This window comes from Salmo trutta, chromosome 23 (genome assembly GCF_901001165.1).
Source record: "Salmo trutta chromosome 23, fSalTru1.1, whole genome shotgun sequence".
Classification (NCBI taxonomy): Eukaryota; Metazoa; Chordata; class Actinopteri; order Salmoniformes; family Salmonidae; genus Salmo; species Salmo trutta.
The window spans coordinates 41964853-42109031 of record NC_042979.1 but is presented as its reverse complement, the minus strand read 5'-3'; the positions used below and the strand labels follow the sequence as shown (position 1 = coordinate 42109031).

General features: G+C 42.7%; 6 protein-coding genes across 7 annotated transcripts; 3 read left to right on the top strand and 3 right to left on the bottom strand.

Moving 5' to 3' along the window:
- Positions 1-4875: 4875 nt before the first annotated feature.
- On the top strand, positions 4876-23405 carry ankrd55 (ankyrin repeat domain 55). Its single transcript, XM_029710379.1, has 11 exons — positions 4876-5572; positions 10914-11033; positions 11996-12126; positions 12951-13060; positions 15140-15200; positions 15865-15993; positions 18741-18925; positions 19269-19436; positions 19744-20810; positions 21382-21483; positions 21964-23405. The coding sequence occupies exons 1-11, from the start codon at positions 5533-5535 to the stop codon at positions 22248-22250; spliced, it is 2400 nt and encodes a 799-aa protein (XP_029566239.1). The 5' UTR covers positions 4876-5532; the 3' UTR covers positions 22251-23405.
- Positions 23406-25605: 2200 nt separating this feature from the next.
- On the top strand, positions 25606-48318 carry LOC115160086 (interleukin-6 receptor subunit beta). Its single transcript, XM_029710378.1, has 16 exons — positions 25606-25936; positions 27028-27102; positions 27329-27628; positions 28045-28186; positions 30481-30644; positions 30744-30898; positions 33804-33963; positions 34190-34272; positions 34582-34819; positions 35062-35244; positions 35985-36086; positions 36418-36561; positions 39756-39896; positions 40390-40486; positions 41548-41626; positions 45724-48318. The coding sequence occupies exons 2-16, from the start codon at positions 27033-27035 to the stop codon at positions 46405-46407; spliced, it is 2742 nt and encodes a 913-aa protein (XP_029566238.1). The 5' UTR covers positions 25606-25936; positions 27028-27032; the 3' UTR covers positions 46408-48318.
- Positions 48319-50537: 2219 nt separating this feature from the next.
- LOC115160084 (interleukin-31 receptor subunit alpha) lies at positions 50538-63490 on the bottom strand. Its single transcript, XM_029710375.1, has 16 exons — positions 63371-63490; positions 62946-63012; positions 61676-61960; positions 61441-61555; positions 60989-61161; positions 58263-58390; positions 57956-58118; positions 57028-57110; positions 55116-55323; positions 54544-54711; positions 53842-53940; positions 53549-53692; positions 53317-53457; positions 52843-52927; positions 52568-52649; positions 50538-52096 (listed from the first exon to the last, which is right to left on the bottom strand). The coding sequence occupies exons 1-16, from the start codon at positions 63374-63376 to the stop codon at positions 51551-51553; spliced, it is 2493 nt and encodes an 830-aa protein (XP_029566235.1). The 5' UTR covers positions 63377-63490; the 3' UTR covers positions 50538-51550.
- Positions 63491-63603: 113 nt separating this feature from the next.
- On the bottom strand, positions 63604-74697 carry ddx4 (DEAD (Asp-Glu-Ala-Asp) box polypeptide 4). The gene is made up of 24 exons (XM_029710376.1): positions 74565-74697; positions 73119-73153; positions 72943-72958; positions 72684-72743; positions 72549-72605; positions 72395-72442; positions 72217-72240; positions 71851-71907; positions 71689-71727; positions 71485-71505; positions 70981-71031; positions 70255-70287; positions 68840-68875; positions 68697-68741; positions 68149-68294; positions 67706-67858; positions 66422-66576; positions 66076-66205; positions 65786-65952; positions 65449-65594; positions 65236-65335; positions 64841-65111; positions 64424-64531; positions 63604-64315 (listed from the first exon to the last, which is right to left on the bottom strand). The coding sequence occupies exons 2-24, from the start codon at positions 73134-73136 to the stop codon at positions 64235-64237; spliced, it is 1962 nt and encodes a 653-aa protein (XP_029566236.1). The 5' UTR covers positions 73137-73153; positions 74565-74697; the 3' UTR covers positions 63604-64234.
- An 8955-nt stretch (positions 74698-83652) lies between these two features.
- Positions 83653-114147, top strand: slc38a9 (solute carrier family 38 member 9). Of its 2 annotated transcripts, XM_029710373.1 has the most exons (15): positions 83653-83765; positions 92078-92211; positions 95485-95614; positions 97176-97294; positions 97609-97672; positions 98511-98604; positions 101743-101913; positions 102179-102238; positions 103056-103292; positions 103963-104070; positions 104524-104630; positions 107733-107846; positions 109196-109344; positions 111638-111727; positions 112028-114147. In XM_029710373.1, the coding sequence occupies exons 2-15, from the start codon at positions 92117-92119 to the stop codon at positions 112191-112193; spliced, it is 1704 nt and encodes a 567-aa protein (XP_029566233.1). In that variant the 5' UTR covers positions 83653-83765; positions 92078-92116; the 3' UTR covers positions 112194-114147. The 2 variants fall into 2 exon arrangements, with proteins under 2 accessions (XP_029566233.1, XP_029566234.1); XM_029710374.1 differs by lacking the exon at positions 103056-103292.
- An 11116-nt stretch (positions 114148-125263) lies between these two features.
- sh2d4a (SH2 domain containing 4A) lies at positions 125264-140800 on the bottom strand. The gene is made up of 9 exons (XM_029710372.1): positions 140410-140800; positions 139224-139555; positions 138087-138246; positions 134784-134934; positions 133048-133180; positions 128502-128700; positions 127624-127754; positions 126446-126663; positions 125264-126098 (listed from the first exon to the last, which is right to left on the bottom strand). The coding sequence occupies exons 2-9, from the start codon at positions 139396-139398 to the stop codon at positions 126006-126008; spliced, it is 1260 nt and encodes a 419-aa protein (XP_029566232.1). The 5' UTR covers positions 139399-139555; positions 140410-140800; the 3' UTR covers positions 125264-126005.
- Positions 140801-144179: the final 3379 nt, after the last annotated feature.

Sequence of the window (144179 nt, the reverse complement as noted above, 5' to 3'; positions counted from 1 at the left end):
AAAACAATAACACATAATGATTAAAAGACAAGACAAAATTACAAACAAGCATCAATACATTCATTTATATTGACATTCTAAAAAGTCCCACTAGTCACTGCACTTCTCCCTAACCTTAAAAATCAACCATATTCATTTCACATTAAATACACCTGACCAGCAGTATGGGCCACAAGGGGCAGTGGAGTGGTTTCTCTTACTTAGACAACCTTGTCCAAATGAAAAACTTTGCCTGCTTTTTAAAGCAATTTGTAACTTTTTATTTGCTTGATCTCCAAGGGAAGGCTATTCCATAGACAAATGCCTGTATGGAAAAACGTGCTCCTTGTAGTACTGTTTACTCTTGGGATTTTACAAGACGTAACACTCGCTCTGGTATTGTAACTGTGTTGGTTATAGACCCTATCAATGTGTTTTTTCATGTAACCTGGGGCACGATCATTTAACATGTCAAACATATGATTAAGTTTAAGTTGGTCCACTCTGGCAACAAGCAGGCAACAAGCCCACCTCCCGGAACTCCTGTACCCCTATGTGGGTCCTAGGGGAGACATTCAGCATATACCAGATAACATTATGTGGGTCCTAGGGGAGACATTCAGCATATACCTGATAACATTATGTGGGTCCTAGGGGAGACATTCAGCATATACCTGATAACATTATTTTGCATTCTCTTTTTCAGCTTTTTTGACAGCCCACTATACCAAGCAGAGCAGGCATAATCAAAATGACACTGAATCAAGTTTGAGACAAGCATTTTCTTAACTTTAATGTTAAAATATCTAGAGTTACGATATAAAAATGTCAAATTGTTTGCCATTTTAGAAAGAATTTTAGCAGCAATCAGGTCTCCAGAAAGGGATTGATCTAGGGACACACCAAGATAAGATACACTTGTTTTAGATGCAATCTCCTTGCCTGCATAGTCCAAATAACTGATTATAGTTATCTTGTCAGCCCAAAACTGACATCAGTTTTTCCCAAATGTAGTGACAATTTGTTGCTAGACAACCGATCTCGAACAAAATGCCATTCCTTAGTCAGGGTCTCCTCTGTGTAAACTGTATTCTTCCCTGATACCAGTACGGCTGAATCATCAGCATAAATCAGGAGTTTACACTTTACTGTATCTGGCATATCATTAACGTACATAAGAAATAAGAGAGGCCCTAAAATGGATCCCTGCGGTACTCCACAGGATATTTCTTTAATCTCTGACAGAACATCACCAACATTACATACTTGTGTTCTGTTGGTCAGATAAGACCTAAACCAATTCACTGCTACATAATTTAGACCCATGCATTTCAGTTTCCTCAGGAGTATATCATGGTCTGCGGTGTCAAAAGCTTTCTGCAAGTCTAACATGACCATACCTGTATAGTTCCCCTTCAGACTTTCCTGCTTAATGTGGTCAAAAAGGTAGATAAGGCAAGTAATCAGTTGAATGAGCTGTTCTAAAGCCAGATTGGAGTTCATAAAGAAGTCTGTGCTCAAGAAGGTATCCCTCAAATTGATTAAAAACGAATCTCTCAACAACTTTGGATAAGGTGCTGAATATCAACACAGGCCTGTAGTTTCCTACACTTGTTTTACTGCTCTTCTTGTGGAGTGGAACCACCCGGGCTGTTTTGAGATCATTGGGAAATGTACCTGTAACGATCATCTGAAAGAGGGGACCAAGATGCAGCGTGGTGAGTGTTCATATTGAAGTTTTAATAATACAAAACACTTGAACATAAGAAACAAACGAACGCCAACAGTTCTGTCAGGTGCAAACCACACAACAGAAACAACCACCCACAAAACCCCAAGGGAAAACAGGCTGCCTAAGTATCGCTCCCAATCAGCGACAACAGCTGTTCCTGATTGAGAGCCATACCAAATCAAATCAAATCACATTTATTTATATAGCCCTTCGTATATCAGCTGAAATCTCAAAGTGCTGTACAGAAACACAGCCTAAAACCCCAAACAGCAAGCAATGCATGTGAAAGAAGCACGGTGGCTAGGAAAAACTCCCTAGGAAAAACTCCCTAGAAAGGCCAAAAACCTAGGAAGAAACCTAGAGAGGAACCAGGCTATGAGGGGTGGCCAGTCCTCTTCTGGCTGTGCCGGGTGGATATTATAACAGAACATGGTCAAGATGTTAAAATGTTCATAAATGACCAGCATGGTCAAATAATAATAATCATTGTCGTTGTCGAGGGTGCAACAAGCACGTCCGGTGAACAGGTCAGGGTTCCGTAGCCGCAAGGCAGTACCAGGCCAAAACAAAGAAATACAAAACCGTACCAGGCCAAAACAAAGAAATACAAAGCATAGAAAAAAGAACATAGAATGCCCACCCAAATCACACCCTGACCAAACCTAAATAGAGACTTAAAAAGGCTCTCTCAGGTCAGGGCGTGACAGTACCACTATTAATAGAAAGGTTTACAATATGCGTTATCATTTTAGCGGTGACACAAGGCAATATCCTTTATGAATCTTGCAGGAAGGTTATCCAGTCCAGTTGCTTTGTTTGTGCTCATTAAGCATAGTAGATTAACTTTCTCCTCTGTTACTATGCACAGCTCAAACAAATCATTTGTGATACCTTTACTATGGTAAAAGTTGTTCATGAAAGACTGGCCATAGTGTCCAGAGCAGGTGGGTAACTTCTTAACCAGAGATGAGGCTATAGTGGTAAAAAATGTGTTAAGATAATTAGCAACCTTTGCCTGGTCAAAACATAAAACATCATTAATATCCAGGCCAATGCTACAGGACTTTATCTTATGGGGAGTTTTTGAGCCAATGTCCTTTAACATTGTCCACAGTTTACGAGGCTGATGGTAAATTGTCATTAATAGCATCTATATAATGTTGGGATTTGGCCTTATCCATTTTGTATCTTGCCTGGTTTCCACAGTTAATATAACCGTCATAATCTTGCAGTAGATTTGTCCTTCTGAATCTGGCCAGGTAGCGATCCCTTTTCCTTATGAGGTCTAAGATCTCGGAAATGATCCATTTCTCCCTGAACGCTGTTTGATTCGAATTTGTTTCATCGGAGCCAGAGAGTCGAGTGCAGACAGATACAGATATTTAAAAAGATATACAGCTTGATCAAAATCATTACAGTTTAGTACATGAGACTAATCCAAACTTCCAAGGACCTCTACAAAACGTTATTTTAAGTATTGTTTCATAGACTGTACTGTCATGTATTTATTACCTGTCTCTAGTAGCATTATGGATGTCTTACGGGTACAGTAGGTTACCATATGATCACTAAAACCAATATTTAAGACTCCTGACTGACAGACGTTCTCTTGATCTGATACAATAATCAAATCCAAAGTTGATTTACTGTCAATACACACCCGGGTTGGCTCAACAATCAGTTGATCTAGTCCAAATAACTGATTATACTTATACAGGGCATTTACTAGTGTACTTTTCTTGGGTGATAACTGCACATTTGCCAAGCAGAATACATTCTCTACCAGCAAATACATTGTGATCACAGCAATTCCATTCAAGTATATCATAGAGATGATTCTGCTTAGGAGGCCAACAAGTACAGGACGACATTTAGGAAGAAGTATATCTACCCATGCAACCTCAAGACCATCCATTCTTAGATCTGGATGAGGGTTAAAATACACATAATTCCTAGTGAAAACACACACGCCGCCGCCGTTTCGGTTGCGGTCAATTCTATGAACGCTATAACCCGGTAGCTCACCCTCCTCCTCCTCAACTGACCCATCGAGCCATGTCTCAGTCACAGCAACTACTGCAGTTACTATTCACTTAGGGCCTATATTTAAAGAGATTGAATGTAGGTCATCTATTTCACAAGGTGAAAATGTAGGATTGTCCAACATTTCAATTAGACATTAAGAAAATACAAATGAATTCTTAAAAACTCCTGGCCTAACCAGGAGGTTTGGCAACCCTATTTGAAAATGTTCATAACACTTTTATTTACAGATCAAACTGGGGTGCTTATTAGTTAAATACTCCCATGATATCAATTAGCGATGCATTCTATTCTCCTAATTGAATATCATTTGCATAATGAAAGGAGAACATGTTGAGGAGAATTCCTTGAGGTATTTTTGTTTTCACACGTCAGCCTGGAAACCAGCCGGAGCCAGGCAATCTTCCCACAGTGAGAGCGGACAATTTTTTCATAATCAACTGGCTGTCCTCCTTCCTGGTTCCCATGGTGACCGGCAGCACAATAACTATGAATGGAATGAAAATATGTCTCTCATGAGAGCATGGACTTCTATTGTTTTATACTGAGAACAAACTCATGGGTCATAGATTTGTCTCACACGCCTTTATACTGTGAACTTTGTTCTTCGTACACATTGAAACACAGCAAGTCATGAATATTCCCCCCCAAAGAATGTTGCATTCTCTATGCTGCCTAAAGAGGATTGGCTGAGAGAAGCTTTTCAACTTGAAAAAAAGAAACATTGAAAATGTATTTTCCCTTTCTTTTCACTTCTCCCGGACACGGATATCACTCCTTCTGATATTTCTTAAGTTCTTTCAATTTTGGGGATTTGTGCGTATTGTTTTTGTATTGTTAGGTAGTACTGCACCGTTGAAGCTGGAAACATAAACATTTCGCTGCACCTACGATAACATCTGTAAAAGATGTGTGTAAGCGACTGATAACATTTTATTTTATTTGATCCCCTTTTCATCTTGTCAATACAAACTGCTCTTTTAAATCCAGTGAGTATCTAGAATACACAACATTATCAAAGGACACTTCCTGGTGCGACAGACGCCAAGCACTCTGCCTCTGAATAGAGGCCTTAAAATAGCCTCTCGATGGGGGCCGTGTGGTTCAGGTGCATACTAATGCAGCCTGGGTAGCTGTGTGGCTGGCTGGCTGGCTGGCTGGCTGGCTGGCTGGCTGGCTGCCTGTGACTCGGGAGTGTGTCGCCCAGTCTGTCAGTGGCTCCACAATGAAAACATCCCCAGTCACCACCGGCAGGCTGCATTTTGACTCTCTGTCTTGCACATGCTCAGTGAGACTCCAGTCGTGAATCTTTTCATTCATACTGTACATCTCTCTCCCTCCATCGCCTGGCTAGGCAAGCTGCTGCTGTAGCCTCCACCTTACCTCCACTCTGCTCTGTGCTGTCTCTGACAATGGATGATTGATTTCTCCATCCCTCCTTCCGTTTATCCCTCGCTCCTCAGTGGGGAAAAGAAACGAGAAACAGGGGGAATCTCCTTCTCAAAGATCTGTAATTGACAACACAGGACTGTCTTGGGGGAATTCTTCTCTCTCCTCTCTTCTTTCCTGTGATGGATGGATGAGGATTTATATTGGTCATGTAACCCTCTTCAAGGCAGTAGAAGACGTGAGAGAAGAGGGGGAAGAGGAGGAGGAGAAGTAGATGAGCGATGTCTTGGGCTACAGTGTGAGGGAGGTTTTCAACAGAGGCAAATGTGCCTCTCTAGTCTCTCGTCTCAGTGTTGATTTTGGACAGATGATGATGTTTTAGTTTGACCATGGAGTTCAGCGCGTCATCTGTGTTTGACCAGCAGAAAGGTAAGCAAGCAGGCAACCACTGTTGGATGTTACATATCACAATAAGGAAGAGGAACTGGAACAGGGGAGAGAGAGAGAGGGAGAGAGGGAGAGAGGGAGATGGGGAGATGGGGAGCGATGTCGATCCCGCTGTTGCCATGGAAATGCTGTGTTCTCTCTACTTGGTTTTGGCATCATGATGAGTAGATGCTGGGTTTATGGCTGTTGTGTGGGATGACTAGCTAACAAGATCAAGCGTGTAGGGATCTAGTGTGTAGGGATCTAGTGTGAAGGGATCTAGTGTGTAGGGATCTAGTGTGTAGGGATCTAGTGTGTAGAGATCTAGTGTGTAGGGATCTAGTGTGAAGGGATCTACTGTTAAGGGATCTAGTGTGAAGGGATCTAGTGTGTAGAGATCTAGTGTGTAGGGATCTAGTGTGAAGGGATCTACTGTTAAGGGATCTAGTGTGAAGGGATCTAGTGTGTAGGGATCTAGTGTGAAGGGATCTAGTGTGTAGAGATCTAGTGTGTAGGGATCTAGTGTGAAGGGATCTACTGTTAAGGGATCTAGTGTGAAGGGATCTAGTGTGTAGGGATCTAGTGTGAAGGGATCTAGTGTGTAGAGATCTAGTGTGAAGGGATCTAGTGTGTAGGGATCTAGTGTGAAGGGATCTAGTGTGTAGGGATCTAGTGTGAAGGGATCTAGTGTGTAGGGATCTAGTGTGTAGGGATCTACTGTGTAGGGATCTAGTGTGTAGGGATCTAGTGTGTAGAGATCTAGTGTGTAGGGATCTAGTGTGAAGGGATCTACTGTTAAGGGATCTAGTGTGAAGGGATCTAGTGTGTAGGGATCTAGTGTGAAGGGATCTAGTGTGTAGAGATCTAGTGTGAAGGGACCTTATCCATAAAGTGTGGTCTTAAATGAAAAGGTTTTATACCTCTATGTGGAGAACCCTTTTTTAACCCTCTAAGTGGATTCTACGTTGAATACACCACGGTTTAGAGGAAATCTTGCAGCGAGAGGTACTGCATTCCCATTCACAATAACTAGGTACTGCACTCCCATTCACAATAACTAGGTACTGCACTCCCATTCACAATAACTAGGTACTGCACTCCCATTCACAATAACTAGGTACTGCACTCCCATTCACAATAACTAGGTACTGCACTCCCATTCACAATAACTAGGTACTGCACTCCCATTCACAATAACTAGGTACTGCACTCCCATTCACAATAACTAGGTACTGCAATCCCATTCACAATAACTAGGTACTGCATTCCCATTCACAATAACTAGGTACTGCACTCCCATTCACAATAACTAGGTACTGCACTCCCATTCACAATAACTAGGTACTGCATTCCCATTCACAATAACTAGGTACTGCACTCCCATTCACAATAACTAGGACTGCATTACCATTCACAATAACTAGATACTGCACTCCCATTCACAATAACTAGGTACTGCATTCCCATTCACAATAACTAGGTACTGCATTCCCATTCACAATAACTAGGACTGCATTCCCATTCACAATAACTAGGACTGCATTCCCATTCACAATAACTAGGACTGCATTCCCATTCACAATAACTAGGTACTGCACTCCCATTCACAATAACTAGGTACTGCACTCCCATTCACAATAACTAGGTACTGCACTCCCATTCACAATAACTAGGTACTGCACTCCCATTCACAATAACTAGGTACTGCATTCCCATTCACAAAAACTAGGTACTGCACTCCCATTCACAATAACTAGGTACTGCATTTCCATTCACAATAACTAGGTACTGCATTCCCATTCACAATAACTAGGTACTGCATTCCCATTCACAATAACTAGGTACTGCATTCCCATTCACAATAACTAGGTACTGCATTCCCATTCACAATAACTAGGACTGCATTCCCATTCACAATAACTAGGTACTGCACTCCCATTCACAATAACTAGGTACTGCATTCCCATTCACAATAACTAGGACTGCATTCCCATTCACAATAACTAGGACTGCATTCCCATTCACAATAACTAGGACTGCATTCCCATTCACAATAACTAGGTACTGCACTCCCATTCACAATAACTAGGACTGCATTCCCATTCACAATAACTAGGACTGCATTCCCATTCCCAATAACTAGGACTGCACTCCCATTCACAATAACTAGGTACTGCAATCCCATTCACAATAACTAGGTACTGCATTCCCATTCACAATAACTAGGTACTGCATTCCCATTCACAATAACTAGGTACTGCATTCCCATTCACAATAACTAGGTACTGCAATCCCATTCACAATAACTGTCCAGAATCCTAGGATAATTACCACTTGATATTGAATGGTGTCGTTCCAGAGTCCTGGGAAGATTATCCAGCAAGAGCTCTATTCTATGTTCCTAGTTAGAGATAGTAGATCTAGGGGAACCTTCATTTGTAGGCCATTCACCTCCTTCTATTTCTATGAATCATATTTCTATGATTGGAATTCCAATTTGAAATGGACTGATGTCAATATGACACCCTGGGGCCAAGGAAAGAGCAGCACACATTGGCTGTGGAATCAGGAATGTTGAGGTTGGTGGCACCTTATTTGGGGAGGACGGGCTCATAGTAATGGCTGGAACGGAATACATGGAATGGTATCGAACTCATCAAACACACGGTTTCCATGGTTTCCATGTGTTTGATACCATTCCATTCACTCCCTTCCAACCATTATTATGAGCCGTCCTCCCCTCCACGGTCCTGTGTTGTGGAGGTTGTGGTGGTGTTGTGGTTGTGTTGTGGTGGTTGTGGTGGTGTTGTGGTGGTGTTGTGGAGAGGTTGTTGTGGTGTTGTGTTGTGGTGGTTGTGGTGGTGTTGTGGAGGTTGTGGTGGTGTTGTGGTTGTGTTGTGGTGGTTGTGGTGGTGTTGTGGTGGTGTTGTGGAGAGGTTGTTGTGGTGTTGTGTTGTGGTGGTTGTGGTGGTGTTGTGGAGGTTGTGGTGGTGTTGTGTTGTGGTGGTTGTGGTGGTGTTGTGGAGGTCGTGGTGGTGTTGTGGTTGTGTTGTGGTGGTTGTGGTGGTGTTGTGGTGGTGTTGTGGTTGTGTTGTGGTGGTTGTGGTGGTGTTGTGGTGGTGTTGTGGAGAGGTTGTGGTGGTGTTGTGGAGGTTGTGGTGGTGTTGTGGAGGTTGTGGTGGTGTTGTGGAGAGGTTGTGGTGGTGTTGTGGAGGTTGTGGTGGTGTTGTGGAGGTTTTGGTTGTGTTGTGGTGGTGTAGTGGAGGTTGTGGTGGTGTTGTGGAGAGGTTGTGGTGGTGTTGTGGAGGTTGTGGTGGTGTTGTGTTGTGGTGGTTGTGGTGGTGTTGTGGAGGTTGTGGTGGTGTTGTGGAGGTTGTGGTTGTGTTGTGGTGGTGTAGTGGAGGTTGTGGTGGTGTTGTGGAGAGGTTGTGGTGGTGTTGTGGAGGTTGTGGTGGTGTTGTGGAGAGGTTGTGGTGGTGTTGTGGAGGTTGTGGTGGTGTTGTGGAGGTTGTGGTGGTGTTGTGGTGGTGTAGTGGAGGTTGTGGTGGTGTTGTGGAGAGGTTGTGGTGGTGTTGTGGTGGTGTTGTGGAGGTTGTGGTGGTGTTGTGGAGGTTGTGGTGGTGTTGTGGAGGTTGTGGTGGTGTTGTGGAGGTTGTGGTTGTGTTGTGGTGGTGTTGTGGAGGTTGTGGTGGTGTTGTGGTTGTGTTGTGGAGGTTGTGGTGTTGTTGCGGAGAGGTTGTGGTGGTGTTGTGGTTGTGTTGTGGAGGTTGTGGTGGTGTTGTGGTTGTGTTGTGGAGGTTGTGGTGGTGTTCTGGAGAGGTTGTGGTGGTGTTGTGGAGGTTGTGGTGGTGTTGTGGAGAGGTTGTGGTGGTGTTGTGGAGGTTGTGTTGTGGAGGTTGTGGAGGTTGAGCCAGATTGAGACAGATTGTGTCATGTCAGTGGATTTCCCGGACTGACTCTCACTTCAATGTAATGATTTGATGGATTGCATAATATATTCCCTCTTAATCAATCAATGAGAAAAGAAAGGTTCCCTCAATATATTAACGGAGGGATGTCCTGCCTCACCTATCAGCCATGTCCATAACATGGCACTTAGAAAAGATGGTGCTACCTGGAACCATAATTTCCCCCTTAGTGGAACCCTTTCACCAATACAAGATTCTACGTGGAACCGTTTGACCACTAAAAGGTTCTAAGTAACCTTTTTCACCACCAAAGGGTTCTACCTGGAACCAAAAAAAAGGTTATCCTTTGGGGACAAACGAAGAACCCTTTTTTGTCTAAGCGTGTAAAGTTCATATAAAGTTTACATGCACCTACAGGTCTAGATCTACTGGTCCTTACGAAGAGCATACGTCCTCAAGTTCCAATGTGCACAACGTTATGTAAACAAATACACATTCCAAATTCGACAGTCCTCAAAATGGCTGTGTTGAGGGTTTCTTCCCAATGGTCTACATCCATTCATATACTCTATCACATTCTATACAATTGTCAATATTTTTGTGTTTCTTGCATGAGTTATTCCACGACTTACAGTATATAATCCAAATGGAGCACACTCCATCTATTCATAAAAAATATTATATGACATTGATGTATGTATAACCAAATTTATATATTTACTGTATAACCACATTGATATATGTACTGTATAACCAAATTGATATATGTGCTGTATAACCACATTGATATATGTACTGTATAACCAAATTGCTATATGTACTGTATAACCACATTGATATATGTACTGTATAACCACATTGATATATGTACTGTATAACCACATTGATATATGTACTGTATAACCACATTGATATATGTACTGTATAACCACATTGATATATGTACTGTATAACCACACTGATATATGTACTGTATAACCACATTGATATATATAACCACATTGATATATGTATAACCACATTGATATATGTACTGTATAACCACATTGATATATATAACCACATTGATATATGTATAACCACATTGATATATGTACTGTATAACCACATTGATATATGTACTGTATAACCGCATTGATATATATAACCACATTGATATATGTACTGTATAACCACATTGATATATGTACTGTATAACCACATTGATATATGTACTGTATAACCAAATTGCTATATGTACTGTATAACCACATTGATATATGTACTGTATAACCACATTGATATATGTACTGTATAACCACATTGATATATGTACTGTATAACCACACTGATATATGTACTGTATAACCACATTGATATATATAACCACATTGATATATATATAACCACATTGATATATGTATAACCACATTGTATTTGTATCCCTGCTCCTATAGATTCTGCTGAAGAAGTGGATCTTAATGTTGTTTACCAAGCAGCCGCCAATGGGGACGTCAACACATTAACAGCAACCATACGGGAGGATCCCTCCATTTTGGAGTACTGTGATGGTGAAGGTATGAACTGCTAGGGTTGGAAAACTCCGGGAACTTTACCAAAATCCCTGCTTTTCCAGAAATCACGGTTGGAAAATTCCTGGAATCAAGGTGGAATAAGCAGGATATCTGTGAATCCTCCAACCTCCATGTGGAACAAGTTGTATGAAGTGCTTATGAAGCCTGTATGTAGTGCTTATGAAGCCTGTATGTAGTGCTTATGAAGCCTGTATGTAGTGCTTATGAAGCCTGTATGTACTGTAGTACATATGAAGCCTGTATGTAGTGCTTATGAAGCCTGTATGTAGTGCTTATGAAGCCTGTATGTAGTGCTTATGAAGCCTGTATGTACTGTAGTACATATGAAGCCTGTATGTAGTGCTTATGAAGCCTGTATGTAGTGCTTATGAAGCCTGTATGTAGTGCTTATGAAGCCTTTAGATATGTTACATGTTACATGTATGTCAAAGTGTACTAGTGACAAGCTCCCAACGGCCGACTGACCATCTGTCATGCAGTAGGATGCTGACAGCTGATCTTATTAATTAAAGAAGGAGACATTGCTTAAAATGAAGCAGATATCTCTCAGTCATCAGAATCAGAACTGTCTTCTTGATGTACAGTACAGCATGGCTAAAGAGCCTTGTTCTGGGATCATGGTTTCAGTAGCTCTAGTAATGTGGCCTCTTTCCATTGTGTCCCATCCTTCATTGACAGATGCCACTGATCAGACATTTTTTTTAAGCATATGATTGGTGTAAGTAATTACACCATCAGGTATTGCCTGAAGTGAGTTCAGACTTTCCACCATTATTAAATCCATGAGAGAAAATGTGCCAGTGTACACTTTTGGAGAAGGGTGGAGAATTGGGATGCAGTCCACATCACCACTGGTAAAGGACAGGAGGCAAGGAGAGGAAGTTACTTTTAAGACTGCACCTATATGTTTAATGTGCCATCCATCCCATGTTCTCCGGCTGTAGGCTCCACCCCTTTGATGCATGCGGTGTCAGGGAGGCAGGTGGACACGGTGAAACTCCTGCTGAAAATGGGTACCTCCATCAATACCCAGGATGCCTGTGGAAGGACTTCGCTCTCCCTAGCGACATATCTGGTACCGTACAACACACAACACAACACAACACAACACACAACACACAACACAACACACAACACACAACAACACAACACACAACACAACACAACACACAACACAACACAACACAACACAACACACAACACACAACACACAACACAACACACAACACAACACATAACACACAACAACACAACACACAACACAACACACAACACCTGCTCGCTCACTCGTTTTGTTTTGATCCCTATTTTTTGTTACGTTTTTACAATTGTAAAGTGACATGTTTAATAATAATAATAATTATTATATAGATATAGCAAGTGTTTTATTAAATTCTGTGTCCAAAACTGATTATACTGACATTCCAATCTCATCTCCGGCCTCAAATACATATGGCTGTTCAGCACCTGACATATCGGTAGATAACTTTACATTGGGGCCCCCATTTGAATGCTTTGAAAAGGCCTCTTCTTTCCTCTTTTCCAGGGCATAGTCACAATCTAACATGACACAGTTGACTAGTGAAAGCAATCCAGTCACATCAGTGATTGATTACTTAAAAGGGAAGGATGTATTTCCAAGGTACTGGAAGCGGGACCCTATGTTTGCCATCCTAATAGTCAGGAGTATGGTTCATTTCCCATGAGGTTAGAGTCTGAACTCTACTGAACAACAACCATCCACGTAGTTGACTGGAAGCTTTTACAGAGTGCATCGTAAAATTGTCAGAAACAATTGTGCATTGTCTTTGAGCGGCACTTTCAAAAGCCACATTATATGTTTCTGTCATAAAAAAAACAGAAGTGCCTTGATAACCTCCTTTTTTTTGTCTTTTGAAGGGGTGGCTTGAAGGCTGTGTGTGTTTGCTGCGAAATGGAGCCAAGCAGAACATCCCCGATAAAAACGGTCGCCTGCCTCTTCACGCAGCGACCGCTGAGATTGACCTCAAGTGAGAGCATTAGCAAATAATTAATTTAATACATGTTTAATGTGTAGCTATTATGCTGACTATAGAGTACAGATGTAGGATCTTCATTTAATCCAGTTTGTTACAGCAGGAAAATGATCCTGCAGCAACAGGAAATGTGAATTATTATGTGGATTATAATTAATGGCCGTTTTTGTAGGGGTAGGTACATTTTTTGTTAGGGCAAATCAAGTCAGAAATGTTAAAGTGGAAATTACAAACTTTAGAATCCTTTTAAAAACTAAAATACACTACAAGTTTGTATTTCCTACTTTGCAGAAAAATTCTCAGCAAAAAAAAATCTCAGATCAAATTAAGATCCTACATCTGTAGGCATTGAAAACAATGGTGTTAGAAGAAACCATTGGAGAAATGAGTCATAGGCGTAGTCATGGCATAAAAGATGCTGAACATGTGCGTTAGCAAGCATCCAGTTGAGGAAATAGAAATCCCACCTCTGTAAAATTACCCACAGACGGTATCAATAAGCACTCAGTCTCCATGTTGCACTGAACATGCTGTATACATAAAAGAAGGCTAATGGCTCAGTGACTGCTGCAAGTTAAGTAGCTTATTTACTGGAACAGGAAAGCCTGGTTTACCAGGGTGTGTGTATGTGTGTGCAGTCCCCATAGCGACCACAGACCTTTGCTTGATATGCTAAGACAGCAGCAGCTGCTCCAGTGGTCTCTCGCTTTCTCTCTTTCTCTCTTTCTCTCTTTCTCTCTTTCTCTCTTTCTGTCCCTCCCTCCCTCCACTCTCTCTTTCCCTCCCTCCCTCCCTCCCTCTCTTTCTCTCACTCCCTCCCCCCACTCTCTCTTTCCCTCCCTCCCTCCCTCCCTTATCTCGCTCCCTCTCTCTGAATGTGGGAAGACAGGGTCTGTCGATTTGGATCCAGCAGCCCAGTGCTGCATCTGGTCGACAACAACAACAGAGGCACTTTTTCTCTTCCTGCTTCCTTTCTCCCCCTGGCCATCTGGCAAAGCTATTAGCTGCTGGATGTGATAACAGTAAAGGAGGGGTCTCTCATTGAATTCGTTGAATTGCAGAGGCGTAGCTTAGTAGCTTACCCTCAACTCCACAGCTGAGACTGAACAACAAAATATAAGTCTGTGGCATTTGGACACGCCTATTAGTACCATGTTTGCAATCACCCCCATGTGAGCCAGTTAGTGCAGAATAACAGCATGTTTCAGGGGATCAGTTAGTGCAGAATAACAGCATGTTTCAGGGGATCAGTTAGTGCAGAATAACAGCATGTTTCAGGGGATTAGTTAGTGCAGAATAACAGCATGTTTCAGAGGATCAGTTAGTGCAGAATAACAGCATGTTTCAGGGGATCAGTTAGTGCAGAATAACAGCATGTTTCAGGGGATCAGTTAGTGCAGAATAACAGCATGTTTCAGGGGATCAGTTAGTGCAGAATAACAGCATGTTTCAGGGGATCAGTTAGTGCAGAATAACAGCATGTTTCAGGGGATCAGTTAGTGCAGAATAACAGCATGTTTCAGAGGATCAGTTAGTGCAGAATAATAGCATGTTTCAGGGGATCAGTTAGTGCAGAATAACAGCATGATTCAGGGGATCAGTTAGTGCAGAATAACAGCATGTTTCAGGGGATCAGTTAGTGCAGAATAACAGCATGTTTCAGGGGATCAGTTAGTGCAGAATAACAGCATGTTTCAGGGGATCAGTTAGTGCAGAATAACAGCATGTTTCAGGGGATCAGTTAGTGCAGAATAACAGCATGTTTCAGGGGATCAGTTAGTGCAGAATAACAGCATGTTTCAGGGGATCAGTTAGTGCAGAATAACAGCATGTTTCAGGGGATCAGTTAGTGCAGAATAACAGCATGTTTCAGAGGATCAGTTTGAAGGCGAGGCGCAGAATCGATATTCTTGATCACATAATGAATACTTATTTGGGTTGGTTGCTATGGTGATGTGTAGATCTGTGATTCTCTGCAGTCCGACTGCAATGTAGTCAATATCAAACCTGCACCATTACTCTTGATACATGTTGTACAGGTTTTGGCAACACAAACTTTGATTTGATTTGCAGACTCATGGCAGTCCTGCTGCAGCAATCGACTGCCTGTGAAATCAACCACCAAGACAACGAGGTATGAAAACTGAACAGTGATACCATAGCAACCTGGGAATACACAGTACCGGCATGGGACAGGATGGCGAATAATATAAAAAGAGCCTCTCCCTGATGTAATGGCAGTCTACTAGCTCTGATGTAATGGCAGTCTACTAGCTCTGATGTAATGGCAGTCTACTAGCTCTGATGTAATGGCAGTCTACTAGCTCTGATGTAATGGCAGTCTACTAGCTCTGATGTAATGGCAGTCTACTATCTCTGATGTAATGGCAGTCTACTAGCTCTGATGTAATGGCAGTCTACTAGCTCTGATGTAATGGCAGTCTACTAGCTCTGATGTAATGGCAGTCTACTAGCTCTGATGTAATGGCAGTCTACTAGCTCTGATGTAATGGCAGTCTACTAGCTCTGATGTAATGGCAGTCTACTAGCTCTGAGAGGGAAAACATGATGAATGACCTAAATATGGAGAATTAACTACCATCTACCCACTTATGTACCATAAGTAGGGCCTTGAGTTTTTCTGACCACCTGACAAGGTAAAGGCCCAGGCCCTAGTTTTAAGTGATGTGTTCAAGTAAAACCCATAAGGAGTGATAAACTAAGATGATGATACATTCAGTGTTCTAGAAAGCTATGTCTTGTTTGCATTGCGACCAATTCTCATTGGTTCTCTGTAGGGCATGACTGCTCTTCATTGGGCATCTTTCCACAACCGTCCTGAGCATGTGCAGGCTCTCCTGCAGAAAGGGGCGGATCCCACACTGGTGGACAAGGACTTCAAGACAGCCCTCCATTGGGCAGTGCAGGTAGGAGTCAGCCCTCCATTGGGCAGTGCAGGTAGGAGACAATCCTCCATTGGGCAGTGCAGGTAGGAGACAGCCCTCCATTGGGCAGTGCAGGTAGGAGACAGCCCTCCATTGGGCAGTGCAGGTAGGAGACAGCCCTCCATTGGGCAGTGCAGGTAGGAGACAGCCCTCCATTGGGCAGTGCAGGTAGGAGACAGCCCTCCATTGGGCAGTGCAGGTAGGAGACAGCTCTCCATTGGGCAGTGCAGGTAGGAGTCAGCCCTCCATTGGGCAGTGCAGGTAGGAGTCAGCTCCATTGGGCAGTGCAGGTAGGAGACAGCCCTCCATTGGGCAGTGCAGGTAGGAGCCAGCCCTCCATTGGGCAGTGCAGGTAGGAGTCAGCCCTCCATTGGGCAGTGCAGAAAGGGGAAAACTTACTGCCACTGTGGGATTTGAACAAGGCCTTTAAGGGGCCAGATTCCCGGACACAGATTAAGCCTTATTTTAATGGAGATTGTCATTTGAGCATGCCTTACTAACTCTAAGTTGCTCTAGAAAAGGGTGTCTGCTAAATGTAGTATGTAGAAAGTAACAGATGCACAAAAATCATACCCAAGACATGCTAACCTCTCACCATTACAATAACAAGGGAGGTTAGCATTATATATCATACCCCCAAGGCATGCTAACCTTTCACCATTACAATAACAGGGGAAGTTAGCATTTTTGGGGGGGTATGATATTTATGGCTCTGTAACTTTCTCACTCATCATTATTCAAGATTAATTCAGGACTATCCATAATCATGGTAGCATCCACAATAATGTAGAAGTGTTAAGTAACATTCTGTTCTTATTTACAAAATAATCTGAAACACAACCAAAACAAACAGCAAATGCATCCAACAAGTTTGTAGTCCCAAGCTTGATGTAATTATTGTGTGTTAGGAATATGGGACCAAATACTACATTTTTGACTATTTTAATACACATACAAGTGAATTTGTATAAGTGAATTGGTCCCAATACTTGGTCCCCTAAAATGGGGGACTTAACAAAAAGTGCTGTAATTTCTAAACGGTTCACCCGATATGGATGAAAATACCCTCAAATTAAAGCTGACAGTCTGCACTTTAACCTTTTAGTCATTGTTTGGTTTCAAATCCAAACTGTTGAAGTATAGAGCTGAATGAAGAACGTAGCCATGGTATCATTTCAAAATGATACAAAAAAGGTGTCACTGTCCTAATACTTTTGCTGGTCACTGTATTTATTTATTTGTTGACCGTTTTAGTTTTGTTACTGTCTGTTAATTATTTCTGGCTTCATTCAAGGTTTGCAATAATCCACCATATATGAAACCACATTGGCTGAAAGCTTTTACACTACATATTTTAGTTCTAAAGCTTCTACACGAGTAGATTTGAAAGCTTGCAGGTACATGTGCATTACATACTATGCATTGAAGATGAATCCACTTCTAGACTCACACATCTGAGCAACCATGCAGTGATCATGCATTAGTTCTGTTTTCATTTGTTTCCCATTGAGGATACCAGTGCCACCACCTGGCCCGTATTGTGACATGTGAATCCCAAAATAGTCTGAAATGAAGAAGTCTGTCTGGTGGGACAGAACACGGCAACATATTCTATTATGTGGTCAGAGTTGTCTTAGTCAGCTTCGTCAATTCACCACATAATTAGGTTGTTACTGTCACTGCAATTATTAATAGCAGTGATGGTCAGAGGCTGTACGTATCGAGTGTCTCAAAGTTGAAGTGCTGATTTAGGAGGAGTTTTGCCTTTTTGATCACAATGAATAAGATTAAATGGACTGCGGGGACCTATTCCTCAGTCAGCACACATCTACTGTAACTTCCCCTGCCCTGTTGCATTAAAGAAACCAATACATCTCTTCATTACACACATAAGTCATTCGATTTTTTGTTCTGAGCGCAAATCAGGCCTTAGTATGAAACAGAGGTGGTTCAGTGAACCATGCTTGTGTTGTTGAGTAACCTTGTCTGAGACCTGAAGACCTGCCGCTAACACAGTCATATTCAATGGATTTAAAACCCTGCTGTTCGAATCATTCTTTTCTCTCTCTCTCTTCTCTCTCTCGCTCTCTCTCCTCTCTCTCTCTGTCTTCTCTCTCTCTTTCTCTCTCTCTCTCTCTTCTCTCTCTCTCTTCTCTCTCTCTCTCTCTCTCCCTCTCTCTCTCCTCTTCCTCTCTCATCTCTCTCTCTCCTCCTCTCTCCCTCTCTCTCTCTTCTCTCTCTCTCTCTCCCCTCTCTCTAAGCTCTTCTCTCTCTTCTCTCTCTCTCTCTTCTCTCTCTCTCTCCCTCTCTCTCTCTTCTCTCTCTCGCTCTCTCTCCCTCTCTCTCTCTCTCTCTCTTCTCTCTCTCTCTTCTCTCTCTCTCTCTCTCTTCTCTCTCTCTCTCTCTTCTCTCTCTCTCTCTCTCTCTCTCATCTCTCTCTCGCTCTCTCTCTCTCTCTCTTGCTCTCTCTCTCTCCTTCTCTTCTCTCTCTCTCCCTCTTCTCTCTCTCTCTCTCCCTCTCTCTAAGCTCTCTCTCTTCTCTCTCTCTCTTCCTCTCTCTCTCTCTCCTCTCTCTCCCTCTCTCTTCTCTCTCTCTCTCTCTCTCTCTCTCTCTCTCTCTCTCTCTCTCTCTCTCTCTCCCTCTCTCTTCTCTCTCTCTCTCTCTCTCTCCCTCTCTCTCTCTCTTCTCCTCTCCTCTCTCTCCCTCTCTCTCTCTCTCTCTCTGGCAGAGTGGCAGCAGATTCATGTGTTCTCTCATCCTGGAGCACCGCCTGGGCTCCTCGGTCATCAACTACGATGACGAAAACGGCAAGACCTGCGTGCACATCGCCGCTGCCGCTGGATACAGCGACATCCTCTATGAGTTGGCGCGCTTTGCCGAGACCAACCTGCAGGCCCTGGATGTGGACGAACGGTAACAAAAATGGCAGCACATTGTTTTCTTTGAAATTGCATGCCACCAGTCTATGTTTACAGTCTCTGTTTGTCAAACAAAAACATTGATTGTAAAGTTAAACAAACCATAAATCTCCATACACAAGGACTACTTCTAACAATTTCCACTGAACATTTTGCAAAAATGCATTTACTTGAAGAACAGTGCAGAAGCAACATTTGGTTTGTGCTGTTTGTGCCGTCATTCTGTTACCGTGGAATTTCCCATTACTGGTTGGTAAATTCATTGCCTTATCATGAATAACTTCACTATTCATGATAGGCTGATCCAGTGGATAGAATAAGATCTGTTCATCCTCCAGGACCCCTCTTCATTGGGCGGCAGCAGCGGGGAAGGAGGACTGTGTCCAGGCCTTACTGCAACTAAGGGTGGAGACGGGGCCCAGGGATATCAACGAGAACACACCGCTCACATATGCAATGTACTGTGGCCACACTGCCTGCATCAAGCTCCTCTCAGCTGACAACAGGTTGAATAACGCTGCATTCCGTGTGTGTGTGTGTGTGTGTGTGTGTGTGTGTGTGTGTGTGTGTGTGTGTGTGTGTGTGTGTGTGTGTGTGTGTGTGTGTGTGTGTGTGTGTGTGTGTGTGTGTGTGTGTGGTTTCCATTAATTACAAGTGGAAATGGCCATGCAATAATTCTGTGTGCAGTCGGACATGTCGATTATTTGCAGATTAGTAAAGCCAAAAATATCTTGGAAAAGAAAATGCCTGCCATCCATTTTAAACCAGAGTTGTGAATAAGACTTAATGGTCTCATTGATTGATTGCCTACAGATCCAATTCAGCCAGAAAGCTGCCTTCCCAGGGCAGTGACTCATCCCAGCTACCTTCCCAGGGCAGTGACTCATCCCAGCTACCTTCCCAGGGCAGTGATCCATCCCAGCTACCTTCCCAGGGCAGTGATCCATCCCAGCTACCTTCCCAGGGCAGTGATCCATCCCAGCTACCTTCCCAGGGCAGTGACTCATCCCAGCTACCTTCCCAGGGCAGTGACCCATCCCAGCTACCTTCCCAGGGCAGTGATCCCTCCCAGCTACCTTCCCAGGGCAGTGACCCATCCCAGCTACCTTCCCAGGGCAGTGACCCATCCCAGCTACCTTCCCAGGGCAGTGACCCATCCCAGCTACCTTCCCAGGGCAGTGATCCATCCCAGCTACCTTCCCAGGGCAGTGACCCATTCCAGCTACCTTCCCAGGGGAGTGACCCGTCCCAGAAAAAGGAGGGCAAGTTCCGCATGCTCAACCAGATCTTCTCCTGCAAGAGGAAGGAACACTACACCGCCCGCCAGAGAGATCTGGGCCGCGACGGATACCTGAGGAAGGAGACCTCAGAGGTGGATGACATCATCACCATGTTCGATTGTCTGGCTGACCCCTCTTCGGCCAAGGAGCTTGAAAACGAACGCTCCAAAGTCAGGAAACGGCCTTCGGTCGAAGCAGCGCAGAAACTCAATCCACTCGACATCCGGACGGCGAAGGACTACAAGGGACTGCCTCCTATACGGACGCAAAGTCTTCCGCCTATCAATCTGGGCACGTCTTTGTTGGCCATCTCCCAGAGTGCTGTGGAGCAGACTCAAGCCACGAGGCCGATGGTCAACCACTTTGCACACCGCTCTCAGAAAAGCAAGAGTGAGCATGACTTATTTGACAGCAGGCCGAAGGTACAAGCGTTGGTCAGTCATTCCTGGAAGACCGAGTCCAATCAGTCCATTTTGGCCCACAAATCCTGGATATCACCCCCAACAGAAAGGCTGTTGGACAAACTGTACCATGAGACTTATGGACCTACTGATGTCCTCTGCCCACACCAAGCCCCATATATACAGAAGAATGAACAAGGTATTATTACTTGAGTCTTTCACAAGGTAGGACGGGTTGAGTTTTCTCACAAGGTGGGATGAGTTAAGTATTTCACAAGGTAGGACGGGTTGAGTTTTTCACAAGGTGGGATGAGTTAAGTATTTCACAAGGTAAGATGGGTTGAGTTTTTCACAAAAAGGAGAGGCTAACAGTCTGGTTTCGCAGAGAGGATGTGTGACTTACTGAAACATAGAAACTTGTGGTGCATTCTCATGAGTTATCAAGTGAGTCATCTCACTGTCCTTTCACCAGAGCTAAGCAGCAGTTAGCAAAAAAGCCACATCCTGCTAAGATAATATACTGTAGATAGCTACACTTGACTTCACTGTTCACACCTTGAGTCCGCTTCCATTCAAAACCAGTAGCCCTAACCGTTTTTCTTGCCTGTCTAAAATGGCAAGGGAGTGATGCATGAGAAAACGTGTGAACTTCTATGCAGTTGAGTTTTGATGATTCTTCTCAACAAGGGAACGTAACTTCTGCTTTACATCACCACAATGTATGCATCCAAGTGCATGCTAATAACATTATGCACTTCTCTTCACCACAGCTCCAAATACACACCTGCTAACTCTGGACAGGTTAAACATGAGGGAGACTGCCCTAAAACGGAACTGCTTGGCCCCCATTCGTGACCACTGTACCCACCGGTGTAAGTACTTTTTTTCATGACTATGTAGCCTTGAAAACTCCAGAGCTCTGAACGCATGCATAAATTCGATTACTTTCTGTGCTAAAACTACAACGCTTGATGTTATATTCTGTAAGGGAAACATCCTTGGCGATGTATTGTCATATCTTAGTATCACTGTCAGCATCGCAATCTATACAACATGTTCCACTACAATTTTAGTATAGCCAGCCTAGTGCTACTAGAGGTTACACATAGCTTTTGTGACGCTCTGGGTCAAGTCTTGAGGCAGTGTCTGTAGACGGTGGCTGTAGTGTTTCTCTCCAGAGCGGCAGAGTCACATTCAGTGCACAGGTAGGTATGTACAAATGTTGAGAGGTGGAGGTGCGTCCTCTTACTATAGAAAACAAATTGAGGATGCAAAGAAGCTTATTCTCGGCCTTCTTGTAGACATGATTGCCAACACATCACCAAACACTTTACAAGCTTTTCCCTCTGCAGTCTCCTTGCCACCAGACCAAGTCTCTAAAGGGGTGAAGAAGTCCAAGTCCCTGCCTCTCAACACCCTGGGTCGGGGACAAGGGGGTCTCCCGCCGCCAGTGACCTCCAAGTCCCAGAGGCCAGGGATCCCCCAAAGCCCGTCCTTGTGCTCCTTCCTGCCCATGCTGAATGGAGACCCTCTGAGGAGTGTGCAGGTGCTCCCTGCGATCCCATCCCAGAGGAAATACAGCCCCACTGTGGGCCAACCCAAAATGGACACCCTCAGTAAACTGGACAACAGAACCTGATGCAACCACATAGCTCTTTGGAGGCTTGGGGAGATATGTGGTGGAGTGGACCTGATTGGAACTGGACTTGGCTCGGTTAGCTAACAGCAGGCTATTTTCTGTGGAATTTTATCAGGTCTGAATGACATTTGTCCCTAAGTGTAAAAAATAAATAACAAAAAATTGTCCCTGAGTGTATAAACTGACTAAACTCATCAAGAGGAACTCTACTGTATGCCACAGTAAATTGCTCAAGACTTTGCAAACATTTGTTAATAAACAGCATCCTATTTTTACACGTTTATACTGTACTTGGTGGTGGAAACTCCACAATTCAAGGCATGCACTGTGTACTGTTTGATTTTCTTGCACTTTGAAATTGAGACTTTATATTTAGGTTGTCATGTGACCGTTTCACTAAATGAATAAAATATATGACATTTTTGTTATTTCTGGCTGCGTTAGGATATTTTTCAGTTGTGTGAAGGAGACGAGGCACAGATACATTTGCCTATGCATGATCAACTTATTGATCCATTCCTGATCATCATACAGGAAATGTCCACGATCCTCCATTATTACCGGTCTGACTGCACCTCTTTTAATGTTTTTAATTTATTCCCCTTTCATGTATGTTTTCTCCAAGCCGTCCTGACACTAGGGCAGAGATCTATGTTAACCATTATCACTACTGTAACCACTCGGGAGGCCTGAGTATGTGGAAGGGGATGGGGCAGGACTTGCATTTTTTTTTTGGTCAAAAGAAAATCAAGCATGTTCACGGTGGTAGTGTAGTGACATACACTTACTACTGAGACCTGAAGACTTCGAGTTAGCTCCCCCCAAGCTTATAGCCATAGGCTTTAGCTCAGTGGGCTGCTACAGTGTTGTTGTGGCAGGAGACCTGAGCACGCAGTAGTTAGTCCCCGGTCACATTCATGGTGCCTTTAAGACAACTGGGTACTCGGAGGTCAACTCATTACATCAGTGATCTTTAGGTCGGATAGTCGACGGGGGGGGGGGGGGACATTACAAAAAAAGTTCATTAAAACCTGTAGTATTATTAATGAATATGATTTGTTTGTGTAGGATTCCTGCCAATGTAAAACGTTTGTATGTATGCTGTTTTGTATGTGACTATTCCTCTTTTGTTTGTTGATGTTTGTTGTTTGTTAAGGGGAAAAAAAGGAAAAAGGTTTGAAACCACTGAATGTATTAAATGTTCCATAGTATAGCTTCGCTCTGTTCTCTGTTAGGATAGTAATTAAACAAAGCAATATACAGTGCTTGTTGTGGAGCTTGTAGTGTCAGGTAGCCTACATAAGATTCAGCCGCATGCAAACATGTCAAGCTAGGCTACGTGGGTGGTCATGTACTGGTGTATAACTTAGCAATAAGGCCCGAGGGGGTGTGGTATATGACCAATATACCACAGCTAAGGGCTGTTCTTAAGCCCGACACAACACATAGTGCCTGGACACAGCCCTTAGCTGGTATATTGGCCATATATCACAAACCCCTGAGGTGCCTTATTGCTATTATAACCTGGTTACCAACCCAATTAGAGCAGTAAAAAATAAATGTTTTATCATACCCATGGTATACTGTCTGATATACCATGGCTTTCAGCCAATCCGCATTCAGGGCTCGAACCATCCAACCAATAATCACAGATTGAACAATGAGCCACATATTTCACCTGATGTTTAAAGGTGCATTCGTACATTCACTCTGAATATCTACTCCGATTTCAGAGCGCTCTCGTCTGAGCCAAAGCGCAGAATAGCTGATGAATTTACAAACACCCAACACCCGTTGAATATGGCCGGTGTGGTGTCAGTAAACCTTGGCAAAAAAAAGCGTCATTAAATTGTTGCCGGGCAGGACAGTTACAGTCACCAACGCTCTGGATAACATGAAAACAGCCTAACCAGCGCTGTTAGGGCCATAAAAATGGTCCGAGTTAAGTGTTGTCTCATTTGTGTGTGGAAGTAGCTAGGAAGCTAGCTAACTTTAGCCAGTTAGCTTGGGTGCTTGACTGCAGTTGTGAGGTCAGAACCGCTCGGATCAAATCAATCCAACCGCTCCTCATGAACGGTCGCGTCGCTCTGATAAACGGTCGCGTCGCTCTGATAAACGGTCGCGTCGCTCTGATGAACGGTCGCGTCGCTCTGATAAACGGTCGCGTCGCTCTGATGAACGGTCGCGTCGCTCTGATGAACGGTCGCGTCGCTCTGATAAACGGTCGCGTCGCTCTGATAAACGGTCGCGTCGCTCTGATGAACGGTCGCGTCGCTCTGATGAACGGTCGCGTCGCTCTCTGATGAACGGTCGCGTCGCTCTGATGAACGGTCGCGTCGCTCTGATAAACGGTCGCGTCGCTCTCTGATGAACGGTCGTCACTGATAAACGGTCGCGTCGCTCTGATAAACGGTCGCGTCGCTCTCTGATGAACGGTCGTCACTCTCTGATAAACGGTCGCGTCGCTCTCTGATATACGGTCGCGTCGCTCTGATGAACGGTCGTCACTCTCTGATAAATGGTCGCGTCGCTCTCTGATAGACGGTCGCGTCGCTCTGATGAACGGTCGTCGCTCTGAACGCGAATCGCTGAATCGCTCTGAAAGCTCCTAGAGCGAATCGCTCTGAATTTATGAACGCTATTTCTTGAACTGCATTGTTGGTTCAGGGCTTGTAAAGCATTTCTACACCTGTTGTATTCGGCGCTTGTGACGAATAACATTAGATTTGATGAGAGGACTCCCAGTATGAGAAAATGGAGCAAAGATGGATTTTGGTCGATATTATGATAATTTTCGCATTGATGAAACATTTGATTTCAATACAGTTTTCTGTTTCCAAAACTAAAATATGTTACGAACAGAGTGGACTATATTTTTTATACATTTTACCATGTACCAAAATAATACATAAATAAAAAAGTGTTGGTTAGGAGTACAAGGGCGAATTTAGTTATTGGACACGCGCACTTCACGGTAGAGGCGTTTCCCCTTAACGGAAATATGCAAATATCTCCGAGAACGGCGCCAATTGGAAATCGCTAGCTCGCGCTGTCTCCGCCGCCCTCCTCGCTCGTTTCTGCCCACTATGACTCATTTGTTCCCATTGGGTTAGTTTATACACATATCTTTGGTGTAAATCATTAGTCAAACAGTTGCATATATGTTGCAACTATTGGACAAATTCAAGTACATCTAGCCCCGTTAAAAAAAAAACGTTTTGCAACGGAATTGTCGTAATGAATACACCCCCGGGGGCCATATCGTGGCGCATTTAGAGAAAATGGGTGGAGACTAACTGGAAAACAGTAACGTAATGTTTGCGTTTTGATTGGTAAGTATTTATGAGACAGACACTTCTTCTGGCAAATCACAAAGGGAAACCATTTCGAGCGCTTAGGTTTGCACTGATCTCTAGACAAGTATTTGTCGAACTGGACACATACTTAGCTCGATGGTTATGTTTATATATCTGTATTATTTGCACTGCTCGTCGAAGTATTATAACTCGTGATGATTATGCATTGTACTGCTGGAAGTGGCGACAGTAAAAGTTAACGTAGCCTCAGAAGAGGTATCTTATGGTTTTAGCTAAAATATGTTACAATCTACATACTTTTATGTAGCTAAGTAAGATAGTATAGCGTTACAAATAAAGGAGGAACCAAACAAGAAAAGTACATAAAAGGTGAGTATTTTTGTTGTTGTCATATCTTTGTCTGGGTCTTCTAATGTTAGTTTGCTACGCTAGCTAACGTCGTTCAGACCCTATGGGCTAAACCTTTTCAATACATCCTTGTAACGCCAAACATCCCAATTATTTCTATTTAGCATGCTAGGTATATGCTAACGTTACTTAGCTAACGTTTATGTTGCTCGCTACTGTTTGCTCCCGAGTGACGCAACGGTCTAAGGCACTGCATCTCAGCCTGGTTCGAATCCAGGCTGTATCACATCCGGCCGTGATATGGAGGCCCATAGGGCGGCGCACAGTTGGCCCAGCGTCGTCCGGGTTTGGCCGGAGTAGGCCGTCGTTGTAAATAATAATTTGATCTTAACTGACTTGCCTAGTTAAATAAAGGTTAATAAAAAACCTATCTACATTTGATGAAGGTGTCAAATAGAACCACATCTAAAGCTGATAGGTTTCTGGACAGTGAGCAGCAAACACAATCAGCATTCAGGTATTTTCCTAGCTAGCTAAAATAATCACGTTTTATAACCTTATTGATACGTTTTTCATATGATGGAGTTACTGTTACAAGTAACGTTAGCAGGAGGAGCAAGATAATATTGTATTTCTTTTGAAGCTGTCATATGATTGTCTGCCAAGAGTGAGTAAGTTATCTAGCCTTCCCTGTAGCTCAGTTGGTAGAGCATGGTGTTTGCAACACCAGGGTTGTGGGTTCGATTCCCACGGGGCCAGCACAGAAAAAACAAATGTATGAAATGTATGCATTCACTACTGTAAGTCACTCTGGATAAGAGTGTCTGCTAAATGACTAAAATGTAATGTAAATGTAAGCTACTGTTTGTATCTAATAATATTGCTAGCAACAGTACCTATCCATACTTTTGTGGTTTTAGCTATACCTATCTGGCTTCATCATTAGTTTAATTCGCTATAGTCCCTAGTCAGAGTGAAGGCCTCATAAAACTTAACTGTGACTTATTGGTAAAGTACTCAATATAAAATAAGGTGCCTAACCAATGTACCAGTGATGGGATAAAATGTAGGTTAGTCTTGGTGAGTCTGTGAATTTGTGAATCTTCCCTCAGGCATCATGGACCAGTCGTCATACCGTTTGCTGCAGATTCTGGTCTTGGCATGTCTGGCCTGTAGGCTCACTTCTAGTAAGTGTACCACTACATTTAAAATAAAATGTTTGTAATTAAGCACTGTTCAGAAGGAGCTCTTATTCAGAGCGAGGTTTGAATAAACCTCTACTGCACATAAACCCTTTAAAGTTGCTGTGCTTAAATGAAAGTGAGCTTTGTACTTGACCTTTTCCCTCGGTGTAAAATTCACCGTACATTTCCTAGTAGCATTGACTTGATGTGCGCTCTGGTCTTTTTAAAGGTTCTTTCACAGACTACGGAACAATAATCCCACAATCTCCAACAGTGGAAATTGGGAAGGAATTCACCGCTACCTGTGTAGTCTATGAAGCTGCTAAAGCCACAGCGGACGACATCTACTGGACGAGTGGTAGCGTCACAGTGCCCAAAGAGCAGTACACCAAGATAAACGACTCAGCTGTTAACGTAACCATTCTGATCACCAGGGAAACTGGAAAATGGTTACTTTGTAAAAAGAATGAATCTCCCTCATTCTTAAACAAAAGTAAAATAATCCATGGGATTGAATTGACCAAAGAGTGTAAGTATGCCAGGGATTTCACATCAATAAAGGGTTATTTCATGTGAAAATGTAACATAATGTCCACGTAATATAAGTATTTGCCTGTAATTTAGGTTTGAATTTAGGTCTTCATTTGGTAAATATCTCTATTTCAATCTAATTTCTGAGTAATTAATTTGGATACAAATGCTAACATTTAGTACAGAAATAAAATACAAATTCCTCCAAAGGAATATTTAATGTGCAATTTTCTTTCATATTCACACTGAAGGACCCTAAAGCTTTCTCTGTGTCAGGGTTGGGGTCAATTCAGTTTCAATTGACTTCCTGAATCGAAATGAATTGATCCAAACCTGCTCAGTGTGGTAGGTCAGTGGCTGTTGGTTTTGTTTCTCTCGCGTGAAATAACAGCAGCTGTTTGGTTTCTTGGTTAGATCCTCCTGAGAAGCCTGAGAATTTGTCCTGCATGGCTGTCCAGTCTGGCCGACAGATTTCCTCTAATGTGACGTGCACATGGCAGCCTGGGAAAATGGACAAGACGATAAGCCCAACATTCACCTTGTTTGGAAGTGTAATGTGAGTGTCCCTATACACGTGTGTTGTTTTACCAGGTTGGTCTCATTGAGATAAAACAAATCTATTTTACAACAAAGTACTACAGTTTAAAAACATACATTTACACATTGAGCAGACATGAAGCATTGGGGAGGTGTGGTGCAGCCCACCCCCCAATTGTCCACCATAGAGTTTACTGTGAACACGTTCAGAGACGAGCTCTTGTAAGTTCATGTCCTTCTGTAGCTCGTTCCAAGTGGATGGGGGCAGAGAACTGGAGTGATTATTATTATTTTTACATTTACGCTGGTCAGTATGGGCCTTAGGCACAGTCAACAAGATACGGCCATGTGAGAGTTGCCGATATTTGTCTGCAGGACAATGTACAGTGAGGGGAAAAAAGTATTTGATCCCCTGCTGATTTTGTACGTTTGCCCACTGACAAAGAAGTGATCAGTCTATAATTTTAATGGTAGGTTTATTTGAACAGTGAGACAAAATAACAACAATAAAAAATCCAGAAAAACACATGTCAAAAATGTTATAAATTGATTTGCATTTTTAATGAGGGAAATAAGTATTTGACCCCCTCTCAATCAGAAAGATTTCTGGCTCCCAGGTGTCTTTTTTATACAGGTAACGAGCTGAGATTAGGAGCACACTCTTAAAGGGAGTGCTCCTAATCTCAGTTTGTTAACTGTATAAAAGACACCTGTCCACAGAAGCAATCAATCAATCAGATTCCAAACTCTCCACCATGGCCAAGACCAAAGAGCTCTCCAAGGATGTCAGGAACAAGATTGTAGACCTACACAAGGCTGGAATGGAAGGTGACAACAGTTGGTGCGATTATTCGCAAATGGAAGAAACACAATAGAACTGTCAATCTCCCTCGGCCTGGGGCTCCATGCAAGATCTCACCTCGTGGAGTTGCAATGATCATGAGAACGGTGAGGAATCAGCCCAGAACTACACGGGAGGATCTTGTCAATGATCTCAAGGCAGCTGGGACCATAGTCACCAAGAAAACAATTGGTAACACACTACGCCGTGAAGGACTGAAATCCTGCAGCGCCCGCAATGTCCCCCTGCTCAAAAATACATATGCATGCCCGTCTGAAGTTTGCCAATGAACATCTGAATGATTCAGAGGATAACTGGGTTAAAGTGTTGTGGTCAGATGAGACCAAAATGGAGCTCTTTGGCATCAACTCAACTCACCGTGTTTGGAGGAGGAGGAATGCTGCCTATGACCCCAAGAACACCATACCCACCGTCAAACATGGTGGAAACATTATGCTGTGGGGGTGTTTTTCTGCTAAGGGGACAGGACAACTTCACCACATCAAAGGGACGATGGACGGGGCCATGTACCGTCAAATCTTGGGTGAGAACCTCCTTCCCTCAGCCAGGGCATTGAAAATGGGTCGAGGATGGGTATTCCAGCATGACAATGACCCAAAACACACCGCCAAGGCAACAAAGGAGTGGCTCAAGAAGAAGCACATCAAGGTCTTGGAGTGGCCTAGCCAGTCTCCAGACCTTAATCCCATAGAATATTTGTGGAGGGAGCTGAAGGTTCGAGTTGCCAAACGTCAGCCTCAACCTTAATGACTTGGAGAAGATCTGCAAAGAGGAGTGGGACAAAATCCCTCCTGAGATGTGTGCAAACCTGGTGGCCAACTACAAGAAACGTCTGACCTCTGTGATTGCCAACAAGGGTTTTGCCACCAAGTACTAAGTCATGTTTTTCAGAGGGGTCAAATACTTATTTCCCTCATTAAAATGCAAATCAATTTATAATATTTTTGACATGTGTTTTTCTGGATTTTTGTTGTTATTCTGTCTCTCACTGTTCAAATAAACCTACCATTAAAATTATAGACTGATCATTTCTTTGTCAGTGGGCAAACGTACAAAATCAGCAGGGGATCAAATACTTTTTTCCCTCACTGTAGGTACTCAGGTAAAATGAGAGCTGTCTCCGTGTGGCCTTATGAATGGAAACGTACCAATGACTTAGTCTACGATGGGCTAAGGAAGGCCAGCCAAGTCATATAGAGGCTACGGTGATGGGTGAGAAAGTTAAATGGGGTTAGATACATGATTGATATCAACATTTAGTTGTCAATAGCTCTCAATAATCAGTGAATGGAAAACCTGGCTCCAGTTATGAGAACCCCATTAAAAGTGTGTGTCTTGTGTAAATTGCTGATATTCTAATTGTTTAAAAATGTACATTATTGTGATTATGTACTTTTTTTTTTTTGTCTGATTCCAAAATGGTGTGTCAAGATTTGTTTGTTCTTCTGCAGTGCCACAAACCAGAACTACAGCACCAAAGCTCAGAGAAGCAGTGGATGCATCTACTTCAACACCTTTCCAAGCTATATGGAACTGGATATATGGGTAGAAGTGGAAACCAAATTGGGGAAGGTTCGATCGGACATTCTGTTCATAAATGATCCTAATGACATGGGTAAGTGAAGGCAAACGGAAATTCCAAATGCCCTTTTAAGTTACAGTGATTATCTTCCTCCAGAGTTTAATGGTGTGTGTGTGTGACCTTTTTTTGCAGTGAAAACGAATCCCCCATCAGACGTCAATATTTCTTCAGAGAATAACTTTTCCCGGACTCTCTTAGTGAACTGGAAGCACCCTATCCATGAATCTGTTGTCAAATTAAAATACAACATCAGGTTCTGCACTGTGGGCTCTGGAGACTGGACTGAGGTAAATAGCAACAATCTCAGTTCAAGTTAAAGGGATGATTCACTGCAAATTCAGTTTGTTCAACTGTTTTTTTTAAACTTCAGAAGTTGACTAATGTCGAGATAAGTCTATGTCCATCTGTTGTGTAGTCTTATGAAAAATGAATGGAAAGGATATGTGCCATTAACAAAATGCCCATGAGGGGTTAGTTCAGGCAGAGCAAAAAAGTTTGCCGCAATTCTACACATTTTGCCATTGGGTGAAGACAAATGTTTGCAGTTTTTAATATATCATCTGATGATCAATAGGGACTCCCGGTCAGTAATTCAACCATGCTTACTACAAGTTTAGATAGCTGGCTGCTAGACTAACTTACCAATCTAAAACAATTTAGCTGACATGGGCTAATTGAGTGACTATTAGTGACTGACATAACAAGAGAGAAACTCTGCTATTCCAACTCAACAGTAAGTTGAGACCCCGACTCAGTCTCCCCACCCAAATTTAGTTGGGGAAATTGATCAGCGGGCTAATAAATATATTTTCAGTAACAAAAATGTATTATTTTTAGTTGTTTGAAGCTGGTGTTCAAAACCGAAAGTAAAAAAGACGCAAAAGCGGAACGCGAGGACAGGAAGAATAAAAATAGAGCACATCGAACGGTTCTACTGCTTATCAGAGTTGCTTTCATGAGAATCTATAGCTCACATTTCTATGTAAATTTGGTGAAGTCGCCCACAAAGATCCATACTGGGCCTTTATTAAGTCATCTATCCTATTCTTAGGTGTTCTCAACAGTGAATCAAACATTTTATTGTATTTATTTCACCTTTATTTAACCAGGTAGGAAAGTTGAGAACAAGTTCTAATTTACAATTGCGACCTGGCCAAGATAAAGCAAAGCAGTTTGACACATACAACAACACAGAGTTACACATGGAGTAAAACAAACATACAGTCAATAATACAGTAGAAAATAAGTCTATATACAATGTGAGCAAATGAGGTGAGCTAAGGGAGGTAAAGGCAAAAAAGGCCATGGTGGTGAAGTAAATACAATATAGCAATTAAAACACTGGAATGGTAGGTTTGACAGTAGTTGAGTGTGCAAAGTATAAATACTGGGGTGCAAAATAAATACAGTAGGGGAAGAGGTAGTTGTTTGGGCTATTTATAGATGGGCTATGTGCAGTGATCTGTGAGCTGCTCTGACAGCTGGTGCTTAAAGCTAGTGAGGGAGATAAGTGTTTCCAGTTTCAGAAATTTTTGTAGTTTGTTCCAGTCATTGGCAGCAGAGAACTGGAAGGAGAGGCGGCCAAAGGAGGAATTGGCTTTGGGGGTGACAAGTGAGATATACCTGCTGGAATGTGTGCTACGAGTGGGTGCAGCTATGGTGACCAGCGAGCAGAGATGAGGTGGGACTTTACCTAGCAGGGTCTTGTAGATGACCTGGAGCCAGTGGGTTTGGCGACGAGTATGAAGCGAGGGCCAGCCAACAAGAGCGTACAGGTCGCAGTGGTGGGTAGTATATGGGGCTTTGGTGAAAAAACGGATGGCACTGTGATAGACTGCATCCAATTTGTTGAGTAGAGTGTTGGAGGCTATTTTGTAAATGACATTGCCAAAGTCGAGGATCGGTAAGATGGTCAGTTTTACGAGGGTATGTTGCGAAATAGTAAGCCAATTCTAGATTTAACTTTGGATTGGAGATGTTTTATGTGAGTCTGGAAGGAGAGTTTACAGTCTAACCAGACACCTAGGTATTTGTAGTTGTCCACATATTCTAAGTCAGAACCGTCCAGAGTAGTGATGCTGGACGGGCGGGCAGGTGCAGGCATCGATCGGTTGGAGAGCATGCATTTAGTTTTACTTGTATTTAAGAGCAGTTGGAGGCCACGGAAGGAGAGTTGCATGGCATTGAAGCTCGTCTGGAGGTCAGTTAACAGTGTCCAAAGAAGGGCCAGAAGTATACAGAATGGTGTCGTCTGCGTAGAGGTGGATCAGGACTCACTAGCAGCAAGAGCGACATCATTGATATATACAGAGAAGCGAGTCGGCCCAAGAATTTAATCCTGTGGCACCCCCATAGAGACTGCCAGTGGTCCGGACAACAGGCCCTCAGATTTGACACACTAAACTCTGTCGGAGAAGTAGTTGGTGAACCAGTCGAGGCAATCATTTGAGAAACCAAGGCTGTTGAGTCTGCCGATGAGGATGTGGTGATTGACAGAGTCGAAAGCCTTAGCCAGGTCAATGAATACGGCTGCACAGTACTGTTTCTTATCGATGGCCATTAAGATATCGTTTAGGACCTTGAGCGTGGCTGAGGTGCACCCATGACCAGCTCTGAAACCAGATTGCATAGCGGAGAAGGTACGGTGGGATTCGAAATGGTCGGTAATCTGTTTGTTAACTTGGCTTTCGAAGACCTTAGAAAGACAGGGTAGGATAGATTTAGGTCTGTAGCAGTTTTGGTCGAGAGTGTCCCCCCCCCTTTTGAAGAGGGGGATGACAGCAGCTGCTTTCCAATCTTTGGGAATCTCAGATGACACGAGAGGTTGAACAGGCTAGTAATAGGCGTTGCAACAATTTCGGCAGATAATTTTTGAAAGAAAGGGTCCAGATTGTCTAGCCCGGCTGATTTGTGGGGGTCCAGATTTTGCAGCTCTTTCAGAACATCAGCTTTGGGAGAAGGAGAAATGGGGAAGGCTTGGGCGAGTTGCTGTGGGGGGTGCAGTGCTGTTGACCGGGGTAGGGGTGGCCAGGTGGAAAGCATGGCCAGCCGTAGAGAAATGCTTATTGAACATTGAACATGTTACTCTCATCTGTGTTGTTGGAGCTATTTTCAAGTCAGCGTTCTGTACGCACAAGTTTGTTGCACCCTCATGTCTGTCAGTTGTCATATCCATTTAATTTACTCTTTTAGGTACCCCCAAATGACACTGAAAGTAGCAAGGAGTCTTTCCGTCTCCAATACCTTAAGCCAGACATGGAGCACGTAGTGCAGGTCCGCTGTATGCATTACACGGGCAACGGCTACTGGAGTGACTGGAGCACTAACGCTACCACCAGGACCCCAGAGGACAGTGAGTAGCCATGACAACAAGCATATGTCATACTATCATCTTTCATCTAGCATTGTGGGCAACCATGTAAAGCTGTAGAACTGAAGTGGTGACAGTGTGAGTGATTTTTTAAGTGCGATAATATTGAGTGCGATCCAGGTAGGTAGTCTATATGGACTACCCACGTTGTATCGTTATGTTTTGAAATGAATGAGTTGTGTGATTTCCTGTTCTCTTCTTTACCCAGAGCCTACAAGTAAACCAGACTTATGGAGAGTGGTCATTCCCAGTCAAGGCAAAAGTGAGCGGCGAGTGGAAGTGATATGTAAGGTAATAAAGGCCATGCTGACCATGCTACTGATTTATCACTAGCTATATGGCTTGAATAATTATTGGTGCAGGGCTCTACAGTGCAACCATTTTATATTTTGCTGTGCGACCTGGAATTTTAATTTACGAGCGCCAGTGCGCCTAGAAAAAAAATGAAGGATTCTAGCTTTAATACCTCCTAATATTTTGAATTATGCTCCTACATTTTCTTTGTGCGCACCTACATTTTTCATCTTGGGTGCTCCCTTTGTAACAAAGGTCAGTGTAGAACCCTGTGGTGATTTGACCGTTGCCTTCTTCCCATCATAGGATCCAGTGGAGTCCAATGGAAGAATACGAGGCTACAACATCAAGATCCAAGATGGAGCCTGGGAGGCTGTGCCGGTCAATGGCTCTGAGCTGAACTCCAGGTCGCAGGAGAGGAAAATTATCCCCCTTTACCAGATTCCACTGTCTGACAAGAGAAGAGGCTCCATTGAATTGAAGGCTTGGAATTCTGTTGGCCAGTCTCCCCGAGCTTCTTTGGGCATTCCTAAATTTGCCCATGGTGTGTGACCTTATCAGCTATGTTTTCTCTCATTCTTCCTTTGTAAAATGTTACCAATAATGAATGATATTGGGTGTAATATATTATATTAACGTTTTATGTTAATACAATTCTCAAAGCAACAACTGCATGTTGGTCAAAAGAGACAATAGTGACGTGATGTGTTCTGCATGTTAACTGACTGGCTTTGAGTTGCTCCTATCATGATGTCATGTTGTATCTGTGTGTGCTGTGTATTTCAGATCCCCCTCCAGTGGCATCGCTCAGTTGTTATAACCAGGACAGTAGGCTGTGGGTGGAGTGGCAGCCCCCCAATGGGGAGGCCACAGGGGTGACTGAGTATGTCCTGGAGTGGGTTTCGGTCAGCGACGGCGCGATAGACTGGCAGAGAGAACCTAGACACAACAGGAAAGCACCCATTAAAGGTAAGACTGAGACACATGCTGATGGGTAGTAACTTCTAAACGGGAAATATCCTTATTCATGTTACCATATTAGAACTGAGGTTATGGAAATCTACTGAGTGAGAAAGGGGAGTGCAGGAAGAACATGTTATTGAAGGGCCACAGTCTGGTTTCAGTCAAACCGATAAGGTAGGAAGCCGTGAGTTGGGGGAGGAGTGAGGAATTTGGGCCGAGGTGAAGTAAGGAAGTGAGAAGGAACAGGCGTTACTAAAGTCTTGTCTAGCCACAGAGATGTGTTGCCTGTCCAGATGTGTAAGGAGGAGACTCAGCGTAGGAGGAAGAAAGAACAGGCGTTACTAAAGTCTTGTCTAGCCACAGAGATGTGTTGCCTGTCCAGATGTGTAAGGAGGAGACTCGGCGTAGGAGGAAGGTATAAATGCTGGTGTAAACATGTCTTTGTCGTTGCAGCTGTTTGAACCAGTAGGTGAATAAACTTGGTTGGAGCTTTTCCTAGTCCGTTAGTTTTTACTGTTTAGTTAGAACCTAACAATGCCATGTTTTAACTGACGATTGTCTTGTAGTTTGGCTACACCGTGTATGTCTTTCTACAGGTTTTGATGGTTATCATGTTGACTAGGGATGAGTTAGATTTAAAATGACAAGTTGAATCAAACCCATCAACTAAATGATTGTGAAAAACTTGTTGATCAATCAAAACTGATGAAATAAATCCAAATGTTATTGTACTGTTCCCAATCAAGGTAACCTTCAGAGATTCAAGCTCTACAATATATCTGTGTATCCCATGTACTCTGGGTGGACTGGGAAACCATTAACCACTGCATCCTTTCTGGAACAAGGAGGTAAGAAATCGAACTAGTCCTAATCACTACAGTATAGACAGTGTAGTATCTATAGGAGTGGTTTCACAGACACAGATTAAGAGTAATCCTGGTTTTACAGACAGATTAAAACTAGTCCTGGACTAAAAAGCATGCTCAATGAAGAATCTCCACTGAAATAACTCTTCAGTCCAGGACTAGGCTTTATCTGTGTCTCTGAAATCGCCACATACATTTCAATCATTGATATACCAGTGTTTATGATATTTGCTACAGTAGCTGGTGGCAAACATGTAAATGTTGAATAATGTTAACTGCTGTTTCCCCCCCCCACCGGTCCTGGTTGATGCAGCTCCACTGGAGGGTCCCTCTGTGAAAGTGAGGAGAACAGGGAAGAGCAACGCTGAGGTGGAATGGATGGAGATTCCACTGGACAAACGGCGAGGCTTCATCACAAACTACACAATATTCTACGTCACGGGAGGCAAGGAACACTGTAAGGAAGCCCACCTTGTATTACGATAGTACCCTGAACAAAAATATAAACGCAACATTTCAACGATTTTACCCGAGTTACAGTTCATATAAGGAAATCAATCAAATGAAATACATGTATTAGGCTCTAATACAGATATGCATCTGTTGATCACAGATACCTTAAAAAAAAAAAGGATCAGTAGATCATAAAACCAGTCAGTATCTGGTGTGACCACCATTTGCCTCATCCAGCACGACACATCTCCTTCGCATAGAGCTTATCAGGCTGTTGATTGTGGCCTGTGGGAATATTGTCTCACTCCTCTTCAATGGCTGTGGGAAATTGCTGGATATTGGCGGGAACTGTAACATGCTGTCATACATGCCTTACACACATTTTCAGCTTCCAGGAATTGTTTACAGATCCTTGCAACATGGGGTTGTGCATTATCATGCTGTAACATGAGGTGATGCCGGTGGATGAATGGCACGACAATGGGCCTCAAGATCTCATCCCGGTATCTCTGTGCATTCAAATTGCCATTGATAAAATACAATTGTGTTCGTTGTCTGTAGCTTATGCCTGCCCATACCATAATCCCACCGCCACCATGGGGCACTCTGTTCACAACGTTGACATCAGCAAACCGCTCGCCCACACGACGCCATCAAATCAAACATTTTATTGGTCACATACACATGGTTAGCAGATGTTAATGCGAGAGTAGCGAAATGCTTGTGCTTCTAGTTCCGACCGTGCAGTAATCTCTAACAAGTAATCTAACAATTTCACAACAACTACCTTATACACACAATTGTAAAGGAATGAATAAGAATATGTAGATATAAATATATGGATGAGTGATGGCCGATGCAGTAGATGGTACAGTATATACATATGAGATGAGTAATGTAGGCTATGTAAACATTATATAAAGTGGCATTGTTTAAAGTGACTAGTGATAGATTTATTACATTCAATTTTTAATTATTAAAGTGGCTAGAGATTTGAGTCAGTATGTTGGCAGCAGCCACTCAATGTTAGTGATGGCTGTTTAACAGTCTGATGGCCTTGAGATTGAAAAACAGCTTCTGTCTCTCGGTCCCAGCTTTGATGCACCTGTACTGACTTCGCCTTCTGGATGATAGCGGGGTGAACAGGCAGTGGCTCGGGTGGTTGTTGTCCTTGATGATCTTTTTGGCCTTCCTGTGACATCGGGTGGTGTAGGTGTCCTGGAGGGCAGGTAGTTTTCCCCCGGTGATGCGTTGTGCAGACCGCACTACCCTCTGGATAACCTTGCGGTTGTGGGCGGAGCAGTTGCCGTATCAGGCGGTGATACAGCCTGACAGGATGCTCTCGATTGTGCATCTGTAAAAGTTTGAGTGTTTTGGTGACAAGCCAAATTTCTTCAGCCTCCTGAGGTTGATGAGGTGCTATTGCACCTTCTTCACCACGCTGTCTGTGTGGGTGGACCATTTCAGTTTGTCCGTGATGTGTACGCCGAGGAACTTAAAACTTTTCACCTTCTCCACTACTGTCCCGTCAATGTGGATAGGGGGCTGCTCCCTCTGCTGTTTCCTGAAGTCCACAATCATCTCCTTTGTTTTGTTGACGTTGAGTGTGAGGTTATTTTCCTGGCACCACACTCCCAGGGCCCTCACCTCCTCCCTGTAGGCTGTCTTGTCGTTGTTGGTAATCAAGCCAACCACTGTAGTGTCGTCTGCAAACTTGATGATTGAGTTGGAGGCGTGCATGGCCACGCAGTCATGGGTGAACAGGGAGTACAAGAGAGGGCTGAGAACGCACCCTTGTGGGGCCCCAGTGTTGAGGATCAGCGGGGTGGAAATGTTGTTTCCTACCCTCACCACCTGGGGGCGGCCCGTCAGAAAGTCCAGGACCCAGTTGCACAGGTCGGGGTCAAGACCCAGGGTCTTGAGCTTAATGACGAGTTTGGAGGGTACCATGGTGTTAAATGCTGCCCGATACAGTTGAAACCGGGATTCATCCGTGAAGTGCGCACTTCTCCAGCGTGCCAGTGGCCATCAAAGGTGAGCATTTGCCCACTGAAGTCAGTTAGGATGCCGAAGTGTAGTCCGGTCAAGACCCTGGTGAGGACGACGAGCGTGCAGATTAACTTCCCTGAGACGGTTTCAGTTTGTGCAGAAATTCTTTGGTTGTGCAAACCCACAGTTTCATCAGGTGGCTGGTCTCAGATGATCCCGCAGGTAAAGAAGCCGGATGTGGAGGTCCTGGGCTGGCGTGGTTACACATGGTCAGCGGCTGTGAGGCCGGTTGGACATACTGCCAAATTCTCCGAAACGACATTGGAGGCAACAGCTCAGGTGCACATTCCTGCAGTCAGCATGCTAATTGCACGCTCCCTCAACTTGAGACATCTGTGGCATTTTGTTTGACACAACTGCACATTTTAGTGACATTTTATTGTCCCCAGCACAAGGTGCACCTGTGTAATGATCATGCTGTTTAAATCAACCTGTTGATATGCTACACCTGTCAGATGGATGGATTATTTTGGCAAAGGAGAAATGCTCACGAACAGGGATGTTAATACATTTAGAGAAATATGCTTTGTTGTGCGTATGAAACTTTTTTTTTTTTTTTTTTTCCTGGGATCTTTTTATTTCAGCTCATGAAACATGGGACCAACACTACATGTTGCATTTTTATATTTTTGCTCAGTAAATGAATAGAAAACAGAAAGCCTGTAACTCCTTCCCCCTTAAGATCACACATTATATCCTATATTTTTGTTGGACAAGTTTGTTCACAACCAACCAGAAAATAACTTCCATCTCACAGCATGATCAATTTAAAGGCGTCCCTACTTAAAGGTGTCGCTTTCTCCAATATAATCATGGTGTACTTAAAGGGATACTTCAGGATTTTGGCAATGAAGCCCTTTATCTACTTCGCCCAGTCAGATTAACTCGTGGATACCATTTGTATGTCTGCGTGCAGTTTGAAGGAAGTTCAAGTAGATAAAAGGCTTCATTGCCAAAATCCTGAAGTATCCCTTTAATCATACCTTTTTATGAAATATGTTGTTCTGACTATGGATCTCCTTTACTGTTATTAGATATACCAGGATGTACTGATATTTGTAAGTACAGTTAGGGCTGGTATTTGTCTGACTTAAACATTTACACCTGCGATTAGGAAAAACATGAGTTTGTATGAATTTCTTTGTTCAGCAATAGTTGTCTCCCCGGACACCTACTCTTACACAGTGGAGGGCCTGACCAGCAACAGTAAGCAGGTGGTGCGGATCATGGCCTCTACAGTACGAGGCTCTACAAATGGTTCGGACCTGTCATTCAATACTCTGATGTATGGTGAGTGAAGCATTGTTTAACGGACACTTCATTCTATATACAGTCTATTCAAAGTATTCACACCCCTCGAATTTTTCCACATTTTGTTATTTTGTAGATTGAGGAAAATCCTTTTTTAGAACTGTAATCCTTTTTTAAAATAAGGCTGTAACGTAACAAAATGTGGAAAAAAGGGAAGGGGGCTGAATACTTTCCGAATGTTCCATTCCAGTACTGTTCTATATATTTTGTATCCCGATAATGCTTTGTCTATGTAACATCCTGACATTGACTCAATCTGCAATATGTCTAGTTAAGACCTCCAGTCCTCAACACTTTAAGGTGCAAATACATTTTAATAGTTTCTACTTGATTCTATTCAGTGTGTCCTCCTGGCTCTTTTCCCTGCAGTAGTTGTACTTTTAGTTATTTTTTTAAGGAATGTTTCCCTGACCAAGATGGTTGTCTGTTTTAGTGTCCCTTTTTTATGTAATTCTATGTGTTTGTCCCTCAGCTCCTGGGCAGATTGAAGCCATCGTGGTGGCTGTGTGCATCGGCTTCCTGTTTGTCGTAGTGTTAATTGTGTCCCTCTGCATGTACAAAATTGACTTGTAAGTCACAACCACACACTTGACTTGTTTGAAATAGAATGTACTACTCTACATTTTACGTTTGAATGTGTACAATTGCTTCAGTGTGATGTTGAGTTGTAAGAGCATTGACTCAGGCTTGTGAACACACATTCATTGTAACCCCCCCCCCCCTTCCCGAGTCAGACATATTTTAATATTCTGTCACGATTGCGCTTTTGACTTCAAGTACTCAACAATGTTTATTGAAACTTGTGTGGCAGAAATTCTATAGGAAGAGAGACCGCGGATTCTTTCAAACAACTTTTATTATCAGATTTGCAAAAATGAATCGATCAATCATCACTAAGAATAGTGCAGAGTTGAAAGCTTCACCAATCAAGTTGTCTCCTTTTATGGAAAGTACATCCTTTTATTTTCGACGGTATGCAGATGTGCAGAAACAGGCCCTGGGAACACGTAAAAAGTTATTTAGCTCGTCTGTGTAGATCAAGATAGCTGATATCCCCACAATTCTCTGTTCCTTCCCACATAGCTAAATTCCTGCTGATCATAAACACATTCTGCGGTTACACCCAAACAGCTCATAAATCTATATGCTCAGATTTTATGACTAAAGTCACACAAGACAAGTTTGTATCGGTAAAAAATACTATCATATAACAATGGACAATTCTTTAAGTCAAAAAACAGCATAGTATGTCATGAATATTAATTTCCTCCACACTTGATAGCAGATTAGTTCAACCATGCTCTCTTGTTGACGCGTTACTGCTGGGACAAACGCTGCGTACCACACATCAGCGGGTCTGTGTTTTAACAAGTTAACACTCCCAAGGAAAAACATAGGAATGTGTATGGAGAGACTCTTATTCCTAGCGCCCTTGTCCATTGGTCAAGAGCCTTCACTCATGTTAATACAAGGCTAGTGTGTGTGTGTGATACTAAAACTGCGTCCCAAATGACACCCTATTCCCTATATAGTGTACTACTTTAGACCAGAGCCCATAGGGAATATGGTGCCATTTGGGATGAGTCCTATACAACGTGTTCTAATGAAGCTCTGTCCTTTTCCTCTGTAGGATAAAAAAGATCTGGCCACCGGTTCCAGATCCCTCCAACAGCACTATCGCTAACTGGTCGCCTGATTTCCCCTCCAAAGTAAGTTCAAGTGCCTCCTGTGCTGATCTATGAGAGTGCTGTATTTTCAAACTTTATACAACATCACACTGGCTGAGTCACTTGTGACTTAGTAATTTTTGGGACAGGGGAGCGTTCTTCCTTCAGCTCTATACTTCAACAGTTTGGATTTGAAACCAAACAATGACTACGGGGTTAAAGTGCAGACTGTCAGCTTTAATTTGAGGGTATTTTCATCCATATCGGGTGAACTGATGTCATTGTATTGTGTCATGTTGGAGTCACTTTTATTGAAAATAAGAATTTGTTTTTTTAACACTTCTGCATGAATGTGGATGCTACAATGATTACGGAAAATCTTAATTGAATTGTGAATAATGACAAGTGTGAAATTTACTTTCTCACTTATTATTATTATTATTATTATTATTATTATTCATGATTCATTCAGGATTATCCATCATCACGGTGGCATCCACATTAATGGAGAAGTGTTTAGAAACATTGTTCTTAATATTTACAATACAAGAGACTCCAAAATGACAATACATTTTTACCATTCATTTCTATTGGGCACAAAATAATCTGAAAAGCAACCAAAACAAACAGCAAATGCATTCAACAAATGTGTATTCACAAGCGTGACGTAATCATCGCGTGCTTTGAATATGGGACCAAATACTCAACTTTTTATTACTTTAATACACAAAGTGAATTTGACCCAGTACTTTTGCTCCCATAAAATGGGGGAGGGGGGGCTCTAAACGGTTCCCCCGATATGGATGAAAATACACTCAAATGAAAACTTAGTCTGCACTTTAACCTCAGTCATTGTATCATTTCAGAGCCAAACCAACAAAAACATGTCACTGTCCTAATAACTACGGAGGCCACTAAGTTTATCTGTGATGATGAACTATGAATATTTACTGGGATCCCATCTACTCTCCACTGATCGTAACGTCCATATGAGTCATTGTGGTTGTGTGAGCAGTACGTGTGGTTCTCCTAGACGACAGGTGATAGGACCAACAGGTCAAAATAATTGTTTATTCGCACCGTTCACACAATTTGGACCGCTATAGAGTCACCTTAAATGTTTCTTTGCATTTAGGATTACGGTTATCAGTAGAGATTAATCTACTTTACTTCCCTCACTACTTGGAGTAGCTATGGCCCTCCTCACGCTCTCTCTAGCTATGGCCCTCCTCGCGCTCTCTAGCTATGGCCCTCCTCACGCTCTCTAGCTATGGCCCTCCTCACGCTCTCTAGCTATGGCCCTCCTCACGCTCTCTAGCTATGGCCCTCCTCACGCTCTCTAGCTATGGCCCTCCTCACGCTCTCTAGCTATGGCCCTCCTCACGCTCTCTAGCTATGGCCCTCCTCACGCTCTCTCTAGCTATGGCCCTCCTCACGCTCTCTCTAGCTATGGCCCTCCTCACGCTCTCTAGCTATGGCCCTCCTCACGCGCTCTCTCTAGCTATGGCCCTCCTCGCGCTCTCTAGCTATGGCCCTCCTCACGCTCTCTAGCTATGGCCCTCCTCACGCTCTCTAGCTATGGCCCTCCTCACGCTCTCTAGCTATGGCCCTCCTCACGCTCTCTAGCTATGGCCCTCCTCGCGCTCTCTAGCTATGGCCCTCCTCGCGCTCTCTAGCTATGGCCCTCCTCACGCTCTCTAGCTATGGCCCTCCTCACGCTCTCTAGCTATGGCCCTCCTCACGCTCTCTAGCTATGGCCCTCCTCACGCTCTCTAGCTATGGCCCTCCTCGCGCTCTCTAGCTATGGCCCTCCTCGCGCTCTCTAGCTATGGCCCTCCTCGCGCTCTCTAGCTATGGCCCTCCTCGCGCTCTCTAGCTATGGCCCTCCTCACGCTCTCTCTAGCTATGGCCCTCCTCGCGCTCTCTAGCTATGGCCCTCCTCACGCTCTCTAGCTATGGCCCTCCTCACGCTCTCTAGCTATGGCCCTCCTCACGCTCTCTAGCTATGGCCCTCCTCACGCTCTCTAGCTATGGCCCTCCTCACGCTCTCTAGCTATGGCCCTCCTCACGCTCTCTAGCTATGGCCCTCCTCACGCTCTCTAGCTATGGCCCTCCTCACGCTCTCTAGCTATGGCCCTCCTCACGCTCTCTCTAGCTATGGCCCTCCTCACGCTCTCTCTAGCTATGGCCCTCCTCACGCTCTCTAGCTATGGCCCTCCTCACGCTCTCTAGCTATGGCCCTCCTCACGCTCTCTAGCTATGGCCCTCCTCACGCTCTCTAGCTATGGCCCTCCTCACGCTCTCTAGCTATGGCCCTCCTCACGCTCTCTAGCTATGGCCCTCCTCACGCTCTCTCTAGCTATGGCCCTCCTCACGCTCTCTCTAGCTATGGCCCTCCTCACGCCCTCTAGCTATGGCCCTCCTCGCGCTCTCTAGCTATGGCCCTCCTCACGCTCTCTCTAGCTATGGCCCTCCTCGCGCTCTCTAGCTATGGTCCTCAGGGTTGGGCTCAATTCCATTTCAGTTCAAGATGAGAATTAAAAATGTAATTCATGAGTTGCAAAATCCTTGAAGATAATGGTTTGTTTTTCAGTCCAGGGATTGCATTTTCGCTATGTAGTTAACGTTAGCTAGCGCTAGTCGGCTGTACCTGCGCCAAGGGTATTCCCCCTTCTATAGCTTGTTCTCCATCTTTTTAAATGGTGGGCCAACTTTTATTTCCATGACTGATCAAAACTCGTCGTCTCTCTGCAGCAGACATATAGTGAGCGATATGTTTAACATCATATCGCAATAAAATCGCAGTATCGAAATACAATATATCATATCGTATCTACTCCTCAGTATGGTGATGGTACGTCGAGGTCCCTCTGTGTGGTGGTGGTATGGTGAGGTCCCTCTGTGTGGTGGTGATATGGTGAGGTCCCTCTGCGGTGATGGTATGGTGAGGTCCCTCTGCGGTGATGGTATGGTGAGGTCCCTCTGTGGTGATGGTATGGTGAGGTCCCTCTGTGGTGATGGTATGGTGAGGTCCCTCTGTGTGGTGGTGGTATGGTGAGGTCCCTCTGTGTGGTGGTGGTATGGTGAGGTCCCTCTGTGTGGTGATGGTATGGTGAGGTCCCTCTGTGTGGTGATGGTATGGTGAGGTCCCTCTGTGTGGTGATGGTATGGTGAGGTCCCTCTGTGTGGTGATGGTATGGTGAGGTCCCTCTGCGTGGTGATGGTATGGTGAGGTCCCTCTGCGTGGTGATGGTATGGTGAGGTCCCTCTGCGTGGTGATGGTATGGTGAGATCCCTCTGCGTGGTGATGGGATGGTGAGGTCCCTCTGCGTGGTGATGGTATGGTGAGGTCCCTCTGCGTGGTGATGGTATGGTGAGGTCCCTCTGCGTGGTGATGGTATGGTGAGGTCCCTCTGCGTGGTGATGGTATGGTACGGCGAGCTCCCTTAGTATGTTTTTTTTTTTTTTTTTTTTTTAAACCCCTTTTTCTCCCCGATTTTTGTGGTATCCAATTGGTAGTTAGTCTTGTCTCATCGCTGCAACTCCCGTACGGACTCGGGAGAGGCGAAGGTCGAGAGCCGTGCGTCCTCCGAAACACAGCCAAGCCGCACTGCTTCTTGACAAAATGCCCACTTAACCCGGAAGCCAGCCGCACCAATGTGTCGGAGGAAATACCGTGTGAGTGTGCACTGCGCCCGGCCTGCCACAGGAGTCGCTAGTGCGCGATGAGACAAGGACATCCCTGCTGGCCAAACCCTCCCCTAACCCGGACAACACTGGGCCAATTGTGCGCCGCCCCATGGGTGTCTGGGTCGCAGCCGGCTGCGAGCCTGGACTCGAACCAGGATCTCTAGTGGCACAGCTAGCACTGCGATGCAGTGCCTTAGACCACTGCGCCACATGGGAGGCGAGGTCCCTCAGTATGGTGATAATATCGTATTGTGAGAGGTCCCTGGCAATTCACAGCCCTAATTACTAAGCCTTTCTATTCACTAAGCACATGTTGCTAGATGCAGATGTGCATCCATTTCAGTCATTTGACCATTTCACAACAACAACAAAATTTCTCAGTGTATAATAACATGGATGTGAAATAGACTTTACATAGAACTTGACTTAACCCTCCTTTTCAATCTCAGGCTGTCAGTCCCAAGGAGAGTGTGCTGGGCGACGTGAGTGTGGTGGAGGTGGACGTATTCGACAGGAAGTCGTTGTGCGAAGAGGACAAGGCGGGCCTGCCGCTCAAGAAGGACAAGTACCTGTCGGAGGAGCACAGCAGCGGCATTGGCGGCTCCTCTTGCATGTCGACGCCACGCCAGAGCGTCTCGGACAGCGAGGAAGGCGGTGACTCGGGCCAGACCACGACCAGCACCGTCCAGTACTCGTCGGTGGTGGCATCCAACGGCTACAAGGGCCAGTCCCCCTGCACTCTGCCCCAGTCCCCCTGCCCTCTCCCCCAGTCCCCCTGCACTCTGCTCCAGACCCCCCAGTGCGGCTCCTCACAGTCCCAGACGCCCAGCTTCGCCCGCTCCGAGTCCACCCAACCCCTGCTGGACAGCGAGGAGAGCCAGGAGGGTAGTGGGCAGTCCCACCAGCGGAACCCCTACTTCAGTCGTTCACCTGGGGTTAGCGAAAGCAGAGACCCGGGGGACAGGAACCAGCTGGAGATGGAGGAGCAGGGGTTGGCTTCTCTCCGGTTCTGCCCTCTGGAGGAGGGGTCACAGCAGACCACACCCACAGATGAGGGACAGTCCCCTGACGGACAGCCAGGCCCTGCTCCTAGCTACATGCCTCAGCTGAAGGGCCACAGGCAACAGTGTTAAGAGAGGAGAACAAATGGTGACTTTAGTTCGAAGTCGTCTCACTTCATTCATTTATCCCTCCTTTGTGCCTTGGTTCATTTTAGACAATCATTTCAATCTTTCAAATGATGAATTACGTCAGCATAGTATTTTTGCACCCATCATGAACTTCCTGCAGACATCCTAACTTGCCTCATTAAGTCTCTTTTTAAGTGGATGACAGTTTGGCTCCAAGCTTTCAGCTTGTATGTGGGGTTTTTGTTTTAACATTCTAAGCAAATAGACCACTTTTTCCTGATGTCATCATAGTGTAATACATGTGATTCTGATTGAGACGTTATATCCTACAGTTAAGACTAGACGGGCAATGTATAACGTCTTTTCTCTTAGCAACCACCATCTCAATCAGTTCACATGACAGACAGGAGTTTATAGACACGGGTCAGGCATTACTAATCAATGATGAACATCTGATTTTCATCCTTACAAACACATATGCTGTACATGAATGTAAGCAACAGATCTCGTCGGTCTCAAACAGCAATGTCCCAGAGGAGCTAGGCACCAAACCGTAGAAAACAGGGAGGAGCTACATGGACCTGTCCAATAAGAAATGCTAATTTCCGCTAGTCGGGCCCTAATGAAGATGACTGTGTTCCTAGGATGGTAAAGTGTTCCAGTGTCATATTTTTTCTTTATACTAACTAGGACCATGTATGTCTATGGACTGAAGTAATGCCTCACAATGAAAAGTCCACTCAATTTAAAAGCCTCTTCAGTAGCTAGTGAGCTTTGTACTGTTTATCATTCGTTGTGTTAGCTTCACCTGTCGTCTGAAGAGCGTAGTCTAGAAGTGGGCGCTAATCTCTACAAACTGACCAAGTTGAATTTCTTGTGCGTTTGGAAAGTACTCAGACCCCTTTTACTTTTTCCACATTTTGCTATGAGACTCAAAAATTGCGCTCCGGTGCATCCTGTTTCCATTGATCATCCTTGAGACGTTTCTACAACTTGATTGGAGTCCATCTGTGGTAAATTCAAATGATTGGACATCATTTAGAAAGGCGTGCACACACCTGTCTATATAAGGTCCCGAAACAAAATGTGGAAAAAGTCAAGGGGTCTGAATACTTTCCGAATGCAGAATAGAAAGAGGACTTTAAGGAAGCCAACATGTGACACTAACCAATACAACAGGTCCCCTTGAAATATGCTACACTAGTATGTGACATGGTGTCATTTCAGGTAGGGAATCGGTAGAAAAACTGTTTGACAAATGTATATTTGCCTTTTTTACAATGCCTTATGAATTTTTATTCAACGTCTGCTTGACATGCTGTTATGAATTCTGCTCCAAGTCATCTTTAGACTTGATCTGTTGCCAAAGACCTTAATACCCAGGAATTACAAACTGTTTCATGTTAATTTAAAAATTCTATGAATTACTACATAAAAAAAAAATCTTGTATTTTAAATTGATCCGTTAATAAGGACATTGTGACTTGTGGTTAAATGTAACTAAAAGTAAAGCAGTGCTATACAAGTTCCCTGCCCATCTGGTTCCAGGTCAGATTTAGAGAGATTACTGGTACAGTATTATATGTACTGAAAAAGAAGATCGTGTATTATTTCTTACAGGTGTATCTCCTTTTTTTTATATATATATATATATATATGATTTTTTGTGTTGTCATGAAAAGTGTTTGGAATGTACAGATCTCAACTGGACCTCCAAATTAGTTTCTACAGCAGGCAGTATGCTCAGAAATGAATGTATGTTTATCTACATTTGAATGTTGCTACTTATGAAAACTATTCTGACATCACTCAGTTAACACTACGTTTCCATGTATACAGAAAACAGCCTAGTATTTCACTGCATGCAACCATAACATGCAGTCTTAAGTATGAAATAAACTACTTTAAATGCTTGATTTTTGTCTTCATCATTTCACAAAGTCAACAGTATTATCCATGTGAAGGAATCCACAGTGTTGTGTGTTATCCATGTGAAGGAATCCACAGTGTTGTGTGTTATCCATGTGAAGGAATCCACAGTGTTGTGTGTTATCCATGTGAAGGAATCCACAGTGTTGTGTGTTATCCGTGTGAAGGAATCCAGTGTTGTGTGTTATCCGTGTGAAGGAATCCACAGTGTTGTGTGTTATCCGTGTGAAGGAATCCACAGTGTTGTGTGTTATCCGTGTGAAGGAATCCACAGTGTTGTGTGTTATCCGTGTGAAGGAATCCAGTGTTGTGTGTTATCCGTGTGAAGGAATCCACAGTGTTGTGTGTTATCCGTGTGAAGGAATCCACAGTGTTGTGTGTTATCCGTGTGAAGGAATCCACAGTGTTGTGTGTTATCCGTGTGAAGGAATCCACAGTGTTGTGTGTTATCCGTGTGAAGGAATCCACAGTGTTGTGTGTTATCCGTGTGAAGGAATCCACAGTGTTGTGTGTTATCCGTGTGAAGGAATCCAGTGTTGTGTGTTATCCGTGTGAAGGAATCCACAGTGTTGTGTGTTATCCGTGTGAAGGAATCCACAGTGTTGTGTGTTATCCGTGTGAAGGAATCCACAGTGTTGTGTGTTATCCATGTGAAGGAATCCACAGTGTTGTGTGTTATCCGTGTGAAGGAATCCACAGTGTTGTGTGTTATCCGTGTGAAGGAATCCAGTGTTGTGTGTTATCCGTGTGAAGGAATCCACAGTGTTGTGTGTTATCCGTGTGAAGGAATCCACAGTGTTGTGTGTTATCCGTGTGAAGGAATCCACAGTGTTGTGTGTTATCCATGTGAAGGAATGTGATTTATTACACTTCTTGTAAAGCGGCATACAGGTAACTACCAAAATAAAGGAAACCCCAACATGTCTTAATAGGGCGTTGGGCCACCACGAGCCAGAACTGATTCAATGCGTCTTGGCATAGATTCTACATGTGTCTGGAACTCTATTGGAGGGATGCCACACCATTGTTACATGAGAAATTCCATAATTTAGTGTTTTGTTGGTGATGGAAAACACTGTCTCAGGCGGAACTCCAGAATCTCTCATAAGTGTTCAATTGGGTTGAAATGTGGTGACTGAGACACACCCCCCCTTTAATCCCCTATGGTCCTGTGAGACCCCTCTTTCAAAGTCTCTGAGATCTCTTCTAGCCATGGTAGCCAAAATAATGGGAAACAGGGAGTTTTTATACATGACCCTAAGTGTGATGGGATGTTAATTGCTTAATTCAGGAACCACACCTGTGTGGAAGCACCTGCTTTGTATCCCTCATTTACTCAAGTGTTTCCTTTTTATTTTGGCAGTTACCTGCATCTTTAGAGTTCTTTTGTTTCCAACGAGAACTTCATTAATAGAATAGAACAAGTCAGAAATTGTGATTGTTACACTCCGTCACATAAGAACATTTTGTTATGCAACAGAATGTCATCACTCCAAGTCCATGGTCTGCCTGAGGACTCAGTGAATGATCTTTTTTTGTAAAGAACAGTATAGCGTCAAAACAAGGGTGAGCTTCTTGTCTCTAATCACTGGCTATGTCCCAGAATGCACCCTAATCCTTATATCATGCACTATTTCTGACTAGAGCCCAGGACACTGAGTGGACAAAATATTAGGACACCTGCTTTTTCCATGACATAGACTGATTAGGTGAAAGCTATGATCCCTTATTGATGTTACCTGTTAAACCCACTTCAATCTGTGTAGATGAAGGGGAGGAGACAGGTTAAAGAAGGATTTATAAGCCTTGAGACATGGATTGTGTATGTGTGCCATTCAGAGGGTGAATGGGCAAGACAAAAGAGTTAAGTGCTTTTGAACAGGGTATGGTAGTAGGTGCCAGGGGCACCGGTTTATCTCAAGAAACTGCAACGGTTCTGGGTTTTTCACACTCAACATGTGTATCAAGAATGGTCCACCACCCAAAGGATGTCCAGTCAACTTGACAACTGTGGGAAGCATTGGAGTCAACATGGGACAGCATCCCTGTGGAACTGAGGCTGTTCTGAGGGCAAAAGGGGGTGCAACTCAATATTAGAAAGGTCTTCCTAATGTTTTGTACACTCAGTGTATACTGAAAAGTTTATGTATAATTTGTTACTTTGTTAAATTGTTATGAAAAACAAATGAAATGCCTCCCTCTTCTGTCTGCATCATTTTACAAAGTGAAGAGTGCTTTACATTCAGTGAGACATTCAACATTAATAGAACAGAATATATTAGTCCGTCATGTGATTTTGCTTGCCTCCCATTCCTAACATAATTTTTTTAAATAAGTTATTATTCAACAAAACGTCATCAGGCAGATCATAGACTTGGAGTGATTTTGTTTTTTCTTTCCCATGACTCAGTGAATGATATTTTTATAAAGAGCAGTACAGGGTCAAATCAAGGATGGGCTTCATGTCTCTCTAGTCACTGGCTGCGTCCCAAATTGCACCCTAATAATTATATAGAGCACTACTTCTGACCAGAGACTTAGTCAAAAGTAATGTGTTTTATATGGAATAGGGTGTAATTTGGGACGCAACCATTTACATTTTAGTCATTTAGCAGACGCTCTTATCCAGAACAACTTACAGGAGCAATTAGGGTTAAGTGCCTTGCTCAAGGGCACATCCACAGATTTTACCTAGTCGGCTCTGGGATTTGAACCAGCAAACTTTTAGTTTACTTGCCCAACTTCTTAACTGCTAGGCTACCACCCAGCCAGTAACTCGGAGACATGAAGCCTCGCTGTGACCCTGTTACTGAAGTATTTTCCATCTTGGCACACTCGCTTTCTGTTCTCAGGAAATTGTGCTGCAACACCCCTCCCCCCAAACCAAACAGCATACTGGTAATGGGAAGGGGAAGCGCTTACGTTGTACCAACAGCGGTTCTTCTCTACGACAAGAAACTAAAACATTTGATGAGATATAGTCTACCACATACAACAGTATAGATTGATATTTATGAGTCAAATTGAAAGAACTGATATCTATCCACCTTTACAATCTACAAATACACATACTGTACAAATTGTCACAAGTATAATTACAAAATGGATATTTCAAAGTACCACTAACACAAAAACACAATAGCCTATATGAGACATTATAACTGAATGAATAAAGACACAGGAAAGACTGAGAAGTCCACTGGATTCAGGAGTGTGTTCATGTCCGTTTACTTTCCTTCCCCCTGTGTTCAAACATGTCCAGAGTGACGTATGAAGTGAGAGGAACTGTGCGGCTATGCTGCTGCGTGTCCAACAGGCTCCTACTCTCCTCTGTGGCGCCCGACGTCGCCTCGCCTCCCCCTAACCTCACAGGGCATTCCCCTGGCGTCTGCAGCCTGTAGGGGTTGACGGGACAGCTCTCGGAGGCCTGGAGGTCTGCTGGCTCTGATGATGAGTCCTCAGAGGTGGTTGACTCCAGCAGGTTGATTTCTCCATCTTGTTGAGCCAGTAAAGGGAGGCAGGTTGGTGCCAGGCCCAGGTTACTGCTCTCCTCTCTGGGTTGGCTGTCACAGAAGGTCCTGCTATCGAAGCCAGAGCTCAATCTCTCCGTCTGGTCACAGACTGTCTCTTTGGCCATGTCCTGTATGTCCTCGTCTTCTGTAGAGGTTGACCCCATGATGTCGTCCGTTATGGTGTTCACCTCGCAGGGGTAGATCATCTCACAGAAGGTCTCGAGTTCAGACGGGTTGTTAAAGGGTTGGATCTGCAGGGTGACAAGGACATGTTTCCAAAAAGGAATGGTGAAGACAGTAGGGACGATGGAAACTGTAGCCTATTGAGCCAACATGAAGACCAACATTTTATTTATTTCACCAGGTATGTTGACTGAGAACATGGGGACTAGTTACAGGGGAGAGAGGAAGGGGGTTGAATGAGCCAATTGGAACATGAACAGTTTAATCCATAAGTAATAGTCATAAAGTGAAAGATTTGTGTTGAAATGTAAAGAATGAAGTGTATATCATATCCCTTTTCTTCAGACTAGTGAAATGGAAGGACATGTTCAATACAGTATCCATTGTCTATACTATAGGATAGGATAGGGCTAAATGGAATGTGTTTGGGGTTTTAGGCTGTGTTTCTGTGTAGCACTTTGTGACATCGGCTGATGTAAAAAGGGCTTTATAAATAAATTTGATTGATTGATACAATATAAAAAGATGATCATGTTTACCTTATGACAATCCTGTGAAGACCAGAATTCCAGGGAGCTGAGACCGGGGTTGGGCACCATCTTCCCCTTAAATCTTTTCCACCTAGAGATCAGTTGACCAGTGTTACATAGAACATCCAATCATCTGACTTGTCTGACATAATTGACTTGAAGTGAGTGATGGGCAGTGCACTAAATAGGGAGCCATTTGGAACACACCCATTTACTGTCTGGACATATACAGGGAAAAATATCTGCAGCTTTAAAAAGGTTCTGAGATCTGCGGCAGAACATACTGAATGACGCAGAAGAGTCCAGTGACTAGGACGATGATGACGCCGAAACCACCGAAGACACAGGACATTATGATGAAGGTCCTGCCTGATGGGACAGACACAGAGACGTTATGATGAAGGAATACAACAGCAAATACTGTTTTTGGACAATTGAGCGGTAGTGTATGCATGGGGCAAAATGCTTTGTTAGAATATGTCAGAGAACCACAGAATTAAAACCACTGGTACAGACGAGTGCACGCAAGATGGCCGCAGGTCCAGCCTGCACGGAAGATTGACTTGAATGTCCGTTCTAGTACCTGTAATTCTATGGTTAGAAATGTTGCTACTATAACCCTGTGCTTCAAAGTGGATACATGGAATATATATGTATATTCCATGTATGTAGCACCATAAAGAGACTTTTAAAGTGTCAATCTGTGTTGCCATGAGTTACTATCAGATGGTGGGTGAAGCCTACAGACATGACCTTACCGTATCTGCTCGTTGTGAAGTGAATGACGCTGCTATTGGTTGCCCCAGTAACAGCGCTGGCCATGACATGGACACTGTATCTGGTGTCTGGTTGGAGAGGCTCCAAAGTCACTCCCCGTTTCCAGCTATTTACTGTCACATCTAAGAGGGGAGGAAAAACAACAGGAAATGACACTCGGTACAGTTGACATGCCGTTATAACAAAGTTTTAAAAATGTTTCAGGAGACTTACTCAGCTCTGGTTGTGTTTCCGTCTTGTAGAACACAGTGTAGTTGTCGACAACACCGCTACATTGGCTCTGAGGCACAGCAGTCCAGTTGACCTGAGCGCTTTTGTCTTTAACATGTACATCAGTGGAGGAGATATTCCCTGGAGCTGAGTTGATCAAGAAAATATGATTTAGTCATCCATTTATTTGGGACAGATACAATTAAAACATTGAAATAATTTGAATAAATAAGAATATGAAGATACATAGCCATTACCCTAAAGGACCAATAGAAAGAGAAGAAACTGAACGGTACCTCTTCGCGTTGAGCAGATCTGAATGACTTTTTCGAGTCCTGTCTTGTCATCGTAGAGTGGAGTTACTGTGATGTTGTATAGTTTAAAAGGCTGCAGGCCTATGAGAGGGAGGGAGAAAATTAAAACATCCCAAAGTAGATTCCTCCAATTGTTTACTGGGATAACAGGTGGAGTGGTGCTCATTTAATCTGGGGTGTATGCACACAATATTACCAGTTGATGTAATAATGTTTACATACTGTTTTACCCACTTTATGTGTATATAATGTATTCTAGTCATGGTTCATCACATAAAAACAGAAATATTGATAGGTGTAATACCTAATTAGAGCTAGAAATACAAGCATTTCGCTGGACCTGCGATAACATCTGCAAATCTGTGTACTCAACCAATAAACATTGACTAGATTTTTGATCCATCTAAAATCTTTCTGTTTATCTTTCACCTAACCACATCAACGATAAGCTCAATGGATCTTCATCTCATGCACATTGTATGAGTCTATTCAAACCCATAGAGAAACAACAGCAAAACAATTAAAATAATTCCTAATGACCACAGTAGAAAATGAAACCCAAACCTCGAGTCATGTCAAGCACTCCAATGTCAATGTAAAGTTACATAATCAGGATCCAACTATGCATCCACCCATTAACCCACCCGACCATCCGTCCATCCATTCTTTAGAATCCAAGCTCACCAGTCAATGTGATGTGAGTGTCTTGGCTCTGTAGCCAGGTGTATGTATCTCCATCGGTGGTCCAGTCTATGATGTAGCCGTGGACAGGGTAGAGAGGAGGAACAGCCCAGCTGACCTGGATGTCACCGTTATGGGCAGAGGCCTGGGCGCCCCTAACCTGGGGGAGACCTGACACACATAAACTCATATGAATGTGACACTGTAGTACACAGAGGCTTAAAACCACTTCTAAATAACACTTAGTGTAAATAACAAACGAGGACAGCTACTTTTTCTACAGGAAAACTGTGCCTTTCTTCAGCTGTTCATAAGTATTTTTATGAAAGTAGAAGAAGTTTAGTAGTTTAAAATTGTTAGAGGCTTTTGTTGAAACATTGAGTTTAGTGTAGCAGTAGTGTCTGTATTATAAAGACTAGTGAGATAGTGTGATACATTTATACTACTAGACAGATAGATATATCATAATAGATATGACTCATATCGGCTAGCTAATAGCTTTACAATGAGTCACATGAAACTAAATAGGATAACTGACAAATCATATTGAATGTGTGTCAAATATAGCAACTAACTTTGTCCCACGGCCGGTACATAGATTGACTGTTCAGAAAATGTGGTGTCACCGCGATAGGCAGCGAGAGTGACTCTGTATGCCCGCTGGTCCACAGTGATAGAAGCCTTATCCACAACAGTGTCCAAATGTCTGTCAGGTATGTGCTTTTCATCAGCCATGTACGTCAGCCTGTATCCATCGATGGCCTTGCATGCAGGGGAGATGCTCTGTACAAAGTAGAAAAGAGGAAGTTAGAAAATACGTCACACAGGAAACAAGAACAAGTCTCTGCACACTTCCTGTCAGATGCAAATGTATTTAATTGTAGCTGAGCTTTCAGTCGGTTGACCTTCATCAGGTTGACTGAAAGCTCAACTTGAAAATACATTTCCATCTGATTGTATCTTTTTCCTGTTTCTCAAGGAATTTATCACATGACATCTAGTGGCCTTTTTGGGTACTTCCGATTATCACAGCTGTCTGTAATGACCTCTGGCACTTTGGTGAATACCATTGGTGTTTAATTTTTTCAGCCTGGATTCGAACCAGTAGTGACACCTCTTGCACTGAGATGCAGTGCCTTAGACCACTGCACCACTTGGGAGCCCAAATATGAGGGTTTCAACATGAGATTTCCTTTGTTTATATTATTTACACACTTTTGTTGATTGTAAATAAGAATTTGTTCTTAATTAAACTTACCTAGTTAAATAAAGGTTAAATAAATAAAATACAAAAGTAGTATGTCTTTGTGGTAAATGTTTTGGTGTCAAACTGGTGACAATTATGGAAAAAGTCAATTTGGAAGAGTTGCAGAGTTAATTGAAAATAACGCTAATGTTGATTAGATGCGTTTTTCATTCACTAGGCTATATCCTCTAGAACCATATGGTCTATCCACTAGAAATCAATGGACAAGATAGAAAACATGTATACTATAGATGAATACATCATTTAAAGTATAAATTACCAAAGGTACCATACATAGATCTGTTAATGACCAAAATTACAACAATAAAGAATTCGTAAACATTTTGTAAAATTGGCAGTAGTTTTGCAACCCTAGTTTTGAGGAAGGAAACTTTTGGTAGAGTTATACAGCTTTGAAAGGCTTTAGACCACTTTAGACAAGGGTCTCCAACTGTGGTGCTGCGGAGATACTGGGTGAGAAGGGTGTAGTTTCAACCCACCACTAACACACCTGCTTCAAGGTTTCAAGGATATTTTTATTTGTAGAATCAGATGTGTTTTGGTTGAGGGCTGGAACAACAGCCCGGGTACACTGTAGCTACCCAGGACCAGAGCTGGAGACCCTTGGTAGTGACTAACCAATACAGAACCAGAACAATACCTATTTAAGCAATAAGGCCAGAGGGGCTGTGGTATATCACCAATATACCACGGCTAAGGACTGTTCTTATGCACGATGCAACACGGAGTGCCTGGATACAGCCCTTAGTCGTGCTATATTGGCCGTATACCACAAACCCCTGAGGTGCCTTGCTGCTATTATAAACTGGTTACCAACGTAATTAGAGCATCCGTGATATACAATCTATTATAAACTGGGTGGTTCGAGCCCTGAATGCTGATTGGCTGAGAACCGTGGTATATCAGGGGTATGACAAAACATTTATTTTTACTGCTCTAATTACGTTGGTAACCAGTTTAAAATAGCAATAAGGCACCACTGGGGTTTGTGATATAGAGCCAATCACGGCTAAGGGCTGTGTCCTAGCACTCCGCCTTGTGTCGTGCCTGTGAACAGCCCTTAGCCATGGAATATTGGCCATATACCACACCCCCTCGTTCCTTATTGCTTAGTTATACCACGGCTGTCAGCCGATCAGCATTCAGGGCTCGAACCACCCAGTTTATAATGTTGATTATGTAAAGTGCTATACATAAGCTTCCTTCCATAGGCTCCCTACCTTCCACATCAGGTGCACTGTTCTAGTCCCAGTGTTGTCTGGTGCAGCCATCTTCCTCCACAGGTCCAACTGCACTGTGCTTACTGTTGACACGGAAATAATAGAGTTCAGACAGAGTTTAGCCTAGTTATAATAAACACATGTTCCAATTTAAAGTTTAATTTTGAATGTAGGCCTCTTTCAAAAAGCCTCACAATGTTACAAGTCATTTTGTGATGTACTGTCAAAGAATGTGTAGTAACATTCAATACTAAGGCTGAAACTGAAACATAGCATTTAATATTAAGACAAACTGAAAGCATACTGTGGCTGACCGATGTGTTCCAGAAAACATCATGGTTGATTAGTTCACAATGCTTCTCACCACAATCCATTTCACAAACCCTACGCCACCAACTAGACACAGACCACAGCTCGGTTTCAAATACTTTCAAAATGCGTCCTTCCTATTATTTATCATCAAATGAGACAAGTGGGTTGGTGAAATTGTTTCAGCCACATTTCTTAACTCTATCAAACCATGTGCCAGATTACAATGTGAGGAAGCTTACAGCAAAAAAACTTAACATGATAACGTTTGATAAGGGTGCATGACAAACACACAGACCGTGCGTGCTATTCAATCAAGGTCTAACGCCTCATTCTTCAAGCACAGCAAAATATATGCATTCAAATTCATGTCTAGAACAACCTCAAAATGTTAACAGTGAAAAACAAAACAGACGGCAGAGACATCATTGCCTCTCAGAGTAGGAGAGCTGATCCTAGATCACATTTAGCCTTTTAGAGCATAATTAATAAGATTACATGGACAAGGGGGAGCTGATCCTACATCAGTACTCTGCCTTCTGAAAGGGTAGATTTTTTTTTACTTCTCCTGGAAACCTGTATAGCGATTGTGATTTACTGGGGCTTTATGTTTTCTTACCGTTGAGAGAGGAGAGAACTGTCACCTGCCTGCTCCATTCACTCCAGGGGGCCTTGTCTAAAGCACAGTGGACAGACACTGTATGGTTGGTGCATGGCTCCACTTCAACAGAAGTGACAGAGGCTGTCATGGCCACTGTGTTCATAGATGTATCCATTACATGCTGGACATTTACACAGGGAGAAGAAACAAAGATATGAGTGGCAAAAAAAAAAAAAACGGTCACGTTAGTCTGGGAACATAGCACATTGCACTAAGCAACAAACAAATCACAGACAATGTAACATTGAACAAATGAGCGGTGTACCTTGGCATATTTGACTTGACAGTGTATGACCTGGTCAAGAAATTCTGTGCCTCCTGGTCTTTCCCATTCAACCCTTAGATGAGCAGGGAGAGGAACCACCCGCACATTCTTTGGAGGGTCAATTTTCACTTGAAAAACAGGGTAAGTAATGTCAGGAAGGGCGAGTAATGTCAGGTTGGGCGTGTAATGTCAGGTTGGGCGTGTAATGTCAGGTTGGGCGTGTAATGTCAGGTTGGGCGTGTAATGTCAGGTTGGGCGTGTAATGTCAGGTTGGGCGAGTAATGTCAGGTTGGGCGTGTAATGTCAGGTTGGGCGTGTAATGTCAGGTTGGGCGTGTAATGTCAGGTTGGGCGTGTAATGTCAGGTTGGGCGTGTAATGTCAGGTTGGGCGAGTAATGTCAGGTTGGGCGAGTAATGTCAGGTTGGGCGAGTAATGTCAGGTTGGGCGAGTAATGTCAGGTTGGGCGAGTAATGTCAGGTTGGGCGAGTAATGTCAGGTTGGGCGTGTAATGTCAGGTTGGGCGAGTAATGTCAGGTTGGGCGAGTAATGTCAGGTTGGGCGAGTAATGTCAGGTTGGGCGAGTAATGTCAGGTTGGGCGAGTAATGTCAGGTTGGGCGTGTAATGTCAGGTTGGGCGTGTAATGTCAGGTTGGGCGTGTAATGTCAGGTTGGGCGAGTAATGTCAGGTTGGGCGAGTAATGTCAGGTTGGGCGAGTAATGTCAGGTTGGGCGTGTAATGTCAGGTTGGGCGTGTAATGTCAGGTTGGGCGTGTAATGTCAGGTTGGGCGAGTAATGTCAGGTTGGGCGAGTAATGTCAGGTTGGGCGAGTAATGTCAGGTTGGGCGTGTAATGTCAGGTTGGGCGAGTAATGTCAGGTTGGGCGAGTAATGTCAGGTTGGGCGAGTAATGTCAGGTTGGGCGAGTAATGTCAGGTTGGGCGAGTAATGTCAGGTTGGGCAAGTAATGTCAGAACTCAATTACACAAACAATACAATAGATAAACAAGAAATACTGGTGTAAGGATATTGAGCTTTACGATGGACAACAATCCAATTGTCCACTGGTATGACTGGTCATTTAATTTGCTTTGAACGGTGTATACACACACAACTAACTTACAGTGCCAGTCAAAAGTTCGGACACACCTAGTCATTCCATATTTTTACTATTTTCTACATTGTAGAATAATAGTGAAGACATCAAAACTATGAGATAACACATATGGAATCATGTAGTAACATAAGTGTCCAACAAATCAAAATATATTTTACATTTGAGATTCTTCAAAATAGCCACCCTTTGCCTTGAGGACCACTTTGCACACTCTTGGCATTCTCTCAACCAGCTTCATGAGGTAGTCACCTTAAATGCATTTCAATGAACAGGTGTGCCTTTTAAAAGTGAAGTTGTGGAATATCTTTCCTTCTTAATGCATTTGGGCCAATCAGTTGTGTTGTGACAAGATATACAGAAGATAGCCCTATTTGGTAAAAGACCAAGTCCATATTATGGCAAGAACAGCTCAAATAAGCAAAGAGAAACAACAGTCCATCATTACTTTAAGACATGAAGGTCACTCAATCCGGAAAGTTTTAAGAACTTTGAACGTTTCTTCAAGTGCAGTCGTAAAAACCATGAAACTAGCTCTCATGAGGACCGCCACAGGAAAGGAAAACCCAGAGTTACCTCTGCTGTAGAGGATAAGTTCATTGGAGTTACCAGCCTCAGAAATTGCAGCCCAAATAAATGCTTCACAGAATTCAAGTAATAGACACATATCAACATAAACTGTTCAGAGGAGACAGCGTAAATCAGGCCTTCATGGTTGAATTGCTGCAAAGAAACCACTACTAAAGGACACCAATAAGAAGAAGAGACTTGCTTGGTCCAAGAAACACAAGCAATTGACATTAGAGCGGTGGAAATCTGTCGTTTGGGCTGATGAGTCCAACTATGAGATTTTTGGTCCAAACCGCCGTTTGTTTGTGAGACGCAGAGTAGGTGAACGGATGATCTACGTATGTGTGGTTCCCACCATGAAGCATGGAAGAGGAGGTGTGATGGTGCTTCGCTGGTGACACTGGCGGTGATTTATTTAGAATTCAAGGCACACTTAACCAGCATGGCTACTACAGCATTCTGCAGCGATACGCCATCCCATCTGGTTTGCGCTTCGTGAGACTATCATTTGTTTTTCAACAAGACAATGACCAAACACATCTCCAGGCTGTGTAAGGGCTATTTGACCAAGAAGGAGAGTGATGGAGTGCTGCATCAGATGACCTGGCATCCACAATCACCCGACCTCAACCCACTTGAGATGGTTTGGGATGAGTTGGACTGCAGATTGAAGGAATAGCAGCAACTGCTCAGCATATGTGGGAACTCCTTCAAGTCTGTTGGAAAAGCATTCCAGGTGAAGATAGTTAAGAGAATGCTAAGAGTTCGCAAAGCTGTTATCAAGGCAAAGGGCGGCTTCTTTGAAGAATTTAAAATATATTTTGATTTATTTAACACTTGTTGGGTTACTACATGATCCCATGTGTTATTTCATAGTTTATTTCTTCACTATTATTCTACAATGTAGAAAAGAGTAAAAAATAAAAATAAAAACCCTTGAATAAGTAGGTGTGTCCAAACTTTAGACTGGTACTGTATATAAAACATCATTATTTGATTGCAAACTGCTCCAGACAGTCAAAGCTGTGCGTTCTGATTACATACCTGTATCCCAAGGATCCAATTCCAGTGTGTCCGAGATTGTCTCCCAAACGGTGCTTTCAGCTCGCACAGTGATGTAATTTAGCTTTGCTAGCATCGGCAGTCTCTTATTAAAAGTGCATGACATGCTTCCAGAACTACAATGATCACTCTCCCATACATCTTGTCCTCTTTCCCTAAACACAAAAAGAGACGAGAAAACAGAAACTTTGGTTACGTTCCAAACGGAAGACATTTGGTTACATACCCTGACGAAGACAGCTTGTCTGTCGATACGTTGGTTATTCAATTATTGCATCTGAGCTGTGGGGGCTCTCGTTTTATTATATGCGTCCCAAATGGCACCTTATTCCCTACATAGCGCACTCCTTTTGTGCGTTATTCCATATGACAAGGGAATCTTGTAGTCTACGCTGCTATACTAAGAGGAAGCTAGGTTTTGAGTCAGAACTCACCATTTCCTGTAAACGGTATATGTTATTTTCGATGTGGGTTTGATCTTGTGCTCCCAGTGACATGTAAAATCTTGTTGTGAGATATACGTGACACATGATATGTTTCTGGGTTTCCCTGTTGAAAAAAATGAAAGGACATGATTTATTCTCTCGTAAAATCCATCCCCCAGATGCCATGATAATAACGTTGACGTATTGAAAGTAACGCACACCAACAATGTAAGTAGATACGTACAGTATGTTTGTATGATGGTACCACCCAAGACTTGCTGAGTTAAATGGCTGTGACATTGTACTATTGCTTTTGGAAGGGATAGATTGTAGATGGTCACCGCAGCAAAGGAGGTGTTGGTTTCATAGAGGCTTTCATCTATGCTCTTGTTGTTGATCGTCCAATAGATTTTGCCGTGGCTGTCTGAGATTGTCTGGTTGCATGTCTTCTTGAACTTAATCTTAATATTGGAGCCAAATTCAATGTATGGGTCTTTTGGGATAACTTCACATCTATGTCCATATTGTCCTGTTGATAACAAAATGTGAAACTTTGTAATAAACAAACCATGGCAAAGAACTTGAGAGCTGACAGTGCGGAGATGACAGTACAAAAGCCTGCACTAAGACCAACATTCAGCACAGAGAAGTAAACAGAGAATGAGCGATGACCCCAACTCCCCACCTTCTAACCACTCAATATGCAATTCAAACAAAGTGCTAATTCCACTGCTATTCTGGTAAACAGCTGAGGAATGGGGCTGAAGATCTGTAACCATTCAAATGCAGACAGAGCTATGGATGTAGGGACTGACGATCTACAATATACAAATTATAGTATTGACCATGTTTTGATGCTACATAAAGTGTTTGATTACAATTGCATTGTTTACAAAACATTGGAGTTAAACAACCATATATTTGGGTTCTGATATGGTTCGAGAGTTGAACTAAGCTCATACACTGCACAAAACATTAGGAACACGTTCCTAATAATAAGTTGCACCCCTTTTGCCCTCAGGACAACCTCAATTCGTCAGGGCATGGAATACTTGTCAAAAGTGTGTCACAGGGATGCCGGCCCGTATTGACTCCAATACGTCCCACAGTTAAATTGGCTGGTGGATCATTCTTGATACACGCAGGAAACGTGAGCTTGAAAAACCTGCAGTGTCGCAGTTCTTGACACAAACCAGTGCGTCTGGCTGGTTCAGACAAAATAATGCTTGCCCATTCACCCTCTGAATGGCGAAGACACACAATCCATCTCTCATGGCTTTAAAAATCCTTCTTTAACCCATCTCCTCCCGTTAATCGACATTCATTTAAGTGGAATTAACAGGTGTCGTCAATTTGGGTTTATAGCCTGCACCTGGTCAGTCTATCATGGAAGAGCATGTTCAGTTTTTTTTTATTACATTTTCAATAATCAATGGTATATCAATATGAAAGTTAAAAATAAAAAAATAAAGTTGCAATCACTGATTGCCCCTTCAAGACAAATGTGAACTCACCTTCAGAAATGGCTGGGAGCAAAAGGATGATTGACAGGACTAGTAGAGTTGCCATCCTTCTCAGACCCTTGGCAGACAAGAATGGCATGTCATGTCTTTCAAGTAATACAATTCCCCCTCCAGTAAGTGGAGAAACATTTTCACTACATCTAAACTAAGTCGTATTTATAAGCAACACGGTTTTAATAGCACAGATGGTTATTAATGCCGCATCTACAACTAGGAAGACGGAAAAATCATGACGTCTGATCTAAAAGGTCAGCGTTGGACGACTTCAAATCGATTTTTCCCCCATTGAGTTGTCTGAGTTCAATTGTTTAAAAGCACTGAAGTCGGAGATTTCCGAGTTGCCAAGTTGTTTTAAACGCGGCTACAGGTCAAGTTTAAAACATTAAATTCAGTACTCCATTATAAACCTATCATACCTTCATACTCAATGTCCTGTGGAAAGTTGGTAGTCGTGCCTTCAATTCACAGCCCCTAAGAACAGGACTGGATGGGTGTGTTGGCCATTGCACAACGGCAAGTTTACTGACAGGAAATGAGGAAACTGGATGAATGACAGGGGACCGAATTTAAGCGCTCTCAGCTAGATTTTACAAGTGAAACTTCAAGCTTTAAATCGCCAATAGCTCAAACAAAATAAACATGCCAGACAAATTACCCAAGACATTCTTTACTTTGAATAAAATTGGACTTTATCCATATTTCAAATGTCTACATGAATTAATCAAATCAAGTAAATTAAATGCATTTACTAATTTTGCAAACATAAACACTCTTGTACATCAGTTACAACAAGCAATCCAAAACGTGGGTCAACTCAGACTGGTTAACAGAACCACAGTTAGGTCTAAATGCAGAATCCTTACAGAAATACAATGCTTTACAGGTATTATTTGGGGACAGACATGCATTACTCAATAGTTTAGTTCAAAACACACTAGCGTGTAAATGGCACATTATCAACGAGGTAAAACATTTGGGTGAAAGAGGAAAATAATAAGTTCAAGTGATGCGTCACAATTCAAACCACAAGAGACAGTAGCACTAATAATAGCTAGAACATTCATTTGAGAAGTTTCACCTCAAGCACACAGATTTTAACCAGTGGTTGACATTAAATGGGTTTTTCCCCATATCCAGGACGACACACACATTTCCAGAAAGATCAAACAGTGCAAAATTATTTTCTTTAAACAAAATAACACTAAAAGAAAAGTTATATTGAACCAAAACATGACTTAGTTTGAAAACACAAAAACCAGAAGAATTGGAGATGTGCATCATCACTCCCATTCGTCGTCGTCTGCGCCACTGCTCAGGGCAGCAGCTAGATGACTTGCCCCATCTCTCTGGAAAGATCCACCCTGTGGTCAAGAGATGAACCATGTGTCAACAATGAGAACACTAAACATGTAGCCACTAAACAGTGTTCAATGGAAAATAACAGCACTCAACCTATTCCAGATCCATACCTTCCTGCTATCAGTGGAGGCGAAGGTTCTCCCACCTGGGTTGAACCCTGTAGTGCCATAAGCACTGAACGCAGCTTCCTCCAGCCATTTGGGTACCTCCTGCTGGGCCTGTGAAAAGTAATTGCAGTGAGAATACATTTTTATTTTTAGTTCAAAGTCAACTTTGACTTCCTTGCTAGCAGGCCTTAAAGCTAGAATCTTTAATGGTGAAACTTCCACGTCCGTTTAGGATTTTACAACAAAGTAGCTGCAAACGGATTATCCCCTCTCGGACAACATTGCACACACTAGAACAGAATATGTACTTCATTTTTATAAAACCCTTTCATCCACAAAACAATAAAGGTGCTGGGACGGACAGTGGCGCTTATCCATTTTTAAAGGCTGTTTTTGACCAGGGAGCGTGAAATCACTTACCCCAGACAGGACTTTGACCAGGGAGCGTGCCAGGTTGCTGTCGACCTCCGGGTCAAAGAAACACACAGCTCTCCCGGTGTTCCCACAGCGACCCGTTCTCCCGATGCGGTGGACATACTCATCAATGTTGTTGGGGAGGTCAAAGTTGACTATGTGTTGGACATCCTTGATGTCCAGTCCGCGGGCAGCAACAGAGGTGGCCACCAGGACAGGACACTTTCCTGAGCGGAAGTCACCGAGCGCCTGTTCACGCTCCCTCTGCTCACGGTCACTGATAACACAACAAATTCCAAATTACACTTCATACAGCTGGACAAAGACTAACAAGACTTAAGGGAATCTGGGGCCCAACTAGCAATGACTACAGGGTAAATTACTCAAAGACAGTCCCTTACCCATGAATACTAGTAGTATTAACATTCTCCTGACACAGGAACGTTGCGATAAAGTCAGCCTGCCTCTTGGTTTCCACAAAGACCATTGTGCGTTCAGACCCTGTGAAGGCAGAATATGCCCTTCAACATGAAGACAATTTGATGTACTGGAAAGTGGTTGAAGCGTTTGCTTCAGAGGTGCCGACAGTCATATAGCGAGGTGCTGAGGGGTACCTGTAGTCTTGAGGATCTCCAGTAGTTGGTCTCTTTTGGAGAACTTGGTCACCTGAACCACGACCTGCTCCACGTCACTACAGGCTCCGCCTACCACGCCCACAGCAAGGAACAGATAGTCCTTCTTCAGGAAGTCAGCAGCCAGTCTTAACACCACAGGACAACAATGCATCAGGTGCCCAAACTTCTCATTTAAAGACGCACAACTACCATTTAGAAATCGTGCCATAACTGGTTCTACTGCATTATCCTTTACATTAGCTGCACAAATATTTCAACGTTCATTTTAAAATCATTGTTTATCTCAGTTATCTGTGGCGGAGTGTGGGAGACAGACTTTTGGATGTCCTCGGGGTAGGTAGCGCTGAACATAAGGGTCTGGCGGTCCTCTTTAGCTGGCATGCCTGGGGACGCCACCAGCTTGCGCATCGCAGGCTCAAAGCCCATGTCCAGCATCCTGTCAGCCTCGTCCAGCACCAGGTAACGCAGCTTGCTCAATCCAATCTGGGAAAGTAGACAGAGGCCGTATATCCATTTGCTAAAAAGGACTGTTAACAGATGGCTTCAACCGGCTGCCAACTACAAGGTTTGATTCAAATATGCGTTTGTTATTGAAGCACCGATTACCTTTCCTCTTCCAATCATGTCCATCAGTCTTCCTGGAGTCCCACACAGCACATTGCAGCCCTTCAGTATCTCGCGAATGGTGTGACCGGTGCTTATACCACCATAAACCACCACTGGACGCACACAAGTTCTACAAAAGACAGTGGGGGGGAAAAAAAATTCTCCAGAATCAGTGTCCATTCAATACTTTTCCCCCAACATACTAATCTTGAAAGAATTTACCTTAACTTTTGCCATAACAAATGATATTAGCATCTAGCTCCATTTCCACTATTGAAAAGTGCAGGTGGGGTGAAAAGGGTTGAACATACTGCCTTTCAAATATGCAGTGAACATAACTTCATACCCATGGGCAAACTTCCTGGCTTCCATGTAGATCTGGTTGATCAACTCCCTGGTTGGGGCCACTATAATAACCTCTGGCTCCTGGATCTCGCTGAACTGACTAGCTGCCACGCCGTCCACCATCAGCTGCTGCAGGATGGGCAGTAGGAATGCAGCCTGGGGGATGTCGACAAAAGTTAAAATACTTTGTCTACCCACAGGCTTACCAGACCTGCCAACCCTGTCCAACTTTTTAGAATACCAGACACGCACAGCAAATTAGAGATTCAACTCACAAATCTAGTGCAAAGGTATTTTAGAAGCATTGCCCCTATAGCTAATAACAGCCATTCATTCTTCATCACGCAGTCTTCTAAACTCCGACTCCATTTAATGCCAAGATGTTTATATTTATGGTTGATAAAACTTTGTATATTGTTTTTGTGACATGGATCATATTTAGTCTCAAGTTGCGTGATCCTCATAACAATAAGTGGATAATGGGACGCAAAATTAAATGTATATCACACTCGCACAAATGCGACCAGTTATTTTTCGTATTCGCATTTAATATCTTTCACTAGCACTTTATTTTCAAGCCCACTGAATGCCCATCTTATGTTCTCTTGAAACAATTAGTGTTTACCTTTCCACAACACAGTGGAAAAGGGATTTGTCCATGTTTTTACATACAGCTGACAGTCGGCAAACTCATCACAACAAACAGTAGGGGCAGACACGGTGCAGCTACGTCCAATAATGATGTATTAATCTCCATGTCCGTTCACACAAACTCTGTACATGTCTGTGTTGCAGCTCGAGAGTCGGGATGTTAGATTTACTCAGTGGATTTGTTTATTAATATTTTCTTTTTTATAAATTCAGGCCCTATTAATTTGTGTACTTTTAACTTGGATCTTGTACATGGACAGAGAACTGCTTAGTTGGTACACAAAATGCGTGCATGTTGGCAGGTCTGGCTTACACATGGCAGCCAACAAGCACTATAGATTTATACCAGAGTATGTTAACCTGGGTGATGGAGTGCATACAACCAGAGCTCCATTTCACATGCTAGTATTTGAACAACTACATGAAAAAGGGGCTTAAAATGGTGTAAAAAATAGTCATATGTTTGAAAAATTGAAGTTTTGGGATTTGAGGAATTTGTAATTCACGCCACGCCTATCATTGGATATTGGAGCAGGTGTTCCGCTAGCGGAACGGTCTAGATGTAAGAGGTTTTAAGACTGCTTGCTAAAGAGAGAATTTTACTTAGGTTTTCAGTTCTACAGGGGCAACTCACCGTTTTCCCAGATCCAGTCTGGGCACAGGCCATGAGGTCCCGGCCAGCAGCAATGATGGGAATGCCATGCTTCTGTACTGGGGTGGGCTTCTTATAGCCAGACTTAATGACGTTCCTGTTCAGAGATTCACACAGGGCAGCCTCTTCAAAACCCTGAGAGGATAATAGGTTAGTCAGTCTCAAAATCACAGCAAAGTTGCCGTTTACCAATACAACAACCAGTATACAACAACCCATCTATTTATTTATTTATTTATTTATTTGACAATCAAGCATTTATGGTGCAAGTGCAACTCTGGGGCCATGGCAACATCTTAACCTTTTCCTTGTTCTTTCTAACAATGCAACCAATATTGGGGGAAGCCCATTCAGTTGTGAAGGTATGGAGATTAATAAAATAACTTAAAACACTTTAAGAACAGAGCCACCAGTAAGGCACTTACCATGATGGCCGTTGGCGGATTGCTGCCGCTGACATCGACCAAGATGTCATCGTACTTGTCAAAGTTGATGCCTGACTCATAATGAGCAAAAATAGACGACTCCTTCTCACAGAGGGCTTCGGGCACGTAGGTCACCCTTGGGGGACCTGGTGGTAGAGTGAGGTTATGACAACGTGGTCACCTTCTGAAGTATTTAATTAAAGAATCCATTGAAAGAACACCTCGGATACAACTTTCTGCAACTGAATGTCGTTAAGGGCAGAGCAGCAGTCTTGTCGTCAATGTTGAAACGAGACCCAAGAGGATGTTTAATTACATTAATAAGTTAAATGGAACAAAAACAATATGCAATGGTTCCCTTTAAATATTGTTTAGAAAAATGTGGAATAGTTATGTTTTATTAGTCTTCTGTAAGGGATACATCAGGGTTCCCCATCTGGGGCGCTGGCCTGGTTTTATTTGCCCCCCCCCCCCCCCCCACAGCTGACTAGTTGATGATCACTGGTGTATCTAGTCCAACAAAACACTTACTTGCATAACATACAAACCTGGATTGCCACCATCTCCACCACCCTCCCCATCCATGGTTGAGCCTAAAATAGGTGAAAGTCTCACGTAAGACATTTTCAAATGTAAAAATATTCAACATCAGGTCAAGGAAATGAATTAGTAACAAATGAAAACATGGAACCTTTAGAGAAAACTTCCTCATCTCGTCCACGATAACCTGGAATGATAAAACATGGGAAGTTTGAGTCACAGCGAGCCTTATTGTGAATCTCGTAAATGCAAGGCCAATTACTATGGCTCTATAAAATCCACAATGCAAAAACAACACTGATGGAATAACAGAATCCAGACAAAACAGAACGCATCAATATGAAAACAAAGTAATGAACTTAATATATAATTAACTATTACCAACAAAAATACAACATGTAATGCGTTTGCCCCATGTTTCATGAGCTGAAAATAAATTCAGAAATGTTCCGTATGCACGAAACACTAATTTCTCTCAAATTGAGATATATATATATATATATCCCTTTTCGTGAGCATTTCTCCCTTTGCCAAGATATGCCACACCTATCAGATGGATAGATTATCAACCGGCTGATTAAACAGCATAATCATTACACAGGTGCACATTGTGCTGGGACAATAAAAAGCCACTAAAATGTGTTGTCACAACAATGCCACAGATGTCTGAAGTTGAGTGTGCAATTGGCATGCTGACTGCAGTTATGTCCACCGGAGCTGTTGACAAATAATGAAGTGTTCATTTCTCCACCATATGCCACCTCCGTCATATTAGAGAATATGGTAGCACGTCCAACCAGCCTCACAACCGCAGACCAAGTGTACCCATGCCAGCTTAGGATCCTCCACGCGGAAAGTGATGAGATCATTTTTTTCTGTAATAAAGCCCTTGTGTGGAAAAACTATTTCTGATTGGCTGGGCCTCGTGCCCCAGTGGCTTGTCCTGGGTCCCAAGTGGGTGGGCCGATGCCCTCCTAAGCGAAATCCATAGGTTAGGCCCAAATAAATGTATTTCAATTGACTTATTTCCTTAACTATAACTCTAAAATCATTGAAATTGTTTCATGTTACATTATATTTTTGTTCAGTATAAATGTATTAAAAACGTATTTGCTAAAGTTAATCAGAAGACATGAACAGAATGTATTTCCTGCAACTTTCTGAAGAAGCAACAAGAATTGTCTGTGAGCACATCTATCACCGTGTAGCCGTTAGTGATGATGCTAATGAATTATTATTAATAGGTAATTTGTATTGATGCTAATGAAAAGTTCTGGCCTATGCTTACCTGGCATATGATTTTAATCAAGCCAGTGAGTATTGATTTTGAAACTCCATGTGCGCGCTACAAAAACATATCCTCTTGCTAGGTGCACACTGGAATTTAAGGGTAATTATACCCAAAAATAAGAATCAAATTTGTCCTAGACCTGTGGTTTAGGCATTATGGACAACAAATACAGTAGTTTTCATATTAAAAGTGATTGAGTGAGAAAACCTGAAAGGGAAAACTGAGATAACAGAATTTCGGGGAATTTAAAAAAATATTGTAAGGCCCTAAATTACCTCCTCCGCCAAATCCTCCTCCATCACCACCACCTGAAACAAACCATAGTTAGCAACAACTTTCCCTCAAGCATTTCAACTGATTTTAAGCATGAAGAAAATACAGACTTGACAACCTATAATAATGTTTGAGTGCCATGTCAGCGACACCCCCACACTGCTCAAATCATAGGCAAATACACTTTTTTTTGCCTAATGTTGGCAAAAGGCTGCCTCAGAAGGAATGGTAGGTGATATGACTTATGGGTAACTTGGCTGCTCTTCAGTAGCTAACTATAAACATGTTTAAATGTACAAACAGGGCATAAGGTTGGGTAGGAGGGGAATTCCAGAGTAATCTTCCTCAGGAAGTTGAAGCATTTGTCTTTTTTCCCCCTGCAGCTGCCATTTCCTGAAACCTAGTCTTCAATAATATCAAACAAAGCAGCCAACAAAGAAATATTTTTTAATCCTAAATGAAAGTGGTCAAAAACCAACAATGTACCAACTAGAAGCTCATTTTATGGCTGTTTTTCACACCAGCATACTTACACCTCAAATTGCATGCTTGGTACGCAAAACGCTTGCAAGTTGGCAGGTCTGAAAATATTTTTGCGTTGCCATAACCTTCATATAAACTTGGCATCTTTGAATGATACTCATCACTGGTAAAAGACTGAGGATAGATTTCAAATCAGTATTTGATGGAATATTTTAGAATTTCCATTAAGGGAGGTGCTGATTTACCTGATCGGAAGCCTCCCCGGCCACCTCTACCTCCCCGACTACCTCCAAACCCTGAAAAGTGAAGGATTCGAGTAAAAAAAAAAAAAAGCCATAAAACAAACACCATGATATATTTCATTAGCGTAACACCATTTAAAATACGAGAACTAGAACTTAGTCTAGAGCACCATCCACAAAAATGTTAACACTCCATATTTATATTTTAGCAGACACTTATCCAGAGCAATTTGGTTTAAGTGCCTTGCTCAAGGGTACATGGATGTTTTTTTTTTTACCTAGTCAGCTCTGGGATTTGAACCAGCAACCTTTAATAGGCCCAACGCACTCAACTGATAATCTACCTGACCTTTTTAATCACTAATATTACACAAGAGCAGGTTCAATTTATTTGAATGCAAAAGACGTGCAGAAACACTTTGGGAGGACAACGAGAGCATTCCAAACTGAGCCAACCATCTAGATTAATGACATTCTTGCATGTAGAGAATATGAAAACCAACATACCGCCATCGTTGCCATCATCCCCTGTCAAAAAGGTAGATTTCACAAAACCCATGTGTAAACCATTACATCCAATAGATAGATGGATAAGACAATATTCAAGAAACATTTCAAAAATCAGGGGTATAATGTTTATTATGACTGCTCATTAAGAGAAATGACAATGTGGGGCATGAAAACTAGAAGATAAGAATAGCTCCTATTTACCGTTTTGGAAGCCTCCTCCCCTTGATCCTCTGCCACCTCCTGTTGAGACAATTTGATGCATTTAGGGAGAAGAAATCACAATGAGTCATGCAATTACCCAAATTGTTCCAGATGTTTTTTGTTTTGTAATTTGTTTATTTCAGAAGGAACCACAATTCTCACCTCTGCCTCTTCCCCTGAAGCCGCCTCCTCCACCAGTGTTCCAGCAGCTGCCTTTATCTGTACAGAACAGTTCCAATTCAAAGAACATCAATGTTAATACAATTCCAGGTATGATTTAATAAAGTCATGCCGAAGACGTTTGAAAACCCTCAAAATGCCAGCGGCACCAGCATAATACATTTTGGAACTCTGAAATTGATCAAATACCTTGAACAGTATTATGCCTCTGTTCTATTTTAGTGCCATTCCCATGACAGTAAATATTCTAAGCTGTGCATTCTATCCTAAAATGCATTGATCGCAGTGTGACAATTTGCTCAACTGCAGTCTTGAGCTGCAATATAAGTTATCAAGTCAGTCACCTACCTTCATCCCCATTCTCATCAGCTCCTGTTGACAGAGGGCAATATACATAAAAAAACATTAACTGCAAAATAATTATTTCCAAGATGCCCTAGACATAAGTCTTGAGTAAATACTCAATTTTACACAGCAAGAATTACATCAAATAAAATGTATATGAAATAATTCTGAGACTATGCACCCGAAGAGAAACTCCTGAAGTCTCCACCACCTCCCCTGGACCCTCGGCCTGTAAGTAAAAATTGCAAGAATTTCAAGTCAGTACAGTAATAACTCAGACCAGTGATATTTCCCCCCAATAAGAACCAAGATACATTTATTTTAAAAGAACTTGCCTCTGCCGCCACCACCAAACCCACCACCTCCACTGTTCCAGGAACTGACTTTATTATCTGAAGAGATCCCAAATCTTATTAACATTGTTTCAATTATCACAAGTTACCTAATGGATATAAAAGGCACAATACTACCAGTCGGTCTCCCAAAACTGGAACTTTGGCCACCACTGGTCCACGAGCTCATTCCACTTTCTACAAAAACACATTGTGACCCCACATTGAGCCATTAATAATTTGTTACTTCCTGTGTTTATTTTCTTTAAACAAAACAACACCCGTGAAAAAGCAAGTCGCATCTGAGTGACAGGATGCTACCTGGCTATTAAAGAAAACGTGTGTCCATTTTGCAAAGGGAATCCAGCTAGTCCACATACAAATTACATGAACCTACCATTACTTGTGGTAACCTGCAAAGTAAAAAATAAAAATGTTCCATTCACATGTGCTGATTTAAGCCAATATTACACTTACATTTCACACCAAGTAGTGACAATATAAGCTTTGGTTTACATATGACACTAATATGTAAAGCATAACAGCTCAAATGACTGGTTTAGAGTAATTTACCTCATCCCAGTTGTCCATGATCTACAAATGTGGGTCTGAAATCAAGAAAAGCCAAAAGTCAATTAACTGCACCTGGGTATCTATTACCTAGCTTGCTACATTTTAGGGTGCGTTGGTAAATTACATTTCACACAACTCCCGAGTGTGCATAATAACCAATGAATGTACAAACGCGCAACACCTGTTAAATATTATGTTCTGGACAACATGAAAACAGCCTAACCAGCTCTGCTATGGCGAGTAAAATGGTATGAGTTAGGTGTTCTCTCATTTGTGTCTGGAACAAGTTAGATTGGTTTCTTGACTGCAGTTTTTAAGGTCAGAACTGCTCGGATCAATCCAACCCCTTGTCCAGTGTGCCTCACTGAGAAACCTCTGAATTTACAGACGCTCAATGTATCATTTACAAACACCTTTACTAGTCAATGTTTCAGAAGGCTTCTAGGAGGTTCCTCTAGTTAGTTAGCGCTACTAGAGTATTTTTAATTTAACTAGCTACTTTGTTGGCGAAAGTAAAATCAAAGCACAGAAAGACATTGCAAGAAATTAGCTAGCTAGATTGTTACACAGCCACCAGAAAGTAATTATTTTTTCCAATACTGTACAATGAAATAAAAAAAATGAACCTCGGCAGAAGACCTTAGTCATGAATAGTCAGTGATATATGTGTGTCGAACTGCTTTGCTTTATCTTGGCCTGGTCGCAGTTGTAAATGACAACTTGTTCTCAACTTGCCTACCTGGTTAAATAAAAGGTGAAATAAGAAAATCAGTTAATCAGCTCCCATCGAGGCCGCTACTAAGTAATGCTAGTTAAAATGACATGAAAAGTAGTTGTCTGCGGTCATTAACTCACCAAGTCCGCCCAACACGTGCAGCCATTGGTTTGGAAATGTAAAGGCAGCAGTTAGCTAGCTAGATAACTGTCTTAACACAGTTCAGTAATGTTACAGAACTAGATAACATTTAAAGTTAGTTATCCAAACAACGGACTATTTAGTTATTTAAAAATGTAGCCAGTCATGTACAAAATGTAGTTAGTTGGCAAGCTAATGTTAACCTAGTTAACTAGCTGAACAAGCAAATCAGTTTCGGCACAAAAAGCGAAATGCCCGCCATCTTGACTAGGTAACGTTAGCATTTATGTAGATTTATTTTTTTTACATAAAATGTCCCAAATGGCAACACAAATAAAATATGAACGGCTGAATGATGTATATAGTGATAACTTTCGCTAACTGAAAAGTTATTTTGTTAACGCCAAAATGGTTTACACAAGGTGGCTGCAATGCCTATGGAGCTAATTACCTAGCGGTCTTCTAGCTAACCCATAAAGAAGATTACTAGTTAAACGACTAATCAACTTAAGATATGTTTTGCCTGCAATCATTATAAACATAAAAGCATTTTGATGCATTGAGGAAAAAGTAATATTTAAACTCCGTACATTGTCGACACGCTTTCCCGCAGCGTCTTGATGTTCTTCCACGTGGCAGCAGGTTGTGGATCGCCAGAAAGAGAGCGCGCTTATTGCGGGACCGCAGCAAGGAGTAAAGGGGGTGTTACTTTTTATTAAAACATTTTATAAAACGACTGCTCGGGATTTATTTACTTATCATTGAAAGGTCATATCAAATGAAATGTTGATTTACAAATATTTTTTTTATTTTATATATATAAAACTAGATAGCTTTCTATGGCAGAGTAAGTGAGTAATTACTATTTAATGTGACCTCCCATCTTTCTCATTTACATGTGGCTAATCCATATTAGTAATTATTTCTCCCTGTTATTTTTTTTATTGAAACGGAGGGACTGTGAAAATATTCTTTGTTTCAACAATTCAGACAAAATGTGTAAATAAGAAGCTCTATAAAATCGACGTAGTCCATGTTGTGATTGGCAATTAGGGTAATTGCACCGGTCACGTTGTGTGTTAGGTCATGTCAATCGCCCGTAGGAACGTTATGGAACTTTTCAGATAGAAAAATGCAATGTAGAACAAACATTCCTCTCTAACATGTACAATAAGGAATCACGTCAGCTCACGTGATATAATTTATATCTGCAACATTTGAGACCATCTGGCAGTTGAACATGGTGCAGAGGAAACACAATGGTCCAAAATCAGCTTAATTGTTAGATTCTTGGTGATTGCGGTCATCTCTGGGCTGAGGAGAGCTTAACCTTGATCAGTTGTTCACTTGGGCAAATATTTTAGCGTTCAGCAAGACACAACGTTTTGGAACGTTCTGATAGAAATATCAATGTAGAACGTACACGCTTGTCTGACATAAAGACCAAGAAATCATGTTGCCTCTATTCATGGCATTTCTATCTGCAACGGTTGGCAACTGAAGTTCCTATCCCCACCTATATCTTTTCTTCTGTACCTAACATTATTTTTCCACTAGAGGGCAGGAGCCTCATCTGACAAAAAAAATCCCAGATTGTAGTCTTATTAGAATGAAACCAATATATATTCACACTGTTAGATATGATAATTTAGCCTGGTCCTTGTACTCTGTGTCATGTGTCAAGGAACACTTAATTAAAGATGAATTTTAAAGTTACTTTTTGGGGACCCTACTGTCATTCTCAGTGAAAGCAAGTCTAAGAAGCGGTATATCTGTTCTATGTGTGCTATTCCTATAATTCCATCTCTTAAGTTTCGTTTTTATCTTTTACATTTGGTTTTGTACACCAAATTCAAACAGCTGAAAATACAATATTTTTGGTTATTGAAACGTTAATTAACAGTGGTTAAGATGGTACAATGATTCTCTACACTATGCATTGCTTGTTTCGTCACAGAAACTGAAATTAGGGGAACTAGAAATTTAGCAACCAGGAAATGGCGAAGTGATTTCTGCATATTGTACCTTTAAGCAAAGAGTGGAATAGCAGGTGGAGTTCGTTTCGCATGGCCCAGTGCCCCTGGTAGGTGAAGATTTCACTTAAAGGAATAATCCACTCAAAACCACAAATTCTTATGATTTATGTTGTTAAATAATGCAAATATGTGAGAACAATATATGTTGTGAAATGTTTCTGCATTTAATTGTTATAATAATGTAGGAAGCAACATGTGTATCATCACTATTGGAGAGTCTAAATAGGAGGAGTCTACTGTCACATGCGACATCCCACAGGGGTCAGTCAGTGTTGGGGCATATCCTGTTTTTAATTTACATGTTTCATCCACTTCCACTGCTACGCTGACTATAGGTCTACATTAACACCAAACCGGACACCCTCTCTGTCCGAGCAAAACTCATCAGCTGCCTAGAGGACATCAGGGCATGGATGACAGAGACCTTCTTCCTGTTGAACAGTAGCAAGACTGAGGCTATGCTTATTGGGACACCCAAGCAGGTCACCAGTGCTGAAAACATCTGTCCTACAATCAACTGCCAGATCATCAACCTGTCCTCTGTCACCTCCAACCAAGGATTCAAGTTTGATCCTTCTCTGTCCTTTGAAGCCCACATAAAACAAATATGTAAAACATAATTTTTCCATCTTATAAACATCGTCTGGGTCATACCGTCACTCTAGATGCAAAGAAACTGTGAGGATTGGATTATGCTGAGCTGCGGGGCACCGGTCTGAGGCACCTGACGTGAACTGGCAAAAACGGTTAGGGAGGAGCACCCTTCTTAAACCGAACAGTAATCTGCGGCGCTTGGTCATGTTGTCAACAAGGCAGCATGGAGCATCATCCAGAACATACATCAGTTTTCCATAAAATCTATGTTTGAATTTTCAAACTAGTTTTCATTGGGAATGCAGATAAAGCTTTTAATATCAAAAGCAATGACTTTTACATGTGAAAACACAGAATCCTACTCATTACTCCACGTGCTAATTATGTCACTTTTGTTTCACTGTGGGCTTTGAACGGGGCACCTGGCTCACACCCGGGAGGCAGTCCGTTTCCAAAACAAATGCAATCAACTTTCCTGGTGCAAAACACGCCTACCCGTGCACCCGGGCCAGATTAATCAAATCCCCTCACTCATCCACGCCTTTAATCTTCTCTAGGATCAACTACGGCAAAGCGCTGTTTGGGGGCCTCCCAGATAAATCACTACAGAGGCTCCAACTAATCCATAACAGTGCTGCCAAAGTCAGACTGTTATCACCCCAATCCTGGCTCAACTCCACTGGCTACCAGTCAACTACAGCAGGGTTTCCCAATCTCAGTCATGGGGCACCCCCTGGGTGCACATTTTGATCAAATCAAATCAAATGTTATTGGTCACATACACATTGTTAGCAGATGTTAATGTGAGTGTAGCGAAATGCTTGTGCTTCTAGTTCTGACAGTGCAGTAATATCTAACAAGTAATCTAACAGTTTCCCAAACAACTACCTAATACACACAAATCTAAAGAGGTGAATGAGAATATGTACATATAAATATATGGATGAGCGATGGCCGAGCGGCATAGACAAGGTGCAGTAGATGATATAAGATACAGTATATACATATGATATGAGTAATGTAAGATATGTACACATTATTAAAGTGGCATTATTTAAAGTGGCATTGTTTAAAGTGACTAGTGATCCATTTATTAAAGTGGCCAGTGACTGGGTCTCAATGTAGGCAGCGGCCTCTCTGAGTTAGTGTTTGCTGTTTAGCTGTCTGATGACCTTGAGATATAAGCTGTTTTTCAGTCTCTCAGTCCCAGCTATGATGCACCTGTACTGACCTCGCCTTCTGGATAGTAGCGGTGTGAACAGGCTCAGTTGGTTGTTGTCCTTGATGATCTTTTTGGCCTTCCTGTGCTATATGTGTCATGGAGGGCAGGTAGTTTGCCCCCGGTGATGAGTTGTGCAGACTGCACTACCCTCTGGAGAGCCTTGCGGTTGGGTGTAGTGCAGATGCCGTACCAGGCTGTGATACAGCATGACAGGATGCTCTCGATTGTGCATCTGTAAAGGTTTGACAGGGTTCTGGGTGACAAGCCAAATTTCTTCGGCCTCCTGAGGTTGAAGAGGCTGTGTGAGTGGACCATTTCAGTTTGTCTGTGATGTGTACCGAGGAACTTAACATTTTCCACTGCTGTCCCATCCATGTGGATGGGGAGGTGCTCCCTCTGCTGTTTCCTGAAGTCCACGATCATCTCCTTTGTTTTGTTGACGTTGAGTGAGAAGTTGTTTTCCTGACAACACAGTTTGAGTGCCCTCACCTCCTCCCTGTAGGCTGTCTCGTCATTGTTGGTAATCAAGCCCACTACTGTTGTGTCATCTGCTAACTTGATGATTGAGTTGGAGGCGTGCATGGTCACGCAGTCATGGCTGAGCACGCATCCTTGTGGGGCCCCGGTGTTGAGGGTCAGCAGAGTGGAGATGTTGTTTCCTACATTCACCACCTGGGGGCGGCCCATCAGAAAGTCTAGGTTTGTGACCCAGCACTACACAGCTGATTCAAATAATCAAAGCTTGATGATGAGTTGGTTATTTGAATCAGTTGTGTAGTGAGAGTGCAAAAAACTAAACGTGCACCCAGGGGGGGCTGAGGTTGGGAAACACTGAACTACAGGATCAACTTCTAAATTGTTACGCTTGCCAGCCAACCAGAAAAGCAAGGCGAAGCAATTCAGGCATTCTTGAAAGTCAGGCCAATTCTTGTCCTGCAAAGAAACATTATTTGTATAGTTGATTTTTCTTTTTGCAAGCAGTAAGAACTTAGAATGAAATGTGGAGTGGAGTTCATAGTTACGCGATGACATCACATACCTCGCGTACCTTCAAAAGTATTCGGCAATCATCATTTATTTGAAAAACACAGTTCCAACATAGTTTCTTGCAATAAGGAACGTTCTACAAAGGAAAAATTCAGTAATAACCGGGGTGGCGTTAAGTGTGGAGGAAGATCAACTGAAATGTAAGATTCCCAGTATCTGTGACACCCGCTGTTTGGTGTGATGATGACCCGGTGGAGAGTGTGATGAAACGGAGAGGACACTATCTGTCCTGCTGAGTTTTGATGCTTTGCTTGACATGGTCAAGTAAGGATGTGTCAATTATCCCATGAGAGCTTTTGTCCCAAAACCATTATGGTGTTTTAGGTGCCAAGTTTATGGTCATGTTGCAGGAGTGTGTAGGAGGAGGTTCCTATGCACACCATGTTAGAAGTGTGCAGGTGGGCATGAGACAAAGACCTGTGTAGTATCGGTGGAAAAAGTTGTGTGTGTAAGCGGTGGGGGATGCCCATTGTGCTGCAAATCGGAGGTGTCCGGTTAAAGAAAGGCAGGTTGAGGTTGCCAGGATCAGAGTAGTACAGAAGGTTTCGTATACTGAGGCAGTGAAGAGAGTAGTAGAGGAAGATGGGTAGATGGCGAGGGATCCTGAAAGGATTCCTGTGAGTAGGCCAAGGCCAATAGAGTGATAGGAATAATATACTGTATGTTTCAGGAAGGGGGTTTCTAAGAGTTTATAGCCAGTCACAGAAAATAGAGGTTGTGGTGGAAGCTGCAGAGAAGTACTTGGGATTGTGCGATTTTACTGCAGAAGAGTTGCAGGCAGTGGAGGCTCCTCAGAGGACCATCCTCCTCAGTGAATTTCAGGGGAAAAAATATTTCTGAAACATGAAAAAAGTAAACATTTTTAGATAAAACTATATTAAATATATTCACGTCACCAACTAATTGTTTAAAACACACTGTTTTGCAATGAAGGGGACAGCTAGTCTAACCGGGGACAGCTAGTCTAACCGGGGACAGCTAGTCTAACCGGTGACAGCTAGTCTGACTGGGGTCCGACACACAAGGAAAAAGACATTACAGACAAAATACTTTACAATTTACATCCATTTAAAACATGAACAGGTAGTGTGTGTGTGTATCTATCATTTCCACATACATGTCAGTACACACAACAAGTAGGTCACATGGGGAGAGGTGTTGTGCCGTGAGGATAAAGCAAAGCAGTGTGACACAAACAACAACACAGAGTTTCACATGGAATAAACAAACGTACAGTCAATAACACAATAGAAAACGTCTATATACAGTGTGTGCAAATGGCGTGATGAGGTAAGGCAATAAATAGGCCATAGTAGCGAAGTAATTACAATTTAGCAAATTAACACTGGAGTGATAGATGTGCAGATGACGATGTGCAAGTAGAAATACTGGTGTGCAAAAGAGCAAAAAAGTAAATAAAAACAATATGAGGATGAGGTAGGTAGATTGGTATCTTTAAGTTTGTTTAAGTTTGTATTAAATTAAGCATACAGTTGAAGTCGGAAGTTTACATTCACCTTAGCCAAATACATCTACACTCAGTTTTTTGCAATTCCTGACATTTAATCCTAGTAAAAATTCCCTGTCGTATGTCAGTTAGGATCACCACTTTATTTTAAGAATGTGAAATGTCAGAATAATAGGAGAATGATTTATTTCAGCTTTTATTTCTTTCATCACATTCCCAGTGGGTCAGAAGTTTACATACACTCAATTAGTATTTGGTAGCATTGCCTTTAAATTGTCTAATTTGGGTCAAACGTTTCAGGTAGCCTTCCACCAGCTTCCCACAAAATGTTGGGTGAATTTTGTCCCATTCCTCCTGACAGAGTTGGTGTAACTGAGTCAGGTTTGTAGGCCTCCTTGCTCGCACACGCTTTTTAGGTTCTGCCCACAAATGTTTTATAGGATTGAGGTCAGGGCTTTGTGATGGCCACTCCAATACCTTGACTTTGTTGTCCTTAAGCAATTTTGCAAGTATGCTTGGGGTCATTGTCCATTTGGAAGACCCATTTGCGACCAAGCTTTAACTTCCTGACTGATGTCTTGAGATGTTGCTTCAATATATGCACATAATTTTACTTCCTCATGACGCCATCTATTTTGTGAAGTGCACCAGTCCCTCCTGCAGCAAAGCACCTCCACAACATGATGCTGCCACCCCCGTGCTTCACAGTTGGGATGGTGTTCTTCGGCTTACAAGCCTCCCCCCTTTTCCTCCAAACATAACGATGGTCATCATGGTCAAACAGTTCTATTATTGTTTCATCAGACCAGAGGACATTTCTTCAAAAAGTACGATCTTTGTCCCCATGTGCAGTTGCAAACCTTAGTCTGGATTTTTTATGGCGGTTTTGTAGCAGTGGCTTCTTCCTTGCTGAGCGGCCTTTCAGGTTATGTTGATATAGGACTCGTTTTACTGTGGATATAGATACTTTTGTACCCGTTTCCTCCAGCATCTTCACAAGGTCCTTTGCTGTTGTTCTGGGATTGATTTGCACTTTTCGCACCAAAGTACATTCATCTATAGGAGACAGAATGCTTCTCCTTCCTGAGCGGTATGACAGCTGCGTGGTCCCATGGTGTTTATACTTGCGTACTATTGTTTGTACAGATGAACGTGGTACCTTCATGCATTTGGAAAATGCTCCTAAGGATGAACCTTGTGGAGGTCTACAATTTTTTTGTGAGGTCTTGGCTGATTTCTTTTGATTTTCCAGTGATGTCAATCAAAGAGGCACTGAGTTTGAAGGTAGGCCTTGAAATACATCCACAGGTACACCTCCAATTGACTCAAATGACGTCAATTAGCCTATCAGAAGCTTCTAAAGCCATGACATCATTTTCTGGTATTTTCCAAGCTGTTTAAAGGCACAGTCAACTTAGTGTATGTTAACTTCTGACCCACTGGAATTGTGATACAGTGAATTATAAGTGAAATAATCTGTCTGTAAGCAATTGTTGTCATGCACAAAGTAGATGTCCTAACCGACTTGCCAAAACTATAGTTTGTTAACAAGAAATTTGTGGTGTGGTTGAAAAACGAGTTTAAATGACTCCAACCTAAGTGTATGTAAACTTCCGACTTCAACTGTATATAGCTGTGTTGATTTGATGATGTTTAAATGTTTAAGTGTAAATGGTGCTGGCACAGCGGAGGCAGTGCTCCTGTTGTCTTTGTGCTTCCTTGCAGTAACTCCGTGGTTCTAATTCAGTAGTTGTTTTAGTAAACTGTCGAAAACATTAACTTGCTTGACCATGCTGCAGGTAATAACTGTTTGTATGCAATTTTTGATTTGTTGATTTCACCAGACAGATGTTGCTGATAAAACAAACGTATGTGTAGTTGAATTTATTCGGCCATTGTGTGACTGTTGTGTTTTTGTTGTCACGGCCTTATTGTATGTCACGGTGGCGTATGAACGAATGGGTTATAGAGCAAACAACACAATTTTCACAACATAGGTTGTAATCTGGCTTTTTAACTGGCTTGGCTTGGCTTCCTCAGTGATTTTACCCACACACCGCTACTGGAATTTAGTATTGAAAGCATAAGCTACAGCTAGCTAGCACTGCAGTGCATAACATGTGGTGAGAAGTTGAGTCAAGAGAGAGAAAGACAATAGATTATTATTTTTTTTTTTAAATACAAGGACTGCATGATTGTATCTAGCGGGTTAGTTCAAGTAACTATGTTGACTATGACATTAGCTAATATGGTGACAACGATGTAGGCTGTGTGTAGCAGTTAGTGTTTATGATATAAAGGTTTGGCTTGGAAAGGTTTTTTCACCTGTTCACAGACAGCTGACATGTTGTGCACTGAAGTCCACAAGTGAAGGGAAAAGGTGAGAGGAGAGCGTATAGATGCGAGAAGTAATTATACAATGCGCAAAGTGATCATGCTGTTTGTGTGTGACTGCTATAAAAGTAAACTGTGTTTGCGTGTGATCGGGGATATATTCATTCCGCTGATTCTGTTAACTTTTCTTAAACGGAAGCAAACGGAACGAAACAGGGATAAACATACTGGAATTTGTCCAATAGAAACTGTTGGACTAATGATTACACCCTATATCAGCTCGATGCAGACAAGAGTGTGCAAGGCGGTATTGAATGTGTCACTGTCTGTCACCTTGATTACTCAAAATGTTCTCTCGACCTGTGCACCTATTTTGTAAACTTTCATTCGTAGGTTAGTTTGTCACAACCTCATGATGGGTATAGGAAAAATGTGAGTATCATGTAGTAGCCTAAACCTAGCGATGTTACATTGAGCTGGGTGAATGGTGCTGAGCTGGGTTACATTGAGCTATCATTGAATGACAGTCATCCAATATGCTGCAATTGAAATAAGGCCATGCCCATTAAAATAATTGTCCTTCCCAGTGCTTGACTTGGACTGAAATAGGTGCCGGTACTCATTTTGGGTGCCAGTACTGTTTACATTTAGGTGCAGGAGCTCCACAATAATATTAAGCTAATGTTTTATAAGAGGACCGGGAGCTCAGGCAGTGGACTGGACATTTGAGTTGCTGGTACTCAGCTCTGGTGAGCTCCTGCCCAAGTCGCACTGGTCCTCCCTCATCTTAAACGGCAGTGACCGCCACTGGTTGAGGGGGTAATGTTCTGTTTTCCCAGGCCGTCGACCAGGTGTAGGATTAGATAGGGTTAAACTATTAATGACGGTAGTTTAACTTTTTCCTAATTTTGTATCGTCTTTTACCATGTATAATAGATTGTACAGTAGGTGGCGACATGCACCTAACATTTGTTTGCGGACCGCTATAATATTATAGAAGAAGAAGAATGTTCACGAAACGTTCGTGTTGTTTTCTTTTTTAAACTGTCCGTTCGGGCAAGCGGTCTTCGTGACGGGCAGCCTTCCAGAGGTGAGTATCGGACATTTTTATAATGTGTAGTAGATACGTTTGCAAAGCTGGACTAAAACACAACCTCGAGGTAACAAGGTTTATTTAGTTAAATTGTTTTAGAAGCTGTTTTGTGTGTTCAAATAGCCAGCCCCCTGGCTCGCTACACTATCTGGCTACTTACGTTCCTGTAGCTAGCTAGGTAACATATGTTTTCACACCACCAGTTTGTTTGTTATCCCTTAGCTAGGTATGTCATAGGTGGTCAAGGAGATTCTTGGTTAGGTGGCTATTGAGTAAGTATGCGGTGTATGTAATATCAATTAATTGCTATCGATAACATAGCAAGCTACAGTAGCTGTTTCTCATAATTAAACCTTGCCCACTAAATGAGCTTCATTCCTCTCCGACGGAAGATGAGTGTGATATATCTAGTATCATATTACTGTAGAGCGCACGAAACACCATTTGTTTTTACCGATAGTCGAACACGGTACTTAACAGACGGGAAATTGGGCAATATGCTGTTTTTGGCACGCAGGTGTTTTAGGGACTGTCGTAAAAGTGCAATACCGGTGATTGCACGTAAGCAAAAAAACATGTTTTTGCATTCCCATCCAGAACTGTTAGCCATATGAAGATTACACACGGCATAGGGCATCCAATTGCTACATGGGCCAACATTTTTATTAGTTACCTATAACTACTGTGCTATATTTGACCCATTTACAAGACTACTTTTCAAAAGCTTCCTATCTAGGTAAAATGGAGATTTAAAACCACATAATGTGAAGTCACTGAACCCCTTGACGCATGCAACATTCATTAGAATTCCAGTTCACCACTTCCCTGATTTTATAGGTATATTTCTTATGAAAGCTAGGCCTTTTATGTTACTTTTAATTCCTCCCCTTTGATTCTCCACAAATGCTTTTCCTTATACAGCTTTAGATATTCATTCACATAGTTTTTCAATAGCTTCCTAAACACATGACACATTCAGTAGCAGTCAAAAGTTTGGACACACCTACTCATTCCAAATCAAAATATATGTTATATTTGAGATTCTTCCAAGTAGCCACCCTTTGCCTTGATGACAGATTTGCACATGCTTGGCATTCTCTCAACCAGCTTCACGAGCTAGTCACCTGGAATGCATTTCAATTAACAGGCGTGCCTTGTTAAAAGTTAATTGCAGAATTTCTTAACTTAATGTGTTTTAGCCAATCAGCATACAGAAGATAGCGCCTCTGGTCTAAATGTTAATTTCTTTACCAATCCTTTTATTCACTCTGGTCAAAAGGGACGGTTCCTTCAGGCTGACACGCTCTCTGACCTCACTCTGGGTGTGGCTACTTACTGTGCAAAGTTTATAGGAGACAAATTAACCTATATTGTTTTTGCTTTACTAGTAAGCTATTGTGAAATTAACAATATGAACTCAATAAAATCCTATTTAATAAAGAAATAAGTTTAAATGCGTTGATATAGCAGCCTATCATGCATTTAGGTTAAAACATGACGTCTGACTCTAGTATCGACAAGTAGCCTATAGGCTGTTATATCCATTCCAAACTAATTAACTAGTTTGAAGTTAATGGTGAGCCTATGATAAAATGAATTTATCACCACGCAGACTATACACCCGAGACACGATTTATAGCTTCTGATTGTTCAAGAGAATGAAAGACGCCCACAAACGCCTCATGCATTCTAAAAAATATAACAAGAACAACACTGGCAACTGTGACTTTAGGCAAGCCTAACCTGTTTGGATTAGTTGACGGTTATTGAGTGTTAAAATTAGTTAAATTACAGTGATGAATGTTTTAACAAGCACAGCCTTTCCCATTTGGCAAACCAAGTGAGGTCTGTATTGTAGCCTAACTGTAAGCAGTATTCTAAAATGGATTAAATAATTTTTTCCCCCTCATCAATCTACACACAATACCTCATAATGACAAAGCAAAAAACAGGTTTTTAGATATTTTTGCAAATGTATTAAAAATAAAAAAAGCTGTAATATCACATTTGCATAAGTATTCAGACCTTTTACTCAGTACTTTGTGAATCCCCTTTGGCATCGATTACAGCCTCGAGACTTATTGGGTATGACGCTACAAGCTTGGCACACCTGTATTTGGGGAGTTTCTCCCATTTCTTCTCTGCAGATCCCCTCAAGCTCTGTCAGGTTGGATGGGGAGCATCGCTGCACAGCTATTTTCAGGTCTCTCCAGAGATGTTAGATCGGGTTCAAGTCTGGGCTCTGGCTGGGCCACTCAAGGAGACTTGTCCCAAAGCCACTTCTGCGTTGTCTTGGCTGTGTGCTTAGGGTTGTTGTGCTGTTGGAAGGTGAACCTTTGCCCCAGTCTGAGGTCCTGAGCGCTCTAGAGACGGTTTTCATCATGGATCTGTCTGTACTTTGCACCGTTCATCTTTTGGGAAAATAAAGAATAGAGATCTGTATGTGAATTTGTAACCAAAGCAGTAATAACAGAAATAATTATAGAATCAAGGTGGGGGGGATAACCATAATCTGTGAAATTAAAAATAGAAATTCTAATGGGTGTACTATGACAGAGGGAGGTCAGTGACCTAACATCAAGTGGTTTTAGATGTATTGTATATGTAATTTGGACTGGAAGCTATTGAAAATTACATAGAGGCTGACGTTTGGCAACTCGAACCTTCAGCTCCCTCCACAAATTTTCTATGGGATTAAGGTCTGGAGACTGGCTAGGCCACTCCAGGACCTTAATGTGCTTCTTCTTGAGCCACTCCTTTGTTGCCTTGGCTGTGTGTTTTGGGTCATTGTCATGCTGGAATACCCATCCACGATCCATTTTCAATGCCCTGGCTGAGGGAAGGAGGTTCTCACCCAAGATTTGACAGTACATGGCCCCGTCAAATGATGCGGTGAAGTTGTCCTGTCCCCTTAGCAGAAAAACACCCCCAAAGCATAATGTTTCCACCTCCATGTTTGACGGTGGAGATGATGTTCTTGGGGTCATGGGCAGCATTCCTCCTCCTCCAAACACGGCGAGTTGAGTTGATGCCAAAGAGCTCCATTTTGGTCTCATCTGACCACAACACTTTCACCAGTTGTCCTCTGAATCATTCAGATGTTCATTGGCAAACTTTAGACGGGCATGTATATGTATTCTTGAGCAGGGGGACCTTGCGGGCGCTGCAGGATTTCAGTCCTTCACGGCGTAGTGTGCTACCAATTGTTTTCTTGGTGACTATGGTCCCAGCTGCCTTTAGATCATTGACAAGATCCTCCCGTGTAGTTCTGGGCTGATTCCTCACCGTTCTCATGATCATTGCAACTCCACAAGGTGAGATCTTGCATGGAGCCCCAGGCCCGAGGGATATTGACAGTTCTTTTGTGTTTCTTCCATTTGCGAATAATCGCACCAAATGTTGTCACTTTCTCACCAAGCTGCTTGGCGATGGTCTTGTAGCCTATTCCAGCCTTGTGTAGGTCTACAATCTTGTCCCTGACATCCTTGGAGAGGTCTTTGGTCTTGGCCATGGTGGATAGTTTGTAATCTGATTGATTGTTTGCTTCTGTGGACAGGTATCTTTTTTACAGGTAACAAACTGAGATTAGGAGCACTCCCTTTAAGAGTGTGCTCCTAATCTCAGCTCGTTACCTGTATAATCTCAGCTCGTTACCTGTATAAAAGACACCTGGGAGCCAGAAATCTTTCTGATTGAGAGGGGGTCAAATACTTATTTCCCTCATTAAAATGCAAATCAATTTGAACATTTTTGACATGCGTTTTTCTGGATATTTTTGTTGTTATTCTGTCTCTCACTGTTCAAATAAACCTACCATTAAAATTATAGACTGGTCCTTTCTTTGTCAGTGGGCAAACGTACAAAATCAGCAGGGGATCAAAAACTTTTTTCCCCCCACTGTATATGTCATTTGGACTGGAAGCTGTTGAAAATGTTATCTGTATGTGAATTAATAGCCACAGCTGTAATAGGATAAATATTTGTAGATAGATTTTTGATAAAATAAATGTGCTTTTAATAGTAGAGGTCAAAGTACACATCAGACTAGATCATTATTTATCAGATAACATTCTAATGGGTGTGTCATGGATTAGGGACATCAGTCACTTTTCTACAGGTGATTTCAGTTCTCTAGGTCATGCTAGTAGACGGTAGGTTGCGTACGAGTGAATAAGATCATAGCCCTATGTTTTTTGAGCTTGTATTTTTACATAAAATCCATAAGAATGAAAATGTAATTGTTGTGATGAAAAAACAGGGTTGGTTTGAGATCTGTAGATAATTTAATTGAGAGAAATAAAGTTTTTCTGTAAAAATCAGGTTTGGCTGATTGCACTTACGACTAAGGGTCCATCTTAAAAGTGCATAGTATTCCCACGTTGAAACCAATATAAAGTCACTTTTGCTGTACCTTGCTCTATGTCATCTGATTTCTAGATATATCACCATACTCAAACTAGGACTTAAGAATTTTATTTTTTATTTTTGAACTCTATTTCTTGAACTGCATTGTTTTTATTTTATTTTTGTTTATTTAACCTTTATCTAACTAGGCAAGTCAGTTAGATGGCCTACCAAAAGGCGTCCTGCGGGGACAGGGGCTGGGATTTAAAATAAATTAAATAAAATTTGGGACAAAACACACATCACGACAAGAGACAACACAACATTAAGTAAAGAGAGACCTAAGACAGCATGAATGCAACATGGTAGCAGCACAACACTGGGTACGAACATTATTGGGCACAGACAACAGCACAAAGGGCAAGAAGGTAGAGACAACAATACATCATGCAAAGCAGCCACAACTGTCAGTAAGTGTCCATGATTGAGTCTTTGAATGAAGACTGTCCAGATTGTTTGTTGCAGCTCGTTCCAATCGCTAGCTGCAGCGACCTGAAAAGACGAGCGACCCAAGGATGTGTGCTTTGGGGACCTTTAACAGAATGTGACTGGCAGAACGGGTGTTGTATGTGTAGGACGAGGGCTGCAAGAGATATCTCAGATAGGCTTCACTCCCCCTTAAGAGGGTTTTTATAAAGAAGCATCAACCAGTGGGTCTTGCGACAGGTATGCAGAGATGACCAGTTTACAGAGGAGTATAGAGTGCAGCGATGTGTCCTATGAGGAGCATTGGGGACAAATCTGATGACCGAATGGTAAAGAACATCTAGTTGCTCGAGAGCACCCTTACCCAGGGGCGAAAATCTGATATCAACTTTGGAGGGGACAATTACATGAAATTTTCTCAAGAGCAATTCCTGAGGGGGACACCAAAAGTAGTGCTGTAACACATAGCCTACATTGTAATATGGTAAATGTATATTGAGGAACCAAAGAAATAAGGTGTTTGCCGTACTCCTAACTACCGGTACCCAAAACTACACAACTAATCACAACAGCAATACCATTGCCTTTAACAAATCTTAGTTCAGTCACCAGTTTAAGTTGAGAGTGGGGGGTATCCATGGCATTTTCCAATTATGTTCCTATTTTACAAGTCAAAAAAATTGAGAACCTTTCATAATGTTGCCAAACAAAGACTCAACAAACTTACCTGAGACTCCCTGTCTCTGCCAGTCTGTCCCTGCATATCTGTCCCCAACTCTGCTGTCTGTGTGCCATCTGTTGCCTGCTCTGCCTAATGACATCATTGTGAAACATTTCCATTAGAATTTCATTTCTTTCTTATGAACATTTTATCAACTAGTCTTTGAGATATTAGGCTACTAGGGTTCTTACTATGCGTTTTGGTGTACTGAAAAATACTCTGATGTCCGTCTTATTTTTCTGCCATTTTTCTACCTGGCTGGCTACACACATAGTGTGTAGGTTATTTACAGTAGGAGATAGAAGCCCATCATCTTATCTTTTATCATTCTATTTGGGCTTCGATCTAAAAGGTAGCTAGCAAATGTGAAACGGATTAAAATGACGAGTTGCCAGCTGTATGAGTTCACCATTTACACAACATATGCTGCAACCTTTTGTAATTTGAATAGTTTGTTTCATATTGGCTGGCTTCCAACAATAGCTGAATTTGCAAAGCTAGCGAGCACCAATTCAGTTTCAGTGGTGTTTGCTATAATCTTTGCCACCCGGGTTAAATAAAGGTGAAATAAAATAAATAAATAAAAGTTCCCTTGCGACAATTTAGCTTTTGCAACGAGACCATTAAATATATTTAAGACAATGGTAGAAGAGAGTGTAGTTCTTTTCAGTTTGGACTTCAGTTTATCGCTAACCTTATCACAGGGACTTTGAAGCACTAACTTACATCATCTGCATGCTGATCTTGGAATAAATTGACGATAGCAAAGATTCCATCTTTGATGACGCCACATAAATGGAATAGGAACTAGCTAGCTTAATAGTTAATATTTGCGCGCTAGCTCTGCATATTCAGCTAGTGTGTGTGTGCGATTGACTAGATTAACCTCACATCAGTTACGTTCATTGAGTGCCTTTCAGACAGTAGACACGACCCCCTCTGTTACCTTGCAAACTAAGGAACTGGCAGTGGATCAAACCATTGTGAGGCAAAGGGTGGGGGGGTCGCAATCTTTTGAAACTTAAAAACGCGCTATTAAGTGCCTATAATCAGCACCATTGCTTTCATTGCGTATTATTAATATTATTTAAATTTACATAGTTATGTTTCAGTGATATATTGGGGGGGACAAATCATATTGTCCCCCCCGTCCCCCCTGGGATTTCCGCCCCTGCCCTTACCGCCAATCTATAAATTGCGTCTCCGTAATCTAGCATGGGTAGGATGGTCATCTGAATCAGGGTTAGTTTGGCAGCTGGGGTGAAAGAGGAGCGATTACGATAGAGGAAACCAAGTCTAGATTTAACTTTAGCCTGCAGCTTTTATATGTGCTGAGAGAAGGACAGTGTACCGTCTAGCCATACTCCCAAGTACTTGTATGAGGTGACTACTTTAAGCTCTAAACCCTCAGAGGTATTAATCACTCCTTCTAGTCATTGAGCCAATGATTATCCATTTAAAAGCGAGTCTCGGTGGAAATATATGTGTGTATGTATGTGTGTTTTTGTATGTGGGTCACCACTGCTAAATTAATATAGGGGGAACACTGTTGAGCTGCTTTGTAGGTCATGTTTTTTAAGTTTTTGTTGTTAGAACAGCCTTTAGGCAATAGGACAATTAGATATTGTTTATCTGACACTGGTGATAAGATTGCTCTGTTATAAGATACAGTGGCATTTTGGCTACCTTAAGTGTGTCACTGTCACTGCCAAGCCTCGAGTACGTGTCTCCCTCGCTAGGAACGTAAGACGGAGCTGTGAACTAACACTTCCTGGAAGTGGCATATGTTCTGCAAGTTAGGCTACAGTCTACATAGTTGTACATACACGCTCTCAATATGTTTTATAACAGCTATTTTCCCATGTTTAACTGGGGTACCTATGACCTTATCTTCCATGTAACCTGTAATGGTAAATGACATATTAGCCTTTACAAATTCTTCAATAAATAATAACAATGTTAAGAAATTGGTGCTATTCCAGATCACTCTGTAGATAAGTTAAATGATTTGGTTGGTATTTTGTCCCAAATCCTAATTTCATTAGCAGGTCATTATTGTTGTTGATTGGTATTTTTTTGTTGTTGTTCTGGATGATGATACTTAACAGATTTGAGTTAGGCTAGTCTACTGTAATGCAATCTAAAATGTTATTTTTAATTGGCTAAAGGCTACAGCGGGCCTACTCGTTGTAAGTGGATTATATTTGTCCCAACTCAACACAATGACCAATCAGTGTGATTTTAATGTAGCCGATACAGATTTGCAACAGTACCATTGGACACTAAAGTACTCTTCTTACATAACATCATAAGGCCTTGTCCAGTATTTTTGTTAACAATGGAGGTAATCTAATGATAGGCCAATCTAATGGGCCAGTGTAAAAATGTGTCCACTTCGGGGTGACAGAGGTTTCGCTGTATTAAATTGTTCGCCACAAGCCCTTGATCAAAATGAAGAGCGGCATGCGTTGTTGTTGGATTGTCCTCGCTCGAGGTTAGGTGGCATGTGAGTTCTCACCTCTGACCCCTAATGAGTCATGCAGTAGCAGGCAGCTCTGTAATGGATTTTCCTGAGGAGGGCATATTAGGAGTCATTCTTTATCAATGAAACGCTTTTGTGAAGCAACGAGAAACCAAGCTGTGTAACCACAAAGCTTTAAAGGATATATCTAGTTTTTACAGTTGGGATAAGTTGGTGGATGGAAGTATTAACACTTTAAAATCTAAAATGGTTGAATTTTTGTTCTTCTCCACTCAGGTGAAGACTGTAAGGCACTGATTTAAAGCATAAAGCATCATGGAGGAGGACAATAAACCACTACTGGACTCAGTGCGTAGAGGAAGCTACACAGACAAAGGCTCCACAGATTCACTGGACCGAGGGGCAAGGAGGTAGGCGATTTCATAATCTCATTTGTACTGGGTGCGCTGGAGTACCTCACAGCGGAAAATCTGACGGAATAAGCCTACACAGCTTTTTGTATGAACGTTTTATGATAAGATTATAATAATACTAGTATTTTGTCTGTTATTGAGCATTTGTTTTCCTAATCTTACCTCACAAATGGTTTGACTCAATATTTTCAAGCTTCCATCTGTAAATTCAAGTGAGATCTCTAACCTGACAGGAAAAGGTATTTGGCCCATTCAAGTTAATCACTGACAGCTCATGTGCCACACAATTGGAACTAGCGTTGCTTTCACATGACAGTGCCACAAATGTTTTTCTAAAGCCATATAGATCCACTCTGAGAGTTATGACTGCATGTGAATCTACTGTGCACATTAGCCCAGCTACCCCCAGCATGCTAGTGAGTTGTTTACTAGCCAGGAGAAGCCCTTCACTTTTATTTAACTTGGTTAGTTCCTGGTGTAACAGTCTTTTCACAATAATTTATTAAAACATTTTTATTTGAACTTTTATTTAACCAGGCAAGTCAGTTAAGAACAAATTCTTATTTTCAATGACGGCCTAGGAACAGTGGGTTAACTGCCTTGTTCAGGGGCAGAACGACAGATTTTTACCTTGTCAGCTCAGGGAGTCGATCTTGCAACCTTTCGGTTACTAGTCCAACGCTCTAACCACTAGGCTACCTGAGCTGAACCGAGCCAAGCCAAACCAAGCTGTTCCGAGCTGGTCTGGTTACCACCCACCATTAGTATCAGCACAGTTTGGTTTGACACAATAGAGTGAAAAGGGGAAGACGGTCAAACCGTACTGTGCTTCCTCAGAAGAGCAATGATCTGTCAGTGTCTGAAGTCTACAGCGTGCCCTCTGTGCCCTCACTTCACCCAGGGATTGTTTCAGGCCGCATCACAACCCAGGCACCCAGTGGATTAATCCACTTTGGTATTTCACAAATACTAACAAGATGATAGGTTGATTTATTAGAAAGATGCAGCATTGCTTTGCTGCAGACTTATCCCAGAACAACCCCCTCCCGCACGCACAGAAACTCACACACAGACTCCGTATGTATGTATGTATGTATGTATGTATGTATGTATGTATGTATGTATGTATGTATGTATGTATGTATGTATGTATGTATGTATGTATGTATGTATGTATGTATGTATGTATGTATGTATGTATAATATACTGCTAAAAAAAATAAAGGGAACACTAAAATAACACATCCTAGATCTGAATGAATGAAATAATCTTATTAAATACTTTTTTCTTTACATAGTTGAATGTGCTGACCACAAAATCACACACAAATAATCAATGGAAATCCAATTTATCATCCCATGGAGGTCTGGATTTGGAGTCACACTCAAAATTAAAGTGGAAAACCACACTACAGGCTGATCCAACTTTGATGTAATGTCTTTAAAACAAGTCGAAATGAGGCTCAGTAGTGTGTGTGGCCTCCACGTGCCTGTATGACCTCCCTACAACGCCTGGGCATGCTCATGAGGTGGCGGATGGTCTCCTGAGGGATCTCCTCCCAGACCTGGACTAAAGCATCTGCCAACTCCTGGACAGTCTGTGGTGCAATGTGGCATTGGTGGATGGAGCGAGACATGATGTCCCAGACGGGCGGGCCAGTCCATAGCATCAATGCCTTCCTCTTGCAGGAACTGCTGACACACTCCAGCCACATGAGGTCTAGCATTGTCTTGCATTAGGAGGAACCCAGGGCCAACCGCACCAGCATATGGTCTCACAAGGGGTCTGAGGATCTCATCTCGGTACCTAATGGCAGTCAGGCTACCTCTGGCGAGCACATGGAGGGCTGTGCGGCCCCCCAAAGAAATGCCACCCCACACCATGACTGACCCACCGCCAAACCGGTCATGCTGGAGGATGTTGCAGGCAGCAGAACGTTCTCCACGGCGTCTCCAGACTCTGTCACGTGCTCAGTGTGAACCTGCTTTCATCTCTGAAGAGCACAGGGCGCCAGTGGCGAATTTGCCAATCTTGGTGTTCTCTGGCAAATGCCAAACGTCCTGTACTGTGTTGGGCTGTAAGCACAACCCCCACCTGTGGACGTCGGGCCCTCATACCACCCTCATGGAGTCTGTTTCTGACCGTTTGAGCAGATACATGCACATTTGTGGCCTGCTGGAGGTAATTTTGCAGGGCTCTGGCAGTGCTTCTCCTGCTCCTCCTTGCACAAAGGTGGAGGTAGCGGTCCTGCTGCTGGGTAGCGGTCCTCCTGCTCCTACGGCCTCCTCCACGTCTCCTGATGTACTGGCCTGTCTCCTGGTAGCGCCTCCATGCTCTGGACACTACGCTGACAGACACAGCAAACCTTCTTGCCACAGCTCGCATTGATGTGCCATCCTGGATGAGCTGCACTACCTGAGCCACTTGTGTGGGTTGTAGACTCCGTCTCATGCTACCACTAGAGTGAAAGCACTGCCAGCATTCAAAAGTGACCAAAACATCAGCCAGGAAGCATAGGAACTGAGAAGTGGTCTGTGGTCCCCACCTGCAGAACCATTTCTTTATTGGGGGTGTCTTGCTAATTGCCTATAATTTCCACCTGTTGTCTATTCCATTTGCACAACAGCATGTGAAATTTATTGTCAATCAGTGTTGCTTCCTAAGTGGACAGTTTGATTTCACAGAAGTGTGATTGACTTGGAGTTACATTTGTGTTGTTTAAGTGTTCCCTTTATTTTTTTGAGCTATGTATGTATGTGTGTGTGTGTGTGTGTGTGTGTGTGTGTGTGTGTATGTGTGTGTATAAATCTATGAATGTATATATACATACATACTTACATAGATTTATATACACACACGTACCGAAATATACATATGTATGTACGTACGTGTCCTGAACAATGCTTTAGGAAAGGTTGTGTAATTGGTTCTGGAAATTTTTGAAAATGATCTTCTTGCTCATTTAATCAGGGCTGTTCCATTATGGTGTTGTACTGGGTGGACCTGGTTCCATCCAATACCTTTTCAAATGTTTCCTTCGTTGCTCCCTTCTTTGAGATAATCACTGATCTGTACTTTAAGTGTGTGTGGATAGGCATTGTTTCACTCCCTTGTGTTCACCATGTTATGTCAGTGGGTTTCTCAAGAAAATACAGCTTTTTTAAAAAAAGTATTCAAACTGGATCCATGTAACCAAAGAAGGTGGATCATTTTACAGTAAACTATTTAAGTCATTTAGGCTAATCTGTCTCTGTTTGTGTTGTCTTCAGGCCTTTCCACGTGGAGCATCGGAATATAGTGGAGAATGACCCCTCTGAGAGGGTGTCAGCAGAGGCCTCTGTCCTCAGCAGCAGAGTGCACTACTACAGCCGCCTCACTGCCGCCTCCGACAGACTGCTGGTAGTCTATACACACACACACACACACACACACACACACACACACACACACTGACAGACTTCTGGTACGACACACTCACCACATGCGCGTACATACACACCTGTTTTAAGACCAGTAGATGCATATTATTAGTAGTATTCCTATTGATCAGACTTGCTGTATATGAAGTGGTTTAAATAGTATTCATCAACACCCAATCCAGCAGCGCGTACACTTAAAGCTGGTAGCTTGCACACAGGAACCTGTTTTCATGCCACTTGTATACTGTGGAGAATTGCGTGCCAATTGAGTGGGCAATCATTAGGAGAGTAGATAAGCAATTGTCAATGGCTTCATTTTTCCTGCAGTGATCTGTTGAGAATGGGTTTTAGTATGGCATATTACACAGTCCCGCCACTCTGGCGAATAAAAGCCCTGTTTTGTCTCGTAACAACAATTGGCCGTGTCAATAACCTTAAGGCATGCTTCCCAGGCGAAACCGTTCGGAAGAGTTTGCATGTGTCATGACGACTTTTTGTGACATTTTGGACTTCGGTCAAGTTTTTTTGGGGCTGTTCCGGCACACATATTTCTTTCCTCTCGAGGCAAGCCGAAGTCTACGCCCCGTTCGTCTGCGATTGGTCAACAGTTGGGATTCTTCAATAAAGTCTTTCATTCGAGAGACATGCATCATTCATTCATATTTTTTCATTGAGAAACACTGCACCAAACATCTTAGATGTAAAATTGTGCAACTAAGATCTTCTCAGCAAAATTTAATGACAGATTGTTTTTTTTATTTTTTATCTTAGATTCATTCAGACTATTTTGAGGAAGTGTATACTGACTCCGGTATCTCAAAATGGACAAAGTACTATTGCTGCTTTTTCCATGTATTTCAAGTGAAAGTGTCTTAAGGGAGTATGTAAACACACTCGATCGGTTCATCTAGGCGCCAGCCGAACTGAAGCATGCTGACGCCTTTACAGCCTTCCGCTTCAAATTGATCGCTTTCAGACAAGCAGTTGATCATCCACTACCATAACCTGTAAGGTTTCACAGAGAATAGCACCATTACCTAAAGAGAGTGTAAATCATTATCCACAGACGCGATAGTCCGGCGTCCCATTGTGACGTGGCTATGAGACCACCATCCGCAGGGGGACGCACAGCACGAATGCGCACCTCCCCACAATTCCCAACCAGCGCATCTCCGATACGCACCCTCCATTCATTTGAATGTGTTGAAAGTTGGAGAAATAGTTTTGAGCTGCGCTGAGGATTTGAAAAGTATGAAAGCCAACGGTCCAATATTCTAGAAGACCGCTGTGCGTGCACGTTTGGTACTCTGATAGACCCTTTAGGAAGTCGTTAATCAGTAATGCTTGGTATGTAGCTTCACTGTGCTGTGGCTGCCAAAGCACACGTCACTGGACCGTCTGTGTGTACATTAGACTCCTATGTCCTATTGATTTGGTTAGAGCTTAGCCCTTAGTAAGTGAGGTGGTTGTAGATTCAGCCCTGGGTCATGTTCATTAGGCACCAAACAGAAGATAACTATTTTTCCCCCCCCCCATGTCAGAGCCCTCCAGACCATGTGATCCCCTGTCCAGAGGAGCTTTACGTGTACAGTCCTCTGGGGATGGCCTTCAAAGTGACTGGAGGGGACGGAGGGGCCAAAAACCCAAGCATCGTCACTATGTAAGCGCTCAACCATCACCACTGATATTTGCTCCATAGATTAGTTGCATGGTGCTAAATCCCTGTACAAAATATCACACTGTACTCATCTTACCTCTTTACATCAAGTCGATAGGTTTACATGTAGGTTTATTATCTTACCTCTTTACATCAAGTTGGTAGGTTTACATGTAGGTTTATTATCTTACCTGTTTACATCAAGTTGGTAGGTTTATTATCTTACCTCTTTACGTCAAGTTGATAGGTTTACATGTACTGTAGCTGATCTAATTGTATGATTGCTCCAAATAACCATGGGGATTTTCTCCTCTTAGTTTTGCCATATGGAACACGATGATGGGGACATCTATACTCAGTATACCATGGGGGATAAAGCAGGTAATTCATCTATACTCAGTATACCATGGGGGATAAAGCAGGTAATTCATCTATACTCAGTATACCATGGGGGATAAAGCAGGTAATTCATCTATACTCAGTATACCATGGGGGATAAAGTAGGTAATTCATCTATACTCAGTATACCATGGGGGATAAAGCAGGTAATTCATCTATTCTCAGTATACCATGGGGGGATAAAGCAGGTAATTGATCTATACTCAGTATACCATGGGGGGAAGAAGCAGGTAATTCATCTATACTCAGTATACCATGGGGGGATAAAGCAGGTAATTCATCTATACTCAGTATACCATGGGGGGATGAAGCAGGTAATTCATCTATACTCAGTATACCATGGGGGGGGATAAAGCAGGTAATTCATCTATACTCAGTATACCATGGGGGGATGAAGCAGGTAATTCATCTATACTCAGTATACCATGGGGGGATAAAGCAGGTAATTCATCTATACTCAGTATACCATGGGGGGATAAAGCAGGTAATTCATCTATACTCAGTATACCATGGGGGATGAAGCAGGTAATTCATCTATACTCAGTATACCATGGGGGGATGAAGCAGGTAATCGGGATTCATTTCTCTATCCTAACTGAATAGTCATATTGCAAATCTACCATACAACACTGTAAGTAATAGCCCACATATTAGTCAATGTCTCCTTGGTAAGTGTTATTTAGCCTGATCCCAGATCTGTTTGTGCTGTCTTGCCAACTACTACTGATGTTGTCATAGTAAACATGGTTATACAGATCTGGGACCAGGCTAAAGTGTAATGTGTAGCCTACTCCCACTGACCTGTCTCTTCTCCTTGCAGGCAGGGTTCACGTTGGGCATCATTCTCCTGATCTCTATGGGTCTACTGACCCTCTACTGCTGTCTCAGAGTGCTCAAATCACCCAAGTCAATACGTAAGACCATCAGCAGTGACTTAAGTGTTTCCCCTACCCTTGTATATGTGGGACGGTGCCCCTCACATGTCTTTCTTTCACCTCCTGTCTAAAAGTGTTTAGAGCAGGGCTGTCACACATCCGGCCCACGGGCGGTTTGAGTAAAACAAATAATGATATATATTTTTTTACTATTTTATTAATTGACATTGAAAATAGTAAAACCATATATAAGCTATAGAAATGATAATGGATCTACATGTATAGTCTTCACTCTGTTCAGCTAGCTAACAGTCATGTCATCGAAACAAAGCTAGACAGTCAGGGAGCATCAAATTGAAGTGATGGGTAAGAGGCCTTTTTTTTTTTTGTGCAAATTTTACGGCAAGGAAATGTAATACATTCTAAGTGCATCACACCCGGACTTCGGTGAAGACTGAATGCGGCCCCAGGTCAAAAAGAGTTTAACACCCCTGTTTGAATTGTATTGCTTTCAATTGACAAGTCTGATGCCAGAAGGCCTGAATGTATTTATTTCAGCAACAGTTGTGATCGTATTAAATCTGTCACAAGTTTAGGTTAAAAAAAAAAGTTTTTGAATAGATAAGTGCCTGATTGTTGAGAGGTTAGTTATGTGACATGGGATGATTGACAGCCGTGTCCCCTCACATTGTGTAGAGTAGCTGTTGTCTGTAGAACATTGTAGAGTAGCAGTTGTCTGCAGTTGCCCAGTGTCGATGAGGCTGCTGTCACACCAGCATGCTACTGTTAGCACCTCGGGGCATGGTGCGCTGAGTAATGTCATAGCCAGGCAGTTTATCCCCGGTCACATGTGGGACAGTACTGTTTTACAAGCCTACAGTACATGTTCTATAACAGTGCATGAGGAAAATATTCAGACCCCTTCCTTTTTCCCACATTTTGTTACGTTTCAGCCTTAATCTAAAATGTATTAAATACTTTTTTTCCCTCATCTACACACAATACCCCATAATGATTAAACAAAAACTGGTTTTTAGAAATTTGTGCCAATTTTATAACAAATATAAAACAGGAATACCTATTTACATAAGTATTCAGACCCTTTGCTATGAGACTTGAAATTGAGCTCAAATGCATCCTGTTTCCATTGATCTTCCTTGCTGTTTCTACAACTTGATTGGAGTCCACCTGTGGTAAATTCAATTGATTGGACATGATTTGGAAAGGCACACACCTGTCTATAAAAGGTCCCACAGTTGACAGTGGATGTCAGAACAAAAACCAAGCCATGAAGTCAAAGGAATTGTCCGTAGAGCTCCGAGACAGGATTGTGTCGAAGGCACAGATCTGGGGAAAGATACCAAAACATTTCTGCAGCGTTGAAGGTCCCCAAGAACACAGTGGCCTCCATCATTCTTAAATAGAAGAAGTTTGGAACTACCAAGAATCTTCCTACAGCTGGCTGCCCGGCCAAACTGAGCAATCGAGAGAGAAGGGCCTTGGTCAGGGAGGTGACCAAGAGCCCGATGGTCACTCTGAAAGAGCTCTAGAGTTCCTCTGTAGAGATGGGAGAACCTTCCAGAAGAACAACCATCTGTTCAGCCCTCCACCAATCAGGCCTTTATGGTAGAGTGGCCAGACAGAAACCACTCCTCAGTTAAAGGCACATGACAGCCAACTTGGAGTTTGCCAAAAGGCACCTAAAGGACTCTGACCATGAGAAACAAGATTCTCTGGACTTCTGAAACCAAGATTGAACTCTTTGGCCTGACTGCCAAGCGTCACATCTGGAGGAAACCTGGCACCATCCCTACGGTGAAGCATGGTGGTGGCAGCATCATGCTGTGGGGATGTTTTTCAGCGCCAGTGACTGTGAGACTAGTCAGGATCGAGGGAAAGATGAACGTGCAAAGTACAGAGAGATCCTTGATGAAAACCTGCTTCAGAGCACTCGGGACCTCAGACTGGGGCAAAGGTTCACCTTCTAACAGGACAACCCTAAGCACACAACCAAGACAACGCAGGAGTAGTTTCGGGACAAGTCTCTGAATGTCCTTGAGTGGCCCAGCCAGAGCCTGGACTTGAACCCGATCGAACATCTCTGGAGAGACCTAAAATAGCTGTGCAGCGACGCTCCCCATCCACCCTGACAGAGCTTGAGAGGATCTGCAGACAAGAATGGGAGAAAATCCCCAAATACAGGCGTGCCAAGCTTGTAGCGTCATACGTGTGGCTGAAATTGCTGCTAAAGGTGCTTCAACAAAGTACTGAGTAAAAGATCTGAATACTTATGTAAATTTGATATTTCAATTTTTTTATTTGTAATAAATTTGCTAACATTTCTAAAAACCTGTTTTTGCTTTGTCATTATGGGGTATTGTGTGTAGATTGAGGGGATTTTTTTTTTTAAATTCCATTTTAGAATAAGGCTGTAACAAAATGTGGCAAAAGTCAAGGGGTCTGAATAATTTCCGAATGCACTGTATATCTGTATGCCAGAGGTACACGACCCTGGGGTGCGTTCAGTTCGTTTCAACGTTTGCTATATTACGGGGCGGTTTTTGCTGAATGATGCGTGTCCCCAAAACGGTGCACACCTTTCTTCAACAGCCTTTGAGGTACGTTTGCTCCTGTGTGGTGGGTGTGGCCTGATCAATATGGGTGTGACCATTTTGAAAATCGGACAACGCGTGCAGCACTCCATATGGTCACTTCCCTATGGGTTACCATAATCGCAACGTTCTTCAACTGGTCGTTCAGTACCGTTTCCGTTGAATTTGACGTTGCACACCGTACTGAACGCGACCCTGCTGCTTTTGTCTCTATAGCACTGAATGCTAAAATCACATAGTACCAGGGGACTGTTCAGGAGGGGGTGACTTTACTGAACTTTCAGATAGAAATGTATTGTGCAGATCAGGTATAAATGTTTATCATGTAGAATTGTGAGCCATGTCAGCTGTACACATTACTTTTCTACCTGTTGTGATTGTTTCACGCCATTGAACACCCTTGGTTAACCTGCAAGGCCAAGATGGTGAAACCCCTCCCCCCCCCCAAAAAAATAAAAACCTGAATGTGTGGGAAACCAGTAGACAGTGGCCCTCGGGGACCCTTTCATTGTCCACCCCTGTTACTGACTTTAAACACACATCCTATTTGTCTCCGTTTTTGCAGCGTACATCGACACGTCAGACTGGGAGTTCCCTGACGTGTGTAAATATTACTTTGGGAAGTTTGGCCAGTGGTCCAGTCTGGTGTTCTCCATGGTGTCACTCATTGGTGCTATGGTGGTCTACTGGGTCCTAATGTCCAACTTCCTCTTCAACACGGGCAAATTCATCTACAGTAAGTCATCCTATATAACTATAAATTAAATACATTTGTGTACTGTAATTCATATCCTCAATTATACAAAATATAACGTATAGTACAAATACTGTGATTTTTACAACCGAGTTTAGAGAACTATACAAACTTGATGTTATTTACGTTTTCAGAAGTAGAATTGAACCATCATTTAGTGTTTCACCAGTATTCACACACCAAAGGATTTCTAAAATGTTATCTTGCTCATCTTGAACTGTTGCTAATCTGTTTCTACCTTCTACAGACTATGCGCATAATGTCAGCATGTCAGATACAGAGTTTGGAACCAACGGGTCAGAAAGAGGTGAGACTCGTTCTTCATGTGTAATTTATGTATCACTATCCAATCTCCCATCAAGCCTTAACTTGTATTACATTATTGTTCCTATTTTGATATCCAACCATGCTGCAGTTGCACTATCAGATTACTTTAGTTCGCTCCGCTCTCCCATAGGCTGCTCTGGTTCGCTCCGCTCTCCCATAGGCTGCTCTGGTTCGCTCCGCTCTCCCATAGGCTGCTCTGGCTCGCTCCGCTCTCCCATAGGCTGCTCTGGCTCGCTCCGCTCTCCCATAGGCTGCTCTGGCTCGCTCCGCTCTCCCATAGGCTGCTCTGGCTCGCTCTGCTCTCCCATAGGCTGCTCTGGTTCGCTCTGCTCTCCCATAGGCTGCTCTGGTTCGCTCCGCTCTCCCATAGGCTGCTCTGCTTCGCTCCACTCTCCCATAGGCTGCTCTGTTTCGCTCCGCTCTCCCATAGACTGAGTCATGTAAATGACTGCCGCACACTGTGTATACTTGCAAAACAAACAACTTTTCACTTTCGTTTTTGAATCTTCTACGCATCTGTCTAGGTGTTCCATCACAATACGTTCAGATGTGCAAAAGTTTTTTGTTCTATAGTCACCATCCTCTAGCCTGGTCCCAGATCTGGTTGTGCTTTTGCCAACCATTGGCAAACTAAACTCTGTCCTAGAGTACCTCGCCCTGTCCTAGAGTACCGCACCCTCGCCCTGTCCTAGAGTACCGCACCCTCGCCCTGTCCTAGAGTACCGCACCCTCGCCCTGTCCTAGAGTACCGCACCCAGTGATCTGCCTGTTCCCTAACACCCATCTGCCTCCCCCAGTGATCTGCCCGTTCCCCGACACAGGGGACCACAAAGGGAACTGCAGCAGCGGCATCAGCGGCCTCTACCTGAACAACAACAACAACTACTACTACTATGGCAACGACACGTCAGACACAGCGGTGTTCGACCGCTGGTGGAGCAAGACCAACACCATCCCATTCTACCTCATTATCCTGCTGCTGCCGCTGCTCAACTTCCGCTCTGCCTCCTTCTTCGCCCGCTTCACCTTCCTGGGTAAGGACTGGAGGAACCGCCTATGCCAATGTTTCTCAATCCTGGTCCCGGGGACCCAAAGGGGTACACATTTTAGTTTCCTCCCCCTAGCACTACACACCTGACTCAAATAATCAACTCATCAAACCTTTGAGTAGAGGAATCAGGTGTGTCAAGGCAAAAACAGCGATGTCCCCAGGACCAGAATTAAGAGCTGGTCTATGCTAACTGAAGCTAAGTCCCAGTTCTTTTGCACTTTCCCTTTCATGGTTTAAAAGCATTGGTTAGGTGTAAGCATTAGAGTGAGTTTCCACCAAGGGACTGTTCAACTGTACACTTTGGGAGAAAGGTATACAATCTATGCATTTTATAAATTCATTATGTTTGTGAGGAGCTATTATGGATTTTCCCCAAGTTTTGTATTTTTATTGTCTAGCTATCGTTAATGAAAGCTCAGTTCAATGATATAACCTTTTTTGCCATGGCTAGTGAAAGTAGAAGTCATTTTTGCTCATGGTTGTCAATGAGGCACGCAAACAATGGCTTGACTCTGGAAAAAGCAGTCAGCTTTTTATTAAAGTGCAGTGAACGGGTTGACGTGAGTTATTGTTTGGTGACGTGCTGTGTGTCTCTGTTTTCTGGCTGCCTTGTACGACTTCTATTGCCTTATTGATCTCTACCCCCCCCCCAGGTACCATATCTGTGGTCTACCTTATCATCCTGGTCACACTGAAGGCTATTCGTCTGGGCTTTCACCTGGAGTTCCATTGGTTAGAATCCACTCAGTTCTACGTCCCAGGTAAATTATTATGACGACTATGATTTTAATTGTTTATGAAAAAAAGGTGGCAATGGTGATTATGATGTCATCGTTTACAAAAAAAGGTGGCAATGGTGATGGATGATGTAATTGTCTACAAATAGGTGCCGATAATGATGAGTTACGATGAGGCGGCCCAGTGATTTTCCACAACTTTGACCCCAAAATACCTTGGATATTCTCTGCCCATTAATCAACAATGCTATCTTAATCAGTGTTTGCAGACAGTTGGGCGGTCTCTTCCTGTTCAATTTGTATGTCTGGGGAGATTGATACCTTAGTTTGGGGTCAGGCCTTTACAAATCAATAGGATAACATGTCAAGTTTTTTAACTATGACAGACCCCTCCTTATTTGCTGTAAGTTAATTTATGCAACTAACTTGGTAACGTGTGTGTGTGTGTGTGTGTGTGTGTGTGTGTCCACCCCCCAGAGTTCAGGCTGCTGTTCCCTCAGCTGACTGGTGTTCTCACCCTGGCCTTCTTCATCCACAACTGCATCATCACCTTGATGAAGAGCAACAAGCACCAGGAGAACAACGTGAGTTAGTTGGCCACGCTAGTGGTTATGTCTCCATTACACCAGGAGAACAACGTGAGTTAGTTGGCCACGCTAGCGGTTATGTCTCCATTACACCAGGAGAACAACGTGAGTTAGTTGGCCAGTCAATGGACTGGCGCCCACATACCTTACTGACCTCCTGAACCCCCAACACTACCACCTGTTCACTGTGCTCCTCTGACCTCCTGAACCCCCAACACTACCACCTGTTCACTGTGCTCCTCTGACCTCCTGAACCCCCAACACTACCACCTGTTCACTGTGCTCCTCTGACCTCCTGAACCCCCAACACTACCACCTGTTCACTGTGCTCCTCTGACCTCCTGAACCCCCAACACTACCACCTGTTCACTGTGCTCCTCTGACCTCCTGAACCCCAACACTACCACCCGTTCACTGTGCTCCTCTGACCTCCTGGACCCCCAACACTACCACCTGTTCACTGTGCTCCTCTGACCTCCTGAACCCCCAACACTACCACCTGTTCACTGTGCTCCTCTGACCTCCTGAACCCCCAACACTACCACCTGTTCACTGTGCTCCTCTGACCTCCTGAACCCCAACACTACCACCCGTTCACTGTGCTCCTCTGACACTGACCCCCTGAACCCCAACACTACCACCTGTTCACTGTGCTCCCCTGACACTGACCTTCTGAACCACAACACTACCACCTGTTCACTGTGCTCCTCTGACCTCCTGAACCCCAACACTACCACCTGTTCACTGTGCTCCTCTGACCTCCTGAACCCCAACACTACCACCTGTTCACTGTGCTCCTCTGACCTCCTGAACCCCAACACTACCACCTGTTCACTGTGCTCCTCTGACCTCCTGAACCCCAACACTACCACCTGTTCACTGTGCTCCTCTGACCTTCTGAACCCCAACACTACCACCTGTTCACTGTGCTCCTCTGACCTCCTGAACCCCAACACTACCACCTGTTCACTGTGCTCCTCTGACCTCCTGAACCCCAACACTACCACCTGTTCACTGTGCTCCTCTGACACTGACCCCCTGAACCCCAACACTACCACCTGTTCACTGTGCTCCTCTGACCTCCTGAACCCCAACACTACCACCTGTTCACTGTGCTCCTCTGACCTCCTGAACCCCAACACTACCACCTGTTCACTGTGCTCCTCTGACCTCCTGAACCCCAACACTACCACCTGTTCACTGTGCTCCTCTGACCTCCTGAACCCCAACACTACCACCTGTTCACTGTGCTCCTCTGACCTCCTGAACCCCAACACTACCACCTGTTCACTGTGCTCCTCTGACACTGACCCCCTGAACCCCAACACTACCACCTGTTCACTGTGCTCCTCTGACCTCCTGAACCCCAACACTACCACCTGTTCACTGTGCTCCTCTGACACTGACCTCCTCACCAGGCACCAGGCTCCGCTCCATGGGAGACCAGGCTTTCAGCAGTGCAGCTCCCCAGCTCTGGACCTCCCTCCCTCTCCATGTCAGAACCTCACGATCCATACACATATTCTAGTCCACACTAAAGACACACCTCTTCACACAGGCTTACCCAGATTCTCTGTTGTCTTAGATTTTATCCTCCATCTTAGTTCACTTCCCTGGATAGTCTGTCATTATGTTTAGTGTTCTTTTTATATTCTTATTTTTAATGTGATTTTTATAGCTTTTTATCCTGCTGATTTTCTGGTATGTAAAGTGACTTTTAGTGTCGTGAAAAGTTCTTAAAATAACGTATTATTTACCTATATTACACCAGGCACTATCTCTAGCCATCAAACTACCGGAGACCATTTGAAAAATGTATTTTATGGTTGCTCACAATGTAAAGAGTGGGGATTCTTATTTATATATATATATATATATATATATATATATATATATATATATATATATATATATATATACTAAAGACCTTTGATTAATGTCTGTAAATGAAAACAGTCTACAAATGCAATTTATTATTTCCAATGGGTGAACAAGACATGACTGTTAGTGACTATGAGCTCAAAGTCCAAAGTTTAGCAGTGACGTGACCGCGCAGTAACCAATTGGAGGACGGATGGTCTTGCTAGATAGGCTAACAGCCAATGTGACGTTGTGCATGCTGTTTGGAAGATGCACCCACACAGAGAGAGCTTTACGATGCCTAACTGCTCTGTAGCGTTTGGTCTCACTGGGCCGTTAACCACTTCTTTTCTCCAACTACATTCAGTTTGAGACTGCTGGTGTTATGTATGACTAACCATTAACATTTGACCACACACATTTTTACCGTCTATTTTTATTTTTACTTTTTTGCTGAACAGGCTTCTTTTTTTTTTTTTTTTTACATTAGTCACACCGTGTCAGGGCTTTTTGTTCTGAAAACCACTGTTGAGAGAAAAGAAGTGGCTTGTCAGCATTACGGAGTAGACTAATCGTACGTCCCAAATGGGACCCTATTCCCTACTGCACTTTTGACCAGAGCCCGGTGCACTTCCCATTGTTCCATTAAGTCTGTGGCTGCAGTCTCTGTTTCCTGTTAATTTTAACTTACCTTTTTTTTTTCTCTTACCCACAACCCCCAGTATATTCACTCACTAGTCTCACTACCGTTACTATTGGAGGCAAACTTTAGACGCCTCGTGTGCTTGTCCTGACGATTTTGAGCAATTCCTTTACCTGATAAAATAGACTACAATTGTCTTCTTTGCCAAACTTTGAACTCTGGTGAGCATAACCTGGTCACCAACAGTGCTGTGAAGAATAGTCTGTTTGAGTGTGGTTTTGTTGCCCTTGAGCAAGGCACTTAACCCCTAACCTACTTTCTTCCTGCGGCTGACCCTGTGCTGCACCCAGCCTGTTGTGTGCGGGGGTTGAACACTGTCAGCATCAACAACAAAAAGTTTCCTTTGTATAATGAAGTAATAAAGATATCATTCAAATGTATTTATAAAGCCCTTCTTACATCAGCTGATGTCACAAAGTGCTGTACAGAAACCCAGTCTAAAACCCCAAACAGCAAGCAACTCAGGTGTATAAACATTCCATCTGTTGTCTATTGTGTTCTGTCATGAAATAAACTATGTTGTGTTGTGATTTCAGGTGCGGGACTTGTCTGTGGCCTACCTACTGGTGGGACTGACGTACCTATACGTGGGAGTGTTGATCTTTGCTGCGTTCCCCTCCCCTCCTCTGTCAAAAGACTGCATTGAACCAGTAAGGCTTTCACTTCACTTTTGAAGAGAGAGGGTTTTATGTACGTGCTAAATAACAGGAACTGGACAACACAAGTTAAACCTCCAAGACCTGGAGGAGAGCAGAGTGGATATTCCCCTCTTCTTTGACTTCACCTCTAGCAGTTATGTCTTAACTCTCATGTCTACGCTATATATACAACAGTATGTGGACACCCCTTCAAATTAGTGGATTCGGCTATTTCAGCCACATCCGTTGCTGACTGGTATATAAAATTGAGCACACAGCCACGCAATCTCCATAGACAAACATTGACAGTAGAATGGCCCGTACTAAAGAGCTCAGTGACTTTCAACGTGGCACTGTCAATATCTGCGCTGCTGGAGTTGCCCCGGTCAAATGTAAGTGCTGTTATTGTGAAGTGGAAATGTCTAGGAACAACTGGCTCAGCCGCGAAGTGTCGCAATGCCAAGCGTCAGCTGGACTGGTGTAAAGCTCGCTTCCATTGGACCCTGGAGCAGTGTAAATGCGTTCTCTGGAGTGATGTATCATGCATCCTCATCTGGAAGTCTGATGGACAAATCTGGGTTTGGCGGATGCCAGGAGAACGCTACCTGCCCGAATACACTGTGCCAACTGTATAGGATAATGATCTGGGGCTGTTTTTTATGGTTCGGGCAACGCCACTTAGTTCCAGTGAAGGGATATCTTAACGCTACAGCATACGTCATTCTATATGATTCTGTGCTTCTAACTTTGTGGCAACAATTTGGGGCCCTTCACTGTTTCAGCATGACCATGCCCCCGGGAACAAAGCGAGGTCAATAGAGAAATGGTTTGTCGAGATCTGTGTAGAAGAACTTGACTGGCCTGCACAGAGCCCTGATCTCAACCCCACCGAACACCTTTGGGAGGAATTGGAACGTCGACTGTGAACCAGGCCTAATCGCCCAACATCAGTGCCTGACCTCACTAATGCTCTTGTGGCTGAATGGAAGCAAGTCCCCACAGCAATGTTCCAACATCTAGTGGAAAGCCTTCCCAGAAGAGTGGAGGCTGTTAGTGTCAAAGGGGGGACCAACTCCATATTAATGCCTCTGATTTTGGAATGAGATGTTTGACGAGCAGGTGTCCACACACACTATATGACTACAAGTATCTGAGTTGGCTCCAGGGTGGTCTCCCGTAGGTACAGATCTAGGATCAGCTTCCCCTCCCCCAATCCTAACCATAACCATATAGTGGGGAAAATGCAAAGCTGGCCCAAGATCAGTGTCTAGGGGCAACTTCACCCTACTCCTTTAAGTTTGGGGTTATGAAATGACAGTTGCCACCCTTCTGACATTCTGTCTTTTGTCTGTTTACTACAGAACTTCCTGGATAACTTCCCCAGCAGTGACGTGCTGGTGTTTGTGGCACGGACCTGTCTGCTTTTCCAGATGACCACTGTCTACCCCCTGCTGGGCTACCTGGTGCGTGTCCAGATGATGAGCCAGGTCTTCGGCAAACACTACCCCAGGTAACAGCCACTCCCACCGGCCCTAGCCTTGTCCCATAGTGGATGAGAAACCCTACATCAGCGGTCCCCAACCTTTTTTGGGCCACGGACCGGTTTAATGTCAGACCAATATTTTCACGGACCGGCCTTTAAGGTGTGGCGGATAAATACACAAAATAAAATGATACGACCGGCATAAAAACTGTGGTATTTTTTAAAAAATATTATAATAATAAACGTGAATCCACTGTGTACTTGTATGCAACTTTATTAGCAGTGTCCTCGTAACATCGCACCAACAACATAACATGAGTAACACTCTCTGGTCGCTATGGTAACGTTTAAACATGCCTTAAAAATAAGATGCAACACAAAAACAAATGTATAGTGTATGGAAAAATACAACTCACCATAACGCTAAATCAGTGGGAGCCCTGAGCTTGTTTCTCTGCAACGAGACGGTCCCATCTAGGGGTAATGGGAGACAATGACACCCGAAGTGTGTTGCTTATGTCCAGTCTACTCCGTCATTTTGTTTTGGTTGCTGTCACTGCAGAAAATCCCGCTTCACACAAATAGGATGTCGGAAATGGCAACAGGGTTTTCAGTGCTGTTGTGGCGATCTCAGGGTATTCTGCCGTGACTTTAATCCATTCCCTGAGCCACTTAGTTATCACTTTTGCCTTATGGTAAGGTGCTCCATCATGCTGGAAAAGGCATTGTTCGTCACCAAACTGTTCCTGGATGGTTGGGAGAAGTTGCTCTCGGAGGATGTGTTGGTACCATTCTTTATTCATGGCTGTGTTCTTAGGCAAAATTGTGAGTGAGCCCACTCCCTTGGCTGAGAAGCAACCCTACACATGAATGGTCTCAGGATGCTTTACTGTTGGCATGACACAGGACTGATGGTAGCGCTCACCTTGTCTTCTCCGGACAAGCTTTTTTCCGGATGCCCAAAACAATCGGAAAGGGGATTCATCAGAGAAAATGACTTTACCCCAGTCCTCAGCAGTCCAATCCCTGTACCTTTTCCAGAATATCAGTCTGTCCCTGATGTTTTTCCTGGAGAGAAGTGGCTTCTTTGCTGCCCTTCTTTACACCAGGCCATCCTCCAAAAGTCTTCACCTCACTGTGCGTGCAGATGCACTCACACCTGCCCCGATCCTGCAGCTGAATCAACTTTAGGAGACGGTCCTGGCGCTTGCTGGACTTTCTTGGGCGCCCTGAAGCCTTCTTCACAACAATTGAACCGCTCTACTTGAAGTTCTTGACGATCCGATAAATAGTTGATTTAGGTGCAATCTAACTGGCAGCAATATCCTTGCCTATGAAGCCCTTTTTGTGCAAAGCAATGATGACGGCACGTGTTTCCTTGCAGGTAACCATGGTTGACAGAGGAAGAACAAGCACCACCCTCCTTTTGAAGCTTCCAGTCTATTATTCGAACTCAATCAGCATGACAGAGTGAACTCCAGCCTTGTCCTCGTCAACACTCACACCTGTGTTAACGAGAGAATCACTGACATGATGTCAGCTGGTCCTTTTGTGGCAGGGCTGAAATGCAGTGGAATTTTTTTTTTGGGGGGGGGGGGATTCAGTTCATTTGCATGGCAAAGAGGGACTTTGCAATTAATTGCAATTCATCTGATCACTCTTCATAACATTCTGGAGTATATGCAAATTGCCATCATACAAACGGAGGCAGCAGACTTTGTGAAAATGTATATTTGTGTCATTCTCAAAACTTTTGGCTACGACTGTACATACATCATTTAGACACACACATTCAGCTCCAGTTCAGAGAGGCCCACCTCCGTGAGATCATCAGCAGCAGATTTGAATTTAGAATGGTAAATGAATGTGTTTAAAGATGCACATTCCTACCCTTTTAAGATAGATGTGAGGGGGGAAAAAAATGGCTCTAAATACTTTGCTCAGCTGTCAATCTTTATAACACAATGTAAAATACAATGATATATATATATATATATATATATATATATATATATATATATATATATATATATATATATATATATATATATATATATATATATATATATATATATGAAAAGTCAGGGAAGGAGGACATTGCTTTTAAAAACGCAGATTTATTTTAATTACAACATCTAACGGTACGAGGCATTGGCCTATGGCAGTTCTAGTGTGAAAAGGTGATGTTTCTCAGTTGCAGTCTTTACCCCAGCTAATGTACCCCTCATTGGAAGAGGGGCCAGTCTTGTGTGTTGAAGCTTTAATGGTTAAAACAAGCTTTCTACAAAATGTTACAATTCTTCATCTCTTTATCCCCTAGTTTCTTCCACGTTTTCACTCTGAACATTTTCATCGTTGGCACTGGTGTCTGCATGGCGAAGTATTACCCCAACATTGGCTCCATTATAAGGTAAGATGGCTGCTAAGATAGGTAAATGAGAAATTATGAAGATTTTTGTTGATAAAGAGAACCAAAAACAAGGTATTCCTTGCAAATGGAAAATAAAAATGTAGGGCAAAATCCTTGAGATATTGGTATTGAAATTATCTTTCAAATTCCTCCATTGACATTAATGCACGATTGACACTAACATTTTATTTTCACACACGCTTAGCCCATAGTCTCACAGTAAAATAACGCCCCCTCTTTGAATTTAAACCTTCTCTTGCTCAGTCCATATAGATCTGTTCTCTCTGTTTCAACTCCCAGGTACTCAGGGGCGACGTGTGGCCTGGCCCTGGTCTTTGTCTTCCCCTCTCTAGTCCACATGATCTCCCAGAAGCGTAGAGGGGAGCTCAGCTGGCCCTCGGCCATCTTCCACAGCCTCCTCATTGTCCTGGGCGTGGCCAATGTGGCAGGACAGTTCTTCATGTAGTTATGCCACTACTTGGTTGGTCTGTCCCTCAATGAAGCTGGGTCGTGTTCATTAGTCACCAAATGGAAGAAAATGGACAGAAACAGGGAGGTGGGACGACTTGGACTTGTCCATTATGAAATGCTAATTTTAGTTTTCCGACGCAAAATGTTTCAACTTTCTGTTGAGTGCCCTGATGATTACGACCCGGCACAAGCCTTTTGTATACATTGTGTACGGTTCAGAGAGATGCAGGAGACGGCATACAGTGTCCAACTCTCATGGTCTGGTTTGCACAGGGAGCAGTCTCTGGGGAATCTCTGGGGAAGCTGTCTTTCTACTTTAACTGCACGTTCTCTTCTTTTAGTGGGAGTTTCATGTCAATTTAGATTGCTTCTTTGGATGTTTTACGTTAGTTTTGCTCCCTCCACAAACATGTTAACCCTAATCATTCTGACTTTTTTTTTTAAGGGCATTGACTTTCACCTCAGAACTGTCCTCCTTCAACATGATGGTGCAGAAATGTTTTAGGTTATTTTATGTTGATTTAATTATTTGTTTTTTTTGGTAGTTCAGTAGGACTGAGCTAGCCTTGCACAGCCTTGTTCTCATGTACTGTTCTGATAACTAATCTTTTGTTATTTCCTCTTTTTAGGTTGATTTATTTGGGGGTTTCCATTGTAGTTTGAACAATTTAAGCACTGTTCTCATCAGCGTAAAATACACTCATATTTAATTTTTTGTTTAAATGCAATTAATATGTAGAACACAGTAGAAGCAACCCAATTTAATAATTTGATTATAAATAATGTGTGCGTAGCTTGCTTCAAAGTAGAACAGTGCAACGGTAAGAAGTCTGTGGGAGAGTTATCAATAGATAATCATGTGATCAGACTTTCTGCAGCATAATTCCCCAGAGAGTGAAGCATTTGACTGAGAAATGTTACTGAATGATTCCCTTAAACATTTTCCCCTCCCTCCCATTCTCACCTCTCTGTTTGAACACTATACATTCTATATAGTATATATTATTCTGGGAAAATGCACAAATCATGTCCTGTATTCATTGTATGTTTTTGAGGGGGAGGGGAAATCTGGATGGAATTATTTGACGTGTAAAAGCAGGGAAGCGATTTATTGTGGTGACTGTTTTAGGCCTTTTGAATTTTCTTGGCCCATGTGGATATTTGGGTGGGATTAGGGAGTTCATTTGTTCCCTGGCTCATAAAGGGAAATACCACTCAAAACTATTTTCATATTTGTTTCATTAGTCCATTGTTGATACGGTCCAATAATGTTTTACGTCAGCAATCAAGTTTAAGATAAAATTATTTTGAAAGTTGTATCTTAAACTTGATTGCTGACGTAAAACATTTTGGGACCGTATCAACAGTAGACTAATGAAACAAATATGAAAATAGTTTGTGGTATTTTTCCTTAAATGTATTACATTGTTATTGTAAGGTAAAGTTGCCCCGAGATGCTGATCTTGGGTGAGTTCTGTATTTTCCCCACTAGGATTTGGAAAGCTTATCCTAGGGTAAACCTCATAATGTTCATCTGCCATAGTGGAGCACCAACCGTATACTTGAACAAATGGAAGCTAACTCTGTTATGAACTTTTTGTTGTTGTTGCTACATACAGTTCTTCTCTCTAATTCTTCAGAGAAACTGCACCTTAATGTTATCGGATGGATAAAGGGATTGTGTAGGGGGTGGTGTAATGGAGTGTACGTTCACTAAATGTTGCTTGTCATACAAAAGCTGGCCTCATTCTTTGGTAAGTAATATATGTTAGCAATTCCAGTTCGAGTTATGGTGTTTTTAATGGCAATTATATTCACAGGGGGTTCTAAATGTGTGTGTGTGTGTGTGTGTGTGTGTGTGGTTGTCTGCAATTACAGAATGAAGAGAGGAATAATGATAAGTAATTAAAATACTATTAGGATATAGTAATAAACAATATTACAATGAAGTAACAAACTGCTATTGGAATCATTTATAACCCATGATGGTTATAAATGCACCATTGATTTACAAAGGAAACGGCAACTAAAAAGGTCCACAAGGGAGCAGACTTATAGAAACAGGCCAAATAGCCTTCAGCATGAGGAATGACAACGAAGCCAGTCTTAGCATACAAGCTAGCAATTCTGTCTCCATATTAACATACAAGTTATAGCTAAATAACTAGTGGAGAAATGTACATAAGCACATGGACAGAGTATTCACCGTAAAGCACATGAAAATAATACCTCACTGTAAAATACTTTGCGTGTCCGCAGTTATAACAAAGTAACTGTATACATGTGCTCTAAAGAGCTCGCCAGCTTGTAGTCCTAAAAGCGTAAATTAGTTACCTCTGGTTCGTTTGGCCATACCAATAGGGATTTGGGATAAACGCAGAAAAATAAGGTCTGAGGTTAACACCGGTTTAGTAGATCTTCAAATCAAATTTATTTATATAGCCCTTCTTATATCAGCTGATATCTCAAAGTGCTGTACAGGTAGGTCTGGGACAGGTAGCGGGTCTGGTGAACAGGTCAGGGTTCCACAGCTGCAGGCAGAACAGTTGGAACTAGAGAGAGAGACCTTTAGGAATTATGAAGCCTTAATGCTTTTTTAATTACATAAATGCTTCAAAATTCACAAAACGTTACATTAGTTGATGAAGATTCTCGTAGAAAAAACGTGTGACCTCCTTAGCCTGTGAATACTATAGAGTTTATCCAAAAACCCTACAGAAATGAAATTCCCCATAGGCTTTGACCAACGAGCCATGGTGGCATTTGTGCCTCTCTACATAGTGCATTTGGAAAGTATTCAAACCCTTTGACTTTTTACACATTGTTACATTACAGCCTTATTCTAAAAATGATTAAATGTTAAAAACTGGCCTTAATCTATACACAATACCCCAGAATGGCAAAAAGGAAATAGATTTTTAGAAATTTTAGCTACTGTATTAAAAATAAACACTTTATTTACATAAGTATTCAGACCCTTTGCTATGAGACTCAAAATTGAGCTCAGGTGCATCCTGTTTCCATTGATCATCCTTGAGATGTTTCTACAACTTGGAGTCCATCTGTGGTAAATTCAATTGATTGGACATGATTTGGAAAGGCACACACCTGTCTATATAAGATCCCACAGTTGACAGTGCATGTCAGAGCCATGAGGTTGAAGAAATTGGAAGAACCTTCCAGAAGTACAACCATCTCTGCAGCACTCACCACTCAGGCCTTTATGGTAGAGTGGCCAGATGGAAGCCACTGCTCATTGGAAGAACCTTCCAGAAGTACAACCATCTCTGCAGCATTCCACCACTCAGGCCTTTATGGTAGAGTGGCCAGATGGAAGCCACTCTTCAGTAAAAGGCACATGACAGCCTGCTTGGAGTTTGCCAGAAGGCACCTAAAGGACTCAGACCATGAGAAACAAGATTCTCTTGTCTGATGAAACCAATATTGAACTCTTTGGCCTGAATGCCAAGCGTCATGTCTGGAAGAAACCCTACGGCGAAGCGTGGTGGCAGCATAATGCTGGGACTGTGAGACTAGTCAGGATCGAGGGAAAGATGAATGTGCAAAGTACAGAGAGTTCCTTGATGAAAACCTGCTCCAGAGCACTCAGGACCTCAGACTGGGGCAAAGGTTCACCTTCCAACAGGACGACTTTATTTTACTTTTTTTTAGGGAGGTAAGGCAATAAATAGGCCATAGAGGCGAAATAATAATTACAATTTAGCATTAACACTGGAGTGATAGATGTGCAGATGATGATGTGCAAGTAGAGATACTGGGGTGCAAAAGAGCAAGATGGTTAGTTATATGGGGATGAGGCAGTTGGGTGTGCAATTTACAGATTGGCTGTGTACAGGTACTGTGATTGGTAAACTGCTCTGACAGCTGATGCTCATTAAAGTTAGAGAGGGAGATATAAGACGCCAGCTTCAGTGATTTTTGCATTTCGTTCCAGTCATTGGCAGCAGAGAACTGGAAGGAAAGGCGGCCAAAGGAGGTGTTGGCATTGGATGACCAGTGAAATATACCTGCTGGAGCGCGTGCTATGGTAAGGTGGGGCTTTACCTAGCGAAGTCGAGGATTGGTAGGATCGTCAGTTTTACGAAGGTATGTTTAGCAGCATAAGTGAAGGAGGCTTTGTTGCAAAATAGGAAGCCGATTCTAGATGTAATTTTAGATTGGAGATGCTTAATGTGAGTCTAGAAGGAGAGTTTAGTCTAACCAGACACCCAGGTATTTGTAGTTGTCCACATATTCTAGGTCAGAACCGTCCAGAGTAGTGATGCTAGTCGGGTGGGAGGGTGCGGGCAGCAATCGGTTGAAGAGCATGCACTTAGTTTTACTAGCGTTTAAGAGCAGTTGGAGGCCACGGAAGGAGAGTTGTATGGCATTGAAGCTCGTTTGGAGGTTTGTTAGCAGAGTGTCCAAAGAAGGGCCAGATGTATACAGAATGGTGTCGTCTGCGTAGAGGTGGCTCAGAGAATCACCAGCAGCAAGAGCGACATCATTGATGTATACAGAGAAGAGAGTCGGCCCGAGAATTGAACCCTGTGGCACCCCCATAGAGACTGCCAGAGGTCCAGACAACAGGCCCTCCGATTTGACACACTGAACTCTGAGAAGTAGTTGGTGAACCAGGCGAGGCAGTCATTTGAGAAGCCAAGGCTATTGAGTCTGCCGATAAGAATGCGGTGATTGACAGTCGAAAGCCTTGGCCAGGTCGATGAAAATGGCTGCACAGTAATGTCTCTTATTGATGGAGGTTATGATGTCGTTTAGGACCTTGAGCGTGGCTGAGGTGCACCCATGACCAGCTCTGAAACCAGATTACATAGCGGAGAAGGTACGGTGGGATTCGAAATGGTCGGTAATCTGTTTAACTTGGCTTTCGAAGACAGGGTAGGATAGATATAGGTCTGTAGCAGTTTGGGTCGAGAGTGTCCCCCCCCTTTGAAGAGGGGGATGACCGCGGCAGCTTTCCAATCTTTGGGAATCTCAGACGACACGAAAGAGAGGTTGAACAGGCTAGTAATAGGGGTTGCAACAATTTCGGCAGATAATTTTAGAGAGGGTCCAGATTGTCTAACCCGGCTGATTTGTAGGGGTCCAGATTTTGCCGCTCTTGCAGAACATCAGCTATCTGGATTTGGGTGAAGGAGAAATGGTGGGGGCTTTGGCGGGTTGCTGTGGAGGGTGCCGGGCAGTTGACCGGGGTAGGGGTAGCCAGGTGGAAAGCATGGCCAGCCGTAGAGAAATGCTTATAGAAATTCTCAATTATATTGGATTTGTCGGTGGTAAGTGTTTCCTAGCCTCAGAGCAGTGGCAGCTGGGAGGAGGTGCTCTTATTCTCCATGGACTTTACAGTGTCCCAGAAGTTTTTTGAGTTAGTACTACAGGATGCAAATTTCTGTTTGAAAAAGCTAGCCTCAGCTTTTCTAACTGCCTGTGTATATTTGTTCCTAACTTCCCTGAAAAGTTGCATATCACGGGTGCTATTCGATGCTAATGCAGAACGCCACAGGATGTTTTTGTGCTGGTCAAGGGCAGACAGGTCTGGAGTGAACCAAGGACTATATCTATTCCTAGTTCAATATTTTTGTGGGGCATGCTTATTTAAGATGGTGAGGAAGGCACTTTTAAAGAATATCCAGGCATCATCTACTGACGGGATGAGGTCAATGTCATTCCAGGATACCCCGGCCAGGTCGATTAGAAAGGACTGCTCGCAGAAATGTTTTAGGGAGCGTTTGACAGTGATGAGGGGTGGTCGTTTGGTCGCAGACCCATTACGGATGCAGGCAATGAGGCAGTGATCGCTAAGATCTTAATTGAAAACAGCAGAGGTGTATTTGGAGGGCGAGTTAGTTAGGATGACATCTATGAGGTTGCCCGTGTTTACGGATTTGGGGTTGTACCTGGTAGGTTCATTGATAATTTGTGTGAGATTGAGGGCATCAAGTTTAGATTGTAGGATGGCCGGTCATACCCGAGAAGACGTTAGGCTGTAATCGCTGCCAAAGGTTCTTCAACAAAGTACAGGAGTAAAGGGTCTGAATACTTATGGAAAATGTGATGTAAAAAAAATATACATTTGCAGAAATTTCAAACCTGTTTTTTTCTTTGTCATTATGGGGTATTGTGTGTAGATTGAGGGGTGGGGGAAAGCATTTAATAAATGTTAGCCTTATTCTAAGGTGATAAAATGTGGAAAAAGTCACGGTGCCTAAATACTTTCCGAATGCACTGTATAAGCAATTACTGGGCATGATGCCATCACCTGCAAATCAATTAGCTGACAAATGGAAAAAGGGCACTTTTGAATGGTAAGGCAATAGCAACCGACTGTAGACGAAAGTAGGAGGGAAGGCGGGAGAGGTGCATCGGCAACAGCCGAAAGTTGGACACTAATGTGGTTTTCCAACAGCAAGGCTCAGATCAACATGGCAGTGTTGCCATAGTTTATAAATGTTTTTCTTTATAATGTCGAAATAAACATAGCTTCAACCCCCATGTAACACACTCAAACTGAAATCGTGTGTACATTGTACAATCACATCCGTGAGAGACCATCAAATAGCACATTTGTATATATCCACTGTTTGTTCCTGTTTCAGTCATGTCTTTGGTCACACTGGTGTCATGACGTTGCCCTCTTTGGGTACTGCAAGCACCATCCCCCTCTCTATACTCCTGACACCAGGCTCTGTAAGAGATGTCGTAAATTCCTGGAGGAGATCCTCTCATGGCCACAGTATAGAGAGCGAGTTTCATAGAGAGAACAAAAAAAAAATCTTCCACCTCACAGAACTGGAGAACTGAACAACATTTATGTTCTGGAGAAGGTATAAAAGATCGGTGAAGAATCCAGCTACGAACTGGTCCGTTTGGTACAATTTTGTGAAACTCATGACAATACAGCCAGATTACCATAACGCTGTTTATACAATAGCCTCAGCTATGAGGCTTACATCTAATTGTTGTATAAAATGAATGAGTGGGGATGGAACTGTTTGAAATTGAGTCATGTGATTTTGGACTGTTTAATGAAGGAAACTCCAATTCCCTTTGGAGTTTAACTAAATCAGAGGACCGCCCATGAGCACAGTTATGGTCTGGTGTCATGGGACAGGCCCTTTTCTGCTCTTCTGAATAAAACCCCCACCTGGGTTTTCACACTTCAGACCAGCTTACCTTGATAACGAGAGGGCCGAGGTTTGAGACGAGACCGAGTTTACCTCAATTACGAGATGGCTAAAGGTTGCAGACCAGCTTACCACGAGAGGGCCAAGGTTTGAGTAGAGACCATAAACCTGAGTTTGAGTAGATTGCTGAACTTTTAACCATACCACGTGGTTGAACTCTTAGACTATCGATACCGACAGAATAAGAACAAGTCTTTGATATTAATTTCTAGTCTGCTGCTAGGAATTCGGTATCATTGAACGAAGACCGACAACCCCCGAAACATCTATGCTATAACGACATGAATGAATGTCACTCTGAACTATCCATTCTAACCACGACAGAGCGGACAAACTCTCCAACAGAAACAAACTTTAACAGAGATCCCAACGACACACTGAGCGTAAATAAATATATATATATATATATATATATAAATGATTGCAATTATTCCCGAATGAGTGAGCGTTCATATGCAAAGGATTAGCATTTCAATTGTTAGAATTATCAACTCTGTCGTGCCTTCTCAGCTGACCCCCCCCTCCCCTTTTGTCTAACAAGCCGCCATGCCGGTTTAGCCCACTAGGGCACATTCTCCTATCATTTCCTTGTAACCATATCTGTTTGTTATGCATTTCTGTGAATTACCTAGTTAGTAAATAAATGATTTAAGACAATTGATGTATGGATGACTCCTAGTGAAGACTGGGTTCGTGCAGATAACCAACAATTTATGACGTTTGGAATGAGACTAACGTGAGGTAAATAATTCATAAATTGGAAGACTAATTGATCAGATATTAAAATATTAGGAAAATGATCACTTTGTAATCTGAATATTTTCCTTGGTGCCCCGACTTCCTAGTTAATTACAGTTACATGATTAATCAGTTTAATCGGGTACTAATAATTACAGAGAGTATTTAATAAATAAGTCTTCAGTTTTAAAGATGCCAAAGACACGACACTGGTGTGGGTCAAACAAAAACACCCCAATGATAGGTTGGTTGGCAACAGAGCTTCCCACAATGCAGGTGATGGCTGTAGGATGAAGTTGGTGAAGAGCAGCTGCAGAAACTTGCTGTCGACTGCAGCAGCGATACTGGATATTATGGGCTTGTTCATCATTGCAGGTGACTGCCGACTTACTGATCTACAAAGAACCTTGCATCGTAAATAAACAAGTCATTATTATTTTGTCAGTCAGTCGGTCACAATTTACATAGGATACATTAGAGTTCTGATCTTCTCGAACAAGTCCAATGACAAGATACTCGTCTCAACCCTCAATGGGATTTGTTGTCCACAGAGCAGAACGGTGGGCTGTCAAGCTCCTGCCTATTCCTCTTTGGATTGATGGATACATGTCGCTATTTGATGAGGGGTGTTGACGTCGACCGCCTGTATTCAATGGAGAGTAAGACGCTATGCTAGCCTCATGAATATGCATAGACCGTCTTGAAATTAACAGAGACAACTCCGTTAGTGTTATTTCTCCAGGATGTCACGTGCATCACACTTATCAGTGCATTACGACACTTCTATTAGAACAAATGAACCTTATGCATCAAAATAGAAATTCATTTTTATCTTGATTAGATTCAACACTTATTGTGCCCCCCCATAGAAAAACTCTTCACTTTAATAATGAATGATCTGCTTAACGTGGACAGATTTTGGGCGGAGTAAACCCTCTGGCTTCACCTCTTCCTCTCAGACTGCAGTCAATTTATTGACCTTTTGATCACATGATTTTTAGCAAGTTTAAATAAGGCAACACACTTTCAAATGTGACTTGACAAAAATTCTGCTCGAACACACCCAAAAACTAGACTACCTAGGTGTGCTAAAGTAGAAAACATAACACAATATACAACAAGGCAACTGTAAACATGTTGTCCATCACGAATGATATCATCCCCCCCCCCCCCCATATGACAGACGGATTAATATCCATAGTCCCACCTCCGATTTCATTGTGTGAGACCATAACAATGTTTTAGCTTCCACCTGAAAATAGAAATAAGATAAATTAAGGACAGAGCCCTCCACACAACCTCTACAATCAGTCTTGTGAGAGAGAAAGAGCTTGGGGACAGTTTTGTAAGTAAGTTCTGTCTCCTATGACTGCTGGGTGAATCACTGAAAACATAAAGGCTACAGTAAACATGTCCCCCATGAATGATGCAGCACCTCCCTTGGGCCAATCAGTGTAATGCCAGATCTCTATGGCAAGAAGCATCATTCACCCAAGTTTTGTCGAAATGCGTGCCAGTGGTGTCTGAGATATCGTGTGGGTTAGCTAGACACACATCCCTGAGCATGTGTGCCAGATTTCAGCACTCTGAGTCAAATCGATCAAGAGATATAAACATGTGCCAGTTATAGTGCCACCACGTGGTCGATATGAATGTTCTTACATATGTTGAGTCTTGACAGTGTTTGCAATGTGTACCAAATTGTGTTCCAATACAAATATTCTTGTGCCAGACCACACCCGCATGAATGTTTATTGGTCAATAGCAGCTATGTTTAAGGTACTAGTCTGGAAAATATTGCCTTGAGACCTTTGTCCATAGACCCCACAAAGTTTTGTGCAAATTGTTTTTTCAGTGTCAGAAGAGTAGCTTTTCACACGTTCTCACAAAATTCTAAATTGCGGAAAATCCATCATGGCGGACCTTATGGGTGACTGAGGCAAATTTGTTCCTTGTGAGAGGGACCTATATACCAAATTTCATGACTTTAAGTCAAAACAGACTGACTTTAATTGTAATTTCATTCGTTATAGCGCCACCATCTGGCCAATCAGTGTAATTTTGTAAATGACTGCTCTCTATGGCAAGACGCATCATTCACCCAAGTTTGGTCAAAATCGTGCCAGTGGTGTCCGAGATATCGCGTGTGACTAAAGGACGGATGGAGACAGATACAGTCCCCTCCCCAATTTCATCGTGGGGGAAAATGAAGTTAACATGCACTATGATAAAGGTACTTACTGTTGTATTAACATGTACAATGTTTTATCGGTAAAGAAACAAAGGCAAGATGCGCCAGGGGGAATTGCGCTGATGCATTCAAGTTCGTCAGAAAAAAAAAGAGAAATCGACAGAAGAAAGTTAATTTGTAGTTCTAAACATATTTAGGGTGTTTTTTACTTTTTGTCTCTCCCACAACGTTATTCCTCTCTCCTACAGCGTCCATCACAATTACATGCACATGGCCAATTATGCAAATTAGGTGATGGCGTCATTTAGCGACTTCTAGGACAGCCAATAGCTACTTTCCTTACTGAAGAGTTGGCAACACTGCTCTGGTCAACTCATAGGAAACAAGCTACTCTGGTGAATGTTCCTCCTTTAATAAAGTTAGATCAAAGTTGAATCAATTTCTGCAAGAGCACAATGACGGTACTCTGCAAACCATAACCCAATATAACAGCATATAGCGTAGGCTGAATGGGATCAAACCTCAACAGCACGTGCCACTAGGAGAAAATGTGCTTTGAAACTAAACATGTAGATTATTCTACAGCTTGCTAATACTATCTGGTCTAAAAATTCACTCACTTTACATAATTCAAAACAACACTGGAGGCTACTTTGAAACTGTAGCCTATAACTCAAATTGGAGGGCCTACTGTCTGGACCTCTGGCAGTCTCTATGGGGGTACCACAGGGTTCAATTCTTGGGCCAACTCTTTTCTCTGTATACATAAATGATGTCGCTCTTGCTGCTGGTGAATCTCTGATCCACCTCTACGCAGACGACACCATTCTGTATACTTCTGGCCCTTCTTTGGACACTGTGTTAACAACCCTCCAGACGAGCTTCAATGCCATTCAACTCTCCTTCCGTGGTCTCCAACTGCTCCTAAACACAAGTAAAACTAAATGCATGCTCTTCAACCGATCGCTGCCTGCACCTGCCCGCCCATCCAGCATAACTTCTCTGGACGGTTCTAACTTAGAATTTGTGGACAACTACAAATACCTAGGTGTCTGGTTAGACTGTAAACTGTCCTTCCAGACTCACATCAATCATCTCCAATCCAAAGTGAAATCTAGAATTGGCTTCCTATTTCGCAACAAAGCATCCTACACTCATGCTGCCAAACATACCCTCGTAAAACTGACCATCCTACCAATCCTCGACTTCGGCGATGTCATTTACAAAATAGCCTCCAATACCCTACTCAACAAGCTGGATGCAGTCTATCACAGTGCCATCCGTTTTGTCACCAAAGCCCCATATACAACCAACCACTGCGACCTGTATGCTCTCGTTGGCTGGCCTTCACTTCATAATTGTCGCCAAACACATTGGCTCCAGGTCATCTACAAGACCCTGCTAGGTAAAGTCCCCCCTTATCTCCGCTCACTGGTCACCATAGCAGCACCCACCTGTAGCACGTGCTCCAGCAGGTATATCTCTCTGGTCACCCCTAAAGCCAACTCCTCCTTTGGTCGTCTCTCCTTCCAGTTCTCTGCTGCCAACGACTGGAACGAACTACAAAAATCTCTGAAACTGGAAACACTTATCTCCCTCACTAGCTTTAAGCACCAGCTGCCAGAGCAGCTCACAGATCACTGCACCTGTACATAGCCCATCTATAATTTAGCCCAAACAACTACCACTTCCCCTACTGTATTTATTTATTTTATTTATTTTGCTCCTTTGCACCATATTATTTATATTTGAACTTTGAACTTTCTTCAAACTACAAATCTACCATTCCAGTGTTTTTCTTGCTATACTTTATTTACTTTGCCACCATGGCATTTTTTTGCCTTTACCTCCCTTATCTCACATCATTTGCTCACATTGTATATAGTCTTTTTTTCTACTGTATTATTGACTGTATGTTGTTTACTCCATGTGTAACTCTGTGTTGTTGTATGTTGTCGAACTGCTTTGCTTTATCTTGGCCAGGTCGCAATTGTAAATGAGAACTTGTTCTCAACTTGCCTACCTGGTTAAATAAAGGTGAAATAAAAAAATAAAAAATAAAAAAAACTCAAGAAGATGTAAATGCATATCCCCATGAAACTGATTGAGATCAACTGATTGGTAGGCAGGTGCTGCATGCACGTTTCACTGGTAAAACCTGGAAGAATTATCATTCATGCTTGGCAGAGAAATGCACAAGGCGAGTAGGACAGAGAACGTGCATAAAGTAGAGAATCCCGCCCATGCACAGAAGCGTCGGGACCTTTTGCTGGCGGGAAGAAAAGTCCAGAACAGTGATCTGCAGCCTCTTCCTTTTTTAAAATAGTTTATTAAAATTGCTAGAGTAGAATGACTTCTTGTTTTAGGGCTGTTTGGCTGATACATGAATTGGTTCTACTAAATGTATGCTGCATTTACAAAGACAGCCCAATTCTGATCCTTTGCCCATTATTGTCAAAATATCTGATCTTAATGGTCTGAAAGACCAATAAGTGGCAGAAGATCGGAATTCGGCTGCCTGTGGAAACGCAGCCGTAGACTCCCAAAAAGCTGAATCAGTTATAGAACATTGTAAATATTGTTGCTTTGCAGGTAATGTATTATGTTCATAATGTGCTTTTAGAAAACTATAACTGCAAAATGAAATGAATCTCTTTGTCATGTGTTTTGTCAGACTCCTATAGGGGTATAATCCAAACCAGGATTCATTAGTTAGCCAGCTAACTTTGATAAACAACCAGAAGTAACTATTGATTTTCCGGTTCATTAAGAAAGCTAAACCAAGAAGTGTTTTTGGTTGTTGAGTCAATTACACCATGCCTATCTTCCAAAACAAATTCTGAATATTTAAGCAAGTTAGCTAGCCAACTCATTGATCGTGCTTTTTGTAGTACTAGCATACCCCTCAGGTCAGCATTGAAACCAACTAGACAGTTGCAATACAAAGTGCAGAATTTATTCAAGTCATTCATCCCCAAACAGGCGACTGTTGTTTTGTTGTCGCTGTCAAACGTGCCTTTACAATACTGGCCGCACGGTACTGGTCTATGAATACATAACCTGAAATGATATTACAGGCCTGTTCATATTGTACATGGGGGATAGAGGAGGTCTAGATATAATAGAAAGTCAGTGGCTTGACAGTTAGAACTGGGGGGGAGAATAGTGTCAACACGGATGTGAAACTTTCTGAACATTGCAGATAGAAATAGAATTACTTGAGCCGATACGATTCCCTAGTATGAAGTTAACCGAAGTTCCTCCTTGATAAAAAAAAAGAAAAAAAAAAGGTTATTCTATTATTGTTCTAGTCTACATGATAGACATCGTAATGGGTTCTAAACATTACACTTCTATCTGAACTTCCTGTAAATCCTCCTGAGAAAACAAGCGCTGTTGGTTATCTAGCCATAGTGTGAGTCTCCCGTAGAAACACTTTGTTCCACAGAGATCCGTCTCATGCCTGAAGGTTGTCTTAATCATTCTAAAGTGGCTTCCTTCCTGGTCCCTTTCCCACCTTGACTACCGTCCATAGACTGTTTAAAAGCCACTGACAGATGAAACCACTTGGTCTCGATCATTCACCTGTCGAGACCTTTCTGACCAGTGGTCATGAAGGAAGGAGACTAGGAAAGGAGGCTGTTTTAGATTATTGGGACATGACCCTTGCAGGGTTTCAGGTAAAGAGATCTGCATAGTCCACACCACTAGGCCTCTGGCCACATGGCTGGAGCAGCTGCTCCCCTCCTGACATGGTGATTGGCTCCCCCTAGTGACACAAGAAAATGCAAAGAGTCATTACTCTGCTCCACTTCAACAGTTCATGTGAATACAAAACAAGATGCATTACAATCTCAATATTGAGGAAGAGAAGTGATATTCTACATACCACCCACAGTAAATCCTGTATTATTTACATTTTAGTCATTTAGCACACGCCTACCCAGAGCGACTTATAAGTGCATTCAACTACAGTAGGCATTCAACTACAGTATGCAAAACCACCAAATATCACAACCATTGCCAGTAAAACCCTCAAAGCTACCCTAAACAACTCCCAAATACAATGACATTTTTAAAAAAAGCACAAAATAAGGGCTCTAGATGTGCCACTACCTTGTGGAACTCCACAAGCTCTGCCAACGAGTTGAATCTGATCTGGTGTCCCAGCAGCATGTAGCAGCCCTCTGTAGCGTCAACGAGGAAGTGTTTAAACTCGTCTTTGCATCGATAAGACAGGACGTATCCCAGAATCCTTTCGCTGACCCGCACCAGAAAGTGCCCGGGTTCCCCCTCGCTCAGTAAGTCCTCGGCTTCCTGCCGCGAAATGATGCCTGGTGGGTAATGGTGGGTCAGTTATTAAGTATTGCCAAGTCAGAATGACACTCTGAAGACCACATACATGTACATGCTTTTACTCTCCGGAAAACTACCTGTAGCTATGAGATACTTGTGGAGATCTGACAGGATTTAATAGGTTTAAGCAATATGACAATAGCTCTACTTGGCCTTCTGATAGGCCAGGTTCTAATTCCTCCATATTGCAACCCAGTCAGAGCTACACAAGTGCATCTACGGAGTAGGGAAAAGGGGTTGTTTCTGGACAGGGATGTTGCTTCCGTTCAACATGAGAAACCTGGCTAGGGTGTATTCATTAGTCGCATACCGCAACGAAAACAAGAGTTTCTATTGGACACATTGAGGTCAGTCCCTCCCTGTTTGGGTCCATTTGGTTCCTAGTGAATACACCTCTGATCATACTACAGCCAGTCCTTTCAGATAAGTATTAAATATAGGAGAAGTCCCAAGGCAAGAGAGTTACTGAGAAACCCGCAGTATATCAGCACCTACTATGTCAGGGGTAGCTAGGCAACCCTGGTCCTGGAGCGCCCAGCATGTACTTCACATTTTTGGAAGGCCAAGTGTGTTGAATTTAGGCAATCACTAAACAATTAGCTCAGTTGGTCAGGTGTGGTGCCTAGTTGGAATACTGCAGTACCTGCGGCACTCCAGGAACAGAGTTACCTACCCCTGCACTACATGGTTCAGTAAATTGATCAAACTTGTGTATTCTGTGGTATAATTAAGATATTACAAACAGTAGAGGGCATCAGACCTACTACTAACCAACTGTGCTGAGTGGCATGGAGACTGATGTGGTCTCTTCACACACAGACAGTAAATGACTTCCGGTCTAATGTAAATTAATTAAGATTTATTTGCATATGTTGTCCATTCTAGATGGAATCCTCTTGTTCAGTTAGAAACATTTCCGGTGCAACTTGGCCCCTTACCATGGAACCAAGATGCTATGCGACTCTGGTCCTTCTGGAAACCCGCTCGGAAAGGCAGCTGTTCTTCCTGGAACCATCTAATAATGTGCTCCCTGCTGGAGGTGGACAGTGTGCGTCGCAACCCTTGCTTCCTGTCAGGCAGCGACACAGAGAGAAAACAAGTGGGTCAGGCAGTCAGCCAGCCAGTGAAAGGCATTCATGTGTTTAAGCTCTAAGGCTCAGTGTTTTTCTGCATGGCTTTGTCTGAAAGGGGAATCCCTAGACATCAGCTTTCAGTGAATGAGACCAACCATCATAAGCACGAGGATTGACGTGTACTTACAGAATGACTACTGCAAACTACCATTACCACATCAGGCTGGTGGAAAGCTTTGGTTCACTAATACCAGTGTGAATATAGAGTGGATTTAACCAACTATTCAATAATATAACTATTGACCTTCAGACCTGCAAAGTCCTAAGTGGTAGTCACTAAGGAAGGGACTAGGGTTTTGGGCTGTGCCATAGCAGATGACTGGATACCATTGGGTTTCAGTGGGGTTGAGCCTAGTCCAGGGTGTATTCAGGGATGTCAAACATCCTTAATGGTGCAGATAGAAATGTCATTAATAGAGCCAACATAACTGCAGAATGATTCCCTACTCCACATAACTAACAATAGTATTTATATCAGAATGTTGGACCCTAGACCTCCTGAACAGCAGGGTTGGGGTCAATTCCGGAAGTAAACTGACATTCTGATTCCAACAAATGCACACATTTCTCTGAGAAGTATTGAGGAAAATTTTAATTTCAGTTTACATCCTGAATTTAAAAGGAATTGACCCCAACTCTGCTGAACAGGCCCTGTATTACTGTGAAGGCACAGGTCAGCTCACGGGTTAAGGGTGTCGCTGGTCACAGTAAGGTTCCTGGGTTTGGGTTTGGGCGGGAGGACAGGTCTGTCCCCGCCGAAGGCCTTGGTGACGGCAGCCACACGGCCTCGCTCCAGAGCCTTGACCGATTGCCGCCGGTGGTCATCACGGGTCTGCTTGGCAATGGACCGTCGCCGCAGGTCAGCCGCTTTGGACTTCCGCACTGTGGAAAAACACAGAAGAATACAAACACATACATGTAAACTCTCTCTCACACACACAAAATCCTACCTTCATGGTTCTTATATATGACGTTTGTTAAAATTAAGTGAAATAAATGAAAAACTAGAAAGTTAGATCTGCATAAACCCATTTGAACACGTCGCTATAAGGTTCTAGCTGCAATCCAATCACAAGCCTGAACGAATACAGACGAACCAATCAGAACACATCTTTGCCATCTCCCTCCACTTAAGAGGAAGATGGCAAAGACCTTAGTGTGACCAGCGACACACTTAACCCATGAGCTGACCTGTGCCTTCACAGTAATACAGGGCCTGTTCAGCCAACAATAATGGCACACAAGCAACAAAAAAAAAAAAAAAAACTCTGTCAGAAATTGTAAAGTAAATGATGTTGCCACATCGTTGTTCAGTGATGACTGTCATTTGTCTGATAATCATAATACATTTCATAACGTATCTTAGTGTTATTCTAGTCACTGACCACATTTACATGCGCACCAATATCCCGTTATTATTCGGGATACTCAAGTATACCGTTTTTGAGTTGATGCATATAAATAAAACATCATATCCTGTTTACAATAACCCGAAAAAGCTTGTATCCCGGTTATGAGAAACCCGGATAAGATGCCTGGGATATGCTGATGTAAGATGGAATACTGTAGCATGTCAACATCTTATCCCGTTACTGTTGTTTTGCTCAGTTTCACAAATCACTTCATAAACGCAGGCTACCTGCACAGTTTCATCCACCATAATAATTTAGCCTACTATAATTAATTTACTACTGGCGACTTTCACCTCTAATTTAGACAAGTTCCTGCTTATAAATTTCCTACATTTGGTAGGCCATATTATAACTTCTGACATAGTAAGAAACATGCAGCTTCTCTTCCTATACCTTGTTGCCCCAGAATAAATAAATAAATACATTTTTTTACCCCTTTTTCTCCCCAATTTTGTGATATCCAGTTGGTAGTTACAGTCTTGTCCCATAGCTGAGACTCCCGTACGGACTCGGGAGAGGCGAACGTCGAGAGCTGTGCGTCCTCCGAAACACAACCCAACCAAGCCGCACTGCTTCTTGACACAATGCCCACTTAACCTGGAAGCCAGCTGCACCAATGTGTCGGAGGAAACACCGCACGTGGCGACCGTGTCAGCGTGCACTGCGCCCGGCCCGCCACACGAGTCGCTAGTGCGTGATGGGACAAGGACATCCCTGCCGGCCAAACCCTCCCCTAACCCGGACGACGCTGGGCCAATTGTGCGCCACCCCATGGGTCTCCCGGTTGCGACAGAGCCTGGACTCGAACCTAGAATCTCTAGTGGCACAGATAGCACTGCGTTGCAGTGCCTTAGAACACTGCGCCACTCGGGAGGCCTGCCCCAGAAGACTAAATAAAGTAGTGCTCTTCAGAGAAATGTCTTACATTGATAAAATGAATGTATTAATAATCTAGTTGACAGCGGTAAAGTTGTCTGTTTCGTTTAGGGACCGGGGAGAAAACGCAATAACTCCAAAACAGTGGAAAGATTTTGCACAGGGACAATGTCATCAGTTTGACCGGTTTTTAAATGAAAAGCTGAGAAAAGGACGTAACACGTTTCTGATAAGACTTCAGTTTGTCTTGGGGGCATATTTTACATGGTTGAAATACTGTCTGCTTGCATAAGTGTCAAAGATAACATTCCGTGCACATTCACATTTACTCGAGAGATGCTGAAATAAACAAATAACATTTCACTGCAAGAAATGCATAACCTAATTCTGCAGGAGTTAATATTAGATTTCTCTACATGTGAGAGGTTATAGGCCCACGGTCAGTGTCCTTATTTCAGTTACTATTCCATTTAACCCATATACTTATAATGAGGAATATTCTGTTTATTCGTGGTTACATGGATACTATTGAGAGAGCGACAGAGATAGAGGGATAGATCCATCTCTATAGGTGCGTGTAAACAGCTTATCCCAAATAAGACCTTAAGCGGGATATGAGCTCTTATCCGGAATACTACGCACATGTAAACATGGTCATTTATATATTTTTTGATAACTTAACATGTCTAATTCCTTAGTGTCAGAACCTTATGGTTGAACCCAGATTGACATTTCAGAGCCATAAGGTTCTATCGACCACTGGACACACCTACTCATTCCAGGGTTTGTCTTTATTTTTACTATTTTCTACATTGTAGAATAATAGTGAAGACATCGAAACTATGAAATAAAACATATGGAATCATGTAGTAACCAAATAACTGTTAAACAAATAAAAATATATTTTATATTTGAGATTCTTCAAAGTAGCCACCCTTTGCCTTGATAACAGCTTTGCACACTCTTGGCATTCTCTCAACCAGCTTCATGAGGTAGTCACCTGGAATGCATTTCAATTAACAGGTGTGCCTTCTTAAAAGTTAATTTGTGGAATTTCTTTCCTTCTTAATGCGTTTGAGCCAATCAGTTGTGTTGTGACAAGGTAGGGGTGGTATACAGAAGATGGTCTTTTACCAAATAGGGCTAAGTCCATATTATGGCAAGAACAGCTCAAATAAGCAAAGAGAAACAACAGTCCATCATTACTTTAAGACATGAAGGTCAGTCAATATGGAACATTTCAAGAACTTTTAAAGTTTCTTCAAATGCAGTTGCAAAAACCATCAAGAGCTATGATCAAACTGGCTCTCACGAGGACCACCACAGGAAAGGAAGACCCAGAGTTACCTATGCTGCAGAGGATAAGTTCATTAGAGTTAACTGCACCTCAGATTGCAGCCCAAATATATGCTTCACAGAGTTCAAGTAACAGACACATCAACTGTTCAGAGGAGAGACTCCGTGAATCAGGCCTACATGGTTGAATTGCTGCAAAGAAACCACTTCTAAAGGACACCAATAAGAAGAGACTTGCTTGGGCCAAGAAACACGAGCAACGGACATTAGACAAGTGGAAATCTGTCCTTTCGACCTTTCCTGAGATTTTTGGGTCCAACCGCCGTGTCTTTGTGAGATGCAGAGCATCTACTCAATATCTCAGAACAGATATAACCTTATAGTCCCAAGGTCACGATTTGTCTGGTTACCCTACTGAATATAAACAAACCGTTTCACAAGGCCAAGAAACAGTCATCTGTGTAATGATCAACTGGTGTGCCCTATATAGCTCTATCCAGAGGCCCAAGGGGGTTTCCTGCCTTCCATACATTTTATTTCAACCCATTTATGATAAGTGTTAAAGCAGCAGAAAAGTTTTTCACATTCAGAGAGGCCACAGTGGAAGACTGGTGTACATTTCAGACTAAGCACAAGACAAACATTGTATGTCCACACTTTGGCAGAAACTGAATTTAAAAAAAATTCAAAGTAGCATGATTATTTATGCTGTTAATCAGTGCAACTGAAGGTCAGCTATAATCTTTGTCAAACAGGAAGGTTAAATATTAACTTGTGTGTTGGAACTATATTCATTATACTTGGGAGTTTGCCATGGAGGAAATACAATACTTAAATTCCTATTTATACAATCTAGATGTTCAGGTCGGTGGTAAACTATAGGACTGCAGGGATCCCCAAGATATGTCTTCTCCAACACAAAATCAAAACCTTTTCCAATGAGGTCAACATATTTGTGCAGCTATTCTGAGATCATGTTGAGTGTTCAGAAATTAGCGCCAACAAAGAATGGCAAGTTAGACACATCACCCCAAGCCATGCTAAGGAGCTGGCTGAGAACCCAGGTTTCCAAGGATATCAGGAATCACATTCACATTCTGGGCTTGTCCAATAGATGGGTTAGCTGACAACGTCATGAAAGCAATGCTTCAAATCAGGCAGAAGTCTGTCAGTTGTTATTCTGGATGGCCTGATATAGCTACCAACAATGACAAGAAACTACCATGTGGGGAATCGTAGGTGACTCGTTTCAGTTAGTTTCTTGTTCTTGATACCATGGCTTGTTTTAAAGGCATTTTGACTGATTTTATGACAATGCTAAAATGGCTAAAATTCGCTAGCTAGCTAACCAACAACTAACGGTGAAATTGAGAGACAACAAGTACTCATTGTGCAAATGGATGTTTTCAGTCAACATATTGGAGACTAAATATAGTTTACATGTTTTCAACAATCTAAGCCAACCGTGTCTGTTTTGCCCCATAGTTGCACCTGTGTCGGTTTTGTTGCTGAACAACCAACCAGTCTCTAAGAAACACCGGTTTTAATGGCAATCTTCTGAGATGTGAAGCTCGACTGCAAAAATGACGACCTAGAATCCGTATGCTTCAGAGTTTCTCCAGTGTGTGTGTGTGTTTGTATTTACATGAATCTTGCCAGTGTTGGTCGTCTCTCTCCTCTTTGACCTCCCTCAAGTCCATGTAGATCTCCTGCTTTCTCTTCTGCTCCACTCTTCGCACCTCCTCCTCAGCCCTCCTCCTCTCCTCCGCCTCTCTTTTCTGAGAGAAACAGGGGGAAGGAGAGAAAGAAAATGTCACCACTGAACAGTAGTGGCTAAACAAATAGAAAGACTGTGGAATTGAACCAGGGTCATGTTCATTAGAGCACACATGGCAAAAAGTCCAAACATTTTTTTCCTCCTGCAGAGTTTTACCTGCAGTAAATCAAGTCAATTTCAAACACTGTATAAAGACAGTGATGCTATGAGCTCAAACAAATGTATTTAATCATTGTTTTGAACTGGCCTATATGGGGAAGTATAAAACAACTGAGTGTTTAGGAAGGACATTGTTCTAAAAGTTGGTAAAATGAACGATAACTGGAAAGCGATTACATGGGTTGTTTAGCTAACGTGTTATGGTCATGAGGATGTGGGCAACCAATACCATTGATGAAACATTGAGTAGTTCCTGTAAGTTGACAAAATGAGCTTTCAACACCTATTGTGAGGCTAATTGTTTTATATCAATGCATCATCAACTTCCTTGTTTACATAACTTAAAACATTCATACTGTGACAATATTATAGAATGACATTTTAATCAATGGTCTAATACTTAACCATATAACCTGTCAAACTGTACTTATGATCAAAACACTTGATGCCATGACTGTAAAAACCTTAGAATAATTGTTCAACTGTCTAAGATTTAAGGCAAGTGTCCCTGGAGAGCTAGAGTACTGGGAGTGCAGGCTTTTGATCCAGCCAAGCACAAAAATAAGTAATTCAACAAATCAGAATTGATGAGCTAGGCTGGAACCATAGAGATAGAGGACTCTAGTGCCCAAAAGCCTGTTTTAGCATGGGTAGCGCCATTGCGTCTTTCACCGTTTTGGATGCATGTGTGAATTGTTAGTATTTTTGCATATGCCAACTCCCCCTCCCACCCAACATGGCTCGGGGATTCCAACTCCAGGGTTGATGTTGACAATGTCCGACCCTGGTCATGACCACACACCCTGAGGGTGTCTCAGGGGTGAAAAGACACAACAACAAAAAATATACACACAAAAAAAAACTAGTGACCTTTCGGTTACTGGCCCAATGCTCTAACCGCTAGGCTACCTACCACCCGTGTAGTCAACTGGATGTTCTATGGGTTAAGGAAGGATCACATAATTCCATCCAGGTCATCAGGAGAGATCAGCCAATGAATTAACTAGTGGGTAAACATGCCATAAAGGTAGGTGGCAGTAAATCACCAACCTTGCTTTTATACCTGTTCAAACAACACACTCTAGGTGGAAGTATGCACCCACCCTTTGTTTGTTTGCCAACGCAGAAGTAATAGAAAAACTAAATGGACTACTTCAAAATGGAGATTGCCTCAATGGCACTGCCCATGGTCTCACAGACGCCATAATGGGACAGATACAATGTCTATCCAAGTCTATGGCTGGAAGAAAAGTCTGGACTACCTGTAACTCTCTAAATAAGCTGTGGCATGTGAATTTGTGTTTTTTCAAAATGATGGGCTACAGGGCCTTAATGATGGGCTAGGGGGGGCCTTAATGATGGGCTAGGGGGGGCCTTAATGATGGGCTAGGGGGGGCCTTAATGATGGGCTAGGGGGGGCCTTAATGATGGGCCTTAATCTCCACCTCCTGTTGGCTCTGCTCCTGAGCTGCAGCCCGTCGCTCCACCTCCTGTCGCTCCACCTCCTGTCGCTCCACCTCCTCTTTCCACGACTGCAGCTCTGAGTCCATCAACACACTGGAGAACCTCTTGACCAGCTCTGCCTCCTTCTTCGCCCTACACACACACACACACACACACACACACACACACACACACACAGGGATTGACTGAGTGAGAACACACACGAGCACCTGTAGATCTTTACATGTCCACTGATTTGTAAAGCTTTCCCTAAAATCGAAATACCTTCCACCTCCCCAAATAGTCCCATGGCCCCTCGCATGACAGTCCACAATCCCCTACCTCGAGGCAAGGATAGAAAAGAGCTACAGACATGTCCTATCCATACAGGCACATAGCAACTACTATGAGGAAAACAAACAGGAAAACGCTGCACATGCTCCCAGGTAATATTTCAACCCTTCATCAGGCATCCACAGAGCCTGGGAGCATGAGTATCCATGGAGCATGAGTATCCATGGAGCATGAGTATCCATGGAGCCTGAGTATCCATGGAGCCTGAGTATCCATGGAGCCTGAGTATCCATGGAGCCTGAGTATCCATGGAGCCTGAGTATCCATGGAGCCTGAGTATCCATGGAGCCTGAGTATCCATGGAGCCTGAGTATCCATGGAGCATGAGTATCCATGGAGCCTGGAAGCCTGCAACGTTCACCTTTTTATTTACAATGAATTCACCTCCAGCAACAATGACCTCGATGTGCATATGTTCTTCAGATTTTTTTAACTACTATGAGGACACACCCCTAACACCACGCAGATTGACATTCATTGGGGTGAGGTTTGTCCTGGAGGCAGAACTGAGCGATTTCGACTAGATGGGCCAGCTGCTGAGTCAAATTGGCTACATTGTAAAAATGTATGAAAACAAACATTTGCTTTTAGTCTTCATCTAATGTTAGGCATTAGGGTTAGCAGTGCGTTTAAGGTTAAAAATCGGATTTCGAAAATCAGCTAGTTACCACTGCAGGGCTGCCTCCAGAACAACATTCACGATGAATAAAAGCTAACCTGCTAAGGACTCAATAATAGAAGGTCTGAGGAGTGGAATGTTATGACACATAAGCAAAGTCCAGATCAGGATGGCAACAGCCAACATGCAGGCACTGAGGACCAAGTTGTAATGTAAATGCTTGCCTGTAACTTTTTACAGCGATTTCACAGATCTCCAGTTAGGATTTGGCCCAGAATTATCAACACATTAATTTAAAAATGGAGAATGTGGATGTTAGAGAACACAAAACAGGATTCCATGATAGACTGTTTGGAACAAAGTCGTTACTTTAGGTTTACATTTAGAAACCACTTAGTAAGAGAATTCAAACATCCACAAGTACAGAACAGTGGGGTGTGAGACTATACATGTTCTCACACGGAATTCTATTATATAACCCATATGGGCGGTTCAGTAAGGCTTTTGTCTGACCAGCCTTAGGGAAGAATTTGAAACGTCAGAACGAAGTGAATTTAGTAGAATGTTCAACAACAATGTTCACACATACAGATGGTTGAATGAGAAATGGCGAAGGGGCATGAAGATAGAGGAATTCATACAGGACATCATTGTTTTAGCACTATCCACAGAGTTCTTAAAGTACGGCATGAGACATGGTTCAATGTGACAGTAAATCATCACAATCTACTTTTGTAATTTTTTTTTCTCAAAATGGCCACCATCTTGGAGCTTTGTCGATGATACAAAAAAAGAGTAACGGAGAGCAATGAGCAATACGGCCAACTGAGCAAAAAAAGGCAATTGTACATGGTGGCCGCCATCTTTATGCACCTTCTCCATTGGAAGATGGGCATTTTGTAATGGCTGGAATTGAACAAATGGAAAGGTTTTAAACACATAGCGTTACATTCATTCCATTACGACGAGCACCTCTGACTTAAAGTGACACACCAGCCACCTGCTCACAGCATCTTTTATTTGTTATTTTTTCTTAACTTAAAGCATTTGTTGTTTATAGGCTTGTAAGTAAGCATGTCACTCACTGTAAGGTCTACTACACCTGTTGTATTTGGCACGTAACAAATACCATTTGATTTTAATCTTTAACTAATCAGTGGTGGAGATGACACATTGTTTCCTGCCCACACAAGTTACCATGTCTTCTGATTGCAGGTTAACGTGGGGTAATACATACCTGTGGCTCAACCAAACCATTACAGCAGCCGGTTATCATTATCACCACCCTAACAGGAAAACATGACTAAGAAGTCAAACTCCCACACAGCGTTGAATGACTTGTAGTTGTGGGAACAACGTCATAACCATGATAGTGTTGCCTAAGTGCAGATCACAACACAGGCAGTGCCTGACTCAATAAAATGAGAGGTTTAGATGAAGAAACGTTTAACTAGGGCTTCCTGGCTGAGAAGGGTGATGTCTAGATTAAACCCAACTGTAGCCCTGTGGGTATTACCGACAGCCAGAGAATCTGTGCAGGACCTACCTTACAGGTCATTTTGTGTTGGCTGGTGTGATAAGCCGCAAACAGACCATAGACACACACTTTGCCTACATCATTTACATTTAAGTCATTTAGCAGACGCTCTTATCCAGAGCGACTGGGGGGGGGGGGGGGGTAGAAGGAATCCCAGGTATTCCTTAAAGAGGTGGGGTTTCAGGTGTCTCCGGAAGGTGGTGATTGACTCCGCTGTCCTGGCATCGTGAGGGAGCTTGTTCCACCATTGGGGTGCCAGAGCAGCGGGCAGTTTTGACTGGGCTGAGCGGGAGCTGTGCTTCCTCAGAGGTAGGGAGGCGAGCAGGCCAGAGGTGGATGAACGCAGTGCCCTTGTTTGGGTGTAGGGCCTGATCAGAGCCTGAAGGTACGGAGGTGCCGTTCCCCTCACAGCTCCGTAGGCAAGCACCATGGACTTGTAGTACATCAACCACTGCATCCCATTACAGGGTCTGTAGTAAATTAAGTAAGTTTATATGCCACTGTTCAGGACAACAAGCTTAACCACCTGACATCTTCCTGTCAGAAAGCGGTGTTATTGATTGCTATGACAACCATGTCTGTCTCCATAGAAGGTGTTCTATTTAAAAAGTGTTAAGAGTCAAATATGTGGCTAATGACCTGACAGTCAGGTCTCTCTCTGCTTTGACTGACATCTTTAACATGTTTGCCAATGACAGAGGGCGTTTGGCACGACAACAACAAAGGACAGGGATAAAGCACAAAACACGTTGCACTGCTAAAAAATGTACGGTATGTGATGTTATTTCCTCCCACCTGAGCTCCTCAGCCTCTCTCTGGGCCTGGCGGGCTGCCCTCTGGGCTATGATGTCATCACAGATCTGCTCGTAGGACTGGTCGGCAGGGTGGTCCCCCATCACCCACACCCATACGTCACTATCCATCCCCGCCAGCCACTGTACACTCTTTACAGAGGCTGATGCACAAAATGCACACACACACACACACACACACACACACAAACACACAGCACAGCCAGTTAGAAAAATACTGTGCTCATTAATCCTAGCATAATATTACTCAGTTCATTTCCCACAGTGCAACACAGTTGTAAAACACTGCTGCAGTTGGACTACTTTAACAGGAGTGAATCGTACTCTCCATCACTACATCTGAACACAACGTTTCAGTGGAGATCCCGATATGTCCTTTAGTCTCCAGTTTGGCATATAACTAGCTGGGTTTCTCAACTCCACGGGTTGTACATCTCGGTGGAGTTGGGTTGCAACGACTGTGGGCTGAGTGTTCCTCGGACTACATCAAGTCGCTGTCAGTGGATACGAGGAAACAGTCGGTGGATTTATAAAAAAAAGTATGGATTTAAGGGTAAGGGTTTCAGAATTATCGACCTACATCGACAGCGGCTCGATGTAGTTGGAGATCCACACATACACACAACATTGATGTGATGAACATCGTGGAGTTGAGAATAACTCAGCTAGCATATAGAAAAACAGAAACATCCCAGGAGACCAACAGTAAATGTGCTTTTCACAGAGAGAGGCATGGAAAATATACAAAATGGCACCCAATTCCCCCATAGGGCTCTGGTCAAAAGTAGTACACTATTTATTTTTTTACCTTTATTTAACCAGGCAAGTCAGTTAAGACCAAATTCTTATTTACAATGACGGCCTAGGAACAGTGGGTTAACTGCCTTGTTCAGGAGCAGAACAACAGATTTTTACCTTGTCAGCTCAGGGATTCGATCTTGCAACCTTTCGGTTACTAGTCCAACGCTCTAACCACTAGGCTTTCTGCCGCTACAGAGTAGTAGTACACTATACAGAGTAGCAGTACACTATACAGAGTAGTAGTACACTAGAATATTAATAGGGTGCCATGAGGGACACACACAACCATTCATTGTCAGTGTTGACGGCTCAGTGATACCTTTCTTGGGTTTCTTCAGAGTGGCATCTTCCTTCTCCAGTCGAGCCTCTCTATCCTTCCAGCGTCGGACCTGTTCCTCACGCATCTTAATGAACAACACCTGCTTCTGCTCCTCGCTCAGCTCAGCCAGGAGCTCAGGTGATATGAACATGTCCGTCAAGATCTGCTGGAGCATCGTAGAGCTGTAATGTCTTACCAACTACAGAGAACTTTAGAATTAGCAGAGAACACCTGGTGTTGGTTGGATGTTGGGAGTTTCTCAGTTGTAATAGGGAGCTGTTAGTCATCTAATGAAGGCTGGTCCATGCCTGTATTCACTCTCTGAATTCCCACTGAAAGAAACAGAAATGTCCGTAAGAAATGGCTGCTTTGACCATAACTGTGCATCAGAGTACCTGCTGCCTTCTCCACACATTATCTATTGGTATAGCCAGTACAGTGCCTGATATGTTTGTTCACATCACAGGTCAGATGTTGCAACTGGTGTACACACACACACACACACACACACACAAACACACACACACACACACACACATATAAATAAGAGTATGTAGGAAGACAATAGTCCAGTCTCTGAACTCTCACATTCTCAATCTACTGTGATTCGTGCTTAATAAGCATGGCAGAAACGGTATGCTATAACAGAATAATGATCTCGTAGTGAGATAGCAGCCTATTATGGCTTTCAGAAGTGTCGCCAACTGTATGCAAACAACTAAAGGTGGCTGCGGGACATAGGAATTTGCCATGCGAAATTAATTTGAAATACAGTGATTGAAAACTCGTCAAATCCATTGGACTGCATGTCGACTGTGAAGACATGGCTGTCATTTTGATTTTCAAACAGTAATAGTAGTAGGATAAAGTGGAGTTCACTATAACCTGCCCATTTAACTACCGGTATCAGAGCACACCTGTAAAACATGTTTTACTTAAGTACAGAAACGTTACTACTCAGACCTACAACAGCTAAGAGTTGTAGATACAAAAAAAAAGTAATTTATGTCCATAATCAACTATGACTAGGCACATTCACAATGGATGATGATCATGCTGGCAGTAAATGATAACGCTGATTTACCATTTGCAGTGTTGATTTATTTGTACTATCACTGGATATTGAAATGGTAAACAAAAATACGTTCCATATATTTCATTATTGAGTTCATCCAAATGTACTTACCGCTAGGGTATATATACTGAAAGTGGAATTCACAGCCGATTCGTGGGCGCTTTTAAAAAAATAAGTTGTTTACAAACTGTCCCATGGGAATGTTCGGCATGAGTCACACGATGGGGCGATGGTCACGATTGCAAATATATATATTTCCCTGTAGCCAACTATTTAGCGGTATTTCGCAGGTTTAACGACAATGACAAATGTTCCATTGCAGGTAACGTTTTCCGTAGGTTACTTATTTCCTAAATGAAGGGCAAAAAGTGCCAACAAGTTTCGCAAGAAAAAAAAACACTCCCTTATGCAAATGTTAATATTTGTCAATCCCACTCACTGTTATTGCAGGTAGACTACTGCAGCGTTCAAAACAACTGGAAACTCGGAAATCTCCGACTTCCGAGTTCAAGGCGTTCAAGACAACTGGGAACTCGGCAAAAAAAAAACTAGCTCCGACTGGGAAAAGTCGTTTTGAAATGTCATCCAACTCGGAATTCCAATTCGAAAACTAGGGCATCTTTCTGGAGCTTCTACTTTCCGACGTGAGGATCACCGACGTCATGATTTGACCTAATTTTTTTCCCACGAGTTCCCAGTTGTCTTGAAAGCGCCATAATCTTGGCGAAAACAAAACTGAAGTCTCCGTAATTGGTCAGATGCTTCTTTACTAGTCTGTCCTAATAGTATCCAGCTGCAGCCCCGCAGCAGCCTGACACCCCTTTCTGTCCTCCTTTCCTAGCTTCCTTTCTTTCCTTCTTCCTTTCCTTTCCTCTCTATTGGTTGTGGTTAATTCCTACCACATACATGTGAACACCTCCTTTCCATTCCTAGCTTCCTTTCCTCGTTTCCTAGCTTCCTTTCCTTCCCTACCTCCAATTCCTCTCCTCTATCCTATCTCACTTTCCTTATCTCCTTTTCTTTCCTAGCTCCTTTCCACCTTTCCTAGCTCCCTCTCTTGCTTCTTTTTTTTCTTAATTTTCTTTCCTAAATTCCTTTCCTCACTCCCTTTCCTTTCCTCCTTTCCTAGCTCCATTTATTTTCCTCCTTTCCCAGCTTCCTTTCCCTGCCTTCCTTTCCACATTTCCTAGCTCCCTCCCTTGCTTCCTTTTTTCCCTTCATTTTCTTTCCTAGATTCCTTTCCTCACTCCCTTTCCTTTCCTCCTTTCCTAGCTCCATTTATTTTCCTCCTTTCCCAGCTTCCTTTCCTTGCCTTCCTTTCCTCTTTCCCTATCTCCCTTTCCTTAAATAGGAGCTAGGAAAGGAGGAAAGGAAAATGATTGAGGAAAGAAGTATGTGGTAGGGATTAACCACGGCCAGTAGAAAGGAAAGGAAGAAGGAAAGTAAGCTAGGAAAGGAAGCTGGGAAATGAGGAAAGCAAAGGGTGCGAGGAAAAAGAGGAAAGGAATTGAAGAAATTAAAGGAGGAGTTCGCAAGTACAGTATGTGGTAAGGATTAAACACAGCCAGCAGATGGCAATAGTATTGTTTTTAGTCACAGGCTAGTTTTAGGGACAGGCTGCTGCGGGGCTGTAGCCGGATGTATCTAGTCTGTCCAGGAGAGAGTACAGGGAGACTAACTTACTTCAGGTAAAAGTAATGCTATTCGGTAGCGGTCTAAATTGTGTGCAAATTATCAGTAGGCTAGAGACTAGTAGGATATAAACAATTGTCAGTGTTATGGCACATTTTCAGTGGCACATGTAATAATGCAATGTGCGTTATGTGCTGACCAGAAAAAACTTGGCTAATAAAGTTATTTAAGGAACTATATATTTTATCAACAACTTGTTTATTAAATAGGTGGAGAGCAGACGGACAGACAGACAAAAAGACAGTCAGACAAAAAAACAGACAGACATTGGCAAGATAGGGGCATTTCAACCATAAAATACATAAATAAATGTGAACGTACAAGTTTGAGTGCTTCATTATGAGTATGATGCTTGCAGTAATAGAAGACAGATAACTGAAGCGAGTAGGCCTATTGTTTCCTGGGAGCAGCGGTAATGTTGTAATGTTATCTATGTTGTCGGCTACAGTAGATGCAATGTTATCTGAACTATAAACAGTTACGTTGTCAGTGTCACATATTTTGGACCCCATAATCAACATACCGTAGAGTACCATGTGATACTGTACCTGGAACAGCGGTTGCTGTGGAATAACTAGTTTGCAGGTTAGTGGTTATTATTGTAATGGAGCTCAATGCTGTCTAGACTATATTGAGTGTCATGTGTTGCAACCTGGTCTCAGAGCATTTCATATTATTCTGTATGTAAATCCGTGACACTCCATTTCGTATGATATGTTAAGAATTACAGTTATGATATGTTACGAATTGTAATTTGCACAATACAGTATGTTACAAATTCCAATTTGTTGTGGCTAACAACAAAATGCTAACATTAGCTCGCTCTAGGCGTTAGGTTAAGGTTAGGAGTAAGGTTAAAGGGTATGTTTAGGGTTGGGGCAGGGTTAGCTAAAAGGGATAAGGTTAGGGTTAGGTGAAGGGTTAGCTAACATGCTACATAGTTGCAAAGTAGCAAAAAAAGTAGTAAGTAGTTGCATAGTTGCTAATTAGCTAAAGTTGTCTGTAATGAGATTCGAACACGCAACTTTTGAGTTTGATAGATATTTGCATAATAAGTAACCTGTCTTATGTAACCATACCAAACGTAACATATCATACTAATATGTGAGTTCCGGATTTACATGAACTACGTTACGTTGAGTCTATGAGACCAGTGTTGTAGACAGACAGGCTAAGCTATAGGTTATGGCCTACTGTCAATTTCCCATCTTCCAGTCTATCATCTATGCAGATGATTCTGACTGTTGGTTTCCCACCAAGACAAATGTGTTTGAGAAACCCTCAGGGCTGTACATGAGACTTTTTGATGTTATAATTTTTAATTTTTAATTTTGTTTATTTAGTAAATATTTTCTTAACTCTATTTCTTCAACTGCATTGTTGGTTAAGGGCTTGTAAGTAAGCATTTTATGGTAAGGTGTACATCTGTTGTAGTCGGCGCATGTGACAAATAAAATTTGGTTTGATTTGAAGAGAAAACCTTCTCATGTTGTTTGTACACAAGATGGCGCTCTTGTTATATCTGTCTACACTTTCAGTTGAGCCCTAAAGAACTATAATCAAAGGTTTTTGGTTACACTGAATAAAGTGGGATGACCCGAGGAGGATTCAATTGTACTTCGATGTAGGATCTACTGTAATTATAATGTGTCAATGTTTTAACTGTATCTATCCTTTAACATTTCAATGCAAAAATCTGCAAAACAATGCAATTTAATCTTTGGTGACTGTAAACCATAGACAATTCATTTATTTATATGACTGAAATCACTACAATACCTTTAACTTACTAACCCCTCTGCAAAGCACAAATCCATGCGTGCTAGGCAGGCTAAGCTATAGGTTATGGCCTACTGTCAATTTCCCATCTTCCCGTCTATCATCTATCATCTACAGTGCCTTGCGAAAGTATTTGGCCCCCTTGAACTTTTCGACCTTTTGCCACATTTCAGGCTTCAAACATAAAGATATAAAACTGTATTTTTTTGTGAAGAATCAACAACAAGTGGGACACAATTATGAAGTGGAACGAAATGTATTGGATATTTCAAACTTTTTTAATAAATAAAAAACTGAAAAATTGGCCGTGCAAAATTATTCAGCCCCTTTACTTTCAGTGCAGCAAACTCTCTCCAGAAGTTCAGTGAGGATCTCTGAATGATCCAATGTTGACCTAAATGACTAATGAT

Bases quoted from the DNA above. Each gene is read 5' to 3' on its own strand.
- LOC115160084 (XM_029710375.1), bottom strand. The intron at 53,693-53,841 runs GTACCGTTCAGT...TGATCAACTCAG, and splicing joins GATCTGCTCAACGCGAAGAG to CTCCAGGGAATATCTCCTCC. The intron at 52,928-53,316 runs GTAAGGTCATGT...CTGTCCCATCAG, and splicing joins CTTCACAACGAGCAGATACG to GCAGGACCTTCATCATAATG.
- sh2d4a (XM_029710372.1), bottom strand. From the start codon at position 139,398: ATGCTCCAGCAGATCTTGACGGACATGTTCATATCACCTGAGCTCCTG. The intron at 133,181-134,783 runs GTGGAGATTAAG...TGTTTCTCTCAG, and splicing joins AGGAGCAGAGCCAACAGGAG to AAAAGAGAGGCGGAGGAGAG. The intron at 127,755-128,501 runs GTGAGCTGACCT...GCTGCCTGACAG, and splicing joins ACCAGCGACACCCTTAACCC to GAAGCAAGGGTTGCGACGCA.
- slc38a9 (XM_029710373.1), top strand. From the start codon at position 92,117: ATGGAGGAGGACAATAAACCACTACTGGACTCAGTGCGTAGAGGAAGC. The intron at 101,914-102,178 runs GTAAGTCATCCT...TACCTTCTACAG, and splicing joins CACGGGCAAATTCATCTACA to ACTATGCGCATAATGTCAGC. The intron at 102,239-103,055 runs GTGAGACTCGTT...TGCCTCCCCCAG, and splicing joins AACCAACGGGTCAGAAAGAG to TGATCTGCCCGTTCCCCGAC.
- ddx4 (XM_029710376.1), bottom strand. The intron at 71,506-71,688 runs GTAAATAGGAGC...CCTTTTTGACAG, and splicing joins GGGAGGAGGCTTCCAAAACG to GGGATGATGGCAACGATGGC. The intron at 66,577-67,705 runs GTGAGTTGCCCC...GACATCCCCCAG, and splicing joins AGACTGGATCTGGGAAAACG to GCTGCATTCCTACTGCCCAT.
- ankrd55 (XM_029710379.1), top strand. From the start codon at position 5,533: ATGGAGTTCAGCGCGTCATCTGTGTTTGACCAGCAGAAAG. The intron at 15,994-18,740 runs GTAGGAGTCAGC...TCTCTCTGGCAG, and splicing joins CCCTCCATTGGGCAGTGCAG to AGTGGCAGCAGATTCATGTG. The intron at 19,437-19,743 runs GTTGAATAACGC...GATTGCCTACAG, and splicing joins CTCCTCTCAGCTGACAACAG to ATCCAATTCAGCCAGAAAGC.
- LOC115160086 (XM_029710378.1), top strand. From the start codon at position 27,033: ATGGACCAGTCGTCATACCGTTTGCTGCAGATTCTGGTCTTGGCATGT. The intron at 36,087-36,417 runs GTAAGAAATCGA...TGGTTGATGCAG, and splicing joins ATCCTTTCTGGAACAAGGAG to CTCCACTGGAGGGTCCCTCT. The intron at 39,897-40,389 runs GTGAGTGAAGCA...TTTGTCCCTCAG, and splicing joins ATTCAATACTCTGATGTATG to CTCCTGGGCAGATTGAAGCC.